The sequence below is a fragment of the Venturia canescens genome, chromosome 4 (genome assembly GCF_019457755.1).
Source record: "Venturia canescens isolate UGA chromosome 4, ASM1945775v1, whole genome shotgun sequence".
Taxonomy (NCBI): domain Eukaryota; kingdom Metazoa; phylum Arthropoda; class Insecta; order Hymenoptera; family Ichneumonidae; genus Venturia; species Venturia canescens.
In genome coordinates, this window is record NC_057424.1 from 23773020 (window position 1) to 23913413 (window position 140394).

General features: G+C 37.3%; 15 protein-coding genes across 38 annotated transcripts in view; 6 read left to right on the top strand and 9 right to left on the bottom strand.

Moving 5' to 3' along the window:
- Positions 1 to 217: 217 nt before the first annotated feature.
- zfh1 (Zn finger homeodomain 1) lies at positions 218 to 30055 on the top strand. The gene is made up of 9 exons (XM_043415649.1): positions 218 to 3412; positions 18956 to 19263; positions 19587 to 19727; positions 19827 to 20133; positions 20273 to 20628; positions 20749 to 21114; positions 21213 to 21554; positions 21676 to 21844; positions 22120 to 30055. The coding sequence occupies exons 1-9, from the start codon at positions 3379 to 3381 to the stop codon at positions 22311 to 22313; spliced, it is 2217 nt and encodes a 738-aa protein (XP_043271584.1). The 5' UTR covers positions 218 to 3378; the 3' UTR covers positions 22314 to 30055.
- Positions 30056 to 30095: 40 nt separating this feature from the next.
- On the bottom strand, positions 30096 to 31718 carry Naxe (NAD(P)HX epimerase). Of its 3 annotated transcripts, XM_043415662.1 has the most exons (3): positions 31378 to 31718; positions 30598 to 31298; positions 30096 to 30472 (listed from the first exon to the last, which is right to left on the bottom strand). In XM_043415662.1, the coding sequence occupies exons 2-3, from the start codon at positions 31286 to 31288 to the stop codon at positions 30450 to 30452; spliced, it is 714 nt and encodes a 237-aa protein (XP_043271597.1). In that variant the 5' UTR covers positions 31289 to 31298; positions 31378 to 31718; the 3' UTR covers positions 30096 to 30449. The 3 variants fall into 3 exon arrangements, with proteins under 3 accessions (XP_043271597.1, XP_043271596.1, XP_043271595.1); XM_043415661.1 differs by having other exon boundaries at positions 30096 to 31292; XM_043415660.1 differs by having other exon boundaries at positions 30096 to 31298.
- A 27-nt stretch (positions 31719 to 31745) lies between these two features.
- On the top strand, positions 31746 to 32951 carry LOC122408704 (transmembrane protein 138). The gene is made up of 4 exons (XM_043415668.1): positions 31746 to 32083; positions 32159 to 32231; positions 32376 to 32550; positions 32620 to 32951. The coding sequence occupies exons 1-4, from the start codon at positions 31950 to 31952 to the stop codon at positions 32724 to 32726; spliced, it is 489 nt and encodes a 162-aa protein (XP_043271603.1). The 5' UTR covers positions 31746 to 31949; the 3' UTR covers positions 32727 to 32951.
- A 19-nt stretch (positions 32952 to 32970) lies between these two features.
- Positions 32971 to 37391, bottom strand: LOC122408696 (E3 SUMO-protein ligase ZBED1-like). Of its 2 annotated transcripts, XM_043415656.1 has the most exons (6): positions 36854 to 37391; positions 36119 to 36722; positions 35163 to 35839; positions 34656 to 35071; positions 34144 to 34238; positions 32971 to 34065 (listed from the first exon to the last, which is right to left on the bottom strand). In XM_043415656.1, the coding sequence occupies exons 2-6, from the start codon at positions 36648 to 36650 to the stop codon at positions 33761 to 33763; spliced, it is 2025 nt and encodes a 674-aa protein (XP_043271591.1). In that variant the 5' UTR covers positions 36651 to 36722; positions 36854 to 37391; the 3' UTR covers positions 32971 to 33760. The 2 variants fall into 2 exon arrangements, with proteins under 2 accessions (XP_043271591.1, XP_043271589.1); XM_043415654.1 differs by having other exon boundaries at positions 32971 to 34238; positions 36854 to 37385.
- Positions 37392 to 37832: 441 nt separating this feature from the next.
- LOC122408698 (leucine-rich repeat protein soc-2 homolog) lies at positions 37833 to 41464 on the top strand. Its single transcript, XM_043415658.1, has one exon. It carries the CDS (start codon positions 38290 to 38292, stop codon positions 40132 to 40134), a length of 1845 nt encoding a protein of 614 aa, XP_043271593.1. The 5' UTR covers positions 37833 to 38289; the 3' UTR covers positions 40135 to 41464.
- Positions 41465 to 46275: 4811 nt separating this feature from the next.
- Positions 46276 to 48584, bottom strand: LOC122408701 (uncharacterized). 3 transcript variants are annotated; one of them, XM_043415665.1, is made up of 4 exons: positions 48440 to 48584; positions 47978 to 48060; positions 47596 to 47906; positions 46276 to 47522 (listed from the first exon to the last, which is right to left on the bottom strand). In XM_043415665.1, the coding sequence occupies exons 2-4, from the start codon at positions 48056 to 48058 to the stop codon at positions 47249 to 47251; spliced, it is 666 nt and encodes a 221-aa protein (XP_043271600.1). In that variant the 5' UTR covers positions 48059 to 48060; positions 48440 to 48584; the 3' UTR covers positions 46276 to 47248. The 3 variants fall into 3 exon arrangements, with proteins under 3 accessions (XP_043271600.1, XP_043271598.1, XP_043271599.1); XM_043415663.1 differs by having other exon boundaries at positions 47978 to 48163; XM_043415664.1 differs by having other exon boundaries at positions 48148 to 48584.
- A 12-nt stretch (positions 48585 to 48596) lies between these two features.
- On the top strand, positions 48597 to 50296 carry LOC122408703 (zinc finger CCHC domain-containing protein 10-like). Its single transcript, XM_043415666.1, has 3 exons — positions 48597 to 48820; positions 48986 to 49135; positions 49895 to 50296. Exons 1-3 carry the CDS (start codon positions 48681 to 48683, stop codon positions 50160 to 50162), a joined length of 558 nt encoding a protein of 185 aa, XP_043271601.1. The 5' UTR covers positions 48597 to 48680; the 3' UTR covers positions 50163 to 50296.
- A 68-nt stretch (positions 50297 to 50364) lies between these two features.
- Mcm2 (DNA replication licensing factor Mcm2) lies at positions 50365 to 54928 on the bottom strand. Its single transcript, XM_043415648.1, has 13 exons — positions 54709 to 54928; positions 54377 to 54549; positions 53885 to 54048; positions 53735 to 53817; positions 53466 to 53648; positions 52955 to 53359; positions 52368 to 52803; positions 52012 to 52262; positions 51742 to 51906; positions 51345 to 51650; positions 50996 to 51178; positions 50709 to 50864; positions 50365 to 50581 (listed from the first exon to the last, which is right to left on the bottom strand). Exons 1-13 carry the CDS (start codon positions 54709 to 54711, stop codon positions 50453 to 50455), a joined length of 2637 nt encoding a protein of 878 aa, XP_043271583.1. The 5' UTR covers positions 54712 to 54928; the 3' UTR covers positions 50365 to 50452.
- A 127-nt stretch (positions 54929 to 55055) lies between these two features.
- Positions 55056 to 55844, bottom strand: LOC122408705 (coiled-coil domain-containing protein 115-like). The gene is made up of 2 exons (XM_043415669.1): positions 55703 to 55844; positions 55056 to 55622 (listed from the first exon to the last, which is right to left on the bottom strand). Exon 2 carries the CDS (start codon positions 55618 to 55620, stop codon positions 55138 to 55140), a length of 483 nt encoding a protein of 160 aa, XP_043271604.1. The 5' UTR covers positions 55621 to 55622; positions 55703 to 55844; the 3' UTR covers positions 55056 to 55137.
- Positions 55845 to 56226: 382 nt separating this feature from the next.
- On the bottom strand, positions 56227 to 57973 carry PIG-B (phosphatidylinositol glycan anchor biosynthesis class B). The gene has a single exon (XM_043415659.1). The coding sequence runs from the start codon at positions 57836 to 57838 to the stop codon at positions 56360 to 56362; it is 1479 nt and encodes a 492-aa protein (XP_043271594.1). The 5' UTR covers positions 57839 to 57973; the 3' UTR covers positions 56227 to 56359.
- Positions 57974 to 58177: 204 nt separating this feature from the next.
- Zwilch (zwilch kinetochore protein) lies at positions 58178 to 61560 on the top strand. Its single transcript, XM_043415657.1, has 11 exons — positions 58178 to 58450; positions 58529 to 58598; positions 58669 to 58801; positions 58967 to 59201; positions 59282 to 59446; positions 59520 to 59696; positions 59846 to 60145; positions 60232 to 60470; positions 60561 to 60791; positions 60897 to 61009; positions 61141 to 61560. Exons 1-11 carry the CDS (start codon positions 58316 to 58318, stop codon positions 61209 to 61211), a joined length of 1869 nt encoding a protein of 622 aa, XP_043271592.1. The 5' UTR covers positions 58178 to 58315; the 3' UTR covers positions 61212 to 61560.
- Positions 61561 to 62637: 1077 nt separating this feature from the next.
- Positions 62638 to 66736, bottom strand: CenG1A (Centaurin-gamma-1A). Of its 2 annotated transcripts, XM_043415653.1 has the most exons (13): positions 66599 to 66732; positions 66303 to 66481; positions 65939 to 66171; positions 65535 to 65676; positions 65318 to 65449; positions 65078 to 65235; positions 64784 to 64929; positions 64379 to 64680; positions 64018 to 64245; positions 63773 to 63890; positions 63487 to 63699; positions 63169 to 63313; positions 62638 to 63086 (listed from the first exon to the last, which is right to left on the bottom strand). In XM_043415653.1, the coding sequence occupies exons 2-13, from the start codon at positions 66466 to 66468 to the stop codon at positions 62925 to 62927; spliced, it is 2145 nt and encodes a 714-aa protein (XP_043271588.1). In that variant the 5' UTR covers positions 66469 to 66481; positions 66599 to 66732; the 3' UTR covers positions 62638 to 62924. The 2 variants fall into 2 exon arrangements, with proteins under 2 accessions (XP_043271588.1, XP_043271587.1); XM_043415652.1 differs by having other exon boundaries at positions 66303 to 66736.
- A 561-nt stretch (positions 66737 to 67297) lies between these two features.
- Mcm5 (Minichromosome maintenance 5) lies at positions 67298 to 72030 on the top strand. Of its 2 annotated transcripts, XM_043415651.1 has the most exons (8): positions 67300 to 67666; positions 67746 to 68001; positions 68317 to 68489; positions 68680 to 69361; positions 69467 to 69900; positions 69983 to 70254; positions 70338 to 70570; positions 71893 to 72030. In XM_043415651.1, exons 1-7 carry the CDS (start codon positions 67515 to 67517, stop codon positions 70565 to 70567), a joined length of 2199 nt encoding a protein of 732 aa, XP_043271586.1. In that variant the 5' UTR covers positions 67300 to 67514; the 3' UTR covers positions 70568 to 70570; positions 71893 to 72030. The 2 variants fall into 2 exon arrangements, with proteins under 2 accessions (XP_043271585.1, XP_043271586.1); XM_043415650.1 differs by lacking the exon at positions 71893 to 72030 and having other exon boundaries at positions 67298 to 67666; positions 70338 to 70577.
- On the bottom strand, positions 70565 to 85833 carry LOC122408690 (probable Rho GTPase-activating protein CG5521). Of its 8 annotated transcripts, none has more exons than XM_043415642.1 (28): positions 85401 to 85828; positions 84301 to 84411; positions 84063 to 84080; positions 83784 to 83955; positions 83271 to 83637; positions 82912 to 83192; positions 82486 to 82813; positions 82026 to 82402; positions 81668 to 81890; positions 81386 to 81593; positions 81178 to 81312; positions 80555 to 80797; positions 79557 to 79846; positions 78876 to 79457; positions 78058 to 78168; positions 77815 to 77973; positions 76988 to 77695; positions 76221 to 76856; positions 75775 to 76061; positions 75554 to 75690; positions 75316 to 75438; positions 73832 to 73853; positions 72687 to 72804; positions 72395 to 72559; positions 71895 to 72098; positions 71643 to 71759; positions 71159 to 71553; positions 70565 to 71063 (listed from the first exon to the last, which is right to left on the bottom strand). In XM_043415642.1, exons 1-28 carry the CDS (start codon positions 85504 to 85506, stop codon positions 71018 to 71020), a joined length of 6669 nt encoding a protein of 2222 aa, XP_043271577.1. In that variant the 5' UTR covers positions 85507 to 85828; the 3' UTR covers positions 70565 to 71017. The 8 variants fall into 8 exon arrangements, with proteins under 8 accessions (XP_043271577.1, XP_043271574.1, XP_043271575.1 ...); XM_043415639.1 differs by having other exon boundaries at positions 80555 to 80833; XM_043415640.1 differs by lacking the exon at positions 84063 to 84080 and having other exon boundaries at positions 80555 to 80833.
- A 7816-nt stretch (positions 85834 to 93649) lies between these two features.
- The window catches only part of Rbp6 (RNA-binding protein 6), a 459964-nt gene continuing 413219 nt past the window's right edge, over positions 93650 to 140394 (bottom strand). For 4 of the 10 annotated variants that reach the window (XR_006260571.1, XR_006260574.1, XR_006260572.1 and 1 more), the window contains 10 exons: positions 129289 to 129371; positions 128860 to 128944; positions 120676 to 120708; positions 120017 to 120100; positions 101305 to 101412; positions 100614 to 100679; positions 99262 to 99533; positions 98458 to 98730; positions 98033 to 98097; positions 93650 to 97492 (listed from right to left, as the gene is read on the bottom strand). Coding sequence is in view for 4 of the 10 variants with exons in the window: in XM_043416125.1 (XP_043272060.1) it covers positions 98056 to 98097; positions 99262 to 99533; positions 100614 to 100679; positions 101305 to 101412; positions 120017 to 120100; positions 120676 to 120708; positions 128860 to 128944; positions 129289 to 129371 (773 nt within the window). In the remaining 6 variants the exon portion in view is untranslated. Of the gene's footprint in view, positions 97493 to 98032; positions 98098 to 98457; positions 98731 to 99261; positions 99534 to 100613; positions 100680 to 101304; positions 101413 to 108444; positions 108517 to 120016; positions 120101 to 120675; positions 120709 to 128859; positions 128945 to 129288; positions 129372 to 140394 lie in introns of all 10 variants that reach the window. The other 6 variants (XM_043416125.1, XM_043416124.1, XM_043416127.1 and 3 more) reach the window with 4 other exon arrangements.

Genomic DNA, 140394 nt, shown 5'->3' on the forward strand with positions numbered 1-140394 from the left:
AACGAGGCATTACGATCGGGAGGTGAAAGCGGCGGTGGGGGGCGACGAGGAGAAGAAGAGAAGGATGTGTGGGAGAGGGAAAGGCGAGGGAGAGCGCGCAACACGTTTACATCCTCGGACGTTGGCGCGCTGCGTTGTCCGATGAGGGAAGGTGGGAGGGATTCGGTTAGTATGCTTCGTCAGAACGCGAGGGACCGAGCAGTAGATGCCGCGTGTAGAATGAAGGTAAACGAACGAAGGAGAGAGAGAGAGAGAGAGAGAGAGGGAGAAACACGGGGGCGGTGGCTGGATCTCTTCGTGTCCGCCATTACCGCCATCACCCATCACCCCATCTCCATCGCTCGTGTCCTATAGTAAAGCTCCCGTAGCGTTCCTCCCCTCCTCCAGCTTTTCCCCCCATCGCTATCAGCGCGCTTCCCTCTTTCTCTCTCGTTCGCAGCCTCCCCTGCGTCGAACACACGAGCAGGACGTACCGCTACCTTGCACGTTCATACGTTGGTGTTGGTGTGTGTCGATGAACGTGCTTTCAGGCGAGAGAGAAGCGTAGCAGCAGCAGCAGCAGCAGCGCGCGGGTACCGGTGAGCTACTCTTGGCTGGTAGTACACCGCGACATTCTGCCTGCTTGCCTGCTGCCATGCCCTAGCACCGCGAGGGCCGCAAGCGTCTCTCGGTTCCTTCGTTCCTTCTTCTCTTCTTCCTTTCGTTTCCCTCCCCCGTTCTATTATTTGTTTATTCAACAAAAAACAAAAACAACGGAGTTACGCGTCTGTCGAAACAAGAGTTTTTTTTTAACCCGCAACCGAGGAAAAATCTAATTGAACGCGTTTCACGTACCACGATACCCACGGTATTGTACCGAGTACAGTCAAAAGTTATGAAGTGACCGAGTGCTTCATCCAAGAAGGAAAAAGCTGTAACACGCGCGCGGGGCTTCGCCCTCGCCCTCCGTACTCCGCGTCGGACGCATCGTACATGCATAAAAGAAAAAAAATACGTCGATACGTCAATAGACGAAGTTTTGTCCCCAGTTTCGACTCTATGTTCGTAAATACATGTATGTATTCTTGTAAATAAGTGTGTAGACGTGTGCGCGTAAATAAAAAAAATTGCGAGCGGTGAACGCGACGCGGGAGTTTTTCCGATAAACGAATAAGTAGAATAAACGTGCAGTGGCCGAAGACAAAAAGTTTGTTGGTTAAAAGTGCAATATACAGTGAATAACGAGAAGAAAGAAGAAAATGTTTCTCTCACGCGTCCGTGCGAGAGGGCGCGTATGGTGAGCGTGTTCTTCAAAAAGAGTGAGCGAAGGGGAGGGGGCGTTGTACGTGGGCGGCTGGCGAGTGAGAGAGACGGAGACGAAAAGAGAGCGCGAAGCAGCATCAAGAGAGCAGGGCGCAATACGGTTCGCGTCTATCGTCGACCTGTACAAAGCTCGTTTCACCGGGAGAGCCCAGAAAACAGCAATCGCTTATGTACATAATCGCACGCGATCTCGCTCTCGCTCCTCTCCACCTCGAGACTCCACGAAAAAAAGGAAAATAGCTGCACGCACGCGATTTTTCCATACAATAAATACGTAAACAAAGGAAATTAAAAATACGGCGAGATCTCCGCGTCGCGCGCTACGTTTCCCCAAATTTTTCTCTATCCAATGACTAACCTCGAATTCCGAAAGCTCGCTAGGAGAATTCGCGGCGGAGAACGTATCGGAAGAAAAGCTACTAATAAATACTCGACGATTCATCCGAAATCTCACGGATAGCAGCGCTGCTGAAAAAAATACGCGTCATTTAAGTATCGAAACAACGCTCCTAACGAATTTCTACCTATCTATAATTTTTATTTCAATTCAGCGTCCGATTTACCGCGACGCACCTAACCTCTTCGAGCCTCGAGTGTGCTTCGTAAAACAATATCCACCTTTGTACATACGGCACACACACCCACGCAACATCCTCCCGAGCACATTTGGATACACGTACATCTCACTCGACTGTATCGCGATCTTTCTTTCCCCACTATTTCGCAGTTCCTACCTCGAGATCGCACAGCATCTTTCTTTCATCCAGTCCCCCGTCTCCCCTCGGCCCGGTACTCGCTCGATCCGACTCTTTTCTCTCTCCGACGCGCTTCCTCGCTTCCCCAGATGAGGTATCGCGGTACACCGCGCTCACTCGTCGATAAACCCGAGTGAAAAAAATCTAGACACGATATTTTACACTCGCACATGTCTCTTTACGTACATGTGTGCGAGCGAGCGTGCACACATTCACGGAATACATATGTATACGCATCGGCTCGCGAGACTGCGCCACCTAACCAACATCGCTGATACTACTTTCGTGTCGTCAACGACTCATCATCATCATCATCATCATCATCACCGTAGCTAGCAGGAGGCAGTATTTCACGGAGAAGGATTACACGCACTGACGGACTGACGAGAATCACTGCCTGGCTTCACCGTTTCTCGATACACTGCTCGCCCTCACCTGATGCCACTGAAAGTCGTCGAGCGGCGCACCGACTACCGGACGACAACGAATACCAGTTTATTTGGAAAACACAGTGAATTTTTAAGTGCGCACACTCGACGAAACTTACCGCTGAACAACGATCAAAGTTTTTTGCTGCTCTCGCTTAACTCGCAGATTTAAACGGAAAAATTGACTCCCGAAAAATCATTTCCCGGATGTTGGATTACGATTTTGACGATCTCTGCGCGCCTGTTGGTCCGAGTTCCTTAATCTTCGAGCTTCACGTTCTTTCTGCTTCCTCGCTTCATATCGCGCGCTGCTTCTGTGAGGTCGCGCGCGTACACACGCATCACATGTTTTTTCGGTGCGCACGGCGATCGGAGCTCGTCTTGCCAGGGGAAAAATAAATTTTTGTAGAAATCGTGGCCCATCCTCGTACCGCGCGTCGGCCACGCGCTCTTCGCAAAAACATCGAGTATTTGACAGACAGAGAAACACCGAAACTAGTTTGACCGTAACGATAATATCAACGGTGGAGTTTACGAATGAGACTTGGTCGCGCTTCGCAGACCTATGGGCTCCTCACGAACGCGAATGTGACGCTGAGAATATTCTACCGCGGCGACATCTCAACGGCGATTATTTGTACGAGAAAGAAGCTCAATCACGAGCTGCTTTTGGAACGACGATATCCAACGTCGTTCAACGATGTTTACTCGTACTTTTTCGTCGTAAAAATTTTTCATTAAATAATATACCTCTCGGGAGGTTATTGCCGCGCGTGACCTAATACATACACAAAATTTTCGTTGAAAATCACGAAATACTTACTTTTTTACACTCGGCGGGTCGACATCGACCCAAAAACGGCTGGAATCATACGGAGGCTTAACGATCTAATATGAGCATGACTCTCGTACGGAATACGTTCAAAGGTAAGCGACGTTCGTTAATACACTTTTCATTATTTTTACTACTATACGCTACTGACTGCCCGGATTCTTTTTTCGAGCCAAATTTATGTTTCCCTGTAGCCCAAAAACGCGCTTGTACGTCCAATTGGAAAAAATAACGAACTCGATACGGGGCGGGGCTTAAATTTCGAATTTAGAATGACGGAAGTCCAATATTTCGGGTTTTTGTAATTAAAAATCATGAGTTTCGTAAAGAAGACGTCAGCGAGTCTACCTCGTTGATTGTAAATTATGGAGAAGGGTACAAGTAACGATAAAAATGTTACAAATACGATTTCAGGTAAAAGGTGATCTTACGATGCTGAAGTTTGCAACGTTCGAGTCCAACAAAATTAACGAAAATAACCTTTGTAATTTACCAATTTTTTATTTCACGAATTATTGATGTAGACAGGTATCAGAATTGAAGAATAACTGGAATTGTTGGAAAGTTTTTTCACGTCATTTCGTTGGACTCCAACGTTGCAAACTTTAGGCTCATGTTCTAACAATCTTGACCTTTTATTCGTGAATATAAAATCCACGAATGTGTATCTATTAAGGAGGAACATCAGCTTGAGAAAAGTGGTGATAGCTCAATGAAACTTTTAGAATACATTTTTGGATATATTTTCTATAGCCTCTCCAATTTTTGATCCATTTAATTCAGCCATTTTTTAGTAAATCATTTCCAAACTTCGAATATTTAACACCTTCGCATAAGAAATAACTCCACGGACCCCTTCTTTTCATACTCAAAAACAAATAAAAAATGGTGATAGGTTAGAAAAAACGTACTATTCCACAGTTTGAACTCTAAAGAGCCTGTGTGCAAAATTGGAGGTCGTTTCATTCTACCATTTTATTATATTTCACATAAATTCCACCCAACAATGACGTATTTTTGGGGGTTAATCCCGTATAAATAAAGCAAACAGGGTTTACATAACCTCACTTTACGTGAAGCTGATGTTCCTCCTTAAACAGTTATTCGATATTCTTATATTCGAAACCTTCAACTGTACGAAGTTTTCAGGAGGCGAATTTTCTAGCCAAACATTTTTTCGGAATTGCGGACTCTCTGGTTATAGGAATTTGATAGTTGTTTTTGTCTTATGTTTTTGTGTCGACGTTTCATCAGTTGGTTTTATGATTTATATTGTTTTATTCCTGGTTTTATTTTTAATTTCGTCTCAACAATAAATCCCTTGACAATATTTCGGTATTACAAATGTTGTAAAGTATATATCGAGTACCAGCGATCAGTTTCGGAATTTTGGAACGATTTTAAAAAACCCTCCAATAATTCCATTAATTCTCCAATTTCGTTGCCTGCCCAATTTGCAATTCGTAGTTTTTCAACCTGCACCGATGCATCGTGAAATAAAAAATTGGTGAATTACGAATATTTTTTTTCGTCCATTTCTTTGGTCTCCAACGTCGCAAACTTCAGCATCGTAATTTTGAGCTTTCTGGCCACTGAAAACTCGGAATTTTAATCCCGCCCTCTATTTTGACGCGAGTAAAAAGTTTCCTCAAGTCCCGACGACGATTCTCTAAATAATAAAATAATGAGGCCTCATTATGGGCGAAAAAAGTTAACCGCATCGTGAGCGACGAATGGATCACTCGCCCTTTCTTCCACTTCCCCTTTTCCCTTCTCGTTTCATGGACGCTGAAGTTTGCAACGTTGGAGTCCAACGAAACGATAAAAAAAACTCTCCAATAATTCTAGTAATTCTCCAATTTAATGCCCTGTCGAATTTGCAATTTGTATTTTTTCAAGCTGCACCGATATTTCGTGAAATAAACAAATTGGTGAATCACAAATGTTTTTTTTCCTTCGTTTCGTTGGACTCCAACGTTGCAAACTTCAGCGTCGTCTCGTTTTTCAATCCCCTGAATTCGATTCTCAGCACCTGCCAACATCGCTCAGAGTTACACGCACGTACGCATAAACGCAGCAAATATACGTACACTTTCCTGAATCACGTGCCATATTTACGTCCCGCACGTTTTGTTTCTTACAAAGTTGTGCCTCAATGATACCCCATACGCTTATACATAGTTATATTTGTGCTAAGATTTTAAGGCTTGAGGGCTTGGGTTGCAGAAAAGAACGAGAAAAACACACCGCGATACCTTTTCTCGCTACTCGTATTCACGACGGAAACAGCGGTCGAAGGTTTCATAAATATCGTTTGAAAAAAAGAATGAAATAACGCGTGCCTTGCGACACAGATGGAGGGGGGATCGAACGATATCGCAGCAACTTTCGTGGTCGAAGCTCGTCCCAAAGGTCGTCGTGTGCACGAGCACAAAAATTAAGTTTCTATACGTACTTACTAGAAACTTATTTTCACATATCTAGAGTCGCGGCAGCAGCGACTCTGAGACAAGTACATTTATAAGATATGACGAGTATTTACATACGACGACGACGACGACGACGTTGATGACGCCGAGCACCTCCAGAGGTCACGTATTCTTCGATAAGAAATTAGAAAAATGTGTACTCCCGATACAATAGAATTGCTTGAAACTCGAGCGAGTTGCACCAACTACCGAGTCCATATTTCGTTAAGGTATTCCTTCTGGTGTCGCAAACTAGGGCACTCGAAATTTGGATTGATTCCTAACCTCTGAGAAGTCACTGTTATATGGGAAAAGCTTCTGCTCCTCCCATTTTTCCAACTTCCATCGTTGATATCTTTTTTAAACATTCGATAACCCTTTATTTTTATCGTTGCTATGAATTCCTTACATTTTTTTCTATCCGTGAGATAGTTTGTATCAGGAATGTAGGGTTATTCGGTGTACGAATTATTGAATAGAAATGTGGTGATGACGGATTCTCCATAAGCTCCCGTATAAATTTAACTGACCTGAAATTTCGCCAATCTATTCGGACGCAGTTGTACTTTACTGTAAATTAAAATCAATTTTTTGTAGGGATTTCGGGTTCGTGAAAGGAATACCTTAATTCCTTTCACGCCTTAATGATTAACGAACAAATCGATTAGACTCGCGGCGTCTCAATTCCAAAATACTGACTGTTTCAGGCCATTTCATGGATTTTTCTATGCCCGAGGTTTGCGCACGAACTTTGAATTCCACGAGAAATAAATTATCTGGGATCCAACGATACGAACGCGGAGCAGACGATGAAATAAATATTCTTGACGAAATTGATCAATGATAAGGAATATTGGCTAATGAAGGGAGAGATTTATAATACGCAGAGGCCAATACGGATATGGGTTATTTGAATGACGCGGAGAAGCTTTGCTTGAAATAGTTCATAATTCCGTATCGCAGCAAGCGACACCGGCGTCGAGCAATTTCGCAATTTCTCACCTACGACCTGCCCCCGTATATATACGCGATCGTGTCTCTCTTATCGGGATGAGTAAATTGGACGAATTAGCGTGGATATCGGACCCGTATATATGCGTGTAGCGCGCGAGGTGGAGAAACACGTCTTGATTCTAGACCTCATTACAAACACGCTCGTAAACGCGCGCGCGCGCTGACACGCACACGCGCACGTATATACATAGAGATCGCACTACTTCGTCTCGGTCACGACGATGTAGGTGGCTGTGTTATCGCTATTCAACGAGAAACGCACGTGCCGACGTTGCTCCACGTATTCTCGAATTTTTTCGCCCCCCCCCCCCCCCCCCTCCCCCCCTCCCCGAACTCTAGCCAACTCATTAAAGTTCACGCGAATCTAATGGAAATCGAAAATTCCGACTTTGAGAATTGAAATTTGGAAATATGCTAGAAACATCAGCGTGCATCTATTCCTCGATTTATTACAGGATCCATCGTCCAGTTGTCGAGAAAACAATAAACGAAAATCACATTTTTTATGACGTTGAAGTTTGCAACGTTGGAGTCCAACGAAATGATGTAAAAAAACTCTCCAATAATTCCAATAATTCTCCAATTTCGGCTCTGTCGAATTTCCAATTCGTAATTCTTCAGCCTGCACCGTTGCTTCGTTAAATAAAAAATTGGTAAATTGCAAATGTTTTTTTCCTTCATTTCGTTGGACTCCAACATTGCAAACTTCAGCGTCGTCATTTTTTGGCGGGTTATACACATGCTCTTGCGACGATTTGGATTCCATGAAACTCGATCCTCCCAACTTCAAAGAGCCCAAAACGTGAATAAGAAAACATAATGTTTTTAGATATCAATGATGTCTCGAGGGAGCCTTGTTACCGGTGAAAATAACTTGGGAATGGAAAAAGAAAAACACTCGTTTGAGGTTAACGAGTAATAACGACATGAACAGTGGAAGGTTCGACAACAGCACGAGCCAGCTGGTTTAAAATATAGATATGCGCGTGCGCATATACAAGTAGAAAATGGCTCTTGTCACATTTCGCTTGACGATTTTACTACGAAAGTATTTAAGCCGCTATCAATATATTCAAAATTTATGAATCTCAACGAATAAGTGACACATGATTTTATTAATCGCGATAATAAATTTTAATCGTTTCTTTGATTATGAAAAGGGCAAAAAAGTTCATTGCTTTTTTCAATCACAAGTAACGCATGATCTGACTTTTTTTCATTCTTAAATTCATCATTTTCATAAATATTTCATATTTATCAAGTTTTTCACAGACTTTCCTTCTCGTCTGTTTTCATTACCAATCTTGAGTAAACTCGGCGTTCGTTAACCAATGCGTAATCACGAAAGTGCAAAGTTTATAGCCACAGTCTTTTTTCATACCTGATGAAGAGCGTGAAACGCAGTAGTACGCTCGAAACACACGATGAGTATTTGTTTACGAGAGTCCACGAGTCAACGAGATAACCGGGTAAGCTCGCTCTTATTTCTTTATTTGATTCTGTCCGCTTTGTGTGACGAATTTGATGTTGCAGCGGGAGGGCGGTCGGGGGGGGGGGGGGGGGAGTCCGCGCAGTATCATGTTTTTTCATACATTTCGCACCTGTTTGTTTCGCACAGTTTCACAATTCTTTCAGTTCGTAATTTTTCTTCGTGTGCTCCGGTCAATGACCTCGCATCGAAATGTCTTTTGTGCCTCGTTCATCCTGAATTGTTGATGGACAAGTGTTTGGGGCAGGCTCGCACATGTGTGTAAACACGCGTGATGAGGAAAGCCAATTATGGATTTCGATCGATTCGAAAATCTTTTGCTCTCAAGTTTCCGCCGGAAGGATGGAATTTTTTAGACCGTGTAAGAAAAAAAATATAAAAATCCGTATTTATGATAGATTTCGTAAAAAGTAAACGAGTAACGTCAATATTTATTCATAAAAATGCAACGTAAATTTTATAACTCGATTTTAAAAGTCGTCTTTTTTCATCTGTTTTTCAAATATCCGAAACGCCATCCCCCATATTGGATTCCAACGTTACTTCACTCCGATAGTAAACAATGTAGATTTTTATCGCGCGCTCAGGGTTGTTTTGAAATTTTACAAGTTATTATGACACTTGTGGACTTTTATCATTTGTTTTATTAAAATCGCATCATGGAAGAGGGTTTTGTGAAAGCAGAAAGTTCAAATCTGCCAATGACAAATACGTTGACGGTGGCGATAAATGCACAGTTTTTGCGGAGTTTTCGCACTTGTATTATTGCATTCAGGCACGAGACATTAATGATATACATCAAAACTAATTATCTTCACAAATCTTGTTGCTTGGTCTTCGCAGTCGTGTTGTTTACGTGTGAAACGGCACGGCGGCTGGGGTTTCCACCCGAAAATTCAAAATCATAAATAAAAAATAGTTTTTAAGCCACTTTTCGGTTTTATAATTGAAAATAAAAATTCCACTGGTTCATTACGATCTAAGAAACAATTTTAAAATGTTTTCAAAAAGAAGTTTTTCTTCGATCAAAATTCAAAATGTTATTTCGATCAAGGACAACATTTTTTTTACCGTACCAATGCGAATCGATCGAGTTGAATAAAACGAAAGGAAATTTGTGTCGAATCGCATCGTCACGCTCTTCGTGTCTTTATCCAGCTTTGAGAAGAATTTCTCCCGAGGCCTATCTAGCGAAAATATCCGATGTTTCATTAGCATAAAATGGCCGAAGGTTCGATATATGTAGGCCAGAATGGCCAGAATGAAAGGTCGAAAACGGTGAGGGTACCTCGGCAATTTGTCCGGGCGATTTCTCCTTCGGTCACGTTTCGAAATTCGAACTGCCGTTGCGCGCACGGGTTATGGCGATGTCGAAAATAAATAAGGAAACATAGTCGCACATGTAGGCGAAAGAACACGTGGCTCGGCTCTAGGGGGCGCTCGCGGAACGGTGCGAAGAGGGACACAAGTTCGAGAGCAATATAAAGAACGAAAAAAGAAAAATAATGGTGAAGTACGAACGCTCGGAGAAGGGGAGAAGAATGTCCACGCGCGTGTTATAATATACAGCGAAGGATGATAAAAATCGAATTCGTTCTCGTCGCTTCCACATCTCGTTTGCGGCGCGCTCGCTCCTGACGTCGCTCTCCAGCCAAGATTCTCTCTCGCGGTATTTTCAATCGCGTATCGCGTGTGCGGTAGCTCTTTATTCAACTTTGATGAACGCGATAGTGAACGCGGCAGGGCTTAACCCCATTATTATATGCGTTTCACTGCAACGAGGATAACAAAAAATCATCGCGTCGCTATCGAGTTTTTACAACGAGTAGTTCAACGCCTTGGACAAACGAATTGAAATTTTGCTCGTCCCATATTTCCAATTACGGTAAAACTATTGAAAAATTTGCAAACTTTATCTACTTCTATCGAGCCGCTGCGAGATTTGATTATAAATAATAGAAAATACTTTCGAGTCGTTGGTTCCTCGAATTCGGTCATCCGGTGACGATAGTTTGTATCAAGATTTTGCTTCACTCTAGCATTGTGACTAGGGAAGTTCGTATAAAATTATTGATGTGGACATACGAACACATTGGACACGAGGGATCGAAACATCGGGCTGTTTGTCTCGATATGTCGTAAGAAGTACGATTTTGTGTAAATAAAATCAATGTTTTTGCTCGAGATCCTCTTCCCAGATACGTGAGAAAGTTCAAATTTTCATATTGAAGGTAGGAGTCGCGCGACAATCGATATTAGACGAACTCGTGATTTTTAAATTATAGAATTTTTACGTGATAAACATATGGTTAAAGGATTTAATAGGTTACCGAAGATTATATCAAGAAATTTACACGACGTTGAAGTTTCCAACGTTGGAGTTCAACGAAATGAACGAAAAAAAGATTTATAATTAATTATTTTTTTTATTTCACGAGTTATTGATGCGGCTTAAAACATAACGAATTGGAAATTCGGCAAGGAAGAAAATTGGAGATTTACTGGAATTATTTGAGAGTTTTTTTAGATCATTCCCGTTGGACTCCAACGTTGGAAACTCCAGCGTCATGAAATTTACGATAAAAAATAGAAATATAACACGACATCTTATGAGAAAAACCCATCCAGCCAACACTATGAGTGCAGAATTCATTTCCTTATCGATTAGATATAGTTCATGTTAAAATTGCTCCACATAGATTATATTATAAAGATTTCAATGCGACCATAAAAATATAGGGCCATCGACTCATTCAAAGAGAATTTTTTTAATAATCTCGATGAAAACTCAGAAAATGGTAGGAGATCGACTGCCATGAAGTGACTCGATATACTTGGCAACGTTAAGAATGTATACATATATACTTTTCGTGATAGCCGGCGAGTTTGGAGGCTATAGGTATCTGTCAACTGTCAGGTCAGAACCGATATATATATATATTGAAAAACCGAGTCAAATAAGCAATCATAATATATTTCTAATCATAAATTATTAAATATGATCTTGTATAAATTTATTCGAATACAGCTTAAATTGTTCTAAGATTTATTCAATACAGAAAACCTTTCTGAGACCCTATTTTATCTCGACGATTAATAAATAGTCATTTGACCATAGAGTCGCGCGACTCTTACCTTAAATCGATGGGTGACGGTTACGTGATTTTAGCACCAACTATATTTTTCGAATGACGCTGAAGTTTGCAACGTTGGAGTCAAACGAAATGATCTAAAAAAAAAACCTCCAATAATTCCAATAATTCTCCAATTTCGTTCCCTGCCGAATTTGGTAGTTCGTAGTTTTTCAATCTGCACCGATACTTCGTAAAATCAAAAATAGGTGAATTACAAATGTTTTTTTCTTCATTTCGTTGGACTCGAACGTTGCAAACTTCAGCATCGTTTTTTTCGAAAATTTCAAGACGAAACTTATTTTGAAATAATAATTTTATTATTTTATAAATATAATCGGTAGAGAACCAGCATTTTTATACAATTTTATTATTGAAAAAAGGATTGAAGAGTTTCATTTTGACTAGCGTGGTGCAACGGCCGCGGCTGCTGTTGATGTCACGCTGTCACTTTTGTTTATTAATTTTATAGGTGATGAAGCGAGTTTACCGTTCAAAGTAGTATTGCAGTGGAGGCAAATGAAAAAATGGACGACAAAAAAGTTTACCGGGATAAAAATGGTCGTTTTGTAACCTGACAAAAAAACGTGGCGAAGCAAACGAACGACGAAATATGACGAAAAGGTCGAACTGACGTCACATGTGAAAATAATTGAATGCAGCGTTGTCAAACGTTACCAATCCATTTATCGTGTAATCCGAATGATTTTTCATCAGACATTTTTTAATATTTCAGCCGATTTTCACAACGGTGCGGTTCAAAAACTAATATACATGTGTATTGAATATCCACGAAATACGAGGATCGATTTTTTTTGCGAAATCTTGAAAATAAGTGATGAAAAAATTCATTAAATTTTCATGTGTGTACGACTTTCATATGCCGGAGCGATAAGTGTCAAAAGTCGATGTGCAATAGTTAATTTGCTGCTCATTTTTGTCTACAAAAAAATCATCGCGTAATCTTAAATAGCAAATATTCACCCATCTACCTTAACTAAAATCCCCGCGTTCGGAGATTGACTTTTCGGAATAATATTTTCCCCCATCCTTCCCGTTGGTCTTCCTGCACGCCACTGGCTTCGCGTAATTCACGTTTCGCACAAATTTGCCACACCGGAGAAGTTTCGCCCGTTTGTAATAATGGCGGCCCCGCCCTGTCCGCGAGATGAGAGGCTCAACGACCTCTCCCCGAGAAATCGTTCGACGTGCGTGCCTATATCTTTCTCCGTCCTGCTTCCATCTCCTTTTAACCCCGTCCGAGAGCCGCCCGCTCTCCCCTTTCCCCGTCTACTTCTGTTTTTATTTACGTTTTCTCTCTTTTTCTTACGCGAAGCGCTCGCGAGGAGCGCTGATCGCGCGTGGCGATTCTTCAAAGAAACGAAAAGAGGAGAGCGAGGCGCAGGGGGGGGGGGGGGGGCGAGGTAGGCATCGCGGCGACACGAACATCGAGACAACGAAACAGGTCATTCTCCGGCTCAGTAGAGAAAGTTTCTTTCTCCCATTCTCTCCTGTTTTCAAACGCATCGAAGCCGCTTTTTCAAGACGTTAAGGTAACTCCTGTACTGCATGCTAGTCAAATGAGTGCTAAATTTTCAAAACGGTTTTAGACCAAGTTTAACGTACCGATTGAATGTATTGTTAGTGGATTTGTATTAGAGCATATCTTATTAAGATGTAAAAATATAAAAAACGCTAGTTTTGCAAAAGCATCGAGCGATATATGCAAATTTCCACGCTGACACATTTTCACTGGTATTTTTCAAAGAATTATCTTCGTTTTTTGATCGATTTTATTGCAACAAGTCTCATTGTGTTCGTCAACTGGTCCTCTATGAATCCACCATGTAATTGTTTTTTTTAACTTGATTGTTTCACCGTTGCAGCTAATTGTTCGTTGAGTGAAAAAACTTTTTCATTCATAATTTGTGAAGGAATGAGTTCAAAGGAAAATTTACGCGGTGAATTCGTAGAAGATCGGTTGAGGATCAAAATGAGACTCGGTGCAATGAAATCGATGAAAAAACAGAGATAATTCTTTGAAAAATACCAGTGAAAATGCGTCAGCGTGGAAATTTGCATTTATCAGTTGATGCTTTTGCAAAACTAGCGTTTTCAATATTTTTATATTTTAATAAGATATGCTGTAATACAAATCCACTAACAATACATTTAATCAGTACGTTAAACTTGGTATAAAGCGTTTTGAAAGTTTAGCACTCATTTGACTATAGCACGCAGTACAGGAGTTGCCTTAATAAACGGTGTTTTCGTATCAACTGCGCAGCGATCCATCAGTGGGAGCATCTCTAAAAATGATTTTTCATGCTCATCCTTCGGCAAAAACGGATTTTCCAACACCGTGCATAACAGCGGCTCGAGGATCGATTTTTCCATTTTTTTCTTCTCTCCCGGTGAAAAGTTCGGCAGGAATGAAATCGAAGGTAGGGTGGATATTTTTTTGAAGAGCGTCGATCGCGTATCCTTTACCGGGAGAATCCCTAATTGTATTAGATCGTAAAGCGTCGGCAGCGTCACGATGGCGATGGAGGACGATGAAAATAAAGAAAGTAGCGCGCCCGTAACGGATTAATCCCCCACGAGAGGAGAGCGTGGAGCCGATGACGTAATCGCCGCGCGTCGCTCTCGTTCGCCCGCCGCCCGAATTACACGGCGTCGCCCATCTTGGCTCCTCTGGGCTGCTGCTATGTGCTTTCCTCTTAAAGGGCACGGCCATCGATCGAGAAACTTTGTACGAAGGTCGTCTCGCGTATGGCTTTCGCGTGTAGCAAGGCGGGCGTCGCGCGCGGCCTGAGCGTTGCCAGCCAATGTGGGAATGAACATTTTTTCGGCGCGTTCTCAGAAATTTCGATAACGATTTTCCACTCGATTTCTCTAGTTTCGAAGCGACTGACTAAATTTGAGGTTAGAGCTGAAAAATCGCGAATGAAGGAAACGATCCTCCGCGTGCAATCAAATTTTTCTCCCCGCGACCGTTCGTAGAACAAATCGCCGCATCGTTTTCCGAGACAAAGCAACTTTCGTTCGTTCCAGCCGAGTCACATGTGCGCGCGCGTCCGAGCTAATGCTTCGAACGCAATCGCACGTGGCCGCGACCCGTGCAACCCGACGATATCACTCCAACGCTCCGTCACGAGATTATTGCTTCGATAGTAATTCCGATTATAAAAAACAATGCTCGCGTTACCGCCTCGTACTCGAAATAGAAACGTGAATTATTCCAGTGCGATCGTTCGAAAAGCACTAAAAATCTCTTTTTCGTCGAGTCTTCCAAGTGTGTTCTTGGTACGAGGGGAAGCCTCCAATTTTTCCTGCTATTTTCAAAAATTAATCCCCGACGAAAGCTGCCAATTTTTTCATCTTTCAAAACCTCGTTCGATTCGATGCTTTTATTTTCGTTGAATTTTGGAGAAAAACAAGAAAACGTGACGGTCGAAAGTTAATCGAAACATTCAGAAATGTTAAGGAGGCTGGATCACGAAATCAAAATAATCAGAATTTGTTCAAATTTGGTGGTAACATTCTTTGGCATCGAGTATACAAATACAATTTTTTAAACATTTTTTACCACACGGTTATCGAATAATTGAGCGTTAAGGCTTTCCTTTCGCACGACCCCTATTTTTTGGCGGCCCAAACTAGGGCACTCGAAATTTGGACTGATTTCTAACCTCTGAAAAGTCGCTGTTACGTGGGAAAAGCTTCTGCTTCTCCCATTTTTCCAATTTCCATCGTTAATTCTTTTAAAGAATTTGAGGCTGTACAGTCATTTTTTTGACCCAAAAGTTATGACCTGTACCTTTCAAAAGTTAGGCCAGTTTACAGTTTGGTAATGTTGCATACACTTTAAAGAAAAGTTGGGGAAAAAAAGACGAAAAATGGGTGAAAGCTCATTCGAAAACACGAACGGTGACGATCCTAGCCTCAAAAAACTGCACGCGAAATAGATTATTATTAATATAATCTCAGCAAATCTCCTAATAAATCTGAAAAAAAATTTACATTATTCAGCAAGCCTTGCTCATGTTGCCCAAAAAATTTCATATTTTTAGCATCATTTTTAACATTGATATCACTGAATGTGTCTTGACTTCCATAAGATTTACATGTTATTTGGCCCAAATTTTTATTGATTTTTCTCAGCAACGACGCTCCTAAACTGTCTGAAAATTTAACTGATTTTTTTTTACACTTCACTCTATAATTAGCTGAAAGTTCAATTTTCAAAGCCGTACATAACTCATGAGCTTCGCAATTAAAGAAAATGACATGCCAATTTTACCCCCACCACCGCGAATCGTTTTATTGCCAGCAGACGACAGGGCTGTCAATGTACTTGTCCCGAGACTCTACCGAGTCTCTTGATAAGATGTAAGATAACATCATTTTCGTTCTAATGCCTCAACTTCCTTAAACATTCGGTAACCCTTTATTTTTATCGTCGCTATAGATTCCTTACATTTTTTTCTACCCGTGAGTGAGGCATTTTGTGTCAGGAATTTAGAGACATTGAGTGTTAAAATGATGTAAAAAAAATCTCGAATAATTCCAGTTAATCTCCAATTTCGTTCCCTGCCGAATTCCCAATTTGTAGTTTTTCAACCTACACCGATGCTTCGTGAAATAAAAATTGGTGAATTACAAATGTTTTTTTTCCCTTCATTTCGTTGGACTTCAACGTTGTAAACTTCAGCGTCGTATTATTGAATAGAAATGTGATGATGACGTAACTCCGTAAGCTCCCGTATAAATTTTACGATTTTTCAAATTTTCATTCCTCATTAAATGTTCGATAACCAGACCTGAAATTTCGCCAATCCATTAGCACGCACTTGTACTTAACTGTAAATTAAAATCAATTTTTTGCAGAGAGTTCAGGTTCGTGAAGGAAATACCTTAAATCGAAGTTCTTATGCGCGAGATGTATGTAAGCTCTGTGCTTATACACGTGAACTTTAGTGTTCAATTACTCGAGAGCCATGTGGTAGAAAGATCTCTAAAAAATGACGCTGAAGTTTGCAACGTTGGAGTCCAACGAAATGATGTAAAAAAACTCTCCAATAATTCCAGTAATTCTCCAATTCTGTTACCTGGTTAATTTGCAATTCGCAGTTTTTCACTCTACACCAATGATTCGTGAAATAAAAAATTAGCGAATATAAATGTTATTTTCGTTAATTTCGTTGGACTCCAACATTGCAAACTTCAGCGTCGTTCTAAAAATGTACATTCTCTAAAAAAATGACGCTGAAGTTTGCAACGTTGGAGTCCAACGAAATGATGTAAAAAAACTCTCCAATAATTCCAGTAATTCTCCAATTCTGTTACCTGGTTAATTTGCAATTCGCAGTTTTTCACTCTACACCAATGATTCGTGAAATAAAAAATTAGCGAATATAAATGTTATTTTCGTTAATTTCGTTGGACTCCAACATTGCAAACTTCAGCGTCGTTCTAAAAATGTACATTCTCTTATATATATTTAAAGAATACATTTACCAAATTTGATGAAATTCTTATAATTTTGAAATTCTTTATATTTGTAACATGGTTTAGTATGGCAACGTTGTAACGTTGCGATCCACCCTCCTTAATGAATCCTTACTGATCGTCCACCCCGATCTAACCAGAAGGTGGACAAAAGGAATGACTCCGAAGGAACGCGGTAGAGCAAACGTGACGGATCGTTTCACCCTCATCCGTGCCCACAGGCTCATTCACAACTCCCTGCCCGCATCAGAAATCATATTAATTCGATTGACGAGGCAAAAAGTGCTGCAGGCATTGAGTGGGAAATATAAAATTTGGACTAAAAAAAAAAAATCTACCGAATCGAGTGAATGAAGGAAAAAAATAAAATGAAATGAAGCGGTCAATTGGAAGCTCCGTCGCGTGTTATTTTCGACGAAGGTGTACGGGATCATTGGATAGAGATTTAATTCAGCGTGCCCCACGCGACGTTTGCCCCCTCCCCTTCGCTAATCATTTCGCCGTGGTTCGCATCGAAGCCCCGGCTCGTCGGAATATTTCTCCCCGCAGCCTCCCTCGCTCTTATGAGAGCGTGTGCGTCAATGTGTGCTTGGCATTTAAACTCCCGTGGCCGTGAACAATGGGTTCCGAAAAGTTATCCGGTGACGGGACGTGCACGCGGTGCGACAGGCCGAATATCTATCGAGGATGAATGCTGGGCGCAGCGTCGGTGGGAACGAGGGGTGAGGCCCCCCGAAAATCGTCTGTGCGAGAAAGGGCGCAAGTCGACGAACGCAGCGATAGAAAGCGCCTCCCATCTTGCCTTCTCGTTTCGTTACATACGAGAGTAGTCACGGTATAGCGAATTCTCGATTTCCCCCCTTTTTACCGCTCGACGAGCCATGTGCCACTTTCCCCGTGCCCGCAGGAACCCGCGTGCGTTGACACGCGTCCCACATAACCCCCGAGGGTGGCACGAGGCATCAGCATATCCCGATACGACGGCGTAGTCCACCCGGTGCGAATGAGCGAGAGAGAGAGAGCAAGTAAACAATACAGCCTCGCACGAAGAGTTTTGCCGGACCCCGGAAAGCCTGCTCGGTCCTTTCATGCCCTCTCCCCTCGCCGCTCCCGCTCTTTTCCACGCGTCGTTTTGTTCGCGATTCCCCAAGCACGACAGCAGTCAATGCCATGACCGAACCGAAAGCGGGGGGGATAAAAAAATCCACTAGATCCCCTGCGAAAATATACCCTCACAGAAAGTTGCCATTCCACCCCCTCCTCTTCAGCCGTCCTTCGTCCACGACCCTCTTCTTACACGCACTGATTTATAGATGACAAACTCCGATGCGCGCAGCACTTTTCGACGCCAGCTATCTCACCATCCTAACCCCAAAATCTCTAAACCCGCAATAGAGGATATTCACGCGGATTATACTCGCGTCGACCCAAATCAGATGTATATATGTATAAACAGCATACCTGTTATATCGGGGAACGGTGAAAATCACGCTTGCCATCTTGCCGGCTCAGTGCGCGATGCGGCGCCACGATCGCGGTGTGATTTTGTCAATTTTTCATTCTCAAACTCTCCAAAGATTTCTGCTTTTTCGTCTTCATAAATTTCGATGTCTTTAACAATTTCGAAAAATCCGAACAATTTTTTCGAACCGAAGGCCCGCAGTGACACGAAACACTCGCACGTATGCGCGCGCACTCTTCCGTACAGCGCAGGAACCCAGCATAAATAAAAAACCGCCACCAAACGGTGGCGAAACGTTCACACATGTACGCTATCTTGCCTGGATGACAAAAATGTTATTTTTGCGTTATTTTATTCCCCGCAGAGCGTATGTGTAGGAGCGAACTTTTTTTTATGACTGTCAAATTGCAGACTTTCAAACGAACGAAAAAAAATAATCCAATTGAAAATCTACGCGGATGAAAAAAATGTCGCTAGACTCTCTTATCTCAGTTATTTACAAGGCTTGGATACGTATTTGTACTTTTAGTATTAATTATTTGTCGCTGATTTGTTTTGCAAAGGGTGCAGCGAGGACGAAGCCGGCGCTGAGCTTGCTGAAGTTGCCGATAGCGCGGGTGTGGCGGCGGCTCAAGGTGGTGGGGGCGGAGGAGGTCGCGGTGGTGGTGGAGGCGCTGGAGGAGGCGCCGGTGTCGCCAGTAGTGGCGGCACAGGAGGCGAGGCCGGCTCGGTAAAGCAAGGCGAGCGATGCCCGCAGTGTGGCATGGTCTGTAGGGATTTACACGTTCTTCAGCTTCATCTCGAAGATATTCACAAAACCTCGTTCGCGAGCATCGACAAACACGATCTCAGCGCTCAATTCTCCCAAGTTGTAAGTATATTTTATTAATCCGACCTACGCATTGTTCGGTACGTCACAAGGATGGATTTCTGTGCCCTTTTCTTTATTAAAATATACTTTTGAGGACGTTGTTGAAAAATTGAGCAGCTTTGAGCATTTTTCAAAAAATCTATTCCGATTAGAGACCCCCGTTTGTACGATAACGACGATATTGTTATTTTTATTTGGGGTTTTAAAAATGATGCGATCTAAATGGGAAAACATTGATGTTCATTCGTTCTCACGATTTGAATTTTGACACAATTGACGTTTTTTCCTATTGCTCCCCTAAAAATGTGTTTATTTGATTTTAGTCGTGCAAAGTGTGCAATAAAACATTCGCAAACGTTTATCGTCTTCAGAGGCACATGATCAGCCACGACGAAAGCGCAGTTTTGCGTAAATTTAAATGTCCGCACTGTGAGAAGGCCTTCAAATTCAAGCATCATCTGAAGGTACCGTAAACGAGATAATTGTTTTTTTATGACCGTAGAGACTCGATGGAATTATCAGGATTGTTCCTAATAATGTTGTTGACTTAACTCGGTTTCCAGGAACATCTCCGAATCCACAGTGGAGAAAAGCCATTCCAATGCAACAATTGCAGCAAACGTTTCTCCCATTCGGGCTCGTACTCGAGTCACATGACTTCGAAAAAATGTTTGATAGTGAATTTAAAAAAAACACGACAAGCTTCGATAGCGAGTGTCGATCGCGTCGCAAAAAAATCGTCGCAACAGAATCTCTCAAATTCGCGGCGGGATTCTGTCGATCTTCACGTCTCGAACAACAACACTTTTATGCCGATATTACCGAAATTGTCGCCCTCCGATTATCAGGACATACACCGAGAAGGAGCAGGTTAAAACACATTTTTTATATACTGATTGAGCGGTAAAAAAAAGTAGAAAATAGAAACGAGGAAAAAAATTGTTAAAAGTCATTGTCGAATCACCATTTCATTGAAACGAGCTGAATAATAATTTGTTTACATTTAAAGGTATCTACGACATGCCGACACTCTTACCGCAAATGATGGGCTTCGGTAGCTATTTTTTGCAATCTTCGATCGGTAAAATTCTCAACCAATTGCACACGAAACGACTGGACGAGGTTGCCGAACAATTCGAGTCGCATCGCGAAGTCATGAGTCCCTCGACGGCTGATTCGGAAGGTACCGAAGGTACGGGAGGAAAAAATTCACCGTTGCCCAGCGATCCTCAAGGCCTCGATGCTGTTAGAAGAATTCTTGAGACCGTGAATACCTCAGTCACGAAACAGCTGCTTGAGGCGAATGTGAGAAAATTGGCCTCGTCTCCTGCTACGATTAAGCGAGAATTCTACGAAGATTATCAGGTGATCATTCAGTCGATTATTATTTCAATAATTAAAGCGTAGCTGTTGGATTTATGGAATGTTGTGACAATTATTTACTGTACGAATGAATAAAAAACTGTGCGGTTATGAATTGAGCAGGATCAGGACAGCGAGATGTCGAGTGAAATGACTCACAGTCAGGATTGGCAAGCAGCGGATCAGTGTGATTCGCAAAGCGAAGGTCTGGCCGCAAAACTGGAGGACGTCAATCGACCATCGTCGGAGCGTCCGAGTATCAAGAGGAAAGCCGAGGACGCCGGCATTGAAACTTCGGAGGGTGAAATCGAGGATGAAGAAAGCACACAGCCGCAGAACGAATCAGGCAGGAGAGTTAGAGCACGCTCGTTGATCGATGACGAACAATTGGCCGTCCTTAAGGGATATTACGCGATAAATCCACGACCTAAGAAAGAAGAAATTGCAATGATAGCGAATTACATTAATTTTTCAACTCGAGTTGTTCAGGTAGGTTGCAGTGCTTCGATTCTTTTGAAAAAACAACGCTGCTCACGGATTCGTTGAGAACACTTCGAGTTGAACTCCGTTTTTCTGTTAATTCGAAGGTTTGGTTTCAAAATTCACGGGCGAGAGATCGCAGAGAGTCGAAAATTCCTGAACTTTTGCCCCTGACGAACTTCAGCCATCACACCAATATCGAGCAACCGCTCGATCTCTCGAAGAAAGAAGCTTACGCGAAATCCGTTGTGAAAGACAACGACAATGGATCGAACAGACACACCGCATCTCCTTGCGCTCCCAAAGAAGAGCCGATACGTCCTCTTTCACAACCTCACAACGACGTCGAAGATATCGATGATTCGCCTCTTGTCATTGACGAGGAAACGACCGATTGCGCTGATCCCAAGAAAGTAGAGGTCATTATAAACGAGGAAATCGTTCCCAAGGTAAAAACGATCGTCAATACCGGCAAGAAATATTGAAAAAATATTTTCAAAAAGACGCGTCGATCCACTCTACCATCGACTACTTTCATATCAAGTCCACAATCGTTTAATTACGTTACAGACTCAACCCGTTATTCAAACGAAAACTACCGAGCCCGTAGTCACCACGACGACAGAAGCACCGCCTCCACCTGCCGAGAACGAACAAGAAGGATTATACTTTTGCGATCAGTGTGACAAGACGTTCTCAAAGCACAGTTCACTCGCGAGACACAAGTACGAACATTCCGGTAAGTCGCAAATCAACATGTTCCAAAATATTGGCAATCAAGATTTTATATTTTTAAGAACACGTGAGTTGCGCTTTATTTTCCTTTTATCGAAGAAGAAGGTGTAACATTTATTTTTCACGAAAAGTCAAGGGTGTTCGAGTAAATATAAAAAAATAATGGAGAATCGATGACGATTGTGGTGCGTGAAATATTTAGCGTTACCACACGACTAGTACGAACAGCACAGATTATTTTGGAATTTTGTTTGAAATTCTTATCCTTATGTCGAGCAGGTCAAAGGCCTTACAAATGCGAGGAGTGTCCTCGTGCATTTAAGCACAAGCATCATCTTACGGAACACAAGAGACTTCACACCGGTGAAAAACCTTTCCAGTGTTCCAAGTGCCTGAAGCGATTTTCCCATTCTGGTTCCTACAGTCAGCACATGAACCATCGTTACTCCTACTGCAAGCCGTACAGAGAATAGTGACGACTTCCTGCATCATCTCAGGCCTCGATTTCTTGTCGTCGTCGCCGTCGTCGTCGTCGTCGTCGTCGTTCCGGCACATCGCCAAAAAAATTCATATATTTATACATATATAACTATTCTCTGGTCAGGGATGAAGTAGTCGTCGGTGGCTTTTGCATAAATTCTTTGTTGGCCAGAGCAAAAAATTCCATCCTCGAGAGAAATCTTGAACGACTTGAAAAACTTCAAGTTCGTGTGTCTCTAGTTCATCCCTGATGGCGAATTGACGTATATATGCATGTATATGATATGATTATATACATAAAAAGTCCGCTCGTCGAGCCAAGTACGTATGAAAGCACAGAAGAAGGAAGTAGCAACTTCCTCATTCGAGGCTTAGCATTTAAGCTTTACGCGCACCGACGAAAACGTCGTAATGTTCGTTTTCGGAAAAAAGTTTCGTCCTACGAAACGAACGGAGCAAGATGAAAGAAAATTTCAATTCGAGATAGGGGAGAGAGCATTTTCTCAAGGAGACCCGTTCACCGAGAACTTACCATCACGCAAATGCCAAAGCAACCAAAAACCTCAGCCGCACGTACGCGTTTCCGAATTGTATAACAAAATAATAACAATAATTCGTGATCGTGTATAACATAACAAAGTTATGAATGTTGCCCTATTGCGCTGGGAATATTATAGAAGGGGAAAAAGTAACTGGGTAAAAATGATGATGGAGAAAGGAAAGATAAAATGCCAACAAACAACACGTAACGGTACCAAAAATGCATAATGCAATAATCTATTATATAATATACATAATATTTTATTATTTTTATTAACAAAATATTATATATACCACGACAATAATAAGAACTAATAAATGTACAAATTTGTTAGCCAACGATTCGCTCGATGAGTGGCGAGTATAGGTGAGGAGAAAACAAAGAATAAAAGAAACTGGAGTAATGAAATGACGATTACGCGAGTATTTGAAAACGAGCCGCTGGCGTTCACTTATGAGGATAAATATGAAAAACGCAAAACAAAAAAATAAAAATAACTCAATACTTTTTCGAAGAGGAATTAAGAATATAAAAGTTATATTAATAATATTAGTTGACGTAAGGATAGTAAGGTTCCCGCAAACAAAGAAAAAACAACAAGTTCTCGGGCAATTTCGCGAATAGGCCAGGAAATAAAGAGTGTGATTTTGACAAAAAAAGTAACAGGTTCCGTTACACGTGGAAAAGTCCTCTGATGTTGAGTTTATAGTTTTGAACACGAGATTCCGAGTACTTTGTTTATTATTAACAAATTAGTGAAAAATATCGCACTTCTTTTGAGTTTATTTCTTCTAAAACGAAAACCAATGAAGTTAGGGGAAAGCTACCAAAAGACGAAATGTAGGGAATAAAAATGCGAAGAGAACGAGCCACGGAAAGACCCGATCGGTTAATAACTAACGGAAAAAATGGATAAAACAACAAAAAAATGACGTTTTTTCAAAATCTGATGATTTCGTAGCTTCGTTTCCTGGCCTAGAATTGCAGGCATACATACTGATAAAAATTATAATTGTTTCATTAAGATTATCATACTAAACGCGTGAGAATGAAAAAGCGTTGAAGGACGAATCGAAATTTGGAGTTAATATTATAGAGATTAAAAACTGATCTGAACGAAAGAGTGAGGATCGAGAACTTTCCATCCTTGTTCAATGTTTCCCTTCGTATGCAATGAGCTCTTGTCTGAACGAACGGAAGAGAAAAATTTCATCGACTTTTTCGAGCAATCACGTTGGACGATGCGTGTGTTTTTTTTTCTTTTCATTTATCAGAGTAAAATGTTTCAACGAATTCGTTCATCGTTCATCGAGCTATACAAGTCCTTTCTGTTTAGTTACGTAGCTGATTATATTTTGTATCGGCTTCGGGAGAAAAACACGATGTAGCAAATACGGGAACGATCGCAATTCATTGTTCGAAACACATTCCTACCGAGAGAGTCTCGCATATTATTATCTTCAATCTAATCGTTTGTAAATAAAAATATTCAAGCAGGATATTATTTCAAATCGCCAGAGATTTTAACCGAGAACAGGTGTGAAAAATTGACCAACGAAACAAAATAGAGAGTATTTATCGCTGAGCTTTTTTACGAACGAGGAACAGAGTCTCAAAAAATGGCTCTTTTTTTTCAATACTCGGGACACATATGCAACGAATGATTGAATTTAGATTCAAACAATTTTTATTTGGAAGGTGATTTTTCCAAGTGTTTTTGTTCTCAACGTTTGACAGGGACAAAAAAACACAAAAATCGTGAATAACCAAGCAGTCATACGTACTTATAGCAAGTTGACGAAGTCACTTAGAAAATGAGAGCGTTCACAAGCGCGCGCGTTTAACGAAATGCCATTGGTCCTATTTGTCATAAAACATTCCGTAAAAACGCGTTTCTTTCTTCTCTTTTTTAATATTAGATTTTATATATCCTCTCGTGTTTTTTGGCTTCTTTTTTACTCACAATCGCGATTAATACAGAGGTGCATTTTATTCTTTACCGATCATTCCCGTGTATGCAAAAATCGAGAGAGTCAAAAATAGTTTTATCGTTCCTAGTGAATTGGAGCCCGAGTCGGGAAAACTTTTTTACACTCGCAATGCAAAAAATGCGATGTACATGTTTATATGTAGACGCGAATTGGGTAAAAAAACAAACGAACAAGCAAATAACGAAACCGGTGAATTTTCTCTGGTACAGCAATTATCGATTTTCCGAGGGGAACAACCCGCGTGAGTCCCGATTGAGGAGGAAAAAAAATTTTCAACATGATATTAAATGCTTCCAACAATATACCATGACTAAAGCTATATGATTATTACGACATTTGTATAATTTTATTCGCTCTTTTTTTTTTTTTTTTTTTAATTATATACACATATATTTATATATAAATAAATTCGTTCGAAAAGCCTAGAAAAAAAGAAAAGCAAGCGATACGAGAGCAACGCGCAAAAAGTCTCTGCGAAAGATGATAATACTCGAGAATGTATTTTATAACAGTTTATTCGTCTTTTTTTATTTACACGTACCAGAAGTGATAAGTGATATTGTTATTGATAAATATATAACTGTGGTAACCGCGTATAATTGCCAGGCCAATTGAGGCAAAAATATTAGCCAGCAGAGAGGGGTGAAAAATGAGTTTTAAAGATTAATCACGATTACGATAATAACTACCAATTACGATAATAATAATGATAATGATAATAATAATAATTAATTAATTAATTGAATAATGATAATTTTAATGATAGAAGATAACAATGATGATAATAACGCTGAACTTGTACTTCCTCACGTAGAAGCTTCGGTTATCCGCGACAGGCATCGTGTTCATACATAATTATTCATCCTACGAATAAGCAGATATGATGCTTATAATACTCATTTATTATTATAGTGTTAACACTTAAGAAATATATTTTTATATAATTATAATATATTATATACGATAGAACTTAAATGATCGTTTTGCGATCGACACAGGTCTCTATTGAAACTATCTCTCTCACTTATGACAAAGACAAAAAATACAATACAGTCGAGTCGGTACGAAAGGCCAGTTTTTGTTTTCTGTATCTCATACTTTCCAATGATTTTCGTCCATTGATTCACGTAATTGTGCCAAAAGAACGAACAATCGAGAGAGACGAAGCGAATCTGTTTGCTCCGTTGATGAATTCTCGTTATAGTGCATTTTTATGAAGTAACGCGGTGATTTTGCGAAAAGCAACGAATGCCTCTCGGTATACGTGTCCATTCGTCCTTCCTGAATAGCTGTCTCAATATTTCCGAAAGTGTTTGACGCGACAAAAATTGTTATTATCGTTTTTTTACTTTTCTTTTGTTTTTGTCTCTACAATATTTTATTACGCGCTTGAATTTTATAAGGAAATTAAGATTTTTTTAATCATTCGTTTTCTATTGATTTGTTGTAACGTTCACTTATTTATAAAAAATTGCCGATGATTTTTTGCCACCGCCACGTTCCTTTGTCGTTTATCAATTGGTTTTAATCGTACTTTTCTCACACTGTTCCTACGAACTTTGATCGTTTGTTGCTTTCGAGACGAGAGTCTGTTATGATAACTGATGAAAAAACTATATACACACACACTGAAATCGAGCCGTCACGGATTGAAAGAAATGAAGACAATAAATCGGCAGTCGTTACGTATACCTCAAATATTTGAGAAAAGATAAAAATAAATGATTGATCGATTGAGGAAAATATAAAGAGAGAGAGAGAGAGAGAGAGGGAATGCTGAAGCGAATTTTACGGCTAGACCAAAAACTAGGAGGTCTGTACTGTAGGGCTATTTGTATCTTCTTCGATGACAAATGAGCGAGCAACATTTTGCCATCGTTTCGGGCTTGACAGCCGCATCTCAAAAGATTGACAACGAAATAAAGGAATAAAGGTGTTGAGACGAGAGGAAAACAAAAGAAAAACAATACGAACGACGAAAATTCGCGAGTGAATGTGATTTTTTTTCTTTTTTCGATATTCGCAGGAAAGAAGGGCGTAAAAGTACTAATACATTTTGACGCTGTAGTCGCTGATGTACCAATTTGCCAATGCATATTTACAAGGATGAGACCGAAAAGCGAACGCTGCGTCGTTCAAGCGAGCTAAATTTTTCCCGAACTAAACTAAATGAAGCAAAGTTGAAGAGGCGAATACGCCTAGCAAATAACCTACGCCCTCGTCGGTATTGGCAAAACATTTCACGTGTCTAATTCCTAAAATGAAGTGAAAATAAAAGAAAAACGAAAAAGAAAAAAAAACACGATAACAAAGAAGAAGCAAAACGAAGTGATGGATGAACGAAATAAGATGGGAAAATTTTTACGATTGTTAAAGCAACGATTTAATAAGAGAAGAAGAAGAAAAAAAAAGGATAAAATAAATAATAAAATAAATAAAAAGCACCATACGATGCCTTCCGTGAACGACCGAGCTTGCCTAGTTGCCAAATAGTACCGACGAAAAAGCGAGTTTAATATCGGAGGTAGGCTGTTTTTTTTCGATGCGATATTCTACTGGAAAATGAAAAAAAACAACCACGGAAAAAGTAGAGAGGGGGGGGAAGGGGGGGGATTCCAATTGATACGATTCGGTGCATCGAGATCTTCGAACTAGCAAAATAAGACTTCGTTTCTTTCATAAAATACCATTATTATGATTTTTATATTTTTCTTTCACAATCATCTTATTTTTTAATGCACGTGACGGCGGTCTTCGTGATCCGCGGTCTGCCTTAATATGCACAGGCACCACAGCTTTCGATACCTCGTTGCACCGAATCTCCCCCATCCGGGGAACGGGTGTATGGCTCTTTCGGAAGTTTCGATAACAAAATAAGCTTCGCGCGATTCGAGAGAAAACAAAAATTAATTAAATCTACCTTGTGACTTCCAATTATAAACAGTGAAACCGGATTGTCATGCAATTGAGCTTTCCATGACTATGTATACATATATATGTGTATATATATATAAATAATTGAGTATATGTGTATATACATATAAAATATATGTAGACATAAGTACCAAAATGGATAACAAAAATGTATAATACTATTCGATACCACGGACAATAAAAAAAACCAAAAAAAAAAACAACAAAAAAAACAAAAAAAAACAAACGAATATACCGTTTCACTTAGACACTTTGAACCGTAACGATACAGCATAGTATACACGTAGAAATAAAAGGTATAAATATATATAATATATATATATATATATATAAATAAATTTACAAAAAAAAATAAAAATAAAAATTCGTATATATAAATATATATAAATATATTATATAGATTTGAGGAAAAAAATTATAAATAACGTGTAATTGCCATTGAATTAACAATATGGAGAATGATAACGATGAGAATGATAATGCAATACGTACTCGCTGACTCTGAGACGAGAGGAGAGAAGATTAGTTAGGAAGTAAGAAGAAAAATGATGGAACGGGGGGGGGGGGGGGGGGGCTAGCCATGTAGTGTCGGCAGAGTCCCAGAAAATTTGGATTGAGATTGAAAAAAAAGAATTCGGCTTTTCCTCCATTTGAGTTGTCACATTGTTGTAAAAGTGAAGAAAATACGAGAGAACGGGAGAGGCGAAAAAATTCATGTATTTTGGCAATATTAATGTGGATAAATATTCAAAATTTTACTCGTGGAAAATTAGATCCGAGCGGAAGGGAGTGACGCTTGATTCTCCATTTACAACGAAACGATTCGGGCGCTTCGCGTAAAGTTCGGAATTTTATTTTTTATTCAAGGACTAAGAAAATATAGAACAAACTGCAAAATTGTTCAGTGTCTTTCGTGAGTACGGAATTTATTCCCCTTCGAATTAAATCGGGAAGGAGCTAGAGTTGGAGCTGTGTTCACACTACGTAGCTAACTTCCAACGATGAATTTAAAGAATTAGGGATGCACGAATGCTTACCTTTTGAACGTCGTATTTGTTACTGTGAGATAAGGATTAAAAAAAAAAAAAAAACAAAAAAACAAAAAAACAAAAAACATAGAAGAAAAAATAATATTGTATTGTGACAAAGTTCCATCCATAATAAATAAATGAAAATATTATACAGTTAGGCCGACTATTCCGCCAGTTCGTGCCTTTTTTCTGCAGGGAAAATGCAGTTTTGGAAAACGGATCTAGCGCGCTGTAATGTCAGTTCTTAAGACTAACGAAAAATTAAAAAAAAAATAAATAAATACGAAAGAAAAGAAGGAAACAGAACAAAGTAAAAAAACGAAGGAAACCAATATATTGCGGGATTTGCGTGTATTTAAAAGTAAAGCTCACAAAACTCGAGCAGAGTTTGAAGGCTACTAACCCGAATTTGAAGGTACTGATTGTATTTTTGCCAAGATCTTCGGGTGCCCATTGTGTTATTCGTTCGCATGTAATATATTTTATTGAAAATAAAAAAATATCACGTACAATTATACCGGCCACGTGTGTGTGTGTGTGTAGTACGTTTATCGGTTAATTACTCAATACGAAGATTCAATTGTTTTTTTTTTCTTCTCTTTTCGATATATATTTTTAAGACCAATCAAAATTTAAATAAATTTATTTTATCGAGGCTTGTTGATCGAAGCAAATAAATCAGTACGTTCTTCAATATTACGAGCAGTTATTGATTTAAGATAAAAACAAACGTTATAGGTTAGTTTTTTTGCCAATGTAATTGTCCAAGTAGTTCGTTCTAATTTAACCTGCGGTTCGATAAACCTTATTTGACGTATTTTTTTCAATGTGCAGTAGCCGGAAGTAAAGACAAAAGAAAGCAACGTTAGAACAAAAATACGTGTTAGAAAACTTTGTAGCACTATAACCTGTAAACTTTCATTCCACGTTACTTTTTTTTCATTCGAATTTTTCGTACTTTTTTTCTACAATATCGCCTCAGCTGATATTACGTTGCGTGCATCGGATCGAATGTCCAGTACGATGTACGTTTAGAATGTAATTATATAATTATACATACATATAGATCTTTCGAAAGTGTGGTAGTTGCAACCTGTACACATTGCCAATTTAATGACGCAATACTCATTTGTTTTTTCGCCACATTTTGTGTGACTTCTTTTTCGTACAGTTTACCGATATAAAAAGAAAAAATAATAAAATGTCATGCGCTTGAATAAAATTCAATATACTTCTTACAACCGTTTGATGTTTTTGAGGAAAATAATAGATATTCAATAACCGTTAGTAGATTTTATTAGTGTTTTTGAATATTTTTTATGTATAGAATTCTCGATAATTTATAACATGAAAAACTCTTTTTGACGAAGTCAGCCAGCGGTGGAATTCCGAATCAGCTCATTCCTTCAAGTGATTCTGTCAAAGCCGCATGCTCTTCCTTATCGAATATTGATATTCTTTCATCTCAAAATACCCAGTTAGCAGACGATTCGGCATCCGTAGAGGACTTTATTTGAAAACCTCGTGCAGAACAACGTTACCAACACCACGTTATCGACAATCGAAATCTGCATTACCGATTGATCGGAATAGCTCCATCGATATGTGTTCTTTCGTCCCTTGCTTGCTTCGTTACAGAACGATAGAAAGCCGTACTATCAACAATAAGTTTTTTACAATAGTACAACGAGCTCGGTACCAGGATATGCAGGTAAATCAAGCCCATATTCGAGTTGCATTTTCTTTGGTATGAACCGTCCTCCTAGATAGTGATATTTACCGTTGAAGTATTTTGCACATAATTTTGGAGCTGTCAAAGAAACGAGCATTTCAGGTTTTATATCGTCTTTGATGGATGGCCCAGTTTCAACGTGCCAGCCAGATGGGATATCGATACTGCATATAGGAATATTAGTCTTTTTAAGAAAATCAATGATCGGTATAAATTCATTTCTAATTGGTGGCTTGAAACTGAATCCAAAAAGTGCGTCGACCACTAGCATGTATTCGTTGGCCGTAGCAAAATCCTCTACGCTCTCAAGGACAGCAATGTCATTTTCCTTGCACTGATGCAGAAGATTCTCTTGGAGAATAGTTTTTGGTTTCTTGGGACAATAGACTCGAGGCTCGTAGCCCAAAAGAGCGAGATGCCTGGCGCATACTAAACCATCTCCTCCGTTGTTACCTGGACCGCAACAAACCAAGACCTTTTTGGATCCTTTCAAAGTGGGATAACACTTTGCAATTGCTATTGCACAACTTTGACCAGCTAATTCCATCAATTGGTCCACGCTGAATTTACACTTGTTAAACAAATCCTGGTCAATATTGCTAGCTTCTTCTTGTTTTAAATACTTAACCATTTTTGTCTCTCCACTCTGGCTGAATTCAGCACGACAAATGAATTGTGGAACAAGATTTTTCAACTTTTTGTAATTCCAATTGATTCGCTTAGAGAAGGATCTCAGCATTGATCTGCAACTTTTTCAAATTCAGTCAGTTTGTGGATTCCAAATATTTAAACTTTATTTTAAATGAATAGAAAGTATGCTTTATTTACGTGGTCTATCGATAATCTTGTGTGGTTTCCAAATAGAAATTCTTCGGATTGTAACGTTCGAAAGCTTCGTATCGATGATTCTATTGATATCGGTTGCGATCAGCTGATCATCGGAACAGAGGCAAGTTATAACATTATTCGTGTATCATAACTTTGAACTCTCGTATTCTTCCGACGATGCAATATTTTATCCAGGTAATTTTTTTTGTCAAATCGTATAAGAATTATATTCCTGGAGTAAATTCTAAAAGTTTCCTTTGTTAAAAATGTGACAGATTCGTTATTTTGGAGTTCGACCCATGCTTGTGTCCTTGTGTCCCCAGTCGACAAATGCGACGTCAGCGCCGCGACGGAACAGACGTGAATAATAGTCAATCGAAAGCACGAAAGTGGAAATTGTTCTCAACGCTTTGAATTTTGACCCTCTAGTATCTCTAGTATCTATGCGGTAAAATTGAGTCACCAGTTTCCATGACAACGACTTTTCAAATACCACACAACAAGCAGTATTGTTTCTTCTCGAAATCCAAACTTTTCGGCACATAACGTTTTTTGTTAATTGGAACGATTAAATGAATATTTCGAGTTCAAAACAATACCCCGCGATCGTTGTCCTGCAGTACATACTTTTGTTGTTCGACATTTGTGTTAACTCGTTTTCAAGCTTTGCGAGATCAAATCCTGTCGATATCCTCGCACTTTACGTGTATGTTAACATTTTTCCACTATATTTCTTGCAACCACGATTGTCACTGTTTAAAATCATCTGTTTTTTTTTCAGCGCTCAAGATTTTTGCTTGATTGTTGCTCTGACTATACTGCTCATCAATTTCTTCTCAACGTATATTTTTCAGGTACTTTTTTTGAATTACATTTCGAAAATATGTATCGCGCCTCATAATTAATATCTGGATTACCTAGATCATGTTTTCATAGTTTCAAAATTGTTTTATTTAAATTTTTTATATTTTTAATATTCGATATAAAAATTGTCTTAGGCTGGTTTGATACAACTTTTGTATGTGAGATTCCGCACGACTCTTGTACTCTGCGTTATTTACATAATATTGAGTATCGGTCTTCACACATGGCACATGACTCTTCACTGGCATCATCCCCTCGAAAATTATTGGACAAAAGGCTTTCATTCTCTATACTCGACGCACAAAACAGGTTTTACAATTTTTTATTATATTCATTGAAAAGATCGATTATTAAATAATTCGTTGCCATTTTTTCCAGTTTCGGTCCTGTATTATTATTTTTATAAACGTGCGTCGTTACGAATTGGCGATCCTAGATTCTACGAGGGTTCTGGCTGGATGCAAAATCAACTAAATGCTTCTTGAAGACTTTTCTGTTAATCATCACCTGGATATAAATCGAAAACGAATTGAATATTTTTAATCACACGCCAATTATTACTCGAAAATTTAAACCTCCCGATGGACGTCGTGTTTCGGTATATTAGCAATAGACTGAAACCAAATCTGAGGCTGAAACACTACATGGGATCAATGTGAAAGCCTCAAGCTGTTGTAACAATAATAACAATGGCCATCTGAACCTGAAAACTAATTATTACTCGATTAGTATATTCCAAAATGTTTATTGAACTTTTTGTAAAAAATTGATTTCATGTTTTTGATACATTCTTCTGTTTTCTGTTTTCATCAGATTATTTTACAATATCGTTCATTTCTTCTAATCGTCCTACGTCGTTATAGCTACGTATTAAAATCAGATTCTTGTACTGATTTGCAATTTCTGAGAGGAGAGTAAAAGATAGAATTATGTTTTGAAAGTAGCAATGAAAATGAACGTAATCATTTTTCTCACACAACGTATACAGCTTTCCAAGCTATGGACGTTAAAATCAAAGCATAGACCAGTGCAGATATAATCATGATATTTACAAACTATCTGGCAACTCATTTTTTGTTAGATTCGTAGAATTAAAAATTTAATATGATCGTTTAAGTCTAGTGAGGTACAACTTTGGTGTAAATTGATAAAGTGCCAAAATAAAGTAAGGTTTCGTTATTTTATGAGAGAAAAATTTAAACGGTCTGGTTATAAGGAAGATAAAATTCTTCTAGAGCCACTAAATTCATCTTCTTACCTTGAAATGAATCAATCAATAAATTTCAAATGAAACAAATTTCTGATAACACGTCAAACCATGTTTGACACGTGTCAAACACATGGCGGAGAAAATTCAATTATTTTCAAACGATAAGGCGAATCTCAAGTAAAAGAGCAATTTGGAACCTGGTTTTATTCTCACAAATTGCCGAGTAGCTTCGATTTTAGTATTTCCGTGATGAAATACTTTTTCATATCTCGTTTATAGAAGAGCTCGTAAATCTTCGTTCTTTTACTCTCAAACTGCGTGATTACCGTGCAGGAATAATAATTTGTTGACTAAATGTGAAGGCAAAGCAGCTCTTCTAGTGTCATAAAGGACTTGCGTTTCAGCCGGAATTCTCGAAGGGGGAGCGCAACAAGCGGGCACACAATTGTAACGTCTAGCTAATTTCCCGAGATTCGGACACTTGACTGAAGTCTTGGCCCACCATTGCAATGGACAACAATCAAGAGGGGCCGTTGCTTCGGATTGATACTGCACTAGTTCAAGATTTGCTTTCTCCTCCGCAGGCATTCCGCTTTTCACCGCACAAAGTCCACCTAACAAAAGTGCCATTCCCGATAAACGACTCTTTTTTGTTGCCGAACCTTCCTCTGGTTTCACCTCGATTTGCTCACCAGTCTCTTCCAATACGAGCTTCGTTAACATCTCTTTTATCGGCCCATTAACCATGTTCTTATCCTCATCCGGGGCGTACGGCAGTTGTTTAAATCTGTTGACAAGTTACGCAATTACCGAACAACTCTCAGTCAATTAAAAACGAATAAGTTATTTTCTATTTTCAATACAAGTTGGAAACCACACTGCCGAATGACTTTTCCAACCCATCTTCGAATACCCTGGAGAAGTTAAGTATAGTCGAAAAAATTTTTCGAAATCCTAAAAAATGTTCGAAGGTTCTAAAATTTCTCACAGCATTTCATTTGATTTTACAAATTTTGTACAATTTGTGTCATTCTCGAACAAATATATCGAATGGTATAGAATAAAATCCTGGATTGTTTCTCAGTATCGATCGTGTCTCGTGAGGAAAACAGCCAATTTTTTTCTTTTATTGCTCTTGCTGTTTCATGTATTAAGACTGTATACGACCGACGTTGTATTTTTAAAAATAATTTCCACGAGTTACCTGGGATCAAGAGTGGTGGCGATTTGCAATAATAGCGTGACGTTACTATCGGCATAACGTTCACAGAGCATATCGGAGAGCGATTCTTTGAACGATTTGGCGATTTCGCTATCATCGTCCTTAACCTTGAGGTGTGAGGATACCAATTGCCACAGCAGAGGTTTTAAAAGTGATATGAGTGGCATTTTTTCTTCGCTCAGAGTCATAATAGTGACCTTGAACGGTTCAAGTACGTTGACAAGATCCTCGATAATTTTCCATTGGTCTTCCGTAAGTTCGATAGCTTCCCGATCTATGCCTTCCATGCTTTCCAGTATCGAAGTTATTATGTTTCGTCGGAGGATCAGTTGCTCCAGCATATTGTACGTCGATGTCCAAACGGCTGGATAATCCATGAGCATTGCATTCTCTTCTAACTGGAAAAATAATGGAAACATTGGGTTGGATTTATTCTCGCAATTTTCAGTAGTAGCCGATCAAGAGAATCGTAATCACAATATATGATACCTCAAGTAGCTGTTCTTGGACGTTCAAATCCGTCGATGCGCTCCCGTGACTCGCGATTACTCCAATCGTCGTTCGACATTTTGAAAGCGTAATCGCGACGTCAGCGTTTTCGAAGCAAGCTTGGGCACAGACTTGTAAAGTATGCAAAAGACAGGGTACCAGAGCTAAACCTCGATTTGACAAAGACGCCAGTAATTCGGGCCGCGAAGTCGCAACGACAGCAGCCGTGATTCTTTCTATTCTTAAATCCCAATCGAGAAGCGTGGAATCTATAACGCTGCTCCACTGAGTCTCTCCCCAATCCAAAGGTGCATGGAGAGTGGTCAAAACTTTACACTCCAGAATGGCCTCGTCCACGTTTTGATAATACAGCGACAGCGTGACGAAATATTCTCCGGAATTTGATCGCCATTCTTCAACCGCCAGACCAAATTCTCCGTTTACACACGCTAAATTCGCTGCCACAGATTCACGAAAAGTCTCGTATACTTTCGGTATTAATTCATCTTCCAATTTATTTTTGCTTGGAATTTCACACGGTGAACGGAGAGTCGCGACCAGTCTCTGGAAACCTCGTCCTTCCACAACTTCTGGTAACTGGAGGTCCATTACAATGAACTCGGTGATTGCATCCGATACCGCTTTGCCATCCATGTTCGAAATGTCCAACGGGTTATCTTTGAATGAAGATTTAACATTGTTTTCCAAATTCCTCAATATTTTTATGTAGCAGCATACTTTTTGTTACACAATTTATTCAATAAATATCAAACTGTTGCTGCTATTCAATTTGAATTATATCTTGTTTTTGTAAAATTGATCAAAAAAATATTAAAGTACTTGAAACTCAATGATGGAAAATCGGTCGATAATGGTAAAACAATACCTTCATTTGGTTTGAATCGTGCAAACTCGAATAACACAAAATTCCATCAATGAATCAATACCAATCTCACCTATGTCATCTTCCATGCTAGATAGACTAATATTAGGATCAGTGACAAATTGAAGATCTCCGTCAATTTGAACTGTTCCATCGGCGCTAGTGGTATAAATATGTTGAGTAGCGTTGAGTCCGGCTTTGATCATACGCTTCTGAGCTCTTTTATCTCTGGCCTCCTGTGTCAAAATAATTTTTTTTGGCGGTGTACCAGCTTCCAAATCTGAGAGCTCTTGGGCATGTTTGTTTTGGAGATGCATACGCAAATTGCTTGTATTTCTGTTATAAGCAATTTGAGTTTTGCACAGTATGCAAACAATTTTGACTTTGGTCAATATATCGCCCTCTTCCGTAGCAGGAAAACCAAAAAATTTCCAATATATACTTCGCATGGAAATAGGCACAACTAGCTTTTTATAAGTATAAGTATGTTTTTCTTCCATCATTTTTGCTATAATAGAAACTTTCACATCATTCTTGTTGTTTTCTTCTTCCACCATTTCTCTCATACTATCATGTGCAGATTTCAATTGTTTAGTTGTATCCATCTTGCTGAGCTTGAATATTTTGGTTTACCGGATCCACAAGTCAATTGTCCTTGATAACAATTGTTGTTGTTCCTAAAATTTCACACAGTTGAAAAAAAAAAAAAACAGCGATTCAATCCTGATATTTTACCAATATAAATATTATAGAGTAACAGATTAATTGCTTTGTGTATTGGAATATTTTTATTGAATCACGTATTTACCAGTTTATGTTTACTCTTGATCTCCTTTAAAAAACTCTGTGCTCCATTTGAAGTTTTATAATTGAAACACACAATTGTTTTCCGGTAAAACATTGTTTATTTGTCGTATAATTTTCAAGTTCGATCACGACTTTACCGCTGCTGAAAAACATTCTCGATGCGATATCTCTCAAACGCGCACATGTATACCAAATACACACGACTAACGGAGCACCCCGGCTTTCAAATCGAACTTACGACATTATATATTTATTTCTACGAATATATCGAACTTGAATTCCTCGCTGATCGCTGTTCGGATGATAATCTCGCTCGCTCCTCTCTATCGTGTCGTCGTCGTCATTGCAAGATATCGACCAAACGCTCGCAATTATACTGATATCGACTTTAAAATGGCGGAGATGCGGTGTGTTGTGTATGGGGTTGTCTATTGATCGTTATGAAGTCAACTGCACTGCCGTGCTGCTAACCTGCTAAGTTTGTTGTTGGTATATTTTTTCTTTACAGCCTTTCTAGAGAATATTCGGCTAGACAATGAATGGACGTACTCAAAGTCATTTTTCTATGCACTATAATAAGATTGGCGACTAAATCGGCGACAAAAAATATCTCCCGATCGAGACTCGGTCGATATCTGGATGAATCTTCAAATTGAAAAAAATCTCAGCTGTTTCACAAGGATTTTTGTTTCCGAGTTTTCAATTTCTAACATCTATCTAGACGTGATCCAGACAGACAAACGTAGATATACATTCAAAAAATGTATAAAAAATCCAAAGTCAGTCGGTCAAGTTCACGGAGGTTCTTGTATCAAAATAAAAGCTCACACAGCTCATCACTTCGGCGACTTCGGCTATTTTCGGCGACCCGAAGTTTTCCGAGGTTATAGTCGCCTCGAAAAGATAGCGATGGAGTGCGTATGAAAAAGGACAGCTCTCTTCCCCTTACCGCTAACTTCACCAACTTGGCTGACCCGTAAGTTACGCTCCGTCCGTAGGTTCTTATGATTACGTCTGTGTATATAATACTCGCACTCACACTCACTCGCACACAAACACATGCAAACAAAAATAAAAATTTCTTTCGCGTATCTCGCGTTTGCGCCACGAGTGTGTGTTAAATCATCGATAATGTCAATACTTCGAAAGTGCAAGTTTTAATAAAAAAAATGAATACGTGATGCCGTGATATTGACGAGTTGAAAGAAAAAAAAAACATTGAGTAAAGAATAATCGTGTACTATATGTTGATGCTGTACAGTGTTCCCCGGTGCCAGTGACAAAGCAATTGAATATTTCAGAGTGGGAAAAACAACAACGAAGTAAAAATAAAAAACGTTTCAGCAAGAAGTGAGAGTTTAGAAAACAAGTGAATTGGTTTTTTTTTTGAAAAAATAGAACGAAGAGGAGAGTGTATCGAGTATCGTAGAGTGTATTATGAAAAAGTCGAGTAAGCACCGAACGGGTGTGGGTAACATTTCGACGGTGTGCCTGTCCGAGGCAAAAACGGACAGAGCCGATACTCACGATAATCTTACGAATTTTTACATGAAGGAACAAGACATTCCTGAGTATCTCGAGGACTGCGGTCTCACAACTTGTTCCGCCGGCGTCGAGATGCCCGAAGCTCTCGAAGTAATACGCTCAGGCGAAGCTATGAAGGAGCACGCGAAGGAGAAAAAGTTATCGGCCGCTTCGATATCAACATCGGAAACGAAAAAAACAGTCACGGTCAAACATCCCGAGTCCAATAAACCAAAGCCCACGGCTAAAAAGTGTAAACCCATTCAGGCTGACTTGGACGTCGCTAAGGAATTTATAAGATGTCGAGACGAGTGTGTGACCCGCCTGGATCTCAGTAAATCCAGCATCACGAATCTTCCAAATACCGTACGAGATTTGTCGCTGCTAGAAGAATTTTATCTCTACGGCAACAAACTGGCGACCTTACCTCCTGAAATTGGTTGCTTGACAAATTTAAAGACTCTAGCCCTCAGCGAAAATTCCCTCACGAGTCTACCTGACTCGCTGGAAAATCTGAAACACCTCAAAGTTCTGGACCTCAGGCACAACAAGCTCAACGAAATACCCGACGTTGTTTACAAGCTAACTTCTCTAACTACTCTGTTCTTGCGCTTCAACCGTGTCAGATATGTCAGCGAAAACATTCGTAACCTCACTAATCTGACAATGTTGAGCTTGCGGGAAAATAAAATAAAAGGTTTGCCCGCCGGCATAGGCAAACTCGTTAATCTCATAACTTTTGACGTTTCCCACAATCATCTGGAACATTTGCCGGAAGAGATTGGCAATTGCATACAACTTTCCACTCTGGACCTGCAGCACAACGAGCTCCTCGATATTCCAGAAACAATTGGTAATTTAACGGCAGTGACGAGACTGGGACTTCGTTACAATCGGCTTTCCTCCATTCCTAAATCTCTGGCTAACTGCAAATTAATGGATGAATTCAGCGTGGAGGGTAATCAGGTATCTCAACTCCCGGAGGGCCTTCTCTCCAGTCTCCCCGATTTGAAAACCATTACGCTCTCCAGAAACGCCTTTGCTGCTTATCCGTCCGGGGGACCCTCCCAATTCACGAACGTTTATTCCATCAACCTCGAACACAATCAAATTGACAAGATACCATATGGAATATTCTCCAGAGCCAAAAATCTTACCAAGCTCAACATGAAGGAGAATCAATTGACTGCTTTACCGCTGGATATTGGCGCTTGGGTCCACATGGTGGAGCTCAATCTTGGTACGAATCAATTGACTAAAATACCTGACGACATACAGTGCCTGCAAAGCCTCGAAATTCTCATACTCTCCAACAATCTTCTCAAACGTATACCCGCAAGTATATCGAACTTGCGTAAACTTCGTGTTCTCGATCTCGAAGAGAACAAGATCGAAGCGCTGCCCAACGAGATTGGTTTCCTTCGTGATCTCCAAAAGTTGATACTCCAATCTAATCAACTTGCTTGTTTACCAAGAGCTATCGGTCATCTGGTGAATTTGACTCATTTAAGCATCGGTGAAAATAATCTGACTTATCTACCTGAAGAAATTGGCACCCTCGAGAATCTTGATTCTCTCTACATCAACGATAATGCTAATTTACACAATTTACCTTTCGAGCTCGCGCTTTGCACGAATCTCAGTATTATGTCCATTGAAAATTGTCCTCTTTCGCAGATACCTGCTGAAATTGTTGCCGGAGGTCCTTCCCTCGTTATACAATTTCTTAAGCTCCAGGGCCCCTATCGGTCGATGTAACAAAATTAGTGAGGGCGCGAAAGAGCCTGATAGAAGACCGAACGAGGACATGATATCTGTGCCGTTTGACGATCCAGCCACCTCTTTTTGTGGTCGATTTTGGAAATTGTGTTTGTGCAGAAAGTAGCCAAATGCTAGCGGTGCTTCCTTTCCTTTTATCGGATTCGCTGTACCTTCAATTTCTTATATCCAAAGGTATTTCTCATAGCCCTGATTCAGTGAACCATTCTTATTCAATGGAATTTTTGTATCTTCCAAATACTTTCAAACGATCTACCCGAACAACAATATTTTTTAACAGAAATTTCGAGCCAGAGCCTTTGAGAAAAATGACAATTCACTTGCAAGCTCCTAGCGGAGAATTATTATTATTTCTCAAGCCTCCGCTCGCTAAATATAATCATGTCACACATAAGGAGTCGCAGGGCCGCAAAAAATCCTAAAATTCACAACATCGAGAGTTGGCTGTTAGATCTGAAAGAAGTGTATCAAAAGGGACAAAGGGATCGTGTCACTCGCACCCGAAGCTGAGTCCTTTCATTTTGATGAACCTGTATGCTTCGTTCGGGAAAACCTCCAAAGTTTCACTTTTCTCAAGAATTAAACGCAGAGAGATATTTCATCAAATTATATACGGCATACAACTGGCATATCGGTGATACAAACAAGAGTTGTGCTCCAAAAGTATAAGAAATATTTCAATGAGAACGAACTGCCTTTGAGCTGAAAGAAGAAGCTTCGGAGTATGAAGAATCAAAGGAGGATCACTCGATATCAATACCCATTAAATCACAGACAAGCTATAAAAACATATATGCATACCGTATATCAAAAAATCCAAAAAATATATATGGACTATAGGCATTAAAGTACAGTCGAATCCCCTTATAAGCCTGACCGCTATAAGCCTCTTCCCTGTTTTCGACGCAGAGAGCTTCCCCCACTTTGAATCATTTTTGAGGTTTGCGTCCAACTGTCTCTTAGGGTTGCTACACCCTACAATAATATTGCACAATATTTCTATTGCGCAATATTATTTAACGTGTAAGAATAGTATTGAAACATTGGGCAATGATTGAACATGATTTTGAGCGAGTTTAAATATTAGACGCTCCATACACTTTCAATAATATTGCACAATATTAATATTCTGCAATAATGTGCAATATTATGGTAGGGTGCGTAGCGGTCTTTAATTAAAGCCCAGAGCAAATTTCTAACTTCAAATCGATTTGTATTATTATATATATTTTATAATATATCAATTATAGTATTATATATAGATATATAATAAACCTCGTGCTTAAAGCGGATTTGACGGCGCGTTATAATGGGCGGGGGGGGGGGGGGGGGGGGCCGTTAAATTTCCCAAACAGGCTTACAAAGGGATTGGACTGTACACGAATATGTATATGGGAAAAGAAAAAATTTCAAGACAATAGGAGCCGTATGGGTAACGATGAATTCTCGTCAATTCTGCCTGCATTATCACGATCTTTCGTGCGTATTTAAAAATTTGAAATTTTACTGTGTGTGTGTGTCTGCCTGTGTGGCGATGTTCGTATGGTTGAAACGAAGCGATTCGTTTCGTGCAATCCCCATTGTTTCGATGAACGTTCGAGCTGTCTGAATCGGTTAAAAAATTTTCTTTAATTCTTTTAGAAAAAGCTTGCGAAAAAACTGGCTGGCTGTCTCTGAGAAACGATGAAAACGTTTTTCGTTACATTTTGACGATGCAGCTTATCCCTGTTGCATGTGTGTATGTGGAGAATGGAAACTTGGAAATACAATGCCGAGAATTTGTAATTTGCGATAATTTTATTATTGAATTTTAATTCATATTTCTTTGTGAAAAGTTAATAGTATAGAGGAAAGAAAAAAAGAGTTTAAAAAATCTTGCACGAGGATATAAGAATGGTGCCAATCGTGTGTCAATGTGAAATATTTTCTCACCTAATCTGTGTATGCACATGCTGCGTCAAACGCGACACACATATACATATATCGTGGAAATTAATATTAATAATAACAATGAAATGTTGTATATCGAGTAAAGCAGAAAGAAGGAAACTCTCGTCGAGCCATTTTAAATGTTGAGAGGTCATGAAAATTCGAGGTTATACCCTCGTATCTTTGTCCGCCACGAAAGCGCTTCGAACTTATCACCGCGATTCCATCATTCGTCATTTTTTCTTCCAATCTTCTTTTCATTAATTCTTCATCGCATTTACATTCGCGTTCATTATATTTTAGAAAATTTTCTGACCATTATCATTTAAATGATAACGAAGATTCGTGATTATTTCATCGTCGAGAAAGAAATAACATGGAAATTAATAATTAGTTTCAATTATTCAATTATTATAGGGAGCACGACGACGAGCTTGAGAATAACGTTCACGTTTCCAGTGCCGTCGTAATCTTCGAGTTAATACATGAAAATATTTTAAAAACGTCTCCGTTCCGTTGGATACCAATTCCCCCCCCCCCCCCCCCCCCCTATTACGAATCCTACTTTTTACCATTTTCTGTCTACCAGAACAAAAAGTTCTAACGAGTGTAACTACCTTTGTGAACACTCACTTGAGGTTTATTCGTTTTTCAGTTTTTTCTTTATTTTTCTCGCCGTCAATAACGCATCGTTTATTTATTTCATTGAAATTCATGTTTGAAATATGAATTTGCATATCTTTCGATAACGTATTTTTTCTCCTGGACGGGTTGGGAAAAAGCTTCACGGAGCGATGTCTCTGATTAAGGGCTATGAACAGTGTAAACGCTGGAATTTGGAGTGCTTTTTGTTTACTTAATAAATAATATTTGGTCGGATGGATTTAAATAAAACTTTGTACGCGTCTTTTACATACTCAGAAGTACCGGAAAAAATTTAAAAAAAATTTTTTTATACAATGGCGTCTTGAGAACGGCACCCCTTGAATCGGTGTTGACTGCAAATCTCAAAAATGGAACATCTCAGGACAAAAAAACAAAAAGATTCTTAAAATATGTGCTATCAGCTGTCGCATGACGTAGGGGATTTTCAAAGCGTTGTTTAGAAAAAAATGGCGACCGTTCGAAGAAAAAAAATCACAATTTTCGTGGATTTCTCAGTAGAAAATTGTTTATAAAAGAAGAAGAAGACAAAAGTGATAAAAAAAAAAACGTCTACGTCATGCTGAAAACGGTGCCATTTTCAACACACCGTTGGACAGAAATATAACATCAAAAAAATTGGAAAAAATTTTTTCCAGCACTTCTGAGTATGTAAAATATGTGTACAAGGTTTTGCGTAAATCCATCCAACCAATTTTTATTTATAAAAGAAAGAAAAAACACGTGAAATTCCAACGTTTACACTGTTCGTAGTCCTCAAGAGGGGATGGGGAGAGGGAAAAACTCGGAAATTCGATGCTCCACAATCGGAGCATGCTTGCGCGTAAAATATGAAAGCGATTTGGCGAGACAGGTGTTGAAAATGATGAAAAAATGATGACAGTCTCTCGAGTAATGACCCGAAGGGAGGGAGATTGTGGCGGAAGAAAAATTAGGTGAAAAAAAAAATTCGATGGGCCAGAGAAGAGTGGAAAAAACCTGTGAAAGATAATCCTCCCTCGAAGATGCAAAGCTTCGTAATATAATCGTTAGGCGGCGATGGTTCCCTCGATTTGGAGTCGTACAAAGAAGCGATTGGTAGAGACCGAAAAAAAGATCGATGCGATTTATCTTTAAAAGCTCTTCGTTCCAGCTAGAATAAGCGTTTACGGTTCTGAACAAAATTGCTAAAAATCTATGAACACGTGAAAAAAACGTCAAGTGAGAAAAGAAGACACGGAAGAGAAGAAAAAAATTAAAATAATTAATCCGCTCCACGGAGACAACGCTGTGAGAACATTTTCACGCTATTTCCGCGTTAAAACGTAGATATATAAACAATTAATTAAAGCCGTTGAACACCGATATCTTCGAGATACGGGAAACAAAAAAATATTTTGTTATATACACGAGCAAAGCCATTTTTCTATATGTACCTGCATTTTAAATCGTTGGAACGCTGTATGTATGTAATTGTTACGTAAACGGAGCCTTATCTTCTAAACTTTAATGAAACGAAGAAAAAAAACCGCAAGAGAAATATAAGAGAGAAAAAAGGGGAATGGGCGAAAAAAGCAACGCACGAGGAACAACACGATTGACGAGTGCTTAAGGATGTACAGGCGCGAGGGCTGTTTTTAGATAGCACTTTAATCTTGTTCATGTCTCACAACCCAAGATTTCTTTTCTATGCCTGTGAAATTTCAAGACCCCTTATCGACTGTTTGCTCGAAATATTGACAGTCGAAAAGCACAGAAATTAACACGTCGCTTATGGCCGCAGTGACTCCCTTCGGCCATCTTCAACTCAAAATTTGATATATTTCTAAATTAGATGTCAAAGATTGAACTAGAAATATTGAGTCGAAGACGACAAATGGTTACAGAATCTTGAAATTTTGCAGGCCTATACGCCACCTGTCACGTACAGCGCAACCTAAATCATATTGTCGACGGAAGTGACAGCTGTACTTTTTAGGGTTATGTACGCGGTGATCGATCTAATCTGTGAGGTGACTACGTTCAACTTCGTCAAACGTTGCCTTTTCGCAGTCTACTATCGAATCGTGTGAAAGACTCTGAATGAAATATTTTCTGCAATGAACTCAGTTTAAACATTATTATGAAGATAACGTTTTTTTTTTACTAAAATTGTGCTGTATATGAGTGACCGAGTTAATACCTTGAAAAAAAAATATGAAAAGACTGTCAATTGACTAGTACGACGCACATGTATATCCTTGAGCAACCTTGAAAAAGAATACACGAATCTTCCCCTGACGATTTCTCTCTGGAAAAAAGTCGTTTTTTTTTCAAGTTGCACTCTCTGGTTCGTTGACTCGGAGCGAGTCGAGTCGCTCTTTCTTCGATTTAAAATACTTCTCCGTATTTGAGAAAGGAAAGAGAGTGAGAGGAGAAAGGATCGAAGAAAAATTCTCCGTGCTTCGTATGTAGATATTAAGATGAGACAAAAATATGTACACGCACAACTCTGTTTATTTTATTCATCGTTTCGTGTTAAACGTAAATGTATACAATGACACGAGCATTGATTACGATTTGTTCGTTAATTATCGTCGAAAAGTGTTATTTCTCGTGAACGAAAAGAAAAAAGAAAATAAAAACAAAGGAAAAGAAAAAAAATTGTTTTTCAAAGTGCAATCGATAGGTGCGAAACGATAGATCTCCTTTTGAAATGTTGTAAAGTGATTTTTCCATTATTACTATCGTGCCGCTACACGATAAACAGTGTTAGCATCGTTCCGTGTTACGCTCACAAAAATGATGATTGTTTTGTATTTTATTCCGTTCAGTCTTCGCTCAACAAAGAAAATTGTTGATTGAAAAACGTTATTTTTATCGCGTGATTCGACGATTACCAAAAGCGCGCACATCCTTAAAGCGATTGTCAGCATTCGAATAAAAGACGGAATGGTGCGAAATCGTTTGGAATAACCAAATATCGCTTGAATTTTAAATATCTCATAAACAGTATTATAAATTAAGTTTTTCATCGTTCCTTCAAAATTACATACGAATATTAGCGAGCTTTGAAACTCGACGTTTCTATATTCTCGTTACAATACTCAAATAACGCACTGCACGCTATGAGTTTATGGGCTAAATGGTTGAACGTAGGTTTATGCGAGCCCTTTTGCCCTTGACGATCATTCGAAATTTCCTGCATTTGCTTGAATCACAATTTTTCTTTTGTTTCTTCTTTTTCTCGAATATAAAATAGTATTACAAAGATTTTGTTTCTTTTCGAATTTCATTCGAATGAGGATGATCCTATTAATTTCATTTTCTCATCTCGTTCGTTCGGTTCGAGGTAACAGATTTCGAAACTATCTCGTCGACGCGAAAGGTATTTTTTATAAAAAAAATTAATAACAACAAAAGAGGTCGATTATTCAGAATCGTGAAAAAAAAAAGTAAAAATTGTGCGAGCACGCAGCACGCACACGCGGAAGTGCTGCATCGATACGTCGTTGCCGATATTATATACATATTGAAAAAATGGTATTTAGTATATTATTATTATTATTATTATTATTATTATTATTATTATTATTACGTACGATTAATTATGTGTATTAAAAAAAACCGCTCGAAAAACTCTTCCCCAAACTTATTCTCGTTTCGTCGCGCGTTCATGTCCCAAGGTGATTTCTCAGTCAGTCTGGGGCGGTCGCTCGAAGAGTGGACACAAAGCCTGTACGGACGCACTCGATATTCCGAGAAAAGGTGTGTTCTACGCTTCGGATATGTCGACCTCGCACTCACGCGGCTGACGGATCACCGCTTCATCGAGTCATTGGTATTCTCAGTATAAATTTTCTATTTTTTTTTCCAATTTTTATTTTCTGACTGCAAACAATCGACAGAGATCCAGAAGTAATAAATAATCTTTTGATAATCGATCCTCGAGAAAATAAGTCAAGCGAGTGCCATTAGTCGATTTTTCTATGTAATCCGTTCTCATTTATAGAACCTTCTTCCACGAATCTTGACGAAGAAAAAACACGCGATTTACGAATAACCCTCGTTCCTTCGTATTTTTCTCGCTTTTTGTATATCGTTGTTCGTCTTTTGATAGAAAAACAAACAAACAAACAAAACTTCACTTCCTCGCATTCAATGCGCTGGAAAAACAATTTATTCAAGGAAACAAGAGAGAACAAAAGAGAAATGAAAAATTTCCGAACCGATACTCTGTGGTAGTCGCAAACGATTTTTTTCTTCAACGATGTTGAGAGTGAGCCTGTCGGGCGAAAAAATTGTGTGTATTATTTAATACGTAATATTAACATGTAACTCAGTGTATGTTTTGGAAAATGAAAAGAAAAGAAAAAACAACGGCGAGAAGGATGAAACAAAAAAGATGAATATTACTGTATAAATATTTCTAAATATACAAATGTATTAAAAATGAATTAATGTCGGCACTGTTTTTTTTTTTAATTTCGAATATCACCTTTTATTCCTAACACGATTCTTGGTCGATAAAAATATTTTTTGATTATTGACCGCGATTCGTTCCTCGTAAACTCGATAATTTCCGTGACACGCCGCTTTCTTTTTTCACTTTGAACTTGCATTTTTTTGGGCTTTGAATTGTTTCTGATTTTTCAATCAGTTCGGACGCTCTTATGAATTCAAATTTTTTATTCTCGAATTCATCGACGACGAGTTCACCATTTTCTTCTTTGACCGGAGCTCCCATTTCTAATTTTGATATTTTTGAATTTAGGCATTCAATTTTTTGTTGATAGTCTTCAATGTTCTTTTTCAAACTGAAAAATATATAGATTTTTTGTCATTCCAAATAAAAACAATCAAATAGAAATGTCGGATGAATTTTAGTACCGAATTATTTCTGGGTTATCATAACGATACGATTCCAAGTTTTGTAACTGAATTTTCAAATCAGATAAATTCCCCTCGAGGTCCTGAGCCCTGGAACTTTTTTCAGCCAACTCCGTTCTCAGTTGGTCTCTCTCGCTCTTCAATTTCAACATGTTCGGGTCAATGTCAAATGCGAGCTCTTTACGGTAAGCGTATCTCGGTATTTTCAAATATTTGTTAAAGAGAGTAAGAAGATTGTTCGACGTCGAAAATCTCCATGTTTTATCGCAAAAACTTTCCATTCTCTCCAATTTTTTGTATTCCATTTCTTCCTGGAAAATGAAAGTTCAATTTTCATCGGATGATTTTTAGAAAGTACATTGGGTCACTTATGTGCAAATACCAGTTTTCGCATTTCGTTAATTTCTTCTTTTTCCTTCTGCCGAAGTTCCGATTCGGTCTTGTTAGCGATTTTTTGATGCATTTCTACCTCGAAAATTTTTCTCGTTAATTTTTGTAGTGATAACTCGATCGCACTCGATTTTACAGTTGATTTAAGAATTTCCTCCTTACACGGGCTCTTCATCGTCTTTTTTTCAGTGTCGATATCGGTATTGAGATAAAAAAGTTTTTATGATTTACGAGGAAAAATATATGTGCTACAATAAAAATGTGAAAATCAACGAGTTCTTCAAAACATGGATATGTAAAAAAAAGAAAGATTATATAAAATCTTGGATAACAGTATTGAAAAAAGGACGTCGTATGCAGTATGGCAGGGCTCGTGTTGACTTCGTTTCAATATTCGACATCGAGCAGCTACTGCAGCTTTTAATTTCAGTATATTCTTTCTTGGAATTCATACCGACATCGTTGTTCCAAATTTCGATTGCTTAATTTTTCAGCACGACAAATTTAAATAGAAGAGCGATTGATGTTCAAAGTTAGCGCGATGTAAAAATTGATATGTTTGTATACAAGCATTTAACACGTCCGTCCGTGTAACGTAAATATGTGGACCGCGAACCGCCACAACATGGTTGACGGCGTTGACGCCGCCGTGATTCGAGCACCTCACGCAATATATACCTATATATATACATTATATGTGTAAACCGAAGAAGTCAGTATACAACGTTTATATTGCTACGGTGTGTTATTATAACAGTGAATGCGTATTAATAAAAACTGGTTACAAATCTACAATAACGATGTATCCGAGTCATGTAAAATTGATGAAGAAAACGTGAGTATCACCATCAATTACAAGCACAATCAGATTTTCCCGGTATGTTGCCTTTGAGGTTAATAACGCTTGGCTCATATGGTGGCCGAACACAACTATTGTTAAGAAAAAGCCAAATATTAGAATTTATTTTGGATATAAAATTTGTATTATTAAATTCCACAGTAATCCTTATCCTCAAGGAATGCGATGTCAAAAGTGTCTGGAAATGGGCCATTGGAGTTACGAGTGTAAGGGGAAGAGAAAATATGTACATAGATCATCGAGGACTGTTCGACTGAAAAAAGCTATCAAGGAACAAGAAGAAGAGAAAACGTAATTTTTCCTAATTCATTATTTCTTTTACTACTCATATTATTTTATTATGATAATTGCAATACTTTTTTTATCATACAGAAGACAAAAAACACACTTGATTGTATTTTCAAGACCATTGTGTCTAAACATTTTTTTACTCATTTTATTAGTCAAACATTCAAAGACATCCTCTTCAATTTTTATTTCAGAAAATTTTTAACAATAGTTCTATGCAATATCTTTTTTAGTAGTAAGGGAACATAATCATAATTCAGCACAGCATTAAAATTTAACATTGGCGAATAAAATACTTTTGTTAGATGAATTTCGAACTACCGATTGATCGGCTGCCACTGAATTTTATACTTTTCACATGAAAAATATATTGAAAAAAATCTGAGTGGATAATCTTGATTTAGATTTGAGATTCTGACTATTCAGGTCGTTTTTTATAGCGGTAAATTCAGTGAGTTTCCATGAATATACGACACTGAAGTTTGCAACGTCGGAGTCCAACAAAATGAATGGAAAAAACATTTGTAATTCATCAAACTTTTATTTCACAAAGTATCGGTGCAGGTTGAAAAACTACTAATTGCAAATTCAGCAGGGAACAAAATTGCAGAATTATTGGAATAATTGGAGGATTTTTTACATCATCTCGTTGGACTCCAATGTTGTAAACTTTAGTGTCATCATGGATATTACGAATAGAATATTTATTATTTTTAATATACTTCATATTTTCATATTGTTTATTTTGTTCATATGCTTCAGAGAACAACCGAAAAAAGCAGAGATAAAAAAATCAAAGAAGAAGAGGAAGGCAGAATCAAGCTCGAGCGATTCGGATTCTTCGAGTAGCAGTAGCAGCAGCAGCAGCAGTAGTAGCAGTAGCAGCGAGGGTAGCTCTAGTGACACATCAAGTTCCTCATCGGACAGTGAATCAGACTCTAGTGACAGTGATTCCAGTAGTTCTAGCAGCAGTAGTACTAGCAGTAGTAGAAGCATTAAAGAAAATCGTCGTAAAAAAAAATCTCGTTAATATTCGCTAGTTATATAATTCTATTATAAATCGACTATACGAAAAAGTGGACGTACATAATTTAATTATAATTCTTGTAAGAAATCAAAATAGCAATGATGAAAAGAATAAACTCTAATGATTTTTGTAAGTAATTATTGACAGATAAGTCCTTCGGTGGAAGCCATCTCATTTCTAGTGACTAAAGAAAACAATACACGTATTAAAAAAAAAGTTATTTTATTCACACATGTGTACGTATAAAAATGTTTATTATAATGAGTCGATTTGCTTATTATTTATTTGATTGTTTAGTCGTCTACACATTCGGGAAGCGTTTGCACGATCACTTTACGCTTTTTGTCGTACGTGAAATTGTTTGTCTTGAATATGTCGCTCTCATAGAACGGCACTAGATTGTGCACATCGATTTGTCTCGCCTGCAATTCAAGAAATGATAAAGTATAAAAATTCGTTGAATTTTTCTCGAATGAAATTTCATTTCGGATTCTTGGTAATATTCGTTATTGATCGGTTACGAAAATTACAGTGGAGTTTGAAGCTTACCCTATCCAAAAGATCTTTTTCGTTGACTTCAATAACCGATACATTGCTCCCTCGTCTGGCTCTCTGGAAGGCCAGTTGGTCGAGCGTCAATTGCCTCAAAATGTAGTAGAGAAGTTCACTGTGATCTTTCTTGAATGTGAGGTATTTTTGGAATGTCTGCAAAAACGATAATGTCGTTAGAAGTATATAATCGAAATTTGCCAAGTCCTCGGACATAAATTCAATATAATCGTGCTAAAAAACGTTGATGCCCTTCTGAGATCTTTTCATGCATGTTTCGTTTTTACCTGTCTCATACTCTTCATTACGGAATACTTTTGCGTATCGACAAAACTGTCGAGTGCCATTCTGATAGCAAGATTGACGTCATCTTCGCGGACGTGGTCTCGTAAATGCATCTTTGCACTCGCTTCAGCCATACGAATTATACTCTCGATGTGACGCACAGTTATAGGCAGACTTCCGGTTGCCTGTGTGACAAAAATACTCATTGATCAAAAATTGTCTTGTTGTTAGCAGTTCATGCACGAAGTCGTAGTTCGATACTTTGAAAATGTAGCGAATATTCAACAGAAAAAATGTATAGGAACATTTTTTTTCTAATGAAATTACATTTCTACGTGGAAACACACTTACAAGACTCTCTTGTCTCAATTGACTGTACAACTTGGCTACTTTGTCCTGATCAACATTGGTGAGCTTGGGATGAATATTTTGTTTGGCGTAAACGATGTATTTTTTGAGAAGATCCTGAGGTATAGAAAGATCGTTTGAATGGTCCTCTGGATCCTCGTTCATGGTTTTACCCACGTTCGATGGGTGGTGACGAATGTGAGAGTTTACCACGAATTTAGCCAAATGCTTGTCCTGCATCGGATCAACTTCATCCTTTACTATACAGAGGACATCGAAACGTGAAATAATCGGCTCCGACAAATCCACCTGAAAACATTATCGAATCCAATTCACTTCAGAATTTACCAGATAAAGAGAATTTTCTTTTTGGAGTAACTACTTTTTTTCTATTACTCACGTTTTCAGAGAAAGTCATACTGGGATCGTATCGGCCACCGATTGGATTTGATGCTGCAATTACGGAACAACGTGCATGAAGCGAAGTTACGATTCCTGCTTTTGAGATAGAGATACTTTGTTGTTCCATAGCTTCATGAATCGACGTTCTGTCTTGATCATTCATCTGCGGAAGAGCATAGTATAAAACTCTGCACGTAAAAAGAATGTCGCTTTTTCGAATAAAATATTCTGCAAATGGAATTTGAGTTAAAAAATTTCATTTTCGCACTTTGTCAAATTCGTCGATCAAACAAACTCCGTGATCCGCGAGCACCAAAGCTCCTGCTTCGAGCGTCCATTCTCTCGTTGTGGGCGATCTCCGAACGTAGGCTGTCAGACCAACAGCTGATGCTCCTTGTCCCGTTGCGAAAACTGCCCTTGGTGCGATTTTTTCGACGTATTTCAAAAATTGCGATTTTGCCGTTCCGGGATCACCACAGAGCAGCACATTTATGTCACCTCGAACTTTGTGCTTGTTGCCTGAAAAAAAGTTTTGATATTTTCATCAATATTAAAAGTTGAAATAAGCAAAAAATAAAACGATCTAATATATTTTTTACGAATCCGAAAAACATTTTTCTTTACCAGGATTTTTCGCTTCGCCACCGAATATAGCGAGTGCGAGTGCGCGTTTTATGTAATCGTGGCCATAAATCGAGGGCCCTATACTGGCGACTATTCTATCCGCGATTCTGTGATCTTTACTGAGAGCAAGAATGCTGCTGATGTCTTCTTCGGTGAGTGATTCGACGATATCTTTTGAATCCTTGACGTGAAGATGATTTGCGAAAAGTACAGTGGAAAAGACTGGAAAACCCTGTTCGGTGTTCAATGAACCGTCGTAACTGTTCGTATAAATTCCCGTGATATCAACCTCATCACCGGGTTTACAACGATCACAGAGGTCCGATAAAAGAATGCAATCTTTGCTCCGTGGGATTCTACCAGCTGGAATACGTCCTGGAGACTCTTGAAGGGTGATTTTCTGATAATTGCGATATATCGTTTGTTCCATGTTGATCTGAAATATTGAATGCCGGAAAGATGCAATAATTTTGAATGTTTATTTTTTTTTAAGTTATAGTTATTGAATATTTGAAAAAGCTGAAAAGAACTCGATTATTGTGTCACATTGAGTTTAAATGGGCAAAAAATTATCTCAATATATTCACCATGAACGGTCCCATGCTTTGACATTCTGGACAAGAGCCTGGTTTTATTTCAGTTATGTGTGACTGAACGAAAGGGCCAAGGACGTAACCGCATTTAGTACAATCGTACTTGACGACTGATAATTGCGGCAATACTCCGGTAGTTGCGGTCACAACACCAAGTGTACGGACCAACTGATTTAAATGCAATTTACGAAAAGTGCGAAGTTCCTCGATCAATGGCAATTCTGATATCCTGACGTGAATTTCCGACGTGACTCTCTCGTAACTCGGAAAGATCGTGAGCACAAGCTCCTTTGCGACGGCGTCAAAAATTTCTAACATTTGATACGGTGCTTCGGGCAAAAAATAAGCGAGAACATGTTCCTTGCTCGCGAGAATTGGGAACTCAACGACAAAACTTGACTGTGAACAGAGAAAAAGAATAATTAAATAAATAAAATGAACAATATGAGTGAAATCTTCCTAACCCCAAAGAATATAGAATTTTTCACTAGTTTTTAAAAAATACCTGATTACTCTCGCACATGTGTCTTATACGCTCTCTGTACATATAATGCCCAGTTTCGTTGGTATGAGTTCGCAAAAAACTCTTGAAACGATTGGTAATTTCAGTTCGAGGTCCCAGCATCATGACCCATTCTTTGACCGTATGACCTTTTGTGTCTTCGAGATTTTCGATTGATTCGACCATCTACGAATTGATAACAATGGTTATTTGATACAGATTGACAGGCGACTCTTTTGATCATTTTTTTCAAATAAATTCTTATTATTTACTTCGGTATCTTCCATTTCACCGGTAGCAGCTTTTTCAGCCATTCTACGTTTTCGGATTTGCGTTTCATCTTCGTCGCTTTCATCTAAAATTGAAAAAAAGTATTAATTCAACTCCTTTGAAAGGAATGTGCTCTCATTTTTTATACTTACCATAAAGAAGATCCCTGTCGTCTGTAATAATTCCAGCATCTCGATCTCGCCTTCTCATTGTTGCCTCTGCAGCTACACGATCCGCTTGAGATATATCAGAATATTCCTCGTCATCCATCATAGCTGGATCATATCGGTCTAGAGCTGACATTGGTCGGTAATCACTGCATAACAAGTATCAATTGCAAGCTTAATTATTAGTACAACTGACTTGTTTCAATTTTGTCTGAATTCTTGACCAGAAGAACATTTGACTGTGGAATTTCATTTAAATTTTGATTATTCTTGGACTCTTGATAAATTCTTTGACCATAAGGAAAATTTTTATTTCATAAAATTTCAGTTTATAATTCTACTTGCAAAAATATTTTTTAATGTAAATAAAAACATTTGATAATTTCCATTTGAATGATTAAAGCGTAGAAATCTAATGTTTTCAAATTATATGGATAAATGATAGACTTTGGAAATATTTTGAGTAAAATTACGCACGCTTCCATGTTGTCTCCGAACAATTCCTCTCCATCGTCTTCTTCAATCATATCGTTTGCAGGCTCGTCACCGAGCAACTCTCCTTCATTCTCAAAGGGCTCATCTATCGAAGGAGCTGGCGAGGTCATCGCATCGCGATTCCTGTCAGACCTTACTGGAGAACTTGCTTGACTCTGAATTGCAAATACAAAGAAAATGAAATTGCAAAAAACATACTGGAAATAACGCATTTAAAATGGATTAATGAAACTTTGTAAAAGCAAAAAGTAACATCCCAGAAATGTTGAATTGAGGTTTGAAACGATAAAATTTATATGGCTTTTTCTACTCACCATTTTGAAAACTTATTTTACGACGTAACGTAAATATAATTAAAACCCAATATTTATGATTATTGTATAATACTGGAACGTAATGAACGGAGGGACTAAAAACGGAGGAAAAACGAAACAAAGAGGATAACGAAAAAACAACACCAACAAGTGTGCGAAGTTTTGGCGGCAAACACTCTGAAAGTAATCGGATCGCGCGTTCCTAAAGACATCCTCACTGGAAAGTTCTTACCGTTCTTACTGCTGCCAACGGCGGGTCCTCTGGTGTTTGGTTGGTGGTAGTGGAAAAGATAAAAGAAATTCCCTAGATTTGTATTCGGGAGAAATGAGTGGCAAATTCAGAGTGGTTGTTTAGTGGTAATTTTCTTTTTATTTATTATTATAAACATTGTTCGTATCGGACATGGCAGTAATCGATCAAAAAAATAATTATTTAGTTAGATTTTTTTTCAGTGTTCGAAGGGCTTCCAGTTCGTTAGGAATAGAATCAAGTTCGGAATTAATATTAGCAGCTTCAACAACAAAATACAAAGATTCTTGAAATCTTTTTTGTGCGCTCTTTAAATTTTGTGGAACCAAAACACCAAACCACTTGATAGGATCATACGATTTTTCTCCATTTGTCTTTGATGCTTTTAAGCTTATATCGAAATTGGGTAAATCTTTGCCTCTTCTTTCGATCAAATTTCTTTCCAATTCAAAAAGGGAATCAACTTGACCGTCTTGAGGTACTTGTAGAATTCCTATTGATTCTTTCCCACGTATGTAACGGGCTTTTGCCAATTCTATATGACCTTCACGAATTAGTTTTTCCAGTTCGATATTCACTGACACTCTTTTCTCCATTAGTTCCAATGATCTTAGGCTTAACTTGTCGAGTTCTTCGCACACATCTTCAATAGTTTTTTCCATTTCTAAAAAAAAATTCTGAGCAATTTCCATTCTTTTTTCTCTAAATTATGAAAAACCTTCAAGGCTTTGGAGGTTAACTAACCTGTCGTTTAATATTGATGAGTCAGAAATATTCAATTTATATAATTTTTTATTTTTCGAGATTTTCTCAACCAGCATTATTCGGCACAATACATAACGTCTGATTATATCAAATAAAAAATTAAAACATCACTTGCTTTCTTTGACACCTTATTTACATTGGTGCTACCCATGGACGCTCAAATCACATGCTAAACAACAGAACAGATGATCATGTGATGACACCAGTGGCGCTCAATGTTCGATTCTTTCCGGAGCGTGCTGTCTCCTCAAAATGATATTTATTGTAAAAATATAGGTTTACGATCGTCACAATTTAGACTTTTCAATTAGATTAGTCGAGGGAGATCTATAGTTGGGATGAATACGGAGGATTCGTAAAAAAATCGTTATGTGAACCACATTTGTGTGTTTTATCTTCGGAAGAGGGGCGGAGGGGGAGGGAAGAAACTTTCTCGTGTTCATTTTCCAAGCAGCTTTTAATTAAGACAAGTAGAGTTTCTTTGAAATGAATATCTAGAGAAATTTTAATGAAAAAATAGATGTATTTCATAAAATATCTTAATTTTACAAACGTATCTACATTTTTCGATCGATATTTGAATTCTAAGACGATTTTGATGATGCGATGGAATATAAATTTATCTATCGGATCTGATCATTTATGTTTATAAACTTCTATGTATTCACCGTAATTGGATTGGGGGAAATGGGCATGAAAGACTTTGGCCAATAATCGGTAATTTTTAAGAAAAGGTATTATTTTTGGAGAAAGATTATCAAAAACAACGAGAATGTCAGCACGAAAATTATTGTTTTTCTCTATCTTTGTATTTAGCCATAGCATTGGGTCCTGGAAGAACTCATAAGCTTCGTCAAGATAATTTGGCAAATTGTTCAAATTAGGTTCGCAAGTGAGAAACTTTATGGGCACATTAATATGAAGATGACTGTACAAGGGAGTTGAATGACAGGGTGTCAAAAACATTAGATCTTTACTTGTAGCGTTATGAATTTTTAATTCCGACTGCAACAATCTCATGACATCGAGGGAGCCTCTTTGATGAATGAGACAAATATATAATCCAGGTAAAAGGTTGCTGATAATAAATACACCCAAAAATATTTTTCGTCTGAATTCCGTGATCCTGAACGATAGTGGAATATTATTTCTGTTGGTACTGATACGAATGAGAATAGGTAAGAGAGACAATATGAATCTAAACTCTTTGTGAGGAAGAGCAGAGTAAACAATAAGAGTCCAGCATGTAACAGCAATCATCAATAAATCTTGATGCCGAGAAAAAGAATCTCTGAAAGCTCCAAGAGCAGCGAGAGGAAAAATGAATGCCTGTAAGCCGAGTACAACTGGCAAACCGACAATAAAATACCACAGGAAATTGTGTGTGCCATAGAATTCAGCAATACTATTCAGGATGTTTACTTTGAAGAATTCCCAGGGTGTTATAACAAAAGTGCCATAACAAAGAGAGTCAATAAGGACTGAGTAAAAAAAAGTAGCTGATCCGATTAGGACATATTTTTTTATCATTTCGAGAGGTCTCTTGGAATTTGCATAAATGTGGTAAATGCAGAGCGGAGTCCAGAGTACAGCTGCCGTCGGTCTGGTTGTAGTGAGAAATCCAACGATCCACAAAAATCCATAACCACGAGAATTTCCACCAGGCCACGGAAAAATTGAAAGCGCTATTGTCGTCAAAGCTGTTTCAAGACTGTTAGCTAAGGTTCTTGTAGCACAATAATACCAAAACCAGTTTGTAGAGATGCTTAACAAAGCCCATTTGCTTCGTGTCCAAATATAAAACCTGTAGTCCGCATAGCCGCTAATCAAAGCTTGAAATATCCTTGGCACATTCGTTAGTAACATTACACTATCCAAACCCAGTACCGCCAATATACGATACAATATTGAGATGAGAAAGGGATAGATGTAACTTCGAATCTTCGCTTGCCATTCCCACGTCAAGTAGCCGTAGCCGAATGCTAAACGGTGTGCGACTTCCAAAGACTGCCAATATTCATCCGGAACGTGAAACGTTTGTACAACGTAAACGGAAATTAACCTCCAAATTATGAGGAGCACCAAAATGCTCAGTTGATTCGGTGGACATCTCATTTTCTATCGCGAAGAAAAGGATTCGCTGTTTTATTAGAATCATTTACTGTTTACTTTTTTATTCGGTCCGATCATCACATCGTTGAGCAAATATAACCGTTCTTTACAGCCATTGTTGCAAGCCAAGTTCTGACTGGTTCTGACTCTGACTGACTTTCTGAATATCAATAGGCTGAAAAAAAAGCGGAGTGTCGTTTTTTGTGACGTTGTTACTAGACGAATGTTAAACGATTTCAATTGGTCAACTGCAATAGGATTTTCAGCAACCTCAACCCACTGACCAATAGCAAACTTATGTGCACTCTCATCGTCAGGTTCTATTGGCTAACGCTTACAATTAGTAGCAGTACCGCGTAAACTTTTGTCCTCACATGCGCAAGTATCTCTATCAGTTCAATGCGCATAACGTACATTTGTTGTTTATATCGAGCACATTCAAATTGCACTTGATAAAAAATATTCATACTCGAGAAAACAATGAACGAATTCCAGATTATAAACAGTGTTTTAAAAGGTGAAGCTGTTGTGGTTGATGAAAAACATTTCACTTATGTTGAAAGGCTTTTTCCCCAATTAGGCGAGAGTCCAAAAATATTTCTCATCTGCAAAAGTGTGGGTAGATTATTCTATTTTGTTTTGAGTCATTTTGTAAATGAGTGTAATTTTTTTTAAACGTTTCTTTTATACCAGATTGTATCGACCATCAATTCTGCGCATCGAGAATTGACGAAAATAACAGATGAATCTTTAGAAGTAACAAGTAAGTTTTTGTTCTATATGTCAATATTTGATTTGTGTCTTGCTGTATGAGAACACTCAACGTTTTTTAGATCATGATGTTACTGGATCACCCTTGAAACACTCTTTTGGTGAAGAAAGTTTCAATTTTACAATTCTTAGCACAAAAAGAAATTGGGCCAAAGATGAAGAAAACTACATGCCGTTGTCTAGACTTCGAGCAAAGTAAATAGAAACCATGCAATATTAATTTTGAAGTTTGGATTCAATTTTGGAAGATGATTAACAATTTATGAATCCTTCAAAATTTATTAGTTTCATTATTTAGGTTTATTGGAAGTACTACATACAACTGTAAATAAAATACAGAAAATAGAATTTCATTTTCAGTACCATATTGAACCTATGTCTTGAATGTCACAATGCAAAATGGTCAATGCCTGTATTTGTTCTTTGTGATGGTTCTGACAAAGAAAGCACAGTTTTACTTGGAACATTTAGAGAGTCAGAATGGTTTTCCACTATGAAAGTTTGCGTCAAAGGTTTGGTAGGATCTTCGGAAGTTCATAATTCCAGCTCACTGATGGAAGAACACTTGAAATTATCTTCTGCGTCCGAACATGAGGTACGATACAGCAAATTAGTTGTTATTCTAATCATACGATCTATCTTTTCGCAATTATGCTTGAATTTCTAGTTTTTCAGGTAATCGTAGTTGCATCAAGCACATACGAGTTTTTTGGGACCAATAAAAATTCTGTAGACTGGACAGAGAATGAGAAAACTAATTTTGAAGGATATTTAGGCTTGGAATTGAGCTGGAATACTTTGTCGTTTTTACCACCTACGAGAATAATTTCCAATCATTTGGTATGTGCAATATCTCTAGAGAGAACCATAATCGCATTCATCTATAGTAAAATGAACATGATATATTTTCAAGGTGGCTGAAGTAGCAGTTGGATGGAAAGACAGTCCATTGAGTGATCTGTGGAATCAGCTATTATTGCTCAACGAGTACTTGATGATTCTTGATACATATCAGAAAAAAAATTTGAGTTCCAGATATAGCGTTATGCCCTTGATGTTTCCACAAAGTTTCAGCACTCCTTACATCAAGGTATTTTTCTTAAAAATCGTTTTAAAATTAATGAGTTCGATTGGAGCAATGGATTGGAATAGTACTATGTTTTATGAATTTTAATATTTAAAATTTCTTGATTTACTTTTATGCTTATAATTCTTATAACGCAAATTAAATCATTACAGAAATCGGAACATTTATTAGAAAATTTGAATCGTCTTTTGAGCGGGGATACTGATTATGAAAATGATGATGATGATGATGATCACTCAGTTCGTAAGGACAAACGACCTTTTAATACCGCTGCAGGGTTTGACGATGATGCCCTTTTGCGAAATAACTTGAACGAATTATCCTCTAGACAAAATCTTGATTTTACTGATCATCTTTGGCGATTGTGCATCGGTGCAAGCGATTATGCGCAAATGACGGATTGTCTTCATACAGTTTTTGAAGAAATTGTTAATAATCATTACAAACCGCAGGTGACAGATCCTCGTTTAAGAAACGTGTAACACGATTAAGTTCCATGAAACAATGAAAAAAAATAATGATTTTGTTTTTCATTTAGATAAACGGATTACAACCGACGCGACTTGCTAATCTAATAAATGATTTGACATCCCAAAATGCTACGGTGCCTTCGCTTGCTGGAAGTCTTCCACTGGAACTTGTCATTGATATGGGCATGGAAAAAATGATTCGGGATTACAAGTATTTATTGTTGAGTGGGAATCTCGCTGATTTGCATAATATGCGTGAAAAATTATCAAACGTTTCCACAGAGGATTTTAACATTGATAATTATAGGTTGAGAATTGTTTTTTCTAGTTTGTTTTTTTTTTTCAATCATGTCGGAAATGAAATTTTTCATTTCGCATTATTTCACGAATCTTTCAGAACACTCCTGACAGCCATGGCTCGAATTCACATCTGCCTCGAGTTTTTGCTTCTCGTGCAAAACAATTTGGCCTGCAGATTGGACATGTCTTACGCCTTTTTCGATTATACCATGAAATGGTATACGTCAAATGAGTCACCGATTAAATCTTTTAACGATTTGATCGATAACCCGATTTACACATTGAAAGCACCGGGATCGAATGCAGTGCTAAAAGAAGTTGCCAAAGCGTAAGAAAAGATCTGGCATTGGCTTTCCTACATTTTTTTTTTATTTCCGTTTTTCACTTTATGCCAAATTGGAAAACGACGATTCAACTGATGATTTTTTTGTAGTTTACCGAATACGTGGCGAGCTACGTTAACTTCGTGTCGTCAAACTAGAAAATCTACAACTACGACATACTACAGTCTTGTGCCAATATTTCCTCCAAATATTTATAACGCAGGTGTGTAATGAAACTAATTTACACGCAGCACATCAAATTTAGTGCAATCAAAATATTGATGTTCCTCTAAGAAGCCTAGTATGAAGCAGGCGAACTTACGTTTTATTATCAAGTCCATTTTCTTTCTTCAGATGATCCAATCGAAGGAGAAGAAAGTTTCCACGTTACGAAAGTCATTTCGTCCTCGTACAAAATTTGTTAAATCGACTGAGGAATAAAATGCGCTATCAATTAAATAATTGACTCGTGTGTGGAGTTGGTGTACAACTTTTTTCATGAAAAACATCCATTCGGATGTTTTTTATCTTCAACTGAAGCAAGGTTGCAAGAAAATTCTGAAAATTAAGAAGTTGGAAGCGATCTTCGGAGGAACAAGTATGAAGGGGCCTTGCTGAAGTTTCGAATAATAATCCCAATTTCATTATTAGTTAGAAAAAAGAAATAATCGCATACTATATATATATATATATATATTTTGTTCGTTAACGTGATAATTGTAAAAGCATAGTTCGAATACATTCAATGTATAAATATAACTACATGTATGAGTGCTTTTGTACTTCTCAGTCATTGACAACGTACACTCGATTATCTTGCTAAAAAATCTTTCGCATTCGAGTTAAATATATATGCGTTTATTGAGGGATGATTTGTTTCAAGTAGTGCCAATAGCTTTAAATACATCAAAATTGAGGTGGATTAAAATTCAAATCTTTCATGATTATATATAAAAAGGTACTTTAAAAACGCATAGAGCATTAACGATTTAGAGGTTGTGATAAAATCCAAACTTATTTGCATAAACAATAAAAGTAACATTGAATTTTTTGAATATTATTTGGCACCATTCTTGAAAACAAAGTGTTGAGTTGAAAATTTGAAGAATAAAAAGACAATAATCAATTCACCCTGACACATATTCATATATATTTATATATATATATAACATAGCTACGTCATGCAAAAATTCATGCGAACCGGATTGTTAGTTGACTGTCGCCACATTGAAAATCCATTACTTTATATAATGAAATTACAAATTTGTGAGGTAGCTACCGCAACTAGGCACATATCTGATGAGTCTTAGAATTGAAGAAAAATACGCTGTGACAATTGTATTGTTCAGCAATGTTAAAAATTCTGAACACTGCATTCGCAAAATTGTTCACGCTTAGTTATGATGTATGAAAAATCATATCCGTTTTTTAGTGGCAACTTAAATGCGATCAGCCCACTCACGCGACCAATACTTAGTGCCGTAACTACCTTAATTATATACCTCTGGTGAGTTTCACATAATACAGTGCTGATTATGGATTTATTTTAGTCTCGTACAGCGAAAAGTTTCGTCAATGACTTTATATTGCTTCGTACTCCGTTTTCATTCGTTCTCCAAAAAAAAAAAAAAAAAAAAATTACCGAAATGAATTGATGAATTTAGTTTGAGTCGAGGATAGGTGCTCCGAGTCCTACGTTGAACAAATCTGAACTAGATAGTAGTAGTAATAATAATAATAACAACAATGCTTCGATAGACGGGACGAGACGTTAAACTTATGATTCGGGCACATTTAGTACACGTATACGATAAATAAAATTTCCTTTTCGAGGATACACAAAGAACGATGTATAATTCACGCGATTTATTTGTCAGAAACTAAAACGAAAGTTAAAAATGCTCTCAAATCGCTATGAGCACATGACTTGCGTGATTTGACCATTTTTCCATTAATTTGTTAAATAAGAATGCGGGAAATTTACAATTAGGTGAATCACACGATGAAATAAGTACGTAGAGGAATAGGAAACCGTTTGGTTTGCCAGAATGTTGTGTCAGGTTCTAGCTATTAAAAAAACTCCCTCCGAGTCTCATCTCATTTTTTACACGGCCCGAACCAAGTTAATACTGTTTGGCTCATGTCTCCTCAACATTCGATATACTCGCTTGTTCCAGTACCTCCAATAACTTTTGCATTTCCATCGAGTCCGATGAGTTGTCCAGCGTTCTCTCTAACGCTCTAACGTAAGACATGCACGTTCGGCCTTCGTGATCGAGATTCTGTGGATTGGCTTTGTGCTAAAATGATAACAAAAAAGGAGGGTTAGTCCGAGAGAACTGGAATTTTCGTCACATGTTTTTTTCTAAATTTCTTATTTACCCAAATTAATAATTGGGCCATCGCTAAATTCCCTGTTGCACATGCAAGATGTAAAGGAGTCCGAAGATCTTCAGCGCTCACAGATATATTGACATCCTCGTAAGTGCACTTTGCCAGACATAACGTGAATGCTCGCATGTCACCGCTATACAATTATACGATTGAAAATAAAAAATCAAGTATTCTCGTCGTTATTAAAATTGGTCAATGATGGTTTTTTGAAATCTAAATATATCTCCAGAGAATAGTTTTTATTCTCGTTTTCTTTTGTCTAAGTTTGGAAGAAAAACGATACGAGTGAAAGTTCATGTTACTCACCGACAGACCGAATCAATGAGCAATTTTCCAAGAGATATATTAGGGTTAGTCGGTGGTAGAAATAACTTCTCCTCGTACTTCCATCGTATCCATTGTTCTTTTTCTTCTCTGGATGAATCAGAATTCGGCTTTTGTTTTCCATTCAAGCAGTATTCCCAAACACCGTTAGCGATATCGTTTCCAAGGGCCAGCATTACGCTCAATTGTCCTGCACTGAAAAAGTTATTTTCATCAGAAAAATTAATTCTTCAGATTTCATGAAAATATACGATATATTGAGACTTACGACCAATCGTCCAAATCCAACGATCGCACTTTCGATATGTGCGAACCCAAGTTTCTGTGTATACCGGAACACTCGATGCATACGAGTACACCGAGATTTAGACTCGCCCAGTCTGGATCTGGAAGTGACGTATGATCAAAGTTGAAAAAAAAATAATCTCGAAAGTTTCGAAAAGAATTTAGATTCATCCAATGCAAAAAGTAAGAATACAAACATTTTTTGCATAAAAAATTGAATAAACATACTTGCAGCTCCGCAATCAACGCACGCATCATTTCCCGAAACTTTGTTTTTTATACAATGCATCTTGAAAGCATCGGTCTCGTTTTTTTTATCACCGTCACTGTTCTGTAAACTTGATAGAATTTGTTGCTCGATCGCGGTGATCCAACTCTCGCGATCTTCGGCGTTGTTGGCTTCAAAATGCCAAGTTTTGTTCTCCAACGATATTATAGAAAATTCGAAACTGTCATCTGTAGGATCGGAATATTGAAAATGATATTTAATATATATTTTAATATTCGCTTTGAAGTAACGAAAATAATTTTCGGAAATATTTCGAAAATATATACTGTATGAATATATTTTCGAAAAACTTTTCTATACCCTGCGTCGGAGTTGACTTTGAGCCTTTTGGAGTCTTTCCAGGCACTTTCACCGTCACATATTGCAGCAGTATTTCTTTTCCATTCGTGTCGTTCATATAATCGTGCAAACTCGAATGATAAGTCAATCTACCGTCTTCCAAAAGAGTGACATATTTTTTCTTCCTTTCCTTCAGTGATTTGCTACTTCTCTTGAAGAGATATCCTTGTTTTGCAGGAATTTCTCTCCCTACTCCCATTTCTCCCATGTTGTATTTTTCTTTTTTTGATGGAGTAAATATGTTCGATTTTCTCCTAAATTTTCTAATATTGCAAAATAAAGTTTAAACAATGGTTACATAAAAAAACAATTTGGCCAAAAAATATTAGGGATCGTTAAAATTCAAATGTACGTTGAGCTCATCACCTGATTGTCGTCGGAGTCAAAATCGATGAGCGTAGTTCTCCATGTTGATTGTGAATATATTGAAAGCTATCGTTGGATAACGAGGATTCGCATTGCGTGATATTTTCCTGCATTGGGCGGAGGAATTCGTCCGTTTTTTCCATTATCTAGAAATAAAATTTTTCTTTGAGTGAATTGCTGGAAATCGTATATGACGTTGTTCTTTTTTTCAACTGATTTCATCGTATCGAAGCACGAAGGAGTTGTAGTAATAATTTTTTTTAAATCATATAATAATGTGTTGAGAAGTCTTACATTAACTTTTGAGGGACTGCCCATTTCCGAATCTTTGGTAGGTGGCAGTAGAGTTTTTGAAATCACAGGTATAGAGTATTTCGTTTCGTTATCTCCCAAATTTTGCCCATTACATCGCGCGTGTTTGGTAGATAATTTTTGGATTATTTTTTGACAAACTGTAACAAAAGAGCTCAATTATCAGATCCACTGATAAATTTGAGAAATTGAATATTATTAGACAGCTAAAATTTCCATTACCGTCTTCAAAGACTTCTTCCACATTTAAGCCATAAATGGCACAGGTTTCATAATAGGGGCATCTCAAGTCGCAAGCCAACTTTCTTGGCTGTATATCTTTTATCACACGAGGACTCGTGCCACTGATCGAATCTAGAGATAGAATCAAAATTCATTCATGGACAAGCTCTTGAGTTCATTGATATCGGTTCTTATCGAATTAACTTTTCTAACGAACCTTGTACTCCTACTATGATTTTTGGTACATCGGACATATTTCGAAAAGAACACATTTTATTATAGTAACTGCATACTACTGAAAAGCTTTCTTCGCTTGCTAAGCTAAATACCAGTAGTACAGCGTCTATCCAAGAAGAAAACTGAAATAAATTATTTTTCTTTTAATGCCGTTGGAAAAAAATGTTCAGAAAATATTTTTTCATGGTAGATAATTTATTAATGTCTCAAAATTTTTGTTTCTTTATTCAATCTGATCAGTCCAAAAAATGAAATAACTCTTATTGTACAATGAATTTTGTAATTACAAAAATCAATTGAATCTTCATGATGAGTATTTTTTTCATTTGAGCAACGCAAACTTAGATATTTTGCTGTACAAGTTATTGTCTGAGAGGTAAATACCTGTGATTCCGGTACCCCCCCTTCATCTCTGATGAGCAATAAATAACTTTGTTCATTAATAAAGACTTCTTTTTTGAATCGTCCTCCTTCTGGGGATTCTTCATGCATAAAAGATCCGGTTAGGTATCTATGAACAAGGGCCGATTTTCCTGATTCATAAGAGCCGATAATTCCAAGATGTAGCTCCGGAACGTGTCTGGCGAGTGTCCATTCATGACTATTGACGAAAGAATCTGAAAATCGAATGGACCAAATAAGGAAATTTAGTTGATAATCAGTGAGAAACAAGATTAATAAAAATATAACAATAACTGATTAGTCAGGAAAAACAGCTGTTCTACTTGGAGACATCGAATTTTCATACCTTCAATGGCAACAACATGTTCACGTATTTGTTTAGCAATCTGTGTATCCGAGATAAGATCTATAAGGTCGTAAATAGCGTATATTGATGGATGAACACTTTCAAAACGTTGTATCTCTTGTCTTATGGTGAAGGAATGGTCTTGTCCACTTTGGCCAGATGTCATTTTTTCAGACCAACTGTATAACGTTTTTATCGTTATTCTTTTTTTATATTAAATATTTTTTACGTTATTTAAGAATAATTTTTGTATCATTATCAATTGTTTTTAATTTACGGAAGGTGTTTATATCTACATGTCACGAGGATGTTTGATATTGCTAATGAGTGATGTGTAAAACTGTCAAATTCTCATATTTATAAACATCATTGAGAGTACAGGAAAATTTAGGGCCTAGGGCGAACAGGTTATTTGACGCAACTACGTTCCATGAAAAAAAAATAGCGTAGCAAGGTAGTTGGGAAGTATGGTGTGGTGTGGTGTGTCTCGCGTATAGGAAAAAAAAAAAATCTCATATATTGGAAAATAGATCTTTGGCAGAGTTATCTTCTGTCGGTGCTATCACCATTTCCGGTGGCGGCCTTTCCAAAACGACGATAACATGCACAACATTTATTTATTGATCGGATTTTTTACTGATGATTCACTTGTGCGTTCGATTGAATGAGATACTTAGTAAAAGGCAGTGCATAATATATATTATTATAAGAACACATGACAATTCCTACAAATCTATGACAATATCATATATTCTCAAAAACTTATTCTCGCGGCAATTTCCTGTTTGCATGTTTGTTAACTATACATGTTATAATTATTTATTTACATTTTGATAAAAGACTTAGTTGCTGTTGGTATAACGTTGTATTGATAATTTGATTTTCTATCTAATCGCAGTAATGTTTTCGGTTTTCATGTAATCGAGAAAATAGTTCTCCAATTTCCCACCTCTAACCATCAGCGCATTGATAGAGGTGTATGTTTTGCCGTTTTCCCGCCATTTTTGCTACAATCAAGCGGTATAGCGTGTCCGGTTTTGGTGAAGCTCGCAGCAGTGAGTTTCATAAATTCGTTCAACTTAATATTGCGTGCTACGAAAATACACAAACCGTAAACATAAAAATTCTTGATTTTTGATACCAATCACATTGTCTAGTTTTATCTGAAAATAGAGAAAAGTAAAATACGTCCTCGTTAATTTTCGCCAAATCATGGAGGGTTTTGATGATCCAGGAATTTTCTTTTCGGACAATTTTTCCGTTGACGAACTTCGCGAGAATCAAGTCAACTTACAAGCGTCTAAAAAAAAGTTCAAAGAGTTTATAAGACAATTCCATGAAGGAAATTTCCATTACAAATACAGGTAGTTGAAATCAATCAAAGTTTACCCCTCTATTTATTGCTTCTGATGTAACTTATAAAATGTTTTTATTACAACATAGAGATGCGCTCAAGCATAATTACAATCTTGGACAGTACTGGGTTGAATTCAATATTGAAGATCTTGCCGCTTTTGATGAATCCCTTGCTGAAAAAATATACAAACAGCCGACCGAATATCTGCCAGTTTTTGAGGAAGCTGCCAAAGAGGTTGCCGATGAACTTACCGCTCCTCGTCCTGAAGGTGAAGAAAAAGTACAAGACATACAAATATTGCTGTCTTCTGACAGTAATCCAAGTTCTTTACGTGGAATGAAGGTACGTCATCTAACAGCAAGTTAATAGATCTTAAAAACAGTTTGGTGCAGCGAAACAATATTCGTCATAAAAAGAGTTCCTATTAATATTGATACCTGTCATGTTTGACATCCTTTGCTAGAATAATATTCTCAAAACTGATTGCCAACACTTCTCAAAAATCTAAAGTGTGTAATTCTCAAAATTGTTATTTCATAGAATTATTATATTGGATGTATATTTAGAATTGTATTAATCCTATTATTTACCTTATTGTTATATTATATTATATCATTATAGATTAGGAATTATATTAGATGTACATATGCATTTTAGCCCGACATAGTGTCTCAACTGATAAAAATTCCGGGAATTGTGGTATCAGCTTCTGGTGTAAGATCCAAAGCAACAAAGATCTCAATTCAGTGTAGATCGTGCAGAAGTGTTCAAACAAATATTCCCATCAAACCTGGTCTGGAAGGTTATGCTTTGCCTAGAAAATGTACAACGTGAGTTACAAATCATAATTTCTTTAACACTTAATTTTTATTTGCATTCTCAATATCAAAGGATTTTTTTTTCATTAAGAGATTTTGACTAGGATATTCAGAACGAATCCAGCCAAATTATCCTTGGCATTTTTATTGATATCTTGTTAATGCAAATTGATAAATAAATAAATGAAATGAAACATTACAGGGAACAAGCTGGTCGCCCAAAATGTCCGCTTGATCCGTTTTTCATAATGCCGGACAAGTGCACGTGTGTTGACTTTCAAGTATTAAAACTACAAGAATTGCACGAGCATACACCCCAGGGTGAAATGCCACGACACCTGCAGGTTTATTGTGATCGTTATCTGTGCGATCGTGTGGTACCGGGTAATCGGGTTCTTATATTGGGCATATATTCAATCAAGAAAGTTGCGGGAGGTGGTGGCAAACGTGAAGGTCGTGAAAAAGCGTTAGTGGGTGTGAGAGCGCCGTATATTCGGGTGGTTGGAATATCCGTTGACGGAGATAATCTTGGAAGTGGTACTCATCCACCTATTACTACTGAGGAAGACGAAATGTTCAGACGTTTGGCTGCTGATCCTAATGTTTATGAAAGAATAGCAAGGAGTATAGCTCCGAGCATATTTGGAGCAATTGATATAAAAAAAGCAATTGCTTGCCTTCTTTTTGGTGGCTCGAGAAAAAGAATGCCTGACGGTTTGTGTCGGAGAGGTGACATAAATATTCTTATGTTGGGTGACCCCGGTACGGCTAAATCTCAGTTGTTGAAATTCGTTGAAACCGTTGCTCCTGTAGGGATTTACACTTCTGGCAAAGGAAGTTCCGCCGCTGGTCTTACTGCTTCTGTTACTAGAGATCCTGTCACGGTAAGAAAATACTGCACTCGGGTTATAGAATGATTTCCTGAGACTCCATCGATATTTCCTAATATCAGTTTGAAACTTGAGTCGTTAATTTATTTTATTCTTCAGAGAAACTTTGTAATGGAAGGCGGTGCAATGGTTCTCGCTGATGGCGGTGTCGTATGCATCGACGAGTTTGATAAAATGAAAGAGGACGACAGAGTAGCGATTCATGAAGCTATGGAACAGCAGACGATATCAATCGCAAAAGCTGGCATAACTACAACCTTGAACACTCGGTGTTCCGTTCTTGCAGCAGCTAATTCTGTCTTCGGTCGTTGGGACGACATTAAGGGAGAAGAGAACATTGATTTCATGCCGACTATTCTTTCGCGTTTTGACATGATATTTATTGTCAAGGATGAGCATGAAAAAAATAGGGATATAACGCTCGCCAAACACGTTATGAATCTTCATATGAATGCCGGACAAGTTTCGGAATTAACAACTGACGGGGAAATACCGTTGAGTGTTCTCAAGAAATACATTTACTATTGTAGAACGTGAGTATCTCTTTGAACACTGACCCTTATCGCTCTTTTCAAGAGAAAAAATGTAATAATTTGTTCATTTTTCGTATTGCAGACGGTGCGGACCAAGGCTCAACCCTGAGGCAGGTGAAAAACTGAAGAATCGTTACGTAATGATGCGCGCTGGTACTTCACAGCATGAGAAAGATGCCGAAAAACGGTTGCCCATTCCAATAACCGTCCGACAACTCGAAGCAATAATACGAATTTCCGAGGCCCTTGCTAAAATGCGATTTGCACCTTTCGCAACTGACGTTCAGGTCAACGAAGCTCTCAGACTGTTCCAAGTCTCTACTCTAGACGCAGCAATGACTGGATCTTTGGCGGGTAAGTTTTCATTTGAAAACTCTGATTTTTATTGTCAAATTACTACCGAGGTTCGACTAACTCTTGAACATACGTTTATCAAGGCGCTGAGGGCTTCACGTCGGAAGAAGATCACGAGATATTAACTCGAATTGAGAAACAATTGAAACGTCGTTTCGCAATTGGAACTCAAGTATCGGAGCAGAATATCGTCAGTGATTTCGTCAAACAAAAATATCCAGAACGTGCGATTTACAAAGTTATACACACGTTAATTAGACGCGGAGAACTTCAACATCGTCTCCAAAGAAAAATGCTTTATAGACTCTTCTAAGGGGTATGTACTCTCGTTCTCTATCGTTTTATATTTTGCATGATAAAAACTAATAAACTCTCGTAAAGTCGGTTAGAAAAGTTTTCCTTCCAATTTGTGCTTGTATCCCTTGCATTGATCGCCGCTTCGAAATACCTCCGACTATTCTTTTACAATAATTGTGATTTTTTTACTGGATTACATAAAAATCGATGTGCAATTGTTGCTCATTTTTGTTCATGATTTTTTCAAATCCATTTTGGAATTCATATTTTCCAGAGGAATTCCGTCCTTACAATTTCACTTGTTTTTTTTTTTTTTTTTGAGAATCTCAACCAAGTTTAACACTTAAGCAGCTACAATAACCTAATTAACAGAGCACTCGATCATTCCCTTTGCTTTCTTCTCGAGGTAGTTTAACACTGTGAAAGTGTTTTTGTTACGTTCGTATTAATCGAATCTGTCGAGAGCTCATGGCAGTTCTTCCTTGAAAGGATAATGTCGATGATGCTCAACTCTGAAAGGAAAAACATTGAGTAACCATGGAAGAGCGAAACGTGTATGGAAAGAAATTGAGGCCAAACTTTGATTGATCAGTTTCTGAAAAATTACCCTTTAAAAAAGAGAAAGTTGAAAATTCTTCCAGCCGGTCCATGATCCAACGAATCGAGAGCTTTAACGTCATCGTCGGTCAACGTGAAATCGAACAAATCGCTGTTAATTTTGATTCTTTCGGGTGATGAACTCTTTGGTATTACGATTACTCCCTCTTGAACCAAATGTCGCAGTAATATTTGTGCGCTCGTTTTGTTATGTTTTTTAGCAATTTCTTGGACAACCGGATGTCCCAGGAGATCAGGAAATTTGTCAGGACTGTAGTTGTATTTGGACTGAAAATGAGCCTTGGCTCCAGGCGAAGCGAGGGGGCTGTACGCCGTTACAGCGATATTATGTTCCTTGCAAAATTTTCGGAGCTTCTTTTGTTGATGATACGCGTGCATTTCAACCTTCAAGCAAAACGTTTGTTCAAACAAATATCATAATTTTTGAACGTTACTTTCAACAGTCATAGCAAGAAAAATATTGCTAGATATACCTGCAAATTGCTGGGTTTGATATCAGCGTTGTCCCAAACTTCTTGTATCTGTTTTTCGTTGAAATTACTCAATCCTATCGATCGTGCAAGTCCATTTCGTACTTGTTTCTCCATTTCCTTCGAACGAACAAGCCAACAAGAAGCTGATGTGTACTGTATGAATTTTCTCGTATTTGTGCACGATAGCGATGATTTTATGTACAAGTCTTAAATGTGAAAAACAATGATAAAATTGGTATTTTAATTGCAGACCTTCCAAACGGAGACGGGATCGCTATCGACATCGAGAACATAGCTGCCGTCCTCGTTGATCGCCGGTGCGAAGGATTCCGCGTCTTGAACAAACGCAAACGGCATGTGCACGAGATACATGTCGAGGTAATCGAGTCCGAGCTTTTCCAGTGAAAGTTTTATAAACTTCTCAACGTCTGATGGCCTGTTACCGTAATGAGGCAACTGAAAATTTTCGACCACAAGATCTATCAATTTCAACCTATATTTTTGCAAAGATATTTGTCGTTTTAATCAATACGTGTCTTGTATGTACATTAATTGTAAGTAGTCGTAACTTTTTTATCCCAATGTATAATTGACCTAAGAAAATTGAATGACGTTCAGCGTTTTTTTCTCCAAATAAAACGTCTCGAAATTTTGATGATCGTGCTATCCTTTTCCCATAAAAATGTCAACTTGAATTGAAGAAAAAAATTGAGGTGCATATTGTAGAATTTCGTGGACGTAACTAAACAAACCTTTGTCGTTACAAACAAGTCTTCTCGTTTTCCTCCTTCGGTAAACCATTTTTTCAAACTCGCGCCTATCGCATCCTCATTGGTGTAATTAAAAGCGGTGTCAATATGACGATATCCTTTTTCGAGTGCAGTCGCAACTGCGGCCTCGATTTCTTCCGGTTTAGCCTACACCAACAAATAATAATAACGGAATCTTCGAATAATATATCGAATTCTTTTGTCATAATTGATTAACAGAAAAATTCCGATAAAAATTTAACGAAGAAAAAGAATTTCAGTTATTGATTGTCACCTGCCATGTACCGAGTCCAACAGTTGGCATGTCATAACCCGATGACAGTTTGATGGATTGCATTGTATTTCGTGTACACGACAGCCCGGCACTGCTCACTTTTGTCGATGTAATAGCTCTGAATTAATTATAAGATAGTTATCTACTTTTGGAAATAACATTTTTATATGTTTTACAAATTACTTTTACATCAGATTTTTTCAGTTTTTTACGTATTATGTAGCGAATCAATTTCATAAAGAATCGAATTAGGATTTTTTTTAAATCGTTCAAGCAGACTGTCAACGACAATTATTTATAGAACTGGCGAAACAGCGATGGAAATAACCCCGAACAATTATGCATAGTACTAATAATTATTCACAGATGCAAACTCGAAGTATTTTTTTAACCAAATAATTATTCTTTTTGTAATTATGTCTTCAATATTCCACTGGATAAGTTGCGTATTGCAGACTATTTTGAAAAGATGTCAATTCTCGTGAAAACCATAACTAAAAACGTATTGAATGGAGAATCAGTGGGTTCTGCTTCGTTCATATTATACGTACTGGTGTTAATTTATCACTATGATGCAAAAAATGAAACCCGAAAAAAAAGAGCAATTTAACCCGATTTGCGAAGAAACTGAACGTTCGGGTTGCGATGGTTATGCGCGAGACTGCATTCTCACGAGTCGTATATGCAAGCGAGCACGAAATATAGAACGGACGAATCGATATTACAACCGAGAATAAAATTGCATCCCGTCCCACACTCGAAGAGATATAAAAACTTTCTCAGTTCAGTCAAATCACGAGAAATCGCGCAATGAGACTAAAACGTCCGAATATTATTTTCTAAAGGTTGCAAAAATTTGACGATCGTTTTCAATCTATTTTCAGCACGAACAGTGGTGTAGCTACTTGGAACCTCTAAATCATCGTTCCTATTCGATTTTTTCAATACTTTTTGAGAGATTGGATTGCCAGCTGACAACCCAATTGGAAAAAAACAAATTCAAAACTCCAGAAAGTTTCCACCAAGGATCTAGTTTCCGTATCGTATTAAGGACACAAAATAATCGCTCGTTTGAAATTTTTTTAGTCGCCGGAAATGACCGAAACTGCTCGAAGTCGAAGGTCGTGGCAGTGACTTTTTTTTACCTGAGTCCGAGGCGCATGCGTTCTGCGTGCAGAAGAAACGATTTCCCAAAGTCGATTCCAACATGGTGAACAAAATGCAGTAATACCATTATTTGCATGGAATGTTTCAACCGAGCAGATATTATAAAATAATTGATTTTCGGACGTTTCCAAGTTCCTTTCGTCCCACAATGCTGTCACTCAAGGACTCGTGGTTCGCAATCGTTGTATCGAACGTTCTTCGAACGAGAAACAGCGTTAATGACAAAACAATGTCTCGTTATCTCCCCTTACAATTTCTAGGTTAAATCAACTTCCGGTACCCTATGGAAATATTGGCGCTCGAAGTCTGAAAGCTTCATAAATGGAGGTTTCTAGTAAGCATTTTCAAAAAAAGGCTAAACAATTCCAACATTTCTAACTCATGATCGCATTCATCTATATAAATAGTATAGAAAAAATGTGTATTAAATTCAAATAATAGGACAGCGGTAATAATTTACTTGCGTATAAGCTTTTTCTTTATCGTAAATGACTCATGTACAATATACATACAACTCGTTTTTTTAAATACACACATATATATTCTATATATGCATATATACTAGTCGGCTATAAATTAGTGAAAAAATAATGCTGCTTTGGCCATGATTTGCATTCAGGCGAATTCTTCGTAACTCAACTACTACATAGATGGAATGTTTGTGTGTTCGTTTTATCTGTTGTTTACTCTTTTTGTTTTCTTCTGATACTCACTCGGACAACCCATCAATGGTGAGAGTAACGTAAAAATACTTTGATTGTTATAGATGCTGTTTAAACAAAATCAACATATAAATTATCGTGTTATATTATTATTCGTAATTATAGAAAAATTAAACCTAAGGACGGAAAACAGAAACGTTTCTCTCCCTCTTTCCCCTTTTTTTTTTAAATATATATCTTTCTCTTTCTTACTCCTCATTTCTCTCCCTCTCATCGATGGATATAGATTTTACTTATATCTAGGGCTGTCCGGTGGTGTTGCTTGTTGCCCGGAACCCCGATGCTTTGGGTGCGTCTTGAATGACATTTTTTTTAACGGTCTCGGCGATATTCCGTGAAGCGCTGGACTATCCTGCGTGTCGCTACTGAACCAAACTCTGCTACCGTCCGAAACTACGAATAGATACATTTACGTTCCATTGAGGACATATTTGACTGAGGTCGGAAGCTTGACGAATTCATTGAGCGAATCATACATTCCGATCAAATGAAATTTCAGCTATAACTCTCGTTATCGAGTACTCATGATCGACTAAATAGCAATTTGTATGATTTTGAATACTCTATTTTGAGTTGAATCTCTTTCAGGTGTCGGCAGCATGCAATTCAACGATGATAACGAAAACAATTTACTCAAGTCATCTGACAAAAACTATTTTTGAGGACGACTAATTAGTTTTTGTATGTATTTTTAAAATACATTCTAAAAGTAAAAATAAAGGATTAAATACATGTCATACCTCTATTGGCGCGGTTGTCACTGGATCCCGAGTTGTTGCGAAGTCCGGCACGGCCCTGATGAGGATCTATTAGAGCTGCGGCCAGATTCGAAGATGCTGCTGATTGCATACTCGTTGTAGATCCTGAATAAAAGAACGTACCGGGGATAGAAAAGAAAATAATTGTCATTGTTCTAATTATTTTAAAAAATAAATACAATTCTGGAAAATAATCACAACTTTACAGGAAATTACGAACCAGAGACCGAAGATGCACCACTGAACGGACTCGGCGGTTGTACCGGAGAATAAACGTTAGCAGCAAACTCCTCGAAGGTTGTTGCCTCTTTGTGATTTCGCATAACTGTATCTATTGACCGCGCTCGTTCTTCGTAACTGAAATGAAAACAAATAAAGTAGTTCATCAATGATCTTTTTGTGAGGAAAACTGTTGAGCTTTCGCAAAAAAAAAATGCGTACTAATGCTGATAGAGAGTGAGAGTCGATCTTTTAGCTCGGCTAGCAGCAAGAGCTGTTGCCCTTACGAGGCCAGGCAGTACTTTGTCCTCGACAATACACTCGTCAAAGAGCGGCCCGAAATAGGGAATTTCGGATTTGCGTGATATCCGAATTCTGTATAATTTATCCGGAAGTGGATAGATGACTATGAGAACATCACAAAACTCCGTCGGTATGATGTCTCGCCGGTAATCCCGCCAATGTTCGGACCAGACGATGTGAATTTCATCGTTACCGAGATGTCGAGTCTGTAAAAACAAATAGAAAAATTTAAATATGAGAAAATTATCAGAATAGCGAAAAAAAAATTCCTTGTGTAAATGGAAAATTCGAAAAGACTAAGTGCATTATTATTCCAATCCATCATTCGTGTTGCAATTTCTGTTACGAAAGAAAAAAAAACTTACTTTTTGTAAGAGGCTCTCCGGACTATCGGATGGCATTCTTGTAGCAACGTGGAATAGAATTTCTACGAATGAAGTTGCGTAATAAGGCGCGGTGTGTCCTGAGGCTTTTCCCGGCACGAGACCGCCAAGGAAACCTGTATGGGTTTCGAGCTCGACTTCCCAAGCCAACCTCGCCACAAAGCTCTCGTACTCTTTGCTCGCTGTTACATTACCAAGTATAGAATTTTTATCCTCTTGTCCATGACTAACGTAAATAACAGCCATTTTATGAGTTTCCCTCGATCGTTGACCATCGAGATTTCGCAATTCTCGCAAAAGTTTTTCGTTCTTCGCGAGCAGATGTAATTTCCGTCGTTGTTCCCAGCCTGATAGACCCAAATGTGAAAACAATAATCGACAATGATGAAATGGTGCCGGGGGCGGCCTCGATGAAGGTGGAATCGTTGGCATCGCTCCTGCGCTCGGGTCCGAGTCCAAAGTCTTCACTTTTTCACGCGCCGCATTTCGCTGACTCAATATCGCACTTATCGTTTCGCTTTCGAAACAGTTACCCTGCGGTGGACTCGCTGGACTGTTCAATGCTATTTCCGGATTTGAGATAACCTCCGGACTCGTATGACCGATATACCGAAGCAGCTAGAAAAATTTTATTCAAACGAATTATTCAAATTTGTGATTTTACAAAGTCATATAAAACTATCACTATCAACTACAATATCGTATTTTTCCTTTTGACAATGACAAGTCACTTCCGTAACATCACTTACGTCGTCAAGATTATCCATATCGCTCGCGGCATTAGCATAAGTTGGTAATATGTTTGGTTCACGGTGTCGCATCGTGTGTCTGGGACAAACAGTGTTTCGAGATTCATCATTTTTCGTCATTTTTCTAAGTTTCCAATCGTTGGTGATTTCGTCGACCGGAACTGAAGTATTTTTCTCGTCATCGTCGTCGACGATTGAGGAAGGCGCCGAGGATGGTTGACTGTACAGAATACAACTGTCCCAGGATGTTTTACCCGCTAGATCACGAAGTAGAACTCTGACCATTGAAGGAGCTGTGGTCAAACCAGCGGTGACTCCACCACCAGGCGCATCCAGAGCTGCGAGCTCGACGAGAGACATTATGATCGAGTCGGAGAGCATTAACAGTTGGATATTAGGCGCTTGAAATATCGCGGAGGATAATTCATCGCCGTTTATGCCGGGTACGTCATCGAGTTCGACGACCAGGGAGGATAGCCTCGATGCTCCGATTCCCATTGGAAAGTGGCCCAGATGATTTACCAAATGCATCATTACCATTTTAGCCGCGAGTTGGATTGACTGTATATTCCCACGACGTGGAGATTTGTTGGAAGAATCTTTGGCGGATACATCGTCGATGCTCGTGTCAGGATCAAAATCCTCGTTATCATGGTGTTGACTGTGACCACCTTTGCCTATTCTATTGTGCACGATATTATCCAAAACCTGTTGCAAAAATATAGATCGTTAGACCATGTTAGTCGAGCACATACTAGTATGATTATAGTTTGAAAACGATAAACAAAATAACGTAATCGAAGATAGTTCTTATTAGTTTTACTTACGGTAAATATGGTGAGCAGTAGAGTTTTATTTTGGAATGTATCGAGTAGAACACTCGGTCCTAATTGCATCGCCCATTCACCCAAGCAAAAGAGCATCGATTTCGTGAGAGCCCCGCGTTTTTCACGGTTTGTCATCGTATCCAGAGTCTCGGACAATACCTGCGATAATAAATAAGTGTATGTAACAGTCATTCTCCATTTCGATTTGAAGTCGTAGTGATACTCGGTTTTGTCGAAACTTACCTGAACTATTTTACATGCGACCTTAGGGTACGACTCGAGAAGAACATTGGCCTTGTCGCAAATCAAAAGCAGGCCGTCGCAGGCCACTTGAGCAACCGCCGGTTGAGTTGCCTGAAAAGAATTCAATTTAATACAACCATCGTCGGGTGATGCTGCGAGATTGGTTTTGTGGACGTATACGTTAGCAAAGGAAAGCGTTAGAGAAATACAGGGAACAAAAAAGACTCGGGGAACGAGACAGCACCAACATGCACTACCTTGCGTGCCACGGGAGAAGAAAATCCGTCCCTTCGTCTGCCCATTTTCTGAGCTCTCTGCTATTTGAATCCGCAATTCATACATTACTTTATTTTTCGTGAATTTCGTTAAATACTGAAATAGCCTCCGTTCGACAATTCGGAATTAAATTAATTAGAGAACGAATTATCGTACGGGAAGATCAATAAATTTCGATTTTTTCCGCAATATTCTAAATAATTATTCAGTTATCGGAGTATTAATGGAAAGTTTGAGAGTGATTCAATGAGACGTGTATGAAGAAAAAGAAAAGACAGCTCGAAAATTTAATTTAATTCACAATCGTCTTTTTTATAATGCTGAATTTTCCTTGCCCAGAATGCATCCACCAGTAGATTATAGCACTTTCGATTCGTTTCTATGAGGACGACATTTTTTCAGGGCTTTTGTCAAAGTTCATGATTCCGACGAGATAAATAGATTTCGACGATTTTAAAATAGTTCAATCGATATATGCAAAATAAGGATTCGTGTAACGCGATTTAAGAGGAGTGTCACGTTTCAATCGGGAATTGTCTCACCCTCAGTGCTTGAAGAAGTACGGTAATGGCCTCAGGAATTCTTGAGTGTCGAGTATCGTGTGAGAGCTCGCGATAAGCGAACATAGCGATACTTGAAAGAGCAACACAACGAGCGATGCCAGAGGGTTCGCGTCTACAGCTTCGCAATAGAATCGTGACAATGTGTTCCTTAGCATCTGGACACGGCATCGTGCTAATGTCGTTGTTATTCGTTGGTTGCAACACGGGCAACTTTGCCATTGTTGCCGGAAGCGTTAACAGAGAGCCGAGAACTGAGACAGCTTCAGTTCTCGGAGCATCGAGATCCTGCCCAGCTAATATGATATTAGCCGCGTGTATATAATCCAAAATAAGTAAACTTGCGCCCGGAAGATTGAGACTGAATAATCTCGGGCCCGTATATTTCACGAGAGCCTCGAGAACCTTCATATCGTTACTTGCAATTCCGCCGTGAACAGCTCGATAAAAAAGCGTCAAGTGGGCTTGAGGTAAACTCACGTCGAGCGGTTGAACTGTCAATAAACAAATTAAACGATACGCAGCGAGGCGTCCTGTCTCGTATCGAGAAGGTAGTTGAATCGCCTACAACAAAAAATTTTGTTAATTAAGAGACAATTATCGAATTGCTTTCTTCTATAATTTTTATTGTATAAAAAACCCAAAATGAATACTCGTATTGACCTTGAAGCACCAAGGAGCGATCACCGTAAGAGGTGGAATAAGCTCAGGAGCTGGTGGTGTAACTTGATTATCACCGGAGATTCCCTGATTCAGTCGAATTTTAATGAGTGTCTGTGTCAATTGGACAAGATATTCCATCACTTGACCGTGTAGCACAGGATCCTGAATGTCATTGACGTCTCCTAGTGCGGAAAGCATTCTCCTCCACAGAACGACAGCGACATCCGGAAGCCAACCTCGTACTCCACCACCAGCCATTACTGATCTTCTTTCCGAAGCATCGTTCGTGTCTACGAAACAAATTCATATTATTCATCGAGAAATGAAGAAATTAATTGAACCAAAGTTTTCCAAAAATTCGAGCTGAGTATATTCATCTTTGACTTACTGAAAGAGCCATCTTCGAGGAGAAAAATGTTTAAATAAACCAAAAAAACTACCAATTGCAATCCACTCATCACATTCCTGTTTGAAATCAGTCAAAATGATAGTAATTCATAGAATCTTTTTTTTTTTTTCAATTAAAGTTTCATAGCAGTGAAGAATTAAACGAAGGAGTAAAAATGTCTTGCGTCTGGAAAGCATGAAAGAAAAACGTGTGAAAAAATTGCAAACTTGTAGCTAAGACTCAAGTCGAAACTCAGCGAAGCCAAAACTCACTCGAGTCCTGCTCATGGTATAAAGGTTCGTATTATCCGAAACAAGTTAATCGTGTTTCCAAACAAAAACCTTTCTCGCAAAAAATAATGAAGAAAAAACTGAATAGATTATGAAAATTCAGAATAATAATAAGTTGAGGGTAGTCCGCCGTTCGGGACAAAGCAGAAACACAAAAATAGCTTGACTGGACGAACGAGCAGTTAAGCAGTTGAGAAAAAAAATAGTATTGCTGTGCGATACTACTTTTTGATCATTATTATTATTATTATTGTATGTATTATTTGACTCGTCAGCCAAAACATAAAGCTCATTTTTGTTAGACATTCTGTCTTACATACCAATGCTGCTACCGTCAATATTTTCAATTTGTATCGGACTATCCTTGTTGCTGTCGACGCCGCTGCTCGGAGTGGGTGATGGACAGCGTGGGGTAGGCGGTTCACTGTCACCGACGACGAGACTGTCGAGAGATTTGGCCCGCCGTCTTCCAATCAAAGATGGTTCAGCCGTTGAGACGCTTGCCCCGGAGGTCGAATCCGATAGAAGTTTCGCCATGTCTCGTTCTATCGATAACGGTAGTACTGGACAGGTATGAGGGGGGCGGGAAATTGTTAGTGCTTTACACGTAATTAGTAGCACGAACGAAGAATTATTTTCAAGGTATGAAGAAAAAAGCTTTCGGACGATCACAGTTTACAAATAAATTAAGTGAGTTCTGATGAAAATGCTACAGCACAAAGCTCGCTGATATTTTTAGACGAGTGTACGTTCGAGGACGGAGACAAGCAAGAAAAAAAAACGAAAATGTATGTCAAAAAAGAAGGAAATGACGAACGAAACGAAAGTTAAAAATAAATCATACTGACGCAACCTACTGAATGCACAACGATAAATAAGTCGAGAAATAAAGTAAATAAAAATATGGAAAATGTTAGAAGATATTTGAAACAATCGAGCTCACCGGGAATCCCAAAGTTGGCAGGGTTCGTCCTATTCCTGTGATACTTGGCTCTTAATCTTCCGGTGTATATGTTGTTGTCGCTTACACTGCGGGGCAATTGTCGGATTTTTCTTGAATCTCGCAGCAGGGGATGATCTAAAGAGTACATATAAAATAATTGGTATATGGTTTTTGTTCTGCTGCAATGGGTAAACATTTTATCGCTTACCCGGAACGTTCTCTTTGCCGGGTACGGTAGTTTCACGATCAACGCTTCCTCGCCTCGGCGACTGAACGCTCCCAGCAGACGCAGCACGGCTACCAACTCCTCGACGTTTTTTCGATTTTTGTTCGCTCAGCCGATCTAGCGGTAAATCGTTCAGATCCAAATTGTACACGTGCCTGGCAAGTACCCTCGTTAGGGTATCCAATGTTTTCTACAATTGAAATAACAACGTTTGAGGCTTAATGGTTTTATTTGAAAACTCACAACTGGCATTTAATAACTTACCGCCCATTCCCGAATGAGTTCTTCCCACTGAGTCAACGAGGTTAATACTTGAAGAAACTGATCCCATAGTTGGGTAAAAATGACGACGTTCAAATTGGCTTTGATCCAAGTGACGATGAGAGTTTGGAAGATCGCAGGTGCAAGCTTACCGCCAATGGTTTCTTGATGCTTTCGCTTTGAAGTTTTTCCACCCAGCACCAGCGATGTTATTTGTAACAAAACTCTAAAAAAACAGGGTTAAAAGAAATGCTTGCTTTCTCTATTTCTTACTTTCTAATTCATTCGCTTATCAACATTTTATACTGCTTTTGTTCATTGTTGCTCGAAAGGGAAATTCGTACAAATTTATTTTAATTACCGGAGTAATTGATCCCACGTGGCGGGTTCCAAACGAGCATGCATGACAACGTAACGATATACGTTCAAAACTCTCTTGCAACTGTCTGTCTGTTCCTCGAGGAGAGTCGCCGAAGCGTGACCTCCGGGAGTTTCCAAAAAGAATACGTTCGAGGCTTGAGTTATAAAAACTTGAAGAACGTTCTGGAGACCTGCACGAACGAACAAATTTTCACGGTGTATGGCTCCAAGATAGGAATCATTGCGAAGTCGAGTTTGTCGGGAATAACTATCGGATGGACTTTTGTCATTGTCACTTCCTTCTTTGCGTTGTTCCAATTCGTTTTCGCAACGTTCTTTGTGCCCTTCCAAGGGTTCGAGCATAAACGGCGGAATTTCCTATAAACGATTGGCAAATTACAAAATCCAATTATCGAGGCTGCATTTTTTCATGGAAGTAAATTTTTGAGTTTTCTTCTTACATTCATTTGTATCCAGTCTTTGTAAACAGCGATCGCTTTTCTGATAGCGCCTGCATGAGTAAGATCAAGTAGGAATGCCTGTCGATAAATCTCATGAACGAAGTTAACGTTGTCACGACTGCCATAAAGTACTTGACGAACGAGAGCGACGGCCGATTGACCACCGTCATCTTGCTGAAGATTTTGATCTTGTTGTTGGTGCGCTTGTTGATTGGTACCCGTAGAGTCATTTGTCAGGGAATTTGGTTCGCCTGTACTGGTGTTACTTTGCTGACCAACTGATACTCGACGCATATCCTGTTCGGCGTTGTCTTCACTGGGCGTTGGACTGTGAAAAAACAGAGTTTCCAATAATTATGAAACAATGTCGGGTGTTTGACACGAGAATGATATTGAGTAATATTTATTTTTTAAATTAGAGCATACTTGTGTTGAATCGGTGCGGTAAAGGGTCCGTCTTTCCTCGTTACATGAGTAAAACTGGCCAGCCATTTGATAAGAGCAACTTTGCACAGTACGTAATTGCCCTGACTCTGGTTCGATGTATGTCGCATCGTTGGTAAATCCAAATTCGGTTTATACAGTGAGAAATTTTCATCGAATTCGGGACAGATGTAACGGAGATAAGTAGTTTTGAATCTTTCCAGGAGAAATTGAAAAGATCTGTACTGACGGGTATGCTTATCGCGCCACTCAACTTTTACGACCTAGAAGAAAAAAATTCTATAAAATAAGCGCAAATAAGATATTCGAAAGACATTATTAAACATATATGAGGATGTTACCTGAGTGACCATGAATTCAAGCAAGGCTTCGAAAAACCTAAGTGTTTCGTTATCCAGGGGTTTTTCTCCGCTTTGGGCAGGCAAAATGGGTAGACCATTTGCTCTGCTAATCGGCCCTTGGCAAGAGTTGTTACCACCGTCATGAAAAATGCTCTGACCCAATTGAGTGTCGTAAAATTCACGTTTTTCTCGTTCCTCAATATTAGCGAGATTCGTAGATCGCTCTTTTCGAGAATCGAGTTTACGATCTGTAGAGTGATACGGGGAGGCTTGACGAGGTGGAAAACCCGGGACCAAAGAGGCAAACATTCGGTGAATGTGATCAGGCGCATTTTCACCAAGTGCTTGATACCAGAGGATAAAATACCTGTAATTTTTTTTCCACATTTATTTATTATTATATTATAATATTACTATAATCATTAATGACAGTAATCAATATCAGATTTCCTTCCACTTTTTTATAAGAATTTGGAAAATTTTGGAGTTATCCTGAACCGGATGTTGCTGTACCTTAAAGCCTGTCTTCTGAGCTTCCAACTATTTCCGGGATGTAAAAGTTTGTCAAGAATCCTTGCCAAACTGTGACACTGCCATCTTCTGTTCAAGAGCTCAGGCAACAAAGTCAATACTTTTTCCAACAATTGTAATACTTGCTCCAACTCTTCCCGGTGAGCTTTGTGTACTGAACAGAAAACATGGTTTTCGTACATCAATGCATTTCAATCGTTCGCTCTATGTAACATTATCAATGATTACGTTAATACAATAATACTTTCTTTTAACACTTACCAAGGTGGAACGAAAGCTCTGTCGCCAAAGTGATTGCATTGGAAATAATGTATATGTTTTGAATCTCAACATTCATAGGAACAAGGTTAATGTTAAATTGTGAGGTACTTCAATTTTTTCGAGTTATTCTGGTTATTACGTTGTTAAAATGTGAAAAACAAAATCTCTTTCGTGAATTATAATGTTTCATCATGAATTTAGTCTAAAACTTTTGCAAAGTACACAGATTTGCACTTACCACGCTGACGCAAGTTTGCTTCTGCAGTGACAAAACAATCATACAAGATGAAGTACACATGGCTGAAATTCCCCTCAAAAAATCCTTTCGCCTCGTCTATATCTACGTTCTCTGCAAAAGAATGACAATGATTTTGAAACATGATCCGGGTCTGGTTTTTATGAGATTATGGATATACAGGTCAGGCTAATGGTAGGGAAAATCATGAGACGATAAGCATTGGTAAATACCGATGTGACATCTGTTTTGAAATCTTGGATCGATGAAGAGAACCAGACACTCATGAAAACTGTGTCAATAAAATATATTTAGCAAAAGCTGAAAGGTCTATGGAAGAATTGTTGCGTATTATCAATTATCACAAAGTAAAAATATTTGTAAGGTTCTAAAAATTACTATATTCTGAAAATTGTTACCATCAACATATCAAGGATTCCAATTGTCAATCAAATAACATACATTTTTAACAAATAAATAAATATTGATTTGTGAAAAAAATATGAATTTGCCTTTGCAGCTTTTAAAATGAGTTGTTTTATGCAATTGTTTAGAACCGTTAAAACCATTTGTCACAAACAGAGGGTGAAAAATGAATTGGAAATAATTTATTAAATTCAATAAGATTAAAAACAAAGTTTCTGTGTTTTTAACAATATTTGGATCAACGAAATATGCTATGAGAGATATAGAAATCGTGAGGGCAAAAATCAAATGATAATGGTTGATGGAAAAGATGTGTAAAAAAAATACAAATCTTGCTCTTGCGATCACCAGGTTTCTTTACCATTAGTAATTATTTATGAATTTTCCTACGTGTAAGGCCCAAAATTGGTAACAAATTTAATCTACCAACATTATTATTATTGACAATTGGACGATTTCTGAAAAATTGACGTAAGAAAAATAGGTCAATACAAACATTCGTAGGGGGCTGTGTCCAACGATTCTTCATTTATCAATGATTTACATATACAGAAGGCGCCCGGAGCCGTACGAAAAATGTAATAGCCTGCATGAATGTGACGTACATTCACAGAGGAGGTGAAAAAAAAATACACAAATCTGAAAGGTGATGAATAGACGTAAGAATTCGATAATACCTAGAACAATTTTGAGATGTTTGAAACGGGTGGCGCTGTCCTTTTTGACATCTTGAATTTTGAGCGTCGATTTTTTGACGTCTACATGAAGTTTCTTGCTGAACATGGTTCAATGCGAGCCGCCGGCGGCCTCGCGAACACACCGCACTATATTTTCATCGATAAACCGCGAAACATTTCTCGCAAGTGAGAGACCATTGGAAAATCATGATCACTCTCCCAAGAGAGAGGGAGAGAGAGAGGGAGAGAAGAGAGACCCGTACACACTAGTAGAGGAATATGCGCTCCGTTACTGATAATGTAACGAAAACAAACAAAAAAGAACTAATAATTACTTGGCGTCAAATGTCGCGAATACTGACACGATCACTCTCCTACGTGACAGCCATATTGCTTTTCTCCGTTCGATGTTTCTGTTTCGTTTTTCCTCCTACATATGCGTACACATTTTTGTGAATATGTTTATATACATGTTGGATAAATGACTGATATAATGCATACACAGAAGTGTGATAAGTGCCAAAAAAACTACTAGATGACGCCATTAATCTATTCCACAACCATCCGAGGCACCTTCGTGAACTTGGCTGATTAATTTTAGGTTTCTGAATTTTTTTAGTGTAATTTATTTTGGGTATAATGACTTATAGAGGTTATGTCCGCTGAATTCGAACGGTATTTATTGAAAAATAAAAATTCTACTTACGTATTCATTTTCGACAAAATAATGAAAGACCGTCGTAACTTTATCATGCTAACGAAATTTAATTACACATTGAATAAATTTTTTATCATCGGCCATATCATACACACAATCTCGAGAAATATTGTTATTATTAAATTTTTTACCGTAGTCGTTTCATAATCGTTTGGTGGTGATTGGTTTCAACCGGAGCATTTGTTTCACTATAGCTACTCTAAAAAACGAAATGGCAAATTTCGTCAGTTGTCTCGAATGTTTAGTTACAGTGAGCGACCAAAGTTATTCGTGTATTTATTAAATCTAGTTAACAAATTCCATCGAATGAGTGTCGTTGAAAAAATAAAAAAAGTCGAAATGGAGAGAAGAGGGGGGGCTAAGTTCGAGTAGATTTAGTATAAGTAATAAGATCCCTAAAAGCACTAAACTTTAGTTTCCGAACACTTTGAACAAAAGAATATGATAAATGTTAAATTATTCTTGGAAGTTGGAAAACACGAACTTGATAGTCGTTTAAAAATCGGCCCTAATATAATAAAATAAGTAGTAATGGTAAATGACGGTAAATTTATTGAAGTCACCTGCATATACCGACTGGAATTTCAAGTGCAATTCTGAAGCACACACGTTGTATTCGTTTCTTCTCTCTAGCCTATCTGAAAAGTTTTTGGAATTAAAATATGCTGCTTCTCATTTCTTTGCGAACGTATAACAAGAGAGGTATAGGACATTAAGGAAGGAAAAGTAAAATGGGTATTCGGACAAAAAAATTCACAAATATAACATCTTTTTGAATTGAACAATGTCCATTATATTATATATTTTATTCCCACATACACACGGCACGTTGTGAACCTTTTCTTAATTATTAATAATAATTTTATCGTAATGATAATAATAGTATTAATCATGGTAATGATAATAATAATAATAATATCAATAATAATCATAAACACACTAATAGTGACAGCTGATAATAGCAATTCAAAATCATCGTCGCAATAATTCATGAATCACTCGATCTACAAAAGAAAAACAATATCAATCGTGATAATTATTGTTAATTTATTATGTATATATATATGTGTATATATATATTTTTTATATTATTTATTTATTTATTTATTTATATATATATGTATATATATATATATATATATATATATATGGATTTTTATATATATGTGTGTATATATTTATATGTATAATAAATCATATTGTAGTAATCATTGTTTATCATATATTTATATGTACAGAGGGATACAATATTTCAATTTTTTTGTGTGTTATATTTATAATCGCATTATTTATTATTATAATTATTATTCATTTTTCCTTCCTTGAATTTTGTATACATACACAATTAATTAGATTATCGGGGTTTTTTTTTTTGGGGAGGAGGTAAGAGCAAGGGGGTTAGCCTCGCGTATTTGCTGTGATCGCGTCATAATAATATTATGATTATTATTCACGAGGAATGCGCGCACATACACATACGCACGCGCGCACGCACGCACGAATGTGCGTACGTATGCATGTACGTATGTACATATGTATGTATATTTATTCCAGGACTTTTGGGGTCAAATATCATTTCCAAATTCGTAGTTCTCTTTTGTCTTATGTCAATTTTTCTATGCTCTCAATTTTTTGCTTATTTCAAATTCGTCCTACGTATATTTCCTTCCGATTCCCAAGAGCGGATATTTTTATTCCATGCAAACTAGGCTCAATTCAACTGTGGGGTTCAATTTTCATTCGAATAACTTGCTGCCTCAAACTTTAATTGCATCAAAGGAAAGTTGTGGACTCCGCTCTCGGCATGACGGGATGATTTTCGGCTCGTCCAATCTTCTCGCGCCTTTTTCGTTTGTTTTTCTTTATTCAGTTACTTTACAAAATATTTATTGTGGTCTGACTGTCCTGAATTGAAAGTCGTGTACCGTTTTTATGAAAAACAATCCCGAAAGAATCTCTGAATCTTAAATTTATCGATTAATCGATTGGTGAGTTCATCACATAATCCATCACTTTATCGCTTTTTTCTTTTTTTAATTTTTTTGTTTTTTGCTTTTTGTTTTTTTTTGTTTTTCGTTCGATATACTTTTGCACCCCCTTGGCGACGAGCTGGGGAATACTATTGCGTATTCATTAATCGTTAATTATCATTTTAATTATAATCAATGCTGTTGTTGATATTATTATTATCGTTATCGTTATTAGTAATATTATCGTTATTATTCTCATTAATATTATGATTATTACTACTATAATATCATTAATATTAATTGATAACATTGCTGAGAATTTGCTTTACTTATTCTCGTTTTTTTCTCCCTTCTTATTTTTTTGCATCTTCATTTTAATTAATTTTCAAAGCGCCGAGAGTATACCGGATCCCATAATACATGCATTAATATGCTCTATAATTATTTAATCGACAATTGATCTCTCCATCACAATTGATTGACGGTTATCTCGGTTTAATCCTCGATCTGACGTTTTACTCGTCGATTACGATTGATATATTTTTTTTTGTTTCATTTTCAATTTATCTATAAATTGCGGCCGTGCATGGACTTTACTCTCCGTTAACACTCTTCCTCCCTCCTCCCTCATAAAACAAAACCTTGACCGTACGCAGACACTATTTGTTATTCCATTATTTTTTCTCGAGGCTTTCGAGGGCATCTCGCTAAAATTGTTAAATCACCGGACTTTATTGCCGACAAAATCGGACCTTGCTTTTTTTCAAGCCTTATTTTTCCTCTGTTTTTCTTCTCTTGGCATGCATCTCTTTTTTCAACAGTTTTACATCTTGATTTTGTCATAACTATTCTGTACAATTTTTTCTTTTTTTTCTTTTTTTCGTTTTCACGCTCTGGTTTTATTTTTGCTTTCCCGCCTTCCTTCATCTTTATAAACCATTGTCGTAATATATGTAATACTTTGAATATTTATTTCATTATTATCGGTAGTGTAAAATTGAAACTTTACGTAATTATTTAGATATTCGTATCATTATGCTTCTGCTTCTCCGATTTGCTTGTTATTCTCTCTTCTATTCTTCTTCATTCTTATATATTTATCGTTTTTAGTGCTATCCTCAAATTTGCTCGCATCTTGACATTTTCGTTTTTCAAATTCATATTCCCTCGTTTCACGAATTCTCACTTACATAATCGTATAATTCAATATGTCTGCTATACGTATTTTAATTTAATTTTTTTTTGTATTTTTCATTAGTTGTATATCGTTATCGATTAGTAAGAATATGTAAAATTGGCATTTCCACTTTTGTTATTTTGCCATTTTTTTTTCTTGCTTCTTATTCCATTTGCTCTCAAACATCTTTCACCCTCCTTATTTGTGTATTTTTTTTGTTTCTTTTTCTTTTTTTTTTTCAATGTTTCGTTTAATCAATAAATCTTGTAAGCCACCACATTGTGGTTCAATATACGTGGAATTTAAGAGTGATTTATTTATTGCTTGTTATATTGCACGGTTTTTAATTATTCGCTGCTTTCTTAATCTCTCTCTCTCTCTCTCTCTCACGTTCATTTTTTTCTCTGCCCTTCCTTCCATCCCGAACAATATCATCGTTTACTCTTTTTTCTTGTATCTCCACATTTTGCGAGCTTCAATATGAAAAATAGTGGTATAAAAATCATAAATTGAATAATCAAGAAAAAAAGCGACTTGTAGAATCTCGACACTCTGCCAGTTCAACGGACCAAATTTGTTTTCATTGTGTGTTTCTGTTCAGTACGATTTTTGATAAGTCCTCTTCTCGTTTAAAAATTAATTTTACATCTCATAGATCACTCTGATATGTGAACATTCGAGTGAAGAGAGCGTAACCATGTTTAAGCCATTAGTTGTTGAATTATCTTCGAAAAATATGTTCATAATTTTTCTTTTGTTTCGAATTGAGTGACGAGATCCACTGAAACGAGAGAGAAAAGCATTTGAAAATGAGCTATTTATTTAGAGAATGCATTCCGAGAATGCTCTTCGGGAGCGGATGGGAATGAAGAGACTTTCAATATCTCTTTGACTCGTGAATTTTCGTTCATAAATCTCTCAATGATATCTCTTCCTCTCAATTATATTTCTTTCTTTTTTCGTTCATTCGCACGTGATGCACGAAAAAAACCTTTCTCTTCTGTCATCTCGCTCTGCCTTTCTTTTTTTTCCCCCGCATATGAATGACGATTCGTTAAATGACTAATCATTATATACAATTATTACGTTGTGTATTGCTTTGGTTTTACTACAATATGAAAAAGACGGGTGTAGAAATTACCGCAAGATGATTACGACGCGCGTGGGGATAAGAAAAAAAAACTGCAATGGAATCGAGAACGAAAAAAGCAGATCCCTCAACAATTTTTTCGGTTTTTCTTCCTTCCTTCAATCTTCAGCTGCGACCCTATCCTCTTTCTTTCTCTTCCCCTTCGTTACATTATCATTATAATAGATATTATTATTTCTTACTTTTTCTTTATATGATTATGAGAAATCTGAAGTCATAGGCTGGGGGCAGTTTGGGTTTGTGTTCTCATTAAAAACGAAATTTTGTTCATTATTTTTCAATATTATTTTCGTGATATTGTAAGCTGTTAGAATGACCAGTAATTAAATAATATAAATACCCATGATGATAATAACAGTAATCATAATCATAGAAAGAATAATACTAATAAAATTATAACAATAGTAAAAGAACGCTCAACTTGTTATTTCGTTTTGAAGCTCGAAGCGCTTGTTTGTCTCTTAAAACACGTTAATGAGACTCAGGAAAACCCGGAGTTTAACTACCGTTTAAAACTATGCATAATATAATTTTGCTTGCTGCCGTTATTCATTAATATGTATATTTTTCGCAGGTAAAACTCACTTTTATAATCTTCTTCGCTTTGAGTTTATTCCGCAACACGGACGGGTGCGCGCGCGTGTCTGTGTTTGCGTAGCCGTTCTAAAATTCTCTATTTTTTTTTGCGACTACTATGATAAATAATACGGATTGACGAATGAATCCGTGTAAATTCGTGATCGGTCGGTGGAAGAATATTGTACTTTTTCAATCATGGAATATGGCTGCGTTCGCGGGAAAACTCTAAATCGTCCAACCTCGAATACGAGGCGTGACTTGTATTTATCGTTAAAAATTGTTTAATTCTAGATATCGAGATACTGCTGCGTCGCTCAATGGGTATCGTTGTTTTTATTCTGTTTAACGTTTGTTCCGTTTTAGTGGTTTTCGATTAGATTTTCTGACAATATTAATGCCTTTCTATGCGGGAATTCTGCGTGCGCAAGTGACGTTTGGGTCTCAAATAATCGCATTCTTATCCCCCCCCCCCCCCCCCCCCCCCCCCACCCTAATGACTGATTCGCGTACTGATTCTACTAAATGTTTTACAATTATTCGTGTGAATGCTACATTTGGATGGGTAGGAATTTTTTGTATTTACTCGTTCGATCGAAAATATCGAAACGAGCGATGTCTTCCGTTATTATATAGTGAAAAGACGAAAAATAATGGCATAAATTCATTGACTCGATGGAACGATAATTGAGCTCTTGCACGCTTGCCCTCTCAAAGCTTTTCTTCATTTGCACATTTTTTATACCCCTTAATTGCTCTGATGACCTGCCTTTTCCTTTTTTCATTTCGTCAATTCATAATTTATGTACTTTTTATGATACTTGGATCGATCTATATATTTACACTCTCGCTCAAAAGCTTACATTACATTAGTGGAGAATCGCGGCCGCAATAAAACTATTTTGGTAAATGGTGTTCTGGAGCGGACGAATTAACCTTCTCTCATTCCTTTTTCTCAAACATTTTTTTCTCTGTTTTTTTTTTTTTTTTTATCCAGCACTTATTTCCAAACATGATCGCTTTTAGGTTATTTTTAGGTTTGTCAAAAAGTGGGCCCATGGGAATTGTTTTGAGCGATTTTTCTACGAGGACCTAAGGAGGAGCAGCGGAATTTGCATTCCCATTTGTCCGAAACTGTCGTGTCGCTTTATTTTTTGCAAAATTATTTCACAAGTGGCTTAAAGCACAATGTTTTTATAGGCGAAATGTAACGAATCTTTTGAAATCGTTGGATCAGATGATGATACGGAATTGGGTGAGTATTATCAGAATTTTTTGTTGAGAGATTTTTCATCCATTTCCGGCGGAAACTATAAAATGCAAGGTGCTATCATTACTCTAGAATTATGTCTTCTGGTTAAAAATATCAAAACGAATAGTTCAGTTTTTCATTTCAACCTTTTCACTGATATGACAGAGCGATTAACATTTTTGCGATTAACAAGTCAATGAGGCAGAATTTGAAATAACAATCTTTGAAAATTCCAATAAAAACACATTGACAGGCTCACAACCTCTGAGGTAATTGACGAAGAATGCAATAGATTTTGAAAAGAACAAAATTTTGATGAATTTAATATCCTTTCTCGATATTTCGTGTCAAACTGAACTTCTCATGTTAAAAGAGCCTCTTTGCAGAGGTTTGTTAAAAAGCGATGGGACAAAATGTCCTGGGAAAATTCTGGAAGGAATCTAGCCAATCGTGTTGTCTTCATCTCTGTGATACAACTTCTGAAACTACGAACCCTTCAGTTACTTTGCATTCACTGTGATTTGTCTTTCTCAACACTTGCGAAACAACGTTGCAAAAAATTTGTATCTCTCTACAATAACAAAAAAAAGACAACTAATTGGAAGAGCATTTGAAAATATTTTCGAAATGTTTAAGACGATTTTTGACAGCCAAAAACCGATCACGTTGCCAAGAGAGTGGCAGTGTATATATATAGCTCGAGAAAGGAAAGGACAGAGCTGATGCATCAACGATTCTCTCTATTCGTTTGATATTTCCATTTTGTTTTTATCACAAACTTTTGAGACAGAAAACGGTTATACTTTGCAGCTTTTGCATCGATTACTCATGGCGGGATGCGTTGCAGTGATTTTCCATTTTCCTTCTCCGCCAAAAAACCGTTATTTGTACACATGCATAAAAACAATACATTCCATTTTTTTGACAAGATACTCAAATTTAATATTTTTTCTCACCTAATTTTATCTCTCTGTATTGATAGTATTTCAACATTGCGATGCATTTTTTCATTCTCTCTCCGTTGTACTCTTTCCTTGTTGTCCCCTATTTCTTTTTTTTTCTAGCAAGAGGTAATCCATTTGACATTTTTTTTTGTTCAATTATTATAATTCATTGGTGTCTTTTTATAAATAAGTAATCATAATTGAAAATACATATAACACATGTATGCTTCCGTTTCTGTATTTTCTTTGCTTTTAACGGTCATCTCGAATGTGATATTGTATACTTTTTGAGTTTTGCGCTCTCTCTCTCTCTCTTTCTCTCTCTCTCTCTCTTTCTAAACCAAAATTAGACAAATTTCCGCAATTCTTACATTCCTTTTTTTTTTATCTAAATATTATTTAAGATTCGAAATCTTATTTTTTGTTTTGTTCCATCTTTTTTTGTTTACTCCTTTAAGTTCATTGAGCTGGTGTTATATCCTTGTAGTGTTCGCTATTATTTTTTACTTCTCCTTTCTTGTTTTTTTTTTTTTTTAATTACCTCACTTCATTGTTGGATGCAACGTTTGTGTGTTGGGTACACGTGATTATTATTATTATTATTATTATTATTTTATTCTCATTCGCAATCCCTTCTGTCTTTTTCAATCTTCCGTGGTTATAGTTTAATTTATTCATGCGATATACCGGATTATGATCCCCTAACATAATTTTTTTCTTGGGCTACAGTGTCTTAACATATTTGTTTTCTTCATTTTCTCAAACCTTATCCTTATTGTTATCAGTAGTATTACTCTTAATTTTATTAGATTTATTATAATTAATGTTATCACTATTATTATTATTATTATTATTATTATTATTATTATTATTATTATTATTATTATTATTATTATTATTATTATTATTATTATTATTATAACTATTATTTCTATTATTATTACTGTCAATATAGGTATAGTTTTCATCAATTTTCTCTGAAATAAGCGAACAAAATTTACCCTCGAATGTTTGACGTACGCGGAGCGAGGTGAGCGTGTTTCATCAGTTTAATTTTAACGCCCTGTTTCATTCGGAAACGTTAACTTGTATCGTTTTCGATAAAATTTCAGTCGTTCATTCGTCCTTGCATTTTTTTGTTTTGTTTTTACGTTCAAATAAATAACTTCAAAACGAGTTCTTTCTATTTTTTACGAAAAAAAAAACGGTGTGCCGGCAATTTCTTATTTTCAGTATTGATGATCATGTTTTTTTGACCGAATCAGATTTTTTTTCCAATATTTCTCAAGTCAATCTTGTTTATTGTTGTTCCCTCTTGAAGTAACGAACCGACTACCATTTGGTTACGATGTTTTAGTGTTTGGTTGTTTCGTTTTTTTTTTCTGAATTTTCTTCATCTATTTATCCCACTTAACTTGTGTTTATGTGTGTTCGTGTATGTTTAAGTTTATTTTGTTTGTTATCGCAAAAGTATTGCTGCGTTCACAAGAATTGACACCGTTCGCGCTCAGGCACGTGCTCCAAAGAGATTATTACTCACGAAAGTCTTTTTTCGTTTATTTTTTATTTTAATTAATTTTTTCAACTTTTATTCTCATTGCAACGGACATAATCAAAGAGAAAAAAGGACAAAATGGTCGACGTTCGGCGTGTCTCTTCGCGAACTTTCATCTCGCTTTTCAACCGGCCCCTTTTTTCCTCAGTTTATATTTCACTATTTGAGAGTTTTGTTTTTTCGTCCTTATTTACCCTGTCGTCGAATATAATATAACCGTATTATAATCGTACATATAGTCGTTTATTCATAATTATAATAATAGGAATAATAATAATAATAATAATAATGATAATAATAATAACAGCAACAACAATAATAATGTGTCGGAGCCGCGGGAACTCTTGGCTCAGCAAATTGACACATGCTATTGACATATAATAATAATTATAATAATAATAATACAAATAATAATTATGGTAATGATACGAATAGTTTATATTAATTGTTTTTCATAATTTGCAAATTCAATAAATATCAAGTGTATAATAAATACTCAATCAGATTTTAACGAACACAGACATACCCCTTTTTTTGCTTATTGTTTTTTCTTCCCATTGTTACTCTTTTTTTTCCTCTTGCTTCTTAATAGCTCAATTCTTTTCTTTGAAGATTTTTCGGACGAGGTGACGAAAAACGAAAACATGTAATTCAAGCGCTATGAGAATTATTCATTGCACATGTAAAAAGTGTGGTGTTCGTAAATGATTCGAATTTTGTTTGGGTTTGCTTTTTCTTTTTTTTTTTTTTCATCTCGCTGTACGTGCTTGTCGCAATATTTCACTCTACAGAATAAATTGAATCTTCATTGCTCTTTCGAACATCAAACGACCATCATCGATCGTATATTTATTTATATGTATTTATTTATATATACGTATATATTTTTTTTCTCAAGAGATTGGTGTTGGCGTTCTTTAAAATTACAAAAACGTAAAACACTCGCTCGTTACTCGTATTTATTGTTCGTTTTTTTCAATCCTGTTTCATCATCCTCGCGCCTAGTTACGTCACAGAAACAATTCTTTTTCTTATTACTTCAATCCCTTACCTCTTTCATTTCTCTTAATAATTCACTTAATCAATAATTAATAAATCGTTTCATATTAAACGTTAAAATCCATTCGCTCTGTGTTTCTTTCTCTCGCCCTCTCGCTCCCCTTCCCTCACACTCTCTCTCTCTCTCTCATAATTAATTATTTTTACTTCTCACAATTTCATTGTTCTTTCCAAACATTGTCCTATAATCATTCTTCGAGATAATCGATCATGGTAATTGGGATTTTAATCTCAATATACCTGAAGGGACAATTTTTTTTAACGAATCGAGAGTAAACCCTCCATTTTTATTTCCCGTTATCAGTAATCATTAATTTTTTATGATATACGAGAGAACTAAAAAAATCTCCAAACAAAACGAAGTAAAAAAAATGGAGAATCATTTCTACAATAATTTTTTTTACATCAACGATATCAACGAATAATATAATAAAAATTATGTACCAAAATGTACGCGTGATCCGTGCTTGTCTTCCCCATTTTTTTTTTCAATAGAATATTTTTGAGGCTGCATGTTTGCGCATTCCTCAGTAATCGATAATAACGATTAATCGATTATATTATAACCTTATATACATACACGTACATATGTATATATATATATATATATATATTATATTATTCGTGCGTGAATTATTGGTAATTCATCGTAATTACATCCTAACGATTTTTCTTTATTTTTCTCTTTCATATTCGTTTTTCTCTGTATTGAGATATCAATTATTTATATCGTAATATATGCACACACTCCCATATGTATAAATACATATGGGGATATATGCATACGTGTATATTTATATCATAGACTTGACCGCTTAATTATTTAGCAATTAATAATTAGTTTATTAATATATATATATATATATATATATATTTCAATCATTATTCCCCCTCGCCCCTTCGGTATTATTAATATGATTATTATTTCATATATTATCATTATTATTATTATTATTTTTCAATGTCGGAGAATGGGCGGGCGCCAAATATGCAGATACGGCCGTGGCTTTGGTGTTTTTTCAATCATCTTTACGCTCGAGTTCTCCTCGCTACTGGATTCACGAGTGACGAAAGCATTCTTCGGTCTTCAATTTTGCCCAGTTGTTCATTTTTTTTCTCTGATCGACTCAGACCTTTGCCTCATGCGCGCGTATGTGTATGGGCTCGTTTTTGAGTGTGTAGGTTTGCGTATGTGTGCGCTGAGTCTCTGTGTGTGTGTGTGTGCGCGCGCGCGCGTGTGTATGTATGTATGTATGAGTGTGTGTGTGCGTGGGGGGGGGGGGGGGGAACCTCGTGTTTTCTATTTGTTGAATTGGTGTTTTTGACGCCGATAAAATGCTTTTATCAGAAAATAATGCGATCCTTCGTACTTGCCCGGTTTCGCAAAATGTTTTCATATAGTAAACGGTCGAGCCAATAGGTCAGTTTTATTTTAATTTCATCTAGTCACTGCTCACGCCTCTTTGGATTCATGCCGGAGCTGACTGTGTTACGGTCTTCTTGTTTTTTTTTTTTTTTTTTTTTTTTTTACACCGTCTCTCAAATATCTTCCAGGTCCGAGAAATTCTCGTGTCTCTCATTGCCATAAATAGGTGTTGATGACGTTGATATAATTAGTGTGATCATTTGCGCGAGGCATTTTATCGTTGTGCCGTCAGTCGATCTTGCCGCGCGTTGCCCTCTCGTCCATTCTATGAGAATAACAAAAAAGGATGATACAATTGTTTTTTTGTTCACCAAAAGTGAAAAGCGATCATTGATTTTTGTGTTATATGTAACTTTTTTGTTATTTTTGATGCTCTTGAAAATAATATAAAACGCACATATTCTTATTCATGTAGGATCGATAATATTGTGAAGGGGATTCATAGAACGACGAAGGTGTTGCTTTGCCATAGTATCCAGTAAAGTTTAATGGCTTCTTTATTTTGATTACTAGCGATGTCTTTCTCTACTATACCTTCCCATTATCTCGGACGTTTGGGGAAATAAAATACTCGTCGACCCATTTTATTTTCACGGATATTACGTTATTTTCTTTACCGAATTATCACGGAAATTCACGATCTTGATAAAAGAATCGAATCAAAAGCATTTTTGGCAAATATGAAGAAGTCATAGCACGATGAATCATTGCGAAGGAACAAGATGAGCGTATAATGACATGAAATTGCTATGAATCTGGAAACTGGACACCATGGGGCAATGCATGCACCAGGATCGATACGTACTTGTTGTTAGGTCTTAACAAGGCTCAATGGTAGCCATTAGTGAACGCCGCTGGTATCAGAGGACCCTGGAACAGTAGATGGAGAAACGACCAGGGTAAGACTTAAAAAGTTTGCGATTACCGGTGTTATCCGGCCGTCGGTTTGAATTCTTTTTTTTTTTTTCTTTATTCTTTTTTAACAAACGAATGTACAGTGGAACCTCGGGCAGTTTGAGCTCGCGTGGAGCGTCGATGATAAAGCATTGATTGATAAAGCACGTCGATTGACTCTCCGCAACTGTTGTGGCTTTCACCCAAACTGCTCGGAGCTCCACTGCGCACTTTTGTTCACATTTTTTTCTCAAATGCTTATATGTATATATATATGCAAATATATACATGAATGATTTTTTTTTTGCAAAAATAGCTTAACGAAAAAACACGCACACTTATTATATGTGTTTTCTTGAGACTTGGGGCAGCGCGTGTCCTCGGGTCTTTACGAAAATCCTCTTTTTCCCTCGTATATTGGCATAATCCAAGTGACGAGATCGTCTTGTGCCCGAGTGTACGAAGAGAGCGAGTGCCAATTTGATCTAACATCCAAGACACTGTCCTATCCCTCTTGGCTCGCTCGCTCCCCTCCCCACTCACCATACTCACGATTATTACTCACGAAAGGGGTGCATAATAGACACACTGAGGGGCTTGCTGTGAGTACTGTTAGTATAAAATTAGTCTGGTTCAAATTAAGTCTATTATACTCTACTTATATATATGTGTATATATATATATATATATATATATGATAATATTATTCTTACTTTCTTTCTTTTTTATTTTTGACCTTTTGTTTTTGTAATTGCGTACATGCTGGATTTTCAACGTCTATATATATGGGCCACTGGAATGAAAATTGCGACGGCATACGATTTATTTTCTCATGATTTGTCTCGTAGAGACGTTTCGAAATATAATTTTGTTAAAGAAAAATTGTGATGAACAATACTTTTTGTATATGAAAAATAATGAAACATCGATCACATTATCTATGATTATGGATTGCAAATATCTGGCAATCACGAATAATGTCCGTTGCGACCCATATATAAAGAAGGAAAGATAAATTTTCTTGTTTTTAACGTTCTCTCGAAAGCCATTATTTCCTGTAATCAGTAAGCGCAGCGTCTACGCCGAAAGAAATAGATCGATTTACTGTATCGCAAAAAAAATGGCTCGTTCGAAACTTACGGGACTGTAGTTGAGCGGGGCCCGGGAAACTGCGATCGCGGGAAACGCTGTTGTCGGTGGCTGGGGACTAGCCGCTGCCTGGACGTAACTTGCAACAGAATCGGCGGCCGCGGCCGCTGCCGCCGCTGCTGCACTCGTACTGTACATGTCAATTGGACCGGGCGAATTTGCCGCTGGAAACGAACGACCCTGCGGACCTCCGTGGCCCCCGCCACCGTGGGGCGAGGCTGGAGGAAATCCTGCTTGTGCAGCTGCCTGGTAATTGTTCATCACTACGGAACGTGCAAAAAAATATGTAATCGCATTCGTCAGATTCTTCGTAGAATTTCAGTGAATATGTAATCATTGTGATTTTCCATTCGATTATTTCAAAGTAAACGCATTCATTTCGTCGATGCATGATTCTTTTGCGTTTGACGCACACTAAAAGTCTTCGCAGCAAGCTTTCCGGAGGATCGATCGTGTGCACGTTGGTGCGGAAGAGAAAAAAGATGAAAAAGCTGCCCTAAGGAATTTGAAAGTCTCGTAAGATCGAAGGGCGAAAAAAATATCGTGAAAATTGGCATGAGCGCGCTTCATATATATATACACCGATGGGGAGCAGTTCTGAAAAAGAGGATGCGAGAATCGGTGGGAAGAGTTTTGAAAAGTCGGAACTCGGGGCTCGGAGAACTCGGTGCATGACAAATCGAGAACTCTTCTGCACTTTCTTGTACAATCTAAAAATCCATTCAGCTCTTAAACTCTCGACAATAGAAGGAGCAAGGGGGAACAAGTTCAAGGGGCTCCGGATACCTTGAAAAAAGAAGGAGAGAAGGACGCTTATAAAGTTTCGCTACGGCGAAAAGAGAACTACGCTACGGTGGGTCAGGAGGGAGCGATTCAGAAGTTTGATTTATTTGAGAGCAGCAGATTGCGAAGGAAGAGAAGAAAGACAAGTCCAGCGGGGTTTGGGGTGAAGAGCTTATGTGAAGAAATCAGGAGAAAAGGAGAAAAAACATTTAGAAAAATGCGGGCATAGGAGGAGATGAAACTCTTGAAAATGGCCGCGAGCTCTTTCGGGTTCGATATATGGAATTTCTCCGCGCGTTCAAACCTATCAGGATTGCTCGAGGAATGAGTTTTCTACGAAACTTAAATTATGGCCGGAGCTCAAATTAGCTACAACGAATAATTGAAGGTCGGAGGTTGAGCCGTACGAAGAATCGGTGGGCAAATCGTGAGACGGAAAATTCCATCCGAATTAAGCGAATAGAATGTCAAAAATGATGAAACTATGAAGAAAATGTATGTGAATGAACGAACGAAAAGAATCGTTCAATGGGAAACGAACGCCGTCTTGTTCAACGTACCAGAAAGTGCTTGCGTTAGCAATGGTGTGTTGTTGTTCGGGGTGAGTTGTCCGTTGGTCAGATCCACTGAAACACAAAGCTGTGATTAACGATTTGTTCGTTGAGCTGTTAAACCTTGATGCAGCAGAATCATTCGAGGGCCGGCAGTCAATGCTTGAAAAATGCACTCCCGTGCTGCAGCATGTATTTATTAGTTTGTTCATTTTAACATCTCGACACGTCAAAAGAGAAAAAAGTAATTACGCTTTTAGAATTTTCGTAATCAATGTGTTGCTTCCTCGGAGACGTAACTTTTAGCACCGAATTATTGTCGAGTGAACTTTTTTCCCCACACGCAACAATGAAAAAACAGTAAAATAAAATTCAATAGGGCAGCACGATATGCAAACGATAAACGTGGTATTTTGCTCGTCGCCACGAGCAGAGAACCATCAGGCAGAAATGTATGAAACGCGCATTCGATAAATTTCGAATAATTACTGCAAGATCGAGCCAATAAAAAATTTTCTTCCTTTTTCTATTATCAAGCATATGAAAAAATGAATCGGTTTTTATCGTTCTTCGTTTCTGAATACTACTCAATGCTCTATATACTAATGCATGAAATTCGTTAGCGTGCATCATTTGAAAAATGTATTTTTCATGTTTTATTCGCTCCGGAGAGAAGTGATAAGATACACGACTTCCATACATTTCTTCCGCAGTGAACTCCTTTGTAGATGTTGCATCGTAGGCTCTGAGTACGGGCGACCCGCACTCTCGTTCCCTGGGGTTCCGTGGTAGTACATTGCCGGCACTCCTGACATTAATAGAAGAGAGATTACCATGAAATTATAAGTTCTGTGAGCGAGGAAGTTGACAAGGACTTCGGGACCGTGAAAGAAATTTTTTTATCTATCAATAATCGAGTTTTTTTATACAAGAATGGGTATATAAATCGAGGCACTAGCGAACAAGAGAAAAGCCAATTGTATCATCGAGATGTTTTAACGGTTCAAGATAGACTCGCGTCTTGAAAATATTTTTCAAGATATTTTCATGATTTCAGGCACGAATGAGATCAGGAAATAGCCGCGAAGACAAAAAAAACATAATTAATTGAGGCAAGAAGCGAAGTAAACGAGAAGCTTGTCACCAAAAATTTTCACTGTCCATTTTTGGTTTTTTTTGTTTGTTCTTCTCTTTTTTCCATTTGACTAAATTCGTGAGCAAGCACTTACATATCCGTGGATCAGCCGGTATGAAATAAGAATGAGTTTGTGTGCATGGGAGGCTCGATAAAAGGACGGAAAATAAAAAGGGATTACTCGCCGGTAACATTTGTAGCCTCGAGGTAAAAATGCGAGTGTGCGGACTTGTGGCTCTCGACATGGTTACGGTAAGAGACAAGGCCACGCACCGTCCTCGCGACTCCCGGAAAATAATAAAAATCACGAGCTAACCGAGCGAGAAAGAGAGCCGAAAATAACGAGTAAAAAAGATCGAGAGAAACGGAGATACAAAGGGAAATAAAACAACGCTCAGACAAGAAAGAACGTAAAAGCCTGCGAGGGATTGTTACGGGATCACTCGACCCGGAAAACTGCCCCTGCGGTCACTCGGTGTATCGTTTATCTTTCTTCTTCTCATTTCTTCTTATGCCTCGATAGAGCAAAGGCTCAAATTCGAGGGTTTTTTTTTTTTTTTTTTTTTTTTTATCGCGATAAAACCGCGTTACAGCGGAGAAATAAAAGTTGATTGAGAAAAGTTTCGAATGAATTTCATTTGGAAAAAAAAAAAAAAAACAAATGATTTACACACGAACAATGTAGTACTCAATTAAAATTTGTTATAGAACTTGAAGGAAAATATATCCACAATGGGATGAGATGAAAAGCTTAAATAAAAGTGGATTAACTAGAAATTTAGTGAGGCGTGCCCGAACAACGGTCATACACACCCGTGTGGAATGGAGCACTTTGTACGTGTGAAACGACGACGAGAGCTACGACGTAAGCCTCTCGGCGGTTTCGGAAACTCGACAGTTATAAAAATCCCTGGCGAATCCAGTGAGGACGAGATGGAGGATCTCGGAACATGGAAATGTAGGCCAAGAGTTCATCTATTTCGAGTCCATATCGTAAGATCATATAGAAGTTATATTTTCGGATGAGGAATACTGTCAGAGGGTGTCTCAATAACTAATACAAAAAGAGAGGAATGATATAAAACGTTTTTGTACGCACAATTTTCAAGCGTGTATTCCGGGCGCTACAATTTTCAAGAATCTCCATAAACATTGCACTTCGTAACAAAAAAAAGGCTTATGACAAGCGGACAAGCAAAAGTTAAGCAAAAGGGGATGGTATGGGAACTACGAAAATTGGAGTACGACTTGACACGTTGTCTGACACACACGTTTTCCTGCTCTCTTTTCTCTTGGTTCCAGGAGGGGGCTCTGTAAAATTCAGAAGCATTTTTTGGGAGTTTTAAGCAGGTTATCTGAGGCCGATAGAAGCAACACACCGGATTCAAAGAATCAACGAGGTTCGTTATCACAAGCAATTATTATGATCGATTATATGCTTTTTATATTTTTTCAAGCAGACGACGTCGAGAGTGTTAGCGTTGGTTAGCAACGAGTGAAACTGCGAATCATAAGAATTATGAGGTAAAACACGATATTTCAAATAAGCGGAATTAACAAATTAATCGTTTTGCGTATTCAATGTGGTATTAGAATTTTCAGAATAACGAAGATAACGTCAGACTATTCTACGAACGAATGATCACACTCGAAGAAATAAGTGTTTTTTGCCAAACTATGCTACGTGATAAAGCGTAGTATTTCTTATTACTTATACCCTTCTATTCTAAAATGGAATAATACTAAGTGTTCTAGTCAAAATAATGACACGCCATTTTTTATAATATTTTTCGTCTGGGGGATACTGTTTTTTTTTCTTTTTTTCTTCTTCTTACTGAACGTACGAAAAATATTGTATATCAATGAACTCACAGGATTTCTGGGCTCAAGCAAAAATGGAAATAGGACATCCATCAAACAGATTAGCTTCGAATTATGTGGTTAATCAGCAATGTCACGTTTCAACGAGTATAAGTATAGAATTATATGAATAATAATACAGCGATAACATTTCTTGTTAAATATCAAATAATTTCACTCTCTTACTATTTCTACTGGCTCAATACTACTGTATACTATTATTCTCTATTTTCATCTATTTTCGCATACGACGAGATCGACGTTTTTATTCTAGCAGACAGTATAATTCACACTCACACAACGAAACCTCTATGTCGACGCCTCGTTCATCTACTTCGTAATCAACGATGCCCATCGATCGAATTAAAGTGATAGTCGAATTACTTGGTCAATCATCGATCATAACTATTTACACAGATTTACAGAAACATATGCCTGTTAACAGAGCTCATTTGTGGCTTGAAATCGATGACGGATTATTAGTACCATCACTCAATTCCGCCTTGTTCTTCTTGTTTTAGCGCCACCGTATCTTCGCCCGAGAAAACAAAGATTGTATTGGTCTACCTTCCGTTGTTCGAATTCCTTTAATTCGATAAATGGTCGTCATTGTTTGGTGTCTATGATAGTTCATTGCTTATTTAATATTTCAACGATTCGATATGCCAATGAATAACGTTACTCTTTTCCTAAAATCAATGTTGGTAGTACGGATTACTCGATATGATTTTCGGGACACTTACTAATATATTTCACATTCGTATATCTCGCACTACACACATACGTACGGCAATTTGTGTATGTATTTAAATAATAATAATAACAAGATGGTATATAAAAGCCTCGGCACAGATCTAGTTGGTAAGTACTTTGAGTTAAAGTTCACAGCGGTTAGTCCGAATAACGAGAGGTCTCTTGCTACTGAACGGTGACTAAACCAGAGAGGTTATCTAGCGTCGTTTAGCTCGAACTTTGGTGCACGGAGAGGATTCCAAGTGAAAATTTACTGTTGCAGCAATAGAAACGGGAAATGACATTGAATGTTTCGAAATTTTACCGGGTCAACCGTAAATTTTCATCAAAAGTATATCGAAATTTCTGTATTATATAAGAGATTTCTAATTCCATGAAAATTTACCCTTCGCACGGTCTGAATTCCAGGATACATAAAAATTGCCTTCCGTCATTATGGCTTGACCGGTAACTTTTCGCTTTTTATTTTCTCCATGTAACTCGACTACGTTTCCATGCCACCGAGGGTCAAATTCGACAACGCTCATTACGTCCAGAATTCACAGCATTTCGATGGAACATTCAAAATATCCAAAAGCCATCAACGTTTTGTTCCTTGTATACAATACGCTTTTTTTTTTTTTTTTTTTAATTGTTTTATCGTATCGTATCGTTTTTTTCTTTCATTCAAATTGAATATTTCTAAAATTCCTCCCCCGGTGGCGATTTACTAAACTTCTATTATGGCTGAAACACTTTATACACGACGAGATAAACAAGTATAAACTCATCTTTTGTTTTGTTTCTTTTGCACTAGAAAAATGATACACAGGTTTTTTTTTTTTTTTTTTTTTTAGGTAGATGGTAGAATTACTCGCCCCTAGGTGAGACCGCATCTTCGGGGTAGTCTTCGTCATCAGTCTCGGCGCGACAGTCTCGTCCGGGATGTCTCTTCCACGTTACGATACTCGAGGTATCTCTTTTCAGGATTATTGTTTTTTTTTTGTTTTTATCGACAATTCACAGTCCAAAAGAATCGACATTTGTTTCAAATGCATATTCTGTTATCGGTGAAGTTAAACCAGCACTATTGAACTGTGAATCGCAGAAGATTGCCAATGGTGTGCTCAACCCTGACAACCTTTTCAATGTTTCGAGAAACCCTGCAGTGCACTGTCGAATGACTTTTTATTCGTCATTTGTTCATCTTGATGATTATAAAAAATGAAGAGTTCTCGATTCGGCTAAAAGTGCTGCCTGGCTTTGCACCCGTCCAGATTGCATTTCTCGCGTCGAGTCAACGAATAAGGAAGTTTGCTAATTTCGTTAATATTGACATGTTGAATTACATATTTTTGCAAACGTACTATGAGCTATAGGCAGCTGTACCCAACGTCATTCACAAATTACAGGATATCCACATTTGGCGATTCAATCGATACAGTATTAAGTGGAGTATCATATTATTTTGGAGAATCATAAATAAAACAATCTCTCGTTACTTTACTTGTAGGCTAGTCTAAATGACTACATGCGAATTTATGTATGGGGCTTTTGATGCCAAATTAATTTGGCGAATGATTTTGCATTGGTGATTTTGCTTCAATTACGATGTAAATTTTATTACTCCTCAGACATAGTATATCCTTTATTCAATGTATACGTCCCAACCCGAAGTAATCATACATCGATGGATTATACGTACCGCACCTACGGTATAAAAAAAATTGTTGATAGCAATTGATGGTATGGAAGAGTTTTCTTCACTTAATTACAATGTTTTCGGTGAGAATGAATCTGCAGCTTGATCTAAAACGACTATTTTATTCGTTTAGTCAAACTTTGGCAAAAATAATATAAATGTGTGCTACAACGACTGCCTTTTAGATTTGAAACGTCTATGAATCCGATAATCATCTTTACGAATATTAAAAATTATATTTAGATAGTGAATTATGGCACAATAGAAAAGACTATTCTCGGATAAGATTTTATCACCGGTACGAATTGAAATTGTGTGCTAAGAGTATTGTCACTTGTAATAATGGTGACAAAAAAAAGCTGCAACTTTGCTCCAACCATTTGCACGGTTAGGAGTATTGACCGCGAGAACGCATACACTTGGAACTGCCATTTTCCTACGGTATTAGAGATAAAACCCCGAGATTCAAGAGAAAATAAAAGGCAAAAGCGTATGATCGAGAAAATATGGAAAGAAAGAAAATTTTATCATGGCAATTCGAGATCTAGTTTGACGGAGATTCATCGCGCTTTCCTCGAATTACTCTGTCTTCTGAATCATTAAGCCCGAACGACGTTGCAACTACCGGCCGTGAAATCGCTAATGAGCTTCGTAATTAAGTCGGCGATATCCTATAATCCTGAACGTTAAGGAGTTTCATTGTTGCCGAAAACTTTTCACTTTATAGATATTTTTTATGTGACGTTACCGAGTTGAAAAATGTACAAGATTCTACGCAATAGAAATCTTTCTACCAAATAATACGAGGCTCAATTTTTTTTTTATGTTTTTGAGAAACTCTCTAATTTTAGAGGTTGAAATAATAAGATAAATCTCAAACTCAAAATATGCCATTTATGCATATTTTAAGAATTTCAGTTCTCATCATTAGCTTCCATGAAGTCAGCTGTCATTGTGACATTTCAGAGGGAATTCAGTCACTGTAATGAGCAACTATTTCACGCTTTGCAACCCCTTCGCGTTATAACGATAAAAATTGATATGACGGTTTTACCATTTTTGGGAATAGTAGTCAAGGTCTTGCTTTCCAAATCAATCTAATCTCAAACTTTCACAAATCTAAGCAACGGATTATCGAGTTGTCATTACACGAGACAAGCATTCGATGCACAAGGGATAAATTCTAATATTCGATTCATCTTTCTCTATACTCTTATATTATTATTATTATTATTAAGCATATTCAACGAACTGCCTATGAATAGCAAAAAAAATTATACTGTAATAATAATGATCAATCCACATTTCCAATAAACCAAGTTCCAATCAACATAATTTTTACGTATACTGTGGTAGTTTTTAATAGTTTTATTACGTGAAAAATACGTTCAACATACATAGATGTATCGATTTATGTAAGGAGAATGTTGACATTCATGAATTCACGTGTTCGAATGTAAAAAGAATAACAAAACTCCTTGTTAGGGTGCCGTACCTTCGGTTGGGACTCTAATAAAGATAAATTTTTTCTTCCGTCTGCGGGTGGATGACAGTTGATTATCTCAGAACTGGATAATGTTATCGAGCCAAAATTCCATAAAGTTTTAAAATTTCCTCATGTTCCCATGAGCAAGATTTGATTAGTTTGAATGGAAAACAATTCGATTATTTTTCAATAATTGGGGCGACCAACGATCCTCGAGCAATAGGAATTTTGTTAATAGCCGTTTGTAACTAAATTGGTAACGCTTGAAATACGTTGTTCCTATCAATAAAAAATCAGCCGAGAGTAGGAAGTGGAAAATCAAGAAGTCCATACTGATTCAATGAAGCGGTATTTGTTAAGTCAAAAAAAAGAAAATGAACAATTTGACTTTTCATTAATATGAAATACGATCGTATAAATAGGAATTCAATAATAAGTCTATCGAGACATTCAGGAATTTTGCGAAAGGATCTAAATTAAAAAAAAAAAATTATTCCTCGATCGAAAGAAGAAATATCGCGTGTGATTGGAATTATGGAAATAATTTCTTTGGACATTTCCAATACTGCGTTTTTTGTAATTTCAATTTTAGAGCTATGGCTCGCATTTTCCTGTATATAAGAAAATGCGAGTTGCCGGAATTCGAGTTCAGTGGTAAAAATAAAGAGGAACATACGGGCAAAGATGAGTATATATGATTGTGCGTACCAATATAAATACAGATTCTACGAACTAACGATTACGGAGGCAGGGTGTCAGTACGACACCGGGCAGTTGGACCCCGCATCGTTCTCGACGAACAATGCGGGGTCCGACTGCCCGGTCATGTACTGAGACCCTGCCATTACGGATATCGTAAACACGAGCAAGAAGACGAGAATTGTGATCTTAACAACGCATCCACATCTGAGATTTTGAAGCTTACCGGTGCAACCCCCACTGGGGCTGACGGATACTCGGCCCACCCTTGGCCCCAGTGCGCGGTACACGACCGCTCCTACCCAAATAAAAGAGATTCATCTTACATCATTTTTTTCCATCTCCTGAACTTGGCATATATTATCTTTTTTTCATTCAACACTTAACTCATTAACATCGTAAAAATATTAAAAATAATCTGTCAGAAATCAAATGTTTCGCTTAAAAAAGAAATAAAAATTTTGAACATTTGTCCAATCAGGAAGTGGTTATGTGTACTGCATACATTTTTTAGTTATAGCTAAGATTGCTTGCTGCAATATGGTATCTTTCCTTTAATTATCCTGTTTTGGCAAACAAATTGTTTTTCATCTCAGTATTTGGATAATATTTCTATAAGAAAAAAATATGAATCGTAAGAAAACTGGAAACAAACCCGTCAATTTGTCTAAACATGAAAAAAAAATTTCTCGCCGAAAATACCCACGTTGAAAGGGGACGTTCGTAAATATCTTCGGGTCATCATCTTTGGTATGCGAGAGAAAAGTTTTAAATTATAATAACAGAAGTTCAAGCAGTGGAAAAGATGTAAAGTGTGGGATTGTAAATTATTTTCTTGAATAACATTCTTCTTAATGATAATGAACGTATATCGATATAGATATAGAATGGGTTGGGTACGGGTGATGTTGATATATATATAGCTCATAGTAAATTGCAATCATTCAACGGTTTTGGAATTTTTTTGTTATAAGAAAAAAATGCAAACTTCGTAATCGCTCACTTCGTCCAGCAATTACTTAGGAGCACAAAAATAAGTCCTTTCCTCGTGTACAATTTCGCCATTTTTCTCATTCTTTTGTTGCGTGATATCTTTTTATTCGTTACAGACATTCATTATTCGTTATAATCCTTAAACATATTATCATATATCTTAGAGCTTCAATAAATTGTTACAACCATCGTGCGTCCGTGTTGTGTGTTTGTATTTTTGTATCGACAGTAAATTTATTATCGCTTTACACGTGGTTGAAAAATTATCGCGGTCTTCCAGAGCAATGTTTCTGAATAATCGTTAACATTTTATTTCCCAATTACTTTTTCCTTCCAAGTTTCATCATTTTTATTCTTTTTTATCATCCTCATTTGCATACACACGTTTATCGTACCCGATGTATTGCTCCGAAAAAAAAATCGACACACACCAAATAAGAAAACTAACGAATTACGCGCCTCTGAGATATTTCGACTTTCGATTATTTTCAGTTGTCAACAATCACTCGGAGCGATCGCAGCAATTTACGATAACAATATTACGAATAGCAACAATTCAATCGTAGCCCGCTGGCCAAAACTTTACTGCCAAATTTATTCGAATGTTTCTCACGGAATGTTTCGTTTTTGGGTTGCCAGGTCGTCATTTTCACCGGGGGAGCAAAGCAGAAGCGAGCGAGCTACCGGTGCGCATAAAAATATAGTATCATCAAGCATCGTGTGTAATAACAAATATAAGCTCAGGACAGATGATATATATATATATTTATATTTATATTTATATATTTATGCATATGTATAATTATATTATTGTTATTTATTCTTCAATTATCCGTTTGGTATGGTTTTAAATTTTTTAATTCCGGCTCGCCGAAGATTCTCCCGTTTTTTGTATATAAGCACATAAAAGTCGCCGCCAGTGGCAATGACAATTTACTTATTTTTATTACCAAACTTTTTTTTTTTTTGGTAAAAATTGAATTCTGTTCAATATAATAATTATTTTTAAAAGGATTCTCAGGCATCCATTTTTGTTTGTTCATTTCTCTTCAAGTTTCATTCGTCATTAAAATTTCGATCGTCCCTCAGCTTGGGCGACGAGGACGGACTCGTCCTTAGAAACTGTACGCGTGTCTAGCTACGAACTCAACTTGCCTCGCAAAAAAAACGATTTTTATGAATTTCCTCCGATACGTATGATGTACGTTTGTTAAACCGAAAATCATTTTATTTGTCTTGCCTCATATTATATATATATATGCGACGACAAAGTCAACTTTTGGATTATTAACGGATCACAGTTATTTGCGAAAAAAAATAAACGACAATTGAATGGACGATTGGACGGGAAGAGAGACAGAGAGTGAGGAGATTTAGAGGGAAGAAATAATAAGTCAGATGGCAATCGAGAACTTTACGGTGAAAAAAAGAACGAGCCATCAATGATGAACAATTACGATTGTTCGAATGAGAGGAGAGCGATGGAATTGACAGGACGTTGGGGAAAAAAAAAAAAAAAAAAAAAAAAACATAAATCGATCAAAAAGCAGAATTCCTTCGATACCCATCGGCGGTACCAATTTTTTTCTTCTTCTTTCGTGTTTCGTGTTATTTTTGACTTTTTTTTCTACGAGGATCACGGAACTCTCATTTCACTTGCCTAATGGGGCTGAGGTCTTACACTACGATTAGCAGTATTAATTCTTCTTCATTTTCTTGGTTAAAAGATCGGTAATTCGGAGATTGCAATGTGCAGCTGTTTCGCCTCTCGTTTTTGTCGACAATCTATCTTTTTCGAGTTCTTCATTATTCACTTTACGAGCCGCACGTTGCATTTTCCACGCAACCGTAAACGCTTTTCCACGGTATACCTAATTACCTACGCTAATTGATTTTCTTTTTAGTTGGTTATTTTTCATTTTTATTAATTGTTCGATTAAAAGGTTGTAGCTTAATAGAGATTACATAGAACTGACTACTGTATCCATCTACTTTTCAACATCTACAAGAGAAACACGTTTATTTTAGAGAAAGTTTGCTCCGCGGAGAGTCCAGAGAGATAAATATTTCATCGTAGGGGTGAAGGGATAAGGGCCGGCAAGAGGGAAATACGCTTCCCATGAAGAAACCAGGAGGAGATGATATTTATTCATTTTTCTAAACTTTGTGGATTTTTTTTTTTTCATATTCGTTTGTGTATATTCGGCCATATAGGGCATCCTAGATTCGGACAAGCGCTTCGTCGAAGTACCGTTTACAGGCATACAGAATATTTATCGTATAATTTTGCGTCACTTGATATTGCAAGGATTTTCATTCGGGAAAACTAAATTCGGATGAGAAAAAGTGAGACTGTATACGTCAGGAAATACATTTTCCAAAGAAATATTTACCGAAAAGTGAACTTTTTTCACTAATATTGTATTAGTCATATGCATTCCCCTTTTTATTGAAATTTACCAAATCAATGTTCAATAATTTTCTGTTATTTCTTATGAATGTGGAGTATTCGATCAATCGTCAAAACTTAATTAATAATTATAATTGATTTTATTTCCATTTTGTTTTATATCTCAAACTAAAATGTCTGTCAATTTTGGAATACAGAGGTTATCACAAAAATTCACAGAAATCAATCGGATCGTGTTTTCATTGGGACATAATGGAATAGTAACGGAGAATAGTTGAACTTGTAATCGGTCGAAAAATTTGAACAAATTCATTGATAATCCTTCATTTTCATATCCCTTTGTTCTCGGACGGGATTTTTGTTGTACAGGGGAAAGCAACTTCATAGTCGAGTATTTCATCAGCATCGTTCTTCTTTGTTTCTCTCCTTTGTCTTTTCCCCCATCATACGATTGCGCATGGTTCTTTGTACCGTTTATTCTCGTATGTTTGCGTATGAGTGTGTATTTGAGTGTGTTTGACTTTTTTGGCGATATACCTAATGGAATGGGGGTAGAGGCAGGCGACGCTTCGCTTGACGTAGAACCACAGAGTTAGCCAGCCATGCGTCTGTGAACATTTTTTGCACAACTTCCAGAAATATAATCACCATTGAGAGATTATTATAATTTTTTTTCTCTATTTGACCGATTTACATTTTCTACATTTAAATAATCTGCCGTCATCATGATTCGTTTCGGATAAATCTTTCGCTACGATTTTTGAATAACAAAAAAAGCAAACGAACTTATGTGTATAAAAAAATCAATGACAGCGTTAGTTTTGTTGAAATTTTCATTATTAGGGTAATTGTGTTGGAAATAACGGTGCATTCATTTTTGTATATTATTTCATGTCCGGCACGTGGTCTCCTGAGTCAACAAATACGTATTTCAACAGCGTATATCTGCATTGTTCTTGAATGTCCGTAGTCAATAATTAATATTAACATCTTGGTGCTTGTGAAGGGATTCTTCTCGACTCATTGTTAGTGAAAACCGCGCTTTTTATATATCAAATAAGTTAGGTGAAAAGGAGGCCCTGATCAAGTACTTGATTTTTCTCGTTATTGGCACCAACTTTCAAGATTTGTCATAGATTTTTTCTCTCCAGTGTAAGTCCAAGTCTAAGCATGTCAGTTTCATGGATGGGAAACGCGAAATGAATATTAGTGTTTCAACGCCCTCTATTATATGTGTGTACATTATTATTAACATTACTATTGTTAATATTATTATTATTATTATTTGTAATATATATTTGCTTTATATAATTAGCGATATTACGCCGTTAGGGAGAGAAAAAGGCCAAGGCGTTATTCAATCGATGTCTGTTCAATGATATCGATTTCATTATTCTGGTCAAATTTGCAAAGAAATATAATCAATGTTTAAAATTAACGTGACTTGGAATAGTATACTCGACAAAAATCACGCATCTTTTTTATCTTGCGGTTTTCATTCACGAGCCGTTATTTACATTGTTTACATAACCAACTGCGGGTTCGACAGTTGGGAAGGATTGATGTTGTAGACGAAAAGTACGATTTCGGCCGTATTGGATAGGCGAAAAAATCGCCCATTCGAAAGAATGGCTCAATTCTTTTCATTGAATATACAACAGTTTGCCCCTAGCTATTCGTAAGCAATAATTGAAAATTTCTACTCCCATAATCAACGTTAGACGAAACGATGGCACGTAATTTTGTGAAATGAAAGCTGACTTGTTATTGAAAAATCATCAAGTTCATCATGTATAGAAATTACTTAAAAAAATGTTATTCGAAGATAATTTACTTCTCGAAGAGTTCTCATCCTCGCAAGAGATCGAGTCACTCGAAGATGGCGAACGAGAACGATTTTTCTGGCGTTGGGAGGGATAACGAGAAATGAGAGAGAAGTGGAGAGAGCAAGGAAGGAAGAGAGAGAGAGATAGAGAGAGAGAGAAAAGTTGGAATCGATTTGATTTCTTTTTTATTTTATATGATACAAATCAAAGAAATTAAACGGAACTTGGATGCTCCATCGGATCCATTTCTTCTTTCTATACGTTTATACTGTTAGTGAGCATAAAGAGAGAGAGAGAGAGAGGAGGAAGAGGAGGAGAGAAAGTACTATCTAGGAAAATAGAAAAAGAGATAAAATGGACGAAAAAAGAAATTCGAACAAGTCCCGAAGCATTGAGGCTGCTGTTGCAATCCAACGGAGGGGGTTGAAACGCCACAATGAACTCACCCTCTTTTTCGCCTGCGCTTCTGTCACGCTAACGGTAACCGACGATTTATTGCGTGGGCGCATCGAGAAACGCTCGAGAGCGCGCTGTACCGGTAATGACTGTGAAATACGACGTTGCCCATGCTCCCTAGCTACATGCCGAGCCCTTTTTCACCGTCTGCCAGACTCTACGGACACGATTTTTCAACAACCTAACCCGGAAGATACGAAATAAAATTTCTTTAGAGAAAAATCACCGTCAATTGAATCAAGATTGAATTTGTGAAATAATCATATAAGATCGAACGTCCAATTATTTGTGCACAAAACAATTACTCACATTTGGACTTCAAAAGTTTCTACTGTATAAAACTTACGAAAATTGCTTCTTCAATATCCATAAAATCACACAATTTTGACGGTCCATTCGAGTGGAAGAATTATCGCAAGATTTATTTTATCTTGTAGAAATCGTTTCTATGAGTTTTTGGGAGCGTTTTATGTCGAGGAAGCCTATGCGCATTCGTCGTCTCGACTTTCTTGTAATTTTGTTTGCTTTTTGTGGTCGACACTACGGGACTCATTTTAATAATAATTTTACAAGTCAATCGAACAAATATTGAGCTCTAATCATAAAATTTTGGGTTTTTCAAATAAATTTACAAGTTTATTGGATTGAGGGAATATTTCGGCTCGAGTTGCGTAATAAATTCGATTTAGATACAACACATTTCACGGAGTTTTTTTTAGCTTCATTGAATTTGGGAGCTATCGAGCAGCCGAATCCCGCTGAATATTATTAAACTGTTAAACTATTTTCTGTCCTAATAATGCGTTTGCGTGAAATTTAGCGAATAGATAATCTCAGTTTTGTCAATGAAAAAATGTTATAAACGCTTTCAGTAAATGAATTGTCACATCGAATCTTTCGTACGAAAGAAGGGAATCTGAAGATCTGGATTATTGAGCATTTATTCGTAAATGACATTGAGCATATTTGATGTTTCATATCTCTTCAATTTATTTTGATTCATTATTATGCAAGCTTCCCACAGTTTTTAAAATGGCTCTCATTGTTCGGGAATGATTCTGTACTCTGTCGAGTAGGTGCGCAGCAACGGGTCTCCAGAACTGAGTATCGGTAGTCCCAAGGCACCTGCAAAATTGCATCAACCAAACCCCAACCCCCTAAAATACTCTGCTAAAGAAATAAAAAAGGCTAGACAAGTATGAATAATGGTGAATGATTAAAAAAATTATAATTTCCAAACCACACTATGAAAAAAGTGTACAGCAAGCAAAAGTAATAAACGTTAAGGTATTAAGCCTGAATTTTCTTTGTCCGAGAGCTTGAGCGAAGCAGAAGCATCGCTAGAAAATATATGGACCTTAGAAATCATAGTGCACAAAGTGAAGACTGTTTCCATGTAAGCAATAAAAGTGATTTGTATCTCTCGTTACTATAAAAATGAATATTAGGATGAAGTTATTTTGAGCCGTACAATGTTTTTGTGTCGTCAATCCTGCTAATGGCTAAACATTTTTCTTATCTGTAAAATTCTCAAATTTCTGCATCGCTCAAGTTGCGGAAAGAAAATGTGAGGGTTGCGTCAGGGATAGCGGAGTATGTGTTTGCAGGTCACACCAGACAAAATGCGAACTCCTCGTTCAAACCCATCGTAAATAATTCTTCGATATTATCGAGATATTAGTATGATTTCCAAGAGGCCCACAGTGATTGAGAGCAAGACCTCCGTTTTTCTCTAATCCCCAAAGTTCACTATTCGAGATTGTAAGGGAATAATATATTTTTATTTGTTTCTGATTCACCCTATCCTTTAAGAACTGTCGATTTATGAATAACATTTTCACGCACGGCCTGACTTCCGTTATTGGATTTAATTACCGAGAAAAAATAATGAGGAGCCCCTGAGTAGGAAAGATTAGAGGGAGTGGGGAATCATGGTGAAAATCTTGGTCGATTTTCCCCATAAGGGAGCTCCACAACCCCTCGGAGAACAATTAGACCAGGCTCGTTTATCTAGTCCAGTCAGAACTTCCCTCGAGAACTTGTTCAACGCGTTTGTATGCAAATATTTTTATTTGCTCATACCCATAAATATTTATTGACGAAATTACAAACGTATATCGTTTTTTTTTCACTTCATTAAAATTTTCTATGAACGTCGTAGATGTTTTTCGGACGTTGTTACGTTATAATGTAAGGCTGTTTTTTCTCTTGCGAAAGAATATTCAATACACCTGGCAATAATGAAGACAATCATGGGGAAAATAAGTGCGGGGTCATGACATATACGGTAATGAAGGGACAATCATAGGAATAAGATAAAAGTAATAATCATTTGTCAATAGTAGTAATAATTATAATACTAATAACGAGACCAACAGCAGTAATAATGATAATGTTACAAGGATGGATCGATGAATCGATCGCCGTCTTGCATGATGAATAAGCAACCCTTTTCTACGACCATGCCTCGTGAACCATTCGCAAAAGCAGAGTTTCGAAGGATTGTTTTTTTTTGCGTTACATATATAATAATATATATGCACAATTATTGAGGGACATATCAGGTATGACCGTGCTGTTAAATGTGTTTTGTTTCTAAGCCGAATTGAGTTCTTTAATGTTCAGGATGAAAAAGGAATTTCAGAGATCGATCGAAACATCGTATCAGGAACACATTCGTGTAAAAAGTGTTTCGCACGTCACATAAGTATTATTCATTTTGAAAATGTAATATTTCTGACGAGTTAACGTTAAAAATTTTTTTTTAAATTATAGTTGATGTTAATTGCAATTTGTTATTATTTTAAACATTCGACAATTTTGTTGGGTGTATTGATGTTTGCATGAGCCAAGTTGACATCCACTGATGTCGGATCTTTTGTTGTTAACGATTTATTGTTAGTTCAGTTTCATAATCTAACACTTAGATCTTTCGGTTTCTGTCTTTCTCATATTTGCGTGATTATTTTGTTTCGGGAATGATGCATGGGTGTGAATGATTGGTTCAAAAAATCTAACGATTTCTATTGGCATACGCATGTTCATTTATTCAAATAGAAAGCTCTACGAACAGGAATTTTCTTTAAGGTAACGTTCGAATGTAAAAAAACGTTTACAGAAGTGGAGTTTTGCATTGTGTAGGGGTAAACCCGGTGGAATTTGAAACGTAGCCGAACGAATTCGTATAATTTGGGTGCTTACAATTTCATCCGAGTGATCAGCTCAACGCCCGAAAAACATTATGCATTATTTATAAATCCCTTTATTTTTACCGTGTTACGGTTGAAAACGTATTCATGTGATTCGAACTTAAGGCAAATATTGCAACAACGAAGCCTGCTCACACGAGATGCATTTTTTTGACTCAGTGCCACGCGAAAAAATACTTTACGAGAGTTCATAAAAAATTGTACGGACACGATATTTTTTTGACGTATGCGAGACGCGTTTGTATCGCAATTTTTAATGAAACTTGTCCCTATAGCCGAAACCAAAAATTTCTATCACCCCTGTAAACGAATTTTCTTCTCCGTATATTCTTGAGACGAGATCCATTTGTTACATGCGAAGGTGCTTAAATTTTTCCTCTGATAATCAGAAATGTCGATTCAATAAATAATAATAGACTCTTCTCCGGAGCTCGGTGAAGTTTTCAATTTTAGATCGAAGAGTTTCGCGATTCCCATTTTAATATACTATATAGAGCCACTTGACCCATGAACTTTTCATCTCTCCCACCCTGCCATCCGCTCATTTTCTCTCTGTTTCTCCCCCTCTCCCCACTTCCTTTGTCTTTCTCTAGTTGGCTATTCGCTTTCCAACTCCGATAATAATCAACTATTTCGATGAGAATCTCGTATATGCCTGGACCAAAACCACAGTCGAAACAGATCATATTGCTCTGCATATCAGTTTCCACTCCTATTACGTAGTATTATTAATCACTTGTATAAATCGTATTATATGTAATACGAATTACTAGATGGAGTTATCCGGTAGGATGACTAAAAGAATTTGGCCATTCTTTTCGAGTCTCTATGGGAATTTTTAGTATATTACGACACTAATTTTCGTACAATTGATGCGGTTGAAATAAAAAAACAAAATAAGATAGCACTAAAGCGACGTTTAAAGATTTTTTGCAACTCTAGCTGGAAACAATGGGGATAAACTTCCACAATTATGGAAAAAGAAGACGATGGGCCCTCGAAAAAAGTTTCAGCAGTTACGGTGAGGAAGCAGCAGGAATAGTTGACATATGGCGAAAACTCACTCGGGCATTGTCACAAATTTTTTAACAGACGCTACACTTATGTACGTTAATTTACTTTATGGATAAGTACCAACGTTTTTCATGGAGGCCTAAAAAAAGTGACAGTATTTTTAGAAATATTTTTCACAAGAAACTGTATAATGTAGGACTATGGTTTTTCTTTTCAATTGAACTATTTGAATGAGGTCGAAATATTTTATGTATAAAACGAAGAATTTTTAGAATCATTTATATTCCAAAATAAAGATAATATATTTTTTAAATTCGTGGTCAAGCGAGCAAACATGATTATTGGAGGAATTTTCGTTTTCAATCCGTTTGTTTACCAGCGTTTCATTTAGGTATCGACAAAATAAAAATTCTCTTAATCGGTTCATCGGTATTGTTTCATGTACAAAAAATATCGTGCCAATTCTGGTATACAGCACCTCAAGAAAACATTGGTAGGGTTTGATGGAAACGGTAAAATAACTTCAATCTAATTGAGTTGGCATTTAAATGCACTAAATTCATCGATTCAAAAGATGCTAGTTATTCATCATTTACAAGATCGAGCTCACTCTCGCGAAGATAGTATTTGTACAGGTATTACGAAAAAAAAAAAAAAAAAAAAAAAAAAACAATTGAATTAATAGTATTCATGATTTGTACAAATTATTTATACCGTATATATATTATGTTGTTAAGAAAATGAAATAAATGGGAAAAAAGAAAAAAAAAATAATTCAGAACAATGGGTAAATGCCAAAAAAGAAATTCATTTGAAATAATGGGCTCCGCATTTATGTACAGGAATATATGTATAAATAAAATGTGCATATATTTAACCTTCAATCCGTATATATCTATACATATATGTACGATCAATATACGATGTGAGAATAATACGCGAGATATATTCAATCAATCGTATTAAAACAGATAATTATGCAGACAAGATTAAATTGACAATCGGAGATAATCTTCCGGTATATATCATATACAAACTTGGATATGATTGAATGATTGGTAATTTGTACAGTTTCACGGGGTTTCCTTGAGATAGGAAGTCAAGTGACTTTTTTTTGTTCCAAACGGCTCGACCGAAGGGGGCTGGTAAATAGAATTGTATAATATTCATCGAGTGCATGTAGTCGTTGAACACTTTTTGTTATTCATTATTATTTCTTTGGACATATGGAAGTTTCAAGTGTTTGTGTGGTTGGAAAATGGTATCGATTTTTCGAAAATTGATAATCGACATGGAACACGTATTTTCATTGAAAACAACAACGGTTCGGTGTTGTAATGATTTTAATTGATGATGACTTTGGGAGAATGGAACCTTGATGGGATAGTGGTGAAAAAATTAGATGATATCTTATGCTGGTGTGGCCTGTAATTTATGGCCGGCTTCCTTACTTATGAAAAACCGTTTTTTTCCTCTTTTAATTCATATTTATCTATGTGTGTATGTATTTATATTCATTGAATATATTCGTTGGCTTTTTCGAGTCTTCGACACACGAGGGAAGATTTTCCGCCCAATAATTTGACAATCGGTCATTACAATAGTTATTCATTTGCATAATAATAATAATAGTAATATTAGCAATAATAATAATAATAATAATAATTGATTAGCAGTAACAATAGCGGTTGTTTAAAGTGTGCGCAGATCTTGAGTTAGTTCACAGAGGCATGGCATTGTAGAGGTCCAAATTGGGATGATAAAAGAGTGCTGTTGGGGTTGGTGGATTGTGATGAGGATTTTGGGTTGCCTGTATGTGATTCAGGTTTAGGTTTAACGGCGCAAGATGAGCGGTATTATGGTGATTAAGGTGGTTAAGGCTAAGGTTACCTGTCGGGTAGGGTAGTCCGAAACTAGGGTACCCCGAATAGCCGCGGCCTGCCGCGTATGCCGCGTACGCTGCCGCTGGGAAACCTGCGAAAGTACAAAAATATATTAGCAATCTGTTTGGAAAAAATGCTTCGTTCCCCTCTCACCTTCTAATGTAATCCAAAAATGCATTATTTTTCATTTTTCGAAGAGTGTTTTTGCAATATTTATCTTTGTCATATTTGAAACTCCTGTCAATCGAATCAACAGCGTTTCTCTTGATCAAAGACTCTCCAATTAAACTTTGATATTTCATTGCAATAAGTGTTTCACGATGAAAACAGTTGACGGATAAGATACAAGAGTAGCCTTTAACTGGAGGTCTTCAGTGATAAACGATATCAAAGTTACTACTATGCCATATGTTTGACTACGTGATTTTTGAATGACAAAGGGTAGCTAAGAATGTTAATGTCTTTTACCTTAAAGAATGGACTTGAGTAAGTTAAATAACTGTGTGTGATTTTTATTTTAGGTTATTTTTCGGTCATTTCATTCACGGTAATTCAAGGTTGTAATTGTTTAATATTCAATCCACCAAAAATTTCAACTCTATTGTCGTTAATTTTCTTATTTATCAAATAATAGATGAATACTTATCGTTTTGCCGTTTGACTCACCATCGGGTAATGCTCCCAGGGACCACATAAAATCTACAAGGAAAAACGAAATCCATTAATAAGTTGGCAAAGGCAAAAAAAGGTTGAAATTTTCATTCATTTTCTTGTGCTTTTTCTCTACCAATTTATAACGTTTTTTTTTTAATGGATTTGATCGTTTTTCGATTGAATTCTCTCTTCCTGTACTTCCATAAAATTTCGGCGTATCGAGCAGGATTTCTTGCAAGTTTATTTCGAGAACGGCGAGAAATTTTTATTTCCACGCCCCCAAGTGAGAGTAAATGTATTCTAGGTGGGCTCGCTAAATCGTGAGATTCAGACGAATTTTTTCTCCATTGAAATCTTCGGTAAAACGGGAAAATAGTCAAAACAATGTTTCGAAACAGAAATAACGATCGATATTTTTCGAAAATTAAACTCGAAAAAGGACTTTGAGACATGAGATATGTATGTGTAAACAAAGTGAATTTTTTTTCAAACAATGTAGTAGTAAGAGGATTAAAAGCATAACTATAATCAAATATATATATATAAGATTGTTGAGTGATCTCTTTGGTGACGATTCTTTTTAAAAAAATTTTTAATTTCAATTTTTTAAAGAATTCTTGAAAAATTTCTCTACGTGGATACTTTGGTGACAGTCCCCAAAATGCCAATTTTTTATGAAAAATCGTCACCAATATATAAATCGTCACCATATAAAATGTTGCATCCATGAAATTTCATAATTTCACACTAACAAAACAGAACAAAATTAAAAAACACACATCTAGGGAGATTTTGACTATCTCGCATTATTACTATGGCGCAATATGTAAACATATGTATATAGGTATATATATATATAGATATACGTATATAAATATTTTTTTTTACTAATGTCAGATCATTAGATATTTTAAGACTAATATAACTACAACGGTTGTCTCGGTATTCCAATCTACAAAAAACCCTTTTAATCTCTTTCCTAATTAGCTATTCGGTTATGTATGTTTTTTAAGCCTTCGAGGTGCTATGGTCAATTGGGGTTGATTCATGTCTGTACCATTTAAAGTTTTTTCGTGTGCAATCTTCACTAGTTTATCGGATATGGACTAATGGTGTACGTTTGCCCAACGATTGTGAAATTTTTTAAATCGTTGCTCAACCAATTTTCGTTAGTGCTTATACTTTCAGAGATTCTCGCTTAGTGCTTTTATTCTTCTAGTCACTGGCACATAATCGTCGGGCAAAATATTCACACGTGTACTACGACAATTAAAATTCGACGAATACGATATAAAAGAAACACCGACCACAATTAAACTACACTACTATGGCTATACTATTTTCATATGGATTATTTTCTTTCACAATAATATACATGTATAAATATATATTGTATATACATAAGTATATTTCTATATGTATATATTTATATATATTTAAATTATTCATCGATTAATATCTGTATAACAGAATACAGTTATATTTGAGGCTTTCTCCACCATTTCACTGGGACTTGCTCGAGCCATTTTTTTTCCTTCACAAAATATGTGAGAGATTGTACCTCATAAGAGGAATATTCACAGCAATTTTCAGGATTTCATCTGACGTCTTTCGGAACATTCTCTTCAATATTAAATCGTTTTGTATCCATTATTCAAAGCAATAGAGATAACTTGAAAAATGAAATTCCATCTTTCGTTACTCTTAAATTCAGGAAAAATGAGATCGCGTTTGATCGAAATTCAAAGGCTACTCACGTGTGACTCTATTATTTCCGAGTGAAGCAATTTGTGCTAAAGATCGAAAAAAAACGTTCTCTTTCGAGTGAGCATAACTGCGTACCCAATTCATCAAGGAGGTTGGGTCTAAAAGGTGTGGATAATCTTTTCAGGGCGTAAAAAAAATGTCAGAGAAACGGAAATAGTCAGGAGCATGACCTGGTGAAGTGACGTGGAATGCATCGTATGCATATATTGATATTCGTATACGCTGATGACAATTATGTAATAGCTTCATTCTAGGCTATTGAGATACACCGATACATGTTTAGCTCGTATTAATGATTCCGTACCTAAATAACTACCGGGCTGGTTTTTATTACTCGAAGCACGCGCCACTACTTATATTTTTTGCTCCACATATCTGTGATTCTTTTGCTCTTCGGACGTCTGTGAATGGCTCCACAATTGAAAAAAAAAAACATCCGTCGTCATAATCATCTATTTTGCGTAAATTCGTACAGTTTCGAAATTCGACACTTTAAGCTTCGATATTTGATCTTTGCAAAAAGTCTTAACATTCAACTTATCATTTAAACCGCTTTTGTTTTTTCACGAAAAAAAAAAAACATTTTCTCTCTTTTCAACAATGAAAATATATTTATCTGCGTGAATAAAAATCTTTCAATGCTGCTCATCGTTTTTTTGCGCGTCCAACAAAAAAAAACCGGCCCAAGAAGCGAAACCAAAATAAAATTTATACTAGTGTGAGATAATAGTAATTCATTGAAAAAAAAAACAAAAAAAAAAATACGTTTTGGAACGAAATCCTGTTGAATCTGGTCTACTTACGAAACTGACTGTGTTGAGCCTCTCGGGCATAGTACGTACTTTCTAGGGCACACGTCTCACGCATTAATGATTAAGGTACGCTGGGCTATAGCTTAAGAGTGTGTTTTATATGTACCATAACAAATATATAGAGGTTTATAAGGTAGGTATATAAGACAGGTAAGTACGTATATGTATATTTAAATAAAAAACCCGTCTTTACTCGGGAATTATTAATAATATTATATATACGTTTACTATTTATCGCTGTTCTGCGCCATGATATTTTTGTTAATCATACATTATTTGCTCTCCATTTGGCACAAGGTATAATGCGATAGGCCTTGTTAATTACGGTTGATTCAATTCTTCGTGGAATTTCTACCGAATTAAAATCTCATTTTCCATCTCTATAGATTTGGTATCACGTCTTTCTTCCAATCGGTTGGCTCTTTTTCCACGAAGAATCAGGTCAAGACAAATAAAATTCTAAGTCTAAACGGTTTTTATATAATGACTTTTCAATGCTAGTTTCGCTAATTATATTTTCGACAATAGGAACGTGTTATTTATTGAGTTTTCTTTTTCTCTTCTCTTTCTCTGCGTTTTTACTCTTGACATTATATATGAATGTAAAATGATTCTCTCATCTAACTAAATCGATCCTAAAGGTCGCGCTAAATAAGACTTCTTTCAATATAGGTTATATATGTATATATATACGAATGTGAATGTTTATGTGTGTGTATTATTCATTAAAATAAGGTAGTTATCCACAAATGATTTCTTTACTTATGCGTTATTTACCTAAATTTTCAATGCTTTAGATATACATATAGGGGAGACTGATGCAAAACGGAACGCTTTCCAAATATTCAGAAAATATTTCGCAAAAGGAAGACAAAGCAAACATTTTGAAAACAATGGAAGTTGGAAATAAGAAGACATTTTGAAGCAATTCTATTTTTCTTTTACTGCTTTTTAAAAGGAGCAGTCAAGGTGCATTCCATAGAAATTTCTGTGAAAAACTAAAGTGCACAAATTTTTTAGGGGTACTCCATTGTGTTTCAAGAAAAAGAAATGATTTTTTTTTTGAAAATGGCAACAAAATACAGTACGATTTTCGGTTTTTGAGAGTAAGCTTCTCTCTGAGAGAGGGAGAGAGAGAGAGAAGGTGAATCTTCTTAAACGTCCAAAAAGCAGGAGGTTTCTTCAGATAACCTGTTTTGCCCCGGTCTCCCTTATATACGTATACATGTACATTCATACGCATGAATCGTGTTTACAGTAATGTATGCACATACACGTATACGCGAGGCTATTATAAAGAATCTAGATAGTATATCCAAATATATTCAAATACTATGACGTATTTCAGGTGAAAAAAAATATATGTATATTCATATTATTGTACTCGACGTATTTTGCTTTAACTAGACACGAAACTTTTCATCCTTATTAGCATTTGGGTATGTATTTTTTTTTTTTTTTGAATTTTATGGATAATTATGTGTCAAATATACATACGAAATGATACGAATATTACGAGTAGTAATAATACTACTGAAAATATGTATGCATACGTAAATACATACATATTTTTCATTTATGTGTGTATATTCATATATAGATATATATATGCGTGTATTTGTGAACGTATTAGGCTAGCTCAAAGTAATACGGATATTTCGTTTTCGGGCTGTCCAAAAAGATGTCGATGGATCATTAATTTTTTCAAAAATTACGGCTTTTTGAAGGACTTTCAAGAAATTACTCAAGCGACACGAGATCAGAAAAAAATATCAGAGAATCAATTGAGCAGCCTGTTTAAATATTTTTGGACGGCCAAAATTTCGGGAACACTACTTTTTCTCGTCAAGTATGGATATTTTGTGAGGCAGCATGAAGAAAATCGTTTGAAAGTTTCTCAGGCTACACTTTCCGACACTTTATTCCAATTTCGTGAAACTCAAGCCAGTGGTGAGAATTGATTAAGGATGCTTTTATTTTAGGGGAATAACTTTTGTCGAATTTGAGAATATTTTTTTGTCGGATGAGATTTCATATTTATAACGTCACGTTTTAGAGCGAGACGATACTTTTTTACGATATACAATAGCATCTTTTCTGGAAGCCCGAAATGGAATAATCGATTTTCGTAACCACCCTAAGAAGTGAATGAGTAAATACATGTATACATGATTTGTAACTTTACTCGATCGTCGTACATTTAATATCGCGCTTCTCTTATTTCGATTCGGCAATTTTTCATCGTCATTACATAAGTACTCTTAGAATCATTTGACTTCTGAATATTATGAAATTTCATGAAGTTATAACAAACAATGGTACACATTATCTGGTGTACGTGAAAAAAATGTACCTCCATAAAATTCTTGCGAAAAAAATTTAATTTTTTCCCACTGCACTCTACCTCACGAGCTAGCTCCATTTTTCTGGACATGTGCAAAATTGGTGGATCGCACTACCAAAACCTCACGTCTTGACGCGATACTCAAAGGAGCGAAAGTTGAAAAAAATGTGGTGAAAAAATGATCCGTCGTTCGTTTCCGTTTAATCTGTGAAAATTGTCTGATCTAACGTGGAAATTTCTACTTGCAGGTTCAATTATTTTCGTGGACCTTTACTCGTTCTTCGTTCGTCTGACACAATTCCTTTCTCTTCATTTAGCTATTTAGCGTTATCGTACTAATACCTACGGACTTTCAAGTTGCTCTACAAGATAAATTGACCATTGTCAATCTCAACACTTTCCTCGTGAAGAGATTATTAATCTGCGGTTTCATGAACATTGTTCGGATTCGTTTTTCTCTGTCATCAATCATGTATTGAGTCGATTCAATTAAATGGAAAAATTAATAAAACTGTTTCAGGTTGATTTGAACCTGCACGAGTGATTGCAGCCTTTGTGAAGTTTCATTTTATTCATATGTCAATTCCCACTTGATTTCAAATATCGTCGATATAAAAATTGTATCAATGCGGTCGGTATGAATGCAGGACAGAATTTTGGTTAGCTTGTGCGAATAAAATAAATCTTTAGAAAAAAGTCGCAGGGTAATCCAACGGATTAATAGAAATGGGGATAAGTATAATTTTTCATGAATGTTCGAAGCGGAAGTTCGGGCCAGATTCAGAGCTTCTGGTTTTTGTCATCACGGTATATCTCGACCAGCAATGCTGCATATACCGAGAGTTGAGAGCACTAAGTTCCATGGAATTTTAATAGGAGTGCTTTTAGCGGTAATTATGATAGACGCCGGAACTTAATTATCCGGTATAGTCATTCGGTCGAAGGTGAAAAGGGCTTATGGGCAAGTGAATTACATACTTCGAAACTGGTATATACTTATTATCTTTCTTTCAGTGCTGAAAGAAGAGCTCTTCAGATAAAGTTCTTTCCCGTGATTGAGAAAATATAGGTACTCTAGCATATTACTTAATAAATCTGTACCTTTACACTCTGACTTACGCACTTTTAGAGCTATCGTACATTTCAATGTGATGAGCGGTGAAATTATTTTTCCCACATTTTTCTTCTCAATGTCACAGATTTGTGATGCACGAAATTAAAAGTTCATTCAAAATATAAAGGTGAGAAAAAACATTCGATTCAAAGCAAGGACGAGTTTCCAACGACTTCTCAGTGTAGAACATTATCCCATTGCTTATCGTACTTGAATTTTCTTCCATAAGTCGAATCATCTTTCAATGGACTTAAGTTCGAGAGTGCAGGAAGCGGCGGCAGGAGGGGGGGGGGGGGGGGGGGCGGGGAGGATCGACCAATTTCGAATACAGATACTGCACATGCTGCTTTGCCCGACCGAAATTTTTCTTTTTTTAATACTTGGCGTCAAGATTTTGCCGCATCCCTAGATATTGCTCAATACTGAATGATGAAAGATGTATGCCATTGAGCTGAAGAGTATTGTACACTGGAACCTCGATTTTGTGAATAGCGGCGGAGCTGGCTTCGCTTCGCGCCTGCAATGAATCGGGATTGCGTACGGCTTATCTTGCCCCTCATCTGACAGGAGGTTGGATTGGGCAGAAGGCTCCCCTCCGCCGAGAGTAAACCGATCGATATTTGGCATATTATGGGAGAAATATCACAAATCGGGGTTTACAAAACGGAGGTCCCAATGTATAATACTATACAAAACCGAACACGTTCGCGTCAACCAATAACAATATTTTTTTTTAATTTCATTTTCTAACTCTACACCGTAACTAGTATCGAACACATATTGCGTTGTTGTTTTGTCTTTTATGTTTTATAAAATAATCCGTTGTCTCTAAACTAAGCTGCTCCTATCTTCCTACCGGAATGAGCTACCAGTCTTTCCGATCGATACCCCACGAACTTGAGTCGAATTGTATCTTGTTCTTAAATTGTCATCGTAACTGACAAAACGTTGCTCTATTGAATAACGTGTCGAGGCCCTCATTGGTGATTTAGCTTTGTGCTAAATATGACAGTCAGAACAATATATGAATATATTTATTGACAACCATCCCTAAAGATCTAGTTTATTTTTTCGTTCTACCATCACAGAGTTTTTCTGAACAATGACATTATAAAGATCGGGTGAAAAAGCTGTCATCGTTAAACAATTCGAAGAGGAATGCATCGTCAAGTCAGCCTAGTTGTTACGAAATACTAGAAATTATATTTGTTCGGTATTTGTGGTCGGATTTGATTTTTCACCTACTACGTCTTTAATGGGCTCTGATCGAATGCCTGCTATTGGTCAATTGGGTTCATCGAGTAAAACTTTCAATAAGAAATGAGAACGAATTTTCTCGGGGCGGAATATGAAATATAAAATCGTATCCCCTTATTTCTCTTTCCAGCAGTGACCTCTTGAGTAGTACCGAAATTATTAACTTCCATGAAATTTTTTGCAGATAAAAAGACCGAAACAGTGTGCAACTGATCTGACGTTTTTCGCAAATTTAAAGAGTGAAGTGTTTTAAATATTTCTCGTTTATTTTTCTTCCGTTTTCGGTTCTTCTGATAATTTTTATCATCAGTTTCTTCTGTTCACCTCTCGATTAATTTTTTTTTGCTTGTCTTGATTAAATTATTCATCGCCACGGATATTTGTATGCCTGATTCGTTCGATGCCGGATTTCAATACTCCTTACGATCGAAACCCTTGCCAACGGTAGTTGGATCGTCCTACCTATTGGGGCCTGTTGAGAGGAGTGAGGATTGTGGGTCATAGGCCAATAGTAGGGATCGGGTGATAGACCGTCCCCATATCAAGACCCTGGACCCCTAAGAGATCGCTCATGGAGTACGTGAGAGTAGCGGCTCGTGAGGCAGCAGCGGCAGCCGCAGCCGGATGTGGTCTGTAAGCAGCGGCAGCAGCTGCAATCGCTCTTTTAACGTCGTAAACCGCTGCGGCTGCAGCCGCGGCAGCGGGCGCAGTTGCGTATTGATAAGCCGCGGTATTTGGCGTTGCAGTTACGATTGGAGCTAGCAAGTGATGGGGTGGGGCTGTCGCGTGTGCCGTTGCCGCTGCAGCGGCGTGAACAGCCGCTGCGGCAGCTGACGACGTTGGCAATGGATAAGGCGCGTAACGATATGTCGTTGGGGGTGTCGCAACCATCACCAACTCACCGTATGCACCTCTGCCGGCTGCTCGTGTCTTCGCCAAATTCGCGGGTAGCATCACTTCTTTCGGTTGGGCTTTCTTACACTCGACCTGCAAATAATATCCAAATATTAGATTCGGAGCTTCATTCCGTAATGCCAATCAATACGAAACACAACTCTTTTGTATTCTACGTTATCATTCAATAGATCAATCGCTGAGTTCCATCTATACGCGTCTAACCTTGCTCATAAAAAACGAAGAGAATCCATGGTCGTTCTCCAGTAAATATACTCATTTTAGGGATAAATACGATAATACTTGACAAGAAATAATTCATAAGAATATACTTGATGCAGAGTGATTGCTCCTTCCATTTCTTCTCAATGAGTTGACCAAATATTCCAGCTTTTCTCACGTGAATAGCATTAATTGTGACTATATATGATAATTACCATTTTATTGTTAATCTCGTGGAAATGAATCTCGCATACTTTGTCAACTACGTCCTCGCTCTGAAACGTGACGAATCCAAAACCTGTAACATATAAATGAAAACAACATTTCATTCATTGTATTACATAAAACTGAATCGGCAAAAAATTAATTTTAGTGGAAAAACGCACAACGTTTCTCATCATGTATATTCCACTATGAGATTAAGTTTTCTTCATAAATTTTCATCACTTCGAAGGCCATCAACCGAATAAGGCAATACCACATCTAATCGAAGAAGTATTCTGGAGCCTTCATCAGCGGTTTGGCTACCCACAGGAATGCGTAATAGGGAAAAAGAACGAAAAACCCGTTTACGCCTATGATTTTCATCGTTAAAATCGCTTTCTCGTTCGTGGAATGAGTGCGACAAAAAACACTGAGGGAGAAAAACTTCGGATGACGTGTTAAAAGCTGGACGAAGGTTGTGTGGAACAATAGAGCGGAAACTAAGAAGTCGAAACGATCGAGCGATTGATTCAATCGATTTATTCAACGTCCCGAGGGATTAATGGAAACTCGGGGCCATGAGCCAGCGGGTCGAACTTTTTTCCGCGCCCGGTGTTGACGCTGTCAATGTAGGCTAGCTGAGAGAATATACAGGAGTCCGATGACGTCATACCGGAAGTCGCTTTCACGCTAGGACAAAAGACTCACGACCCTTTTAATTATTCAGATTCGCAAGTCAGGGAATGTCATTCCATTTTCTCGTCGACTTTTTTCATTTGTCGCGAATTCATTCCAGCTTTTCTCTGACTCTTTTGATGCACGCAGACCCACTGGTTTTGTTAATCCTACAATTTCTGCGAATGGAATATTAGTTTGTGGAATTTTTAAAAAATTGTTAAAACGTGCTGTCAGAGCACCTGTGCTGTTTAATTTGAATTTTCCTATTTTTTTTTTTTTAATTATTGTGTTCCAGAATTAAAAAAATTGTCCCATTTGAGAATTCGTTGATCAGATTTAGAACTTTTATGGAATGTAGCTCTGTGAAAAAAAAACAAATTTGATGTTGACTCGTTTGGACTCTTCCGAATCCTAATTTGACTTACGTTTTCGATTACTGTTTTTTGCGAATATTGCTTTCAAGTTCTGGATCAGCGCTTTCTCGTGTAAACTGATTTTTCAATTTTATAACAAGTTTCAAATTTTTAGAGTTAAATTCACTGCAAGTAAAAAGATAGAGGATTTCAAAGTAGCTGATTCAACGTGAAATACCTCACGTGGAAAAGAGCCGCGTCCGAACGGGTTGAAATTGCGAACTTCCTAAGAGATGCTCAATCAGCAGCTCTACTACTGGACTAACTAAGAATGTGACACACGAACAGGTACGACTTCCTAACTGAACTATCGAGAGATCTGGTCATACTGTCCATAACAAGAAGACTAAGAATAAGCGTGAAATCGATGCCGCAGCGAGTACAAATAGCAACCGTTATCGGCCTTGACGATCTCAGTTACACTCTCGATTCCAGCATCGACTTCAGAATCGATAAAATTACCTTCTGCATTATCCGATTGTCAATAACCAGAAGCGCCGGAATATTCGCCTCAGATGCGACGTTTACGGTATGTTATTGAGTGTCTACGATGAGAATCGGTCGATCAAAAATACTTGTTATAATTTTCAATGTATTCAAATGTTTCGATATTCGAAGATGCTTAATTTCCCAAATATCGGAACTTAGAATTTTTTTAGATCTTCTTTTCTCACAAAGCCCCATCTTGCTATCCGAGGAGCTTTGCTCGAACTCGATCTTCAAGAACGGATACTTTCGTCCGGTATGGGAGCAAGTGCTCACTATTGCATTATCGTGACGCGATCGGGCATAGCCTCGCTAAAGCGGACTGCGATAAGAAATCTTCTCTCGTATATCGAGGTAGATAGGCTCCGTTATTTCTTTCTTTTTGTACTATTTTGGTAGGAATGAGGAACAAGAGAAAGGAAAGGTTGGGAGCCTTATTGGCGTACGGGTGGTGATCCGCTAACGCGAGATCGCTCTGTACGTAGCCCTCTGGCAGACTTCTGTGAAACCAGAAATCGTGCTAGGGGGTGAGGCTGTCTCGTTACAGTATGGAGATTGAAATAATCCCCTATATTTCCAAAACGTTTGTGCAGCATTTGGTTGGATACGTGCTAGCGCTTTGACACATTGAAGTAGTTCGGTAGAGTTTGGCTGAGTCTGCACGTGGGTCCACTTTTTAGATTTATCAAACTATGTAATCGATTGAACAAAGGATATAATATTCTTCCGTCAATGTTTAAAACTGAAAATCTTTTCCTTTCTTCTTATGCGTAGATTTCTTGAAATGTTATATTTGTTTTTATCCTTTTCTTTTTATCGTCTCAATTCTTTATTTTTGTTTTTTCTCGAAACGTTGCTCGCAGTTTGAATGGTTAGAAGAAAGGGGCAGTGTTTCAAAATTCTGTAGCTTTTTTCCGGAATATTTGAAAGTTTGACGGGAGTGCAGGTTTCGAGAGGAGAAGTGGTACTGTGAGCGCCTATTACCATTGAGAACGCTCAGGTGACGCGGGTTTAGGGAAGCAGGTGGAACGAGAAGTAGAATGAGCGATAAAAGGTTTCCATCTCAAAAGACACACGCCACGTTATATGCGTCATACGTCGACAGTCAACAGGTAAAAGGGCGTAGAAACTCTTTGTATTTTACCTCAAAGAATTTTAAATACGCCCCCTTGGCTTCTAGAACTTTTCCAACCCCTATAAGTGAAAAGAAAGTATTTGACGTCGTTTTAAGTATGAAACGATGTAAGTTATGCCCTTTTTATTTCAATGACTCTTCATACATGAATCCAGAGGTGGACCTTTGTATACGTCTTGGTTCTTTGCACAAACAATTTGAAACTTGCAAATGGATACCACAGCCAGACCTCTGTATAAGTTCTCCATCCAACCCTTCTCTTCTTACGTTCTTTCCATTCCTTTCCTGTTCGTTGTTCCTCAGTTTTACTTCATTGAAAAATCGATTTTTCTTTGTAGAAACTTGAAACTTTCCGTCATCATGTTCTCTTTTTCCTCATTCTATTTCTATTTCCCTTTCTTTCTTTGACCTTACTCTTGCAAGCCACATGCACAGCATTTGTTGCGAAAAGTGCGTCTGCGATGGAGTGGCATTGCAAATGGTGTTTCCGCTCTCTCTCTCTCTCTCTCTCTCCCCCTCTCTCTCGCTCTATCTTCTATGTATGGGGGTACCATGAAAGGAAAAGAGCGTGGGAGAGAGAGAGGGGGACAGAGAGATCAAGGGTGCGATTGCTGATGATGTAGAATGAGCGAAGTGTAGAGATAAAATGGATATAAAATGAAAAAATGGGAGCGATAGGGAAGCTCGATTACCGTTAAAACTGCGTCAGCTAGAATAGCTTTTCGACTGCTTTTTCTCATTCCTTCACATCCTTTCATCCAGATAATGCGGGACAAGCTCGGCTTATACTTTCTCTCGCACCGGAATACCTCGTTATATATAGCTTCGTAAATGCAGCCAGGGTACAGTAGTAAAAATACTGTTTGGGCCGACCCTAGGCTACCAATATCTTACATACCGCTTGGTTCCGGTCGATGAATTTGTTCCTTTGTCTTTATCGTCATTCACGTTCAAACGATAAAATGATTTTTCTCTCAGAACTACTTTTTACCTGCAGAAAAGTTGTCTCTTTAACTAATACCCTTTTCTCTCCAAGGACAACCGCAGTTGATTAATTTTTTTATACTAATCTCGAATAACATAAGAACTTTCAGCTCTTCATCTAGATCATTGCGAAGTCAAAAAAATGTCAACAATAAAGGAAATGGTCAACGTGCATGAACAGTGATATTTAAAACAGGAAAACATCGCAGGGAAATATCCGATAATTTCCAAGCTTCCAGAGTGATACAGGTGATACAAAGTTTAAGACTTTCTATGGATAACTTCAATAACAGGAATGCGGTAAAACAGTATATTCTGTGAGCAGGAATCCCAGTTTCGAATATACGATTGAAATTTGAAATCCTTCAACTGTGAGCTTTTATAGGTGTTTTGAAAAATTTACCCCAACGTGCAACATATACATCTATAAATGCCTAGAGAATCATATATATCTATATGTATATTTATACATAAATGTACAATACTGAATAACGAATAACTGTATCGAGCGACACAAGAGAACACGTTGGAGAATGAGGCAGCCTGTTCTGTATCGGCTAAGTTTTAAGTTGGCTCGTAAAGCTTCAGTAGTAACGGTTATTACTGGGCAGACCGCTCGACCTGGTGAATCCATGGGGATGGAGAGTTCGGGGATGAAGGTTATGCGGTGACCAGAGCTTCGGTACATCGTACTTGTTCCCTTGACTGTCCAACCACTCTGAATACTCGAACGAACGTATACTAACGTATACAAATACACCGACACACATACGACGAGACTTATACGGGCGCGCACACAGTGAAAGGAGTATTCACGAGGGCAGGAAGTTAGTAGGCAATAAAAGGATGCCTAGGAACACCACTGAGGGCGTTACTACCGCTCGTATAGAGTCGGGTTGCCATGAGCTTTCGGTATTCCAATCCCTTTCACTCTGCGCCTCAACCCCCTTTCTTTCCTGAAGAAATTCGGAAGCGGCGGCGAGGGGGTGGTGGTCGTGGAGGAGGAAAAGGTGAATTCATAGTCGAATGACAGACTCGTCAACATTACTACCCTTAGTGAGTACTTTTTGCTATGTCTCACTGGGTTACATGGAAGAGAAACGTGAAGAATTCTTTATCAAGATACATCAACGCGAATTAGAGAACTTTTATGATGATTGTTTCGTTCAGTGTACAATTAAATCCTTCATGGGCAATTTTATCGCTATGGGAGTATACTCCCTTACGAGTCTGAATATTTATTCTCGGTCCATTGGATTTTCGCTCCTCTAAAGGCTCACACCACCCCTTTATGGTTCTGTATAAATAATTATTCGTTGTTCATGTTCAAATACTAATGATCACATTGTTCGCCGAAGGTTCAAATTCTTTGGATTTTCAATTAGAGGCAACTATACAATGGAGTGTCATTCGCACGAGTCGAGCATCTGGAAATACCGCTTGAATTCATTTCTATTTTCTGCAAATAATGTTTGGCATACTTGGGTTTCATTTAATATTATATTTGAGGTGAAGCTAAGATATTTGGTGGCCCCAGAAACAACCTCGATCTTCCTGCAGTATATTACACTGCGTAGTTTTCATTAATATTTACATTCGAGATACAGGTCTACACAAGAAATTTACCGAGTTCGTTTCGGCATTCTATTTATATATAAATACATATAAACCTGTCCGTACACATGTACGTACCTAACCCCTACGGCTATTCCTCTACCTGTCTTTATTCCCACTTCCTCTTGCTTCCTTCGAACCTCATACACTCGGCGTAAGACTGTTGCGTTTGCTATCAACTTGTTGATTTAGTGCGGTGAATGCGCTAGGGTAATTGCGTCTGAGCGAACACGGGCTAGCTTTGCTTGCTGTGGTGTTCCACCTTGACTAAAGCCATCACTACTTAATGGCTTTTCGGATGCGCTCGCTATGTATCTTCTTCTCCTTTTCTCTTCCGGTTTTTGTTCAGCATATAAATACACTTACACGAATGCCTATTCCTTAAAAATTGATTACTATAAGGGCTCAAATGTATTTTCAAATATACTTTCGAATGAATGTCTGTCTGGAATCATGTGCGATTAAATCCTCGATTTTTTTGTTTTTATCGCCATTCTGCGTTAACAAAATATTTCGAGCTTTTTCAATTTCCTTTATTTTTCATCGTGTATCGCAACGAAACGAATCAGACAGAGGGGAGCGGGGGGGCTCGCCGAGCGATACAAAGTACGTCGGTGTGAGAGCCCAATCGAACGTTCGGGAAGCGCTCCCTATTGGAGCGCACCCGACCTCGTACGGCAGACCGCACCTCGTTGCGGTGCGAATCATACCTACACGAGGAAACGTCGCCGTGGAGGTCACCTATCGTTTTTATTTCTGAATTTTTTAAATTCCATTCTAAATACCTTTGAATCTTCATTCTGGCGTAGTGTTCGGCTATCCTGTTCTGTCCTTGGCACTCGTTCGTTTTTAGTTTTAAAGAGTATCGCAATATAGTATTCCGTAGTGACTTATACACTCGGTAGAGTCTGAACCATTTGAGTCATTAATTTTTGTATTTTTTAATCAATTTTTATTCATACACTTATTGTAATTATCGCATTGTCTGTGTATTAAATATGGGGATAAATTTGAAGATTCTTTTATCTTGATTGATGAAGAACATTTTATGGTTCTTTCACATAAGATACGATCAAAATTTATACGTGAAGCTGTTTCACCGTGAAATATCCAATTACATTAAAACCAATGATAAACCAATTTGATCTTAAAACCAACGGTTTAAGACCAAAGTTTTAAGGTCGTGGTCTCATTTCGTCAGGATTTTTTGATGAAATAAAAATTGAGCAACAAAACAAAAGAAGCATCAAACTATTTTTCACTCATTTATTTAACCGGCAATATTCACACTAGATAATAAACCTCGACTATAAAAGAAAGAAATCACGTGAACATTTAAACATTTTGAACACTCTGTAAGAGCCCACACTTGGGTTCACTCCAACGAATTTTCTCAATACAGCCAGATTTTATAAAAGAAACATATATAATATTTTGTCTTTGTACAACGTAGGAGTTGGAGATGTTGCCAAAAGGCTTGGACAGACGACTTTTTTTTCCAACACAAATAGCTTGTTTTTGAATATTGCATATGTTTGCGTAGTTATAAATGATTGGAAATACTATTTGATATTGAATAAATGACAAGTAACATTATCATTACTATTTTATTTAAAACGAAACATGAACAATTATTATATCCATTAACATTTGTGCCGTGAACAGAAATGCAAGTGGGTCAAATCAATTTCACGACGACTGATTTCAATACGTATTTTCAAGTTTCAGAGTTTTTGTTGAAATTTCCGAATTTTTAATTAAACAAAAAAATGGTCAATGCTTTCACAAGGTTTGACATCCGTAAATTAACCGCACTGTGATATGGTAATTTTTCGTACGAAATTTTTCTCGTGCAATACTATAGCACGTTCCAATATAATATTTAATATTCGAACCAAGTTTTAACGCGATGAAATTATGCTCGTCTTTTAGTCTTAGCCGGAAGGTTGCCCATAAAAATTAGTAGTAGAGAGGAGAAGTTGGAAGTGAAATATACCGTGGACTGTATTTAAATCGAGCAAATCAATTATTAAATCAAACTGAACGAAGGCAAATGTATACACTACATATATATTGACATGTATTCACGGATTCCGAGTCCAACTCTCAACTCGGTTAGCATAGGAATGAGCTTTCACTTGGGCTCGGTAGCGGAGTTAAAAGCTTCACGGCAGCACGGTGAGGTCGGTCCAATTACGAGTTTCCACGGATGTATAGAATAACCAATATAATTGGCTATGCCGAGAAAATAAGTAATGAAAAAGCAAGAGAGTGAGAACGAGAAGAAGAAAAGCGGGACAGGGTTCACTTGGAGTGTTCCCCCTTAACAATTCCATGGTTTATATGCGCATATTATATATAGATAAGTACTGTGACGCTGTTCCCGGAAAACGTACAAATTAACCTCAACTCTTGATAATTTCAGGATACCAATCATTGAAAATTTAACGACAATTGTTTTTTAAAAATTAACTACTTTTGTGCCAGCTTACGACCGGTAATTACAGCTTAAGAGAGTGGGAAAGTGAAGCATGTTTCTTATACTAGTCTTTTGATTAACAAAAACCATCGTTCTTTTCGCATTAGGGCATTTTTTTTTGGATGAGAAAAAATAGGAAGAAGGGAAACGAAGAGGAAAACGTCTTCTGCAAGGGCTCCCCATCCTCTTATTTCCTATTTCTTATTTCACGCATTCTCTCTGCCTTACGGAGTCAGGATTCGTTGTCTTTTACGAAACCATCAGTGGTCACTCTTCAACGAAACCCCTTGAATCGACACCTATTTCATTCCATACTGAATTACACGAACGAATGGAATTAAGCTAGTGCTATGCTTAGTTGGATGAGCAAAATCCTTTTTTCACTTATTTTAGCTCTCTTTCCATATACATATGTATAAATACAAGAGGAAATTTCCGAGATGAGACTGAAACGTTTTCTTCCCCCTCGCGTATACGTATATATCCCCGTATTCAATTTTCTTCCTCTAAATTCTAGCATCGAGACACATACTTTCTATCCTCGAAATCCGTGAAGTGTAAGCGAGTTATGTTTGCACTCTGCGGATTTCACCCGTATGTATTAAGGAACTGGCTAGAGTCTCGGGACTTGTATATTTGAAACACTGTCCCAAGCGCTCGCCGAGTCTATACTTTTTTATAACGAAACAATTCGCGATGTTAGATTCTGGGGCAAAGAGACCATTCAGTAAATTCCGATTTCTGGGGCAAAGTGACCCAGAAAGAATTCCTTGTTTTTCGAGAAATTCGAAACTGTCTAAGGCTGAGAGGATGAGAATAATTGTATACAAGTTCCTGATAGATGTCCATTTTGTTCTGGTTCTTGACAAAAACTGCATTTCTAGCCGACGTCATCATCATTAACACCTGCACACAAGGTGAGCTCATTTTGTGCATGCCCCGCAGCAAATCAATTTCAATATGTATAAACCTACATGGGTGCGCGTGTGTGCAGTATTAGATTAGACGAAGCTGTTTCCTTACACAAGCTGCGCCTAACTTTTTATCCCCCTTCTTTCTCTGGCTACCTCTGCTTTATGAATGCAAAATTGTCTTCCTTGAACCGCGCAGAGAACGATGCTTCTGCAACAGCTGCCGGACTTTGCTCTTGTGCAAACACGTGCCTCAAACAACCACACCTTTTTGAAAGCGTTTCCCTTCCTCCGCAGGACCCAAGTTTCCTACTGAAATTTCGTCCTCTTCCTAGAAGAGATCATGCAGAAACAGCAAGGAGAAAAAACACCGGCTTACAGGATACATTATTTTTTTGTATTACTGAAAGAACGGCTCTTGTTTTTTACAATATTCTTGAAAATACGTGCTTCCAGGAAGAGAGAGAAAGCCATGCAGCGGTACTGTTTTCAGTGATTAATAAATATTGAGATAGCGAATCAAAGCCATTTCAACGTATACCTTCCATTTAGATTTTTTGCTCTACGATGGTAAAAATTTCAAAGCAATTGATCAAACCACAAAAAAAAATAGCATCTGCGTGCTGTATAGAAAAATTTGAGCAAAATACATTTACTCCTTCGAACTAGTAGTTAAGAATGGCTTAAAACTAAATTCACGCTAGAAGTCGCCCACCCCTTAATAAATAAAAATATTACAACTATGAGGCGTTTCGAATAAACTTTCAAGTGTTTCTGGTTTCTTCAAATAACTTACACGACAAAAAATTCAGTAGTTAAACAAGAATTACTTGAGAGACATAGGTATTGAAGAAATATGCGCATGCAAGAAGCAGCGTGGAGCCCCGAATCATCGAATTCAGAATTCAATGCAACGACTCACGCTCAGCGTGTGAAGCGATAAAAGGGCCAAGGGTGGAGGGGTGACTTGACTGACGTACGAGATGAGGCGATGGGTTTGCTTTTATAAAAGATCTCACTCTCTCGCTCTACACACGAAACGGAGTCTAAGTAAGAGTAGATGTATACAGGAAGAGTATTCTATGAGGTGATACGAAGAAGTGCGAGGAGGCAAAATGGAGACGACGAGGGTGCACATTATCCGCACTCCTGGCAAATGCATGAACTCGAAATTGCTCCCGCGAACTCCTGCTTGCAATTTCCGGGAGATACGATAGCAAAAGAGGACGGGAGTAAGAGATCATCACTTAAATCCATTTCCTTTTCTTACTTTTAATTCACGCTCCTCTGAGGTCTGCTATTTTCGTACCTAAACTCGTTGAGCACTTTTATTAACTAATGTATTATCCTCCCTAACCATAGGATATTTGGGAAATCATTCTTATGTACCCAATCGACTCGACGCAAAGCGTATTAGGAGAGGTTGCGTTGTCGCACTCTTGTACACCACAATACGCGATGGTTTCGGAGCTTTTCTTTCTTTCGTAGATCTTAATACATTCCACTTTATGTATTTTTCAACTTAACACGAATGAAAATAAAAGTGATGAATAATTGAAAAAAAAGTTTACGCGAATTTGAAAAATTGTAAACAGCGGTAAGTCCGGTGAGCACCTCAAGCCGTGCGTAAAGTAGAAATGTTTCGTGAGCTCAAAATTCACAGGACTGTGAACTTTGACAATCCGCGGGGACATAAGTTCATAAAGTACATTTTTATCAAGTTTGTTTTCCTCATTATTAAGCATTATCTGATGGTGTTTAACTCTTTTAAACTACCGTTTCTGGTTCTTTGGTACTTTATATTTTCCGATTTTTCTTATCCTATTTATACATGAAAACTTTCCATGCTTCTATCAAATACACAGCAGTTTCATTTTCCTTTGACGCGATATGTGAGTTTTTAATCTCCGTTCGAGTAAGCACTCAAAGGTTTTCTTACGTTGGAATCCTACATGGGAGTGTAAAGGGCCAGAGAATTGTCATACTTGAAAGTCTTTATCACCCTCACAAACGTTGATGCACTGAAAACTTGGTAATGTTGAAACCTCGGTTACTGTAGCAGTCGAAAAATACAAGTTTTATTAGGATAATGCGACAGCAAGATGAAATAACGTATACGAACCTGCAAAATCGTAAGGATGAAAGCGTTTTAACCAGGAACCCAAGAGAGCACTGCCCGTAACTCGATAAAGGGCTCGAACCGAGAGGCAATGTTCCGCAGGGTATGAGAGTGAGAAATGAGAGTCGAAGACAAAGATAGAAGAGAAAGGAAAGAAGAAAGAAGCAACTGCCGTGCGCAGCGCTTGGTTCAATTATCGGCCTCTCCTGGTTTTTTTCCTCTTACCACTCCTTTCTCTTCCTTCCACTCTCGACCAATCTCTTCTTGTGAATGGCTTACCACCCACCACATACGGTTT

Bases quoted from the DNA above. Each gene is read 5' to 3' on its own strand.
- zfh1 (XM_043415649.1), top strand. From the start codon at position 3,379: ATGAGCATGACTCTCGTACGGAATACGTTCAAAG. The intron at 19,264-19,586 runs GTAAGTATATTT...ATTTGATTTTAG, and splicing joins GCGCTCAATTCTCCCAAGTT to TCGTGCAAAGTGTGCAATAA. The intron at 21,115-21,212 runs GTAGGTTGCAGT...GTTAATTCGAAG, and splicing joins TTTCAACTCGAGTTGTTCAG to GTTTGGTTTCAAAATTCACG.
- Naxe (XM_043415661.1), bottom strand. From the start codon at position 31,288: ATGCTGAGATCCTTCTCTAAGCGAATCAATTGGAATTACAAAAAGTTG.
- LOC122408704 (XM_043415668.1), top strand. From the start codon at position 31,950: ATGAATATTTCGAGTTCAAAACAATACCCCGCGATCGTTGTCCTGCAG. The intron at 32,084-32,158 runs GTATGTTAACAT...TTTTTTTTTCAG, and splicing joins GATATCCTCGCACTTTACGT to CGCTCAAGATTTTTGCTTGA. The intron at 32,551-32,619 runs GTTTTACAATTT...CATTTTTTCCAG, and splicing joins ATACTCGACGCACAAAACAG to TTTCGGTCCTGTATTATTAT.
- LOC122408696 (XM_043415654.1), bottom strand. From the start codon at position 36,650: ATGGATACAACTAAACAATTGAAATCTGCACATGATAGTATGAGAGAA. The intron at 35,840-36,118 runs GTGAGATTGGTA...CTTCATTCAAAG, and splicing joins TAGCATGGAAGATGACATAG to ATAACCCGTTGGACATTTCG. The intron at 34,239-34,655 runs GTAACTCGTGGA...ACTTGTCAACAG, and splicing joins GCCACCACTCTTGATCCCAG to ATTTAAACAACTGCCGTACG.
- LOC122408698 (XM_043415658.1), top strand. From the start codon at position 38,290: ATGAAAAAGTCGAGTAAGCACCGAACGGGTGTGGGTAACATTTCGACG.
- LOC122408701 (XM_043415663.1), bottom strand. The intron at 47,907-47,977 runs GTATTTGCACAT...TTCATTTTCCAG, and splicing joins TTAACGAAATGCGAAAACTG to GAAGAAATGGAATACAAAAA. The intron at 47,523-47,595 runs GTACTAAAATTC...TATATTTTTCAG, and splicing joins GATAACCCAGAAATAATTCG to TTTGAAAAAGAACATTGAAG.
- LOC122408703 (XM_043415666.1), top strand. From the start codon at position 48,681: ATGTGTAAACCGAAGAAGTCAGTATACAACGTTTATATTGCTACGGTG. The intron at 48,821-48,985 runs GTGAGTATCACC...TAAATTCCACAG, and splicing joins GTAAAATTGATGAAGAAAAC to TAATCCTTATCCTCAAGGAA. The intron at 49,136-49,894 runs GTAATTTTTCCT...CATATGCTTCAG, and splicing joins GAACAAGAAGAAGAGAAAAC to AGAACAACCGAAAAAAGCAG.
- Mcm2 (XM_043415648.1), bottom strand. The intron at 53,649-53,734 runs GTAAATAATAAG...ATCAATTCGTAG, and splicing joins GTGAAATGGAAGATACCGAA to ATGGTCGAATCAATCGAAAA. The intron at 51,179-51,344 runs GTAAGTGTGTTT...TTTGTCACACAG, and splicing joins AATTGAGACAAGAGAGTCTT to GCAACCGGAAGTCTGCCTAT.
- LOC122408705 (XM_043415669.1), bottom strand. From the start codon at position 55,620: ATGGAAAAAACTATTGAAGATGTGTGCGAAGAACTCGACAAGTTAAGC.
- PIG-B (XM_043415659.1), bottom strand. From the start codon at position 57,838: ATGAGATGTCCACCGAATCAACTGAGCATTTTGGTGCTCCTCATAATT.
- Zwilch (XM_043415657.1), top strand. From the start codon at position 58,316: ATGAACGAATTCCAGATTATAAACAGTGTTTTAAAAGGTGAAGCTGTT. The intron at 58,451-58,528 runs GTGGGTAGATTA...CTTTTATACCAG, and splicing joins TATTTCTCATCTGCAAAAGT to ATTGTATCGACCATCAATTC. The intron at 61,010-61,140 runs GTGTGTAATGAA...TTCTTTCTTCAG, and splicing joins TCCAAATATTTATAACGCAG to ATGATCCAATCGAAGGAGAA.
- CenG1A (XM_043415652.1), bottom strand. From the start codon at position 66,468: ATGACATCTGGCCAAAGTGGACAAGACCATTCCTTCACCATAAGACAA. The intron at 63,700-63,772 runs GTAAGTCTCAAT...TAACTTTTTCAG, and splicing joins TTGGATTTGGACGATTGGTC to TGCAGGACAATTGAGCGTAA. The intron at 63,087-63,168 runs GTAAATAAGAAA...TTATCATTTTAG, and splicing joins TGGCCCAATTATTAATTTGG to CACAAAGCCAATCCACAGAA.
- Mcm5 (XM_043415650.1), top strand. From the start codon at position 67,515: ATGGAGGGTTTTGATGATCCAGGAATTTTCTTTTCGGACAATTTTTCC. The intron at 68,002-68,316 runs GTACGTCATCTA...TATGCATTTTAG, and splicing joins GTTCTTTACGTGGAATGAAG to CCCGACATAGTGTCTCAACT. The intron at 70,255-70,337 runs GTAAGTTTTCAT...ACGTTTATCAAG, and splicing joins AATGACTGGATCTTTGGCGG to GCGCTGAGGGCTTCACGTCG.
- LOC122408690 (XM_043415639.1), bottom strand. From the start codon at position 85,506: ATGTTCAGCAAGAAACTTCATGTAGACGTCAAAAAATCGACGCTCAAA. The intron at 78,169-78,875 runs GTGAGACAATTC...AATTCTTTTCAG, and splicing joins TACTTCTTCAAGCACTGAGG to GCAACTCAACCGGCGGTTGC. The intron at 77,974-78,057 runs GTAAGTTTCGAC...TTATTATCGCAG, and splicing joins TCGCATGTAAAATAGTTCAG to GTATTGTCCGAGACTCTGGA.